This window comes from Pogoniulus pusillus, chromosome 34 (genome assembly GCF_015220805.1).
Source record: "Pogoniulus pusillus isolate bPogPus1 chromosome 34, bPogPus1.pri, whole genome shotgun sequence".
In the NCBI taxonomy this organism is placed as follows: domain Eukaryota; kingdom Metazoa; phylum Chordata; class Aves; order Piciformes; family Lybiidae; genus Pogoniulus; species Pogoniulus pusillus.
The window spans coordinates 3,648,059-3,772,710 of NC_087297.1; the positions used below are offsets into that span (position 1 = coordinate 3,648,059).

The 124,652-nt window shown below is 49.6% G+C and overlaps 1 protein-coding gene across 4 annotated transcripts; it reads right to left on the reverse strand.

Moving 5' to 3' along the window:
- Positions 1–56,889: 56,889 nt before the first annotated feature.
- On the reverse strand, positions 56,890–114,850 carry SS18 (SS18 subunit of BAF chromatin remodeling complex). 4 transcript variants are annotated; one of them, XM_064170488.1, is made up of 11 exons: positions 114,564–114,850; positions 111,069–111,145; positions 109,319–109,403; positions 93,706–93,859; positions 88,493–88,714; positions 72,405–72,572; positions 71,533–71,637; positions 68,017–68,109; positions 66,955–67,077; positions 62,036–62,169; positions 56,890–58,674 (listed from the first exon to the last, which is right to left on the reverse strand). In XM_064170488.1, exons 1-11 carry the CDS (start codon positions 114,630–114,632, stop codon positions 58,648–58,650), a joined length of 1,257 nt encoding a protein of 418 aa, XP_064026558.1. In that variant the 5' UTR covers positions 114,633–114,850; the 3' UTR covers positions 56,890–58,647. The 4 variants fall into 4 exon arrangements, with proteins under 4 accessions (XP_064026558.1, XP_064026559.1, XP_064026560.1 ...); XM_064170489.1 differs by lacking the exon at positions 114,564–114,850 and adding an exon at positions 114,357–114,491; XM_064170490.1 differs by lacking the exon at positions 68,017–68,109 and having other exon boundaries at positions 114,564–114,842.
- Positions 114,851–124,652: the final 9,802 nt, after the last annotated feature.

Here is a 124,652-nt window from a genome sequence, read left to right on the forward strand (position 1 = left end):
CTGTCAGAGAGTGCCAGGACTGGGGGGAATGGAGCAAAGCTGGAGGTGGGGAGAGTGAGGCTGGAGGTGAGGAGGAAGTTGTTGAGCAGGAGAGTGGTGAGAGGCTGGAATGGGTTGCCCAGGGAGGTGGTTGAGGCCCCATGGCTGGAGGGGTTTGAGGCCAGGCTGGCTGAGGCTGTGTGCAGCCTGCTCTAGGGTAGGGTGTCCCTGGGCATGGCAGGGGGGGTTGGAACTGGCTGCTCCTTGTGGTCCCTTCCAAGCCTGACTGATTCCATGATTCTATGCAGCCTCAACCTCTCTGAGCCCTCTCTCTGGCAGCTCTATGAGCAAACTTTCTATTGTTTCAATGAGATGATCTTGGGCAGGCAGGGAATTTAATGCTGATAGAGCTCAGCTCCTAAAATCCTAGAAATGAGAGCCTGAGAGAACCCAGGGAATCATCTCCCCCATCCCCTGACAATGCAGATTGTCTTCTGCTCTGTTGTTACTGGCGCTGCTTTTGTGCCAGGCTTGGTTTTAATGATTCCAGCAATGGAGTTTCCAGCACTTTTCCTCAGGGACTGTTCCACATTCTAATAGATCTCACTGGTAGGAAAATTTCCCTGATATTCAGTTCTGCATTTCCCTTTGCTCAATTTCACCCCATTACTCCCAGATCTGCCCAGCAGAGGCGGGTGGAAGCCGAAAGTGAGTAGGCAAACCTGACACATTATGTGTGCTCAGAGCCAATTTGCAGCAGCAGGGAAAGTGATGGAGTCAATTTGCAGCATTCTCTAAGTGACAGAGAGGGTCTTAGGGCATGCACTCGCTGAAAAATGGTTCTGAATCTTGATGAAAAGCCCAAAGTAGAGAAAAATATCCAGAAGCTGGAATGACTGCATGCTTTTCTGCAGCGCTCAGGCTGAGCACAAGAAGCCTCTGTGAAGGGATAACAGGCAGGGCACTTTGTTTGTGCTGTGGCTGCCAGCAGAAGTTAGATTTCTGGAGGCATCTGACCAGCTCACTGCCCATTGCACTGCAGATTCTCCTGGGCTCTTGCAGGCTAGACACAGAATTACAGCAACATGCAGGTTGGCAAAGCCCCTCAGCAGCACCAAGTCCAACCCACAACCCTGCTCTGAAACATTCACCTGAAACCACATCCCCAGGCACCACATCCAGACACCCTTAGGCACATCCAGGCAAGCTGGGCAATGGCAGATGGAACATTCACCTTAAACCATATCCCCAAGCACCACATCCAGACACCCTTAGGCACATCCAGGCAAGCTGGGCAATGGCAGATGGAACACTCACCTGAAACCATATCCCCAAGCACCACATCCAGACACCCTTAGGCACATCCAGGCAAGCTGGGCAATGGCAGATGGAACATTCACCTGAAACCATATCCCCAAGCACCACATCCAGACACCCTTAGGCACATCCAGGCAAGCTGGGCAATGGCAGATGGAACATTCACCTGAAACCATATCCCCAAGCACCACATCCAGACACCCTTAGGCACATCCAGGCAAGCTGGGCAATGGCAGATGGAACACTCACCTGAAACCATATCCCCAAGCACCACATCCAGACACCCTTAGGCACATCCAGGCAAGCTGGGCAATGGCATTTGATCTCATGAGGGATACAGTTTCAGCCTGGGCCTGATAAACTCCAGTCCATGAGCCTGCAGCTGCACTCACTCTGCAGGAGCAGACACCTGGCTTTGCTCCATAGAAGGAGCCAGAAGCCTGCATGCTCTCTTGCAGAGCCTTTGCACAGCAGCACAGAAACATTCAGGCTGGCAAAGCCTCTCAGGATCACCAGGTCCAATCCATATCCCTACTCTACAAGGTGCACCCTAAACCATAGCCCCAAGCACCACATCCAATCAAACTTTAAACACACCCAGGGCTGGAGACTCCACCACCTCCCTGGGCAGCTCATTCCTGTCCCTGACCACTCTATTCATGAAAAACCTTTTCCTAATGTTCAGTCTAAACTTGCCCAGTGGCATCTTGAGGCCATTCCCTCTTGTTCTGTCTCCAGTGACCTGTGAGCAGAGCCCGGCAGCAGCCTCTCCACAGTGTCCCTTCAGGTGGCTGCAGACAGCAATGAGGTCTAAACATTCAAATCCAGCTTATATTCCTTACATCCAGCTTCCAGTCCTTGTATCCAGCTCATATTCCTGAAGCTATTACCCACTAGATAAGGAAATCCATGGCTGAAAAGTGCATTTATACTGTAAATGTTCTTGTGCAAGTAACTTTATGTCATGCAAGATTCTCTGGTAGCCCTGACACTAAACTTTCTGACCAAAGAAACTTGCCAGCTCCCTCTGCACACACAGGTGGTGCTCCTTTTTCTTTTCTCTCTTGTTTCCCTTCCCAGACTTTTATGCACTATTAGGAGAGCTGGCTCCACAGGAGGGCTGGAACACTTCTCCCTTGAAGACAGGCTGAGAGAGTTGGAGTTGTTCAGCCTGGAGAAGAGAAGGTTCCAAGGAGACCTTAGAGCAGCCTTCCAGTGTTTGAAAGGGGCTAGAAGAGAGCTGGAGAGGGACTTTGACAAAGGCATGGAGCGATGGGACCAGGGATGATGGCTTCAGACTGGAAGGAGCTGAATTGAAGTGAGTCGTGAGGAAGCAATTCTTCTGCATGGGGGTGGTGAGGCTCTGGAACAGGCTGTCCAGAGAAGCTCTGAAGGCTCCAAGCCTGGAAGTGTTCAAGGTCAGGCTGGCTGAGACCTTGAGCAGGCTGAACTAGTGGGAGGTGTCTTTGCCCATGTCAGGGGGTTGGAATGAGATGATCTTTCAGGTGCCTTCCAACCCAAACCATTCTGTGTTTCTATTATGGGATACACCTCTCTTGCCTTTCTGACTGCTAACTCATTTCCCTCAGACAGCCAATCCTGCCACCACTTTGCTGCCCACACCACTAAACCTTTCAGCCCATTTAGCTGCTTCCTTTCCTCATCCTGTATAAAGCTCACCTTTCTCATCCTTTTCAGTACCACAGCTCTCTTTATTTTTGGACATACATGTATCATTTCTACCCCATCAACTTGTATCACCAAGAAAAACCCTGAATACATCCTGCTCCTTATTTACATCCTTCCTTAAACCCACTTCTTTCCCAGTACTGATGCTTCCCTAAGATCCATCTGCATCAACCTTCAGCCAGTATTTGTGTCTGATCAAAGCTGCAATGTGCTCAGGCATGGACAGTGCCTTCCTTTCTGTTGGATATGGAAGATGACAGAAAGCTAGTGAAGTCATTCCCAGGGGGAAGTGATATGACCCCTGCAAGAGGAAAGGAAAATGGTTTTCACAGCCTCTTGAACAGCAGTTCAGCTTCCCTTGAAACTGTAGAATTTCAGCAGACAGAAGGAAACTAAAAAGCCTCTGCTGATCTCACAGTGGCATGAGGAACTCCACAAAGAGGGAGTCATGTCCAGATGCCAAGCTAGGGGCTGGTGACTCAGAAATAAAACCCATGGCAATGGTCTGCTCACAACAAAGCAGGTCCAGCTGGAAGGGAGTCACAGGCACTGGAGCTGCTGGCTGAGCCCCAGTGCATGTGCTACAAACCCTGCCCTTGGGGGGATTCAGAAACTGGGACAGACAAGGGAAGGAGGGATTTGTGAGAGATTACAAGGGAATGTTGGGACTTGGAAAGAGCCACAGCACAATGAGGGCAGGAAGGCTGCTGGGAAGTGAAGAGAACAGTGCAGCCCACAGGGATGAAAAAGAACATGTGGGATGGGGATAAAGTTCAGGCTGGGTACAGGGGATGCAGGATTGATGGGACTGCCAGGGCTGCAGGTGGTGCTAGGAATAGCTAGGGCTGGGTGAGAGGCAAAGTTGTCTTCCCAGGCTCAGATGGGTGCTGGTCAGGCCTTGCTGTCTGCAGTGCTATGTCCAGTTCTGGGCCCCTCAAGTCAAGAGAGATGTTGAGGTGCTGGAAGGTGCCCAGAAGATGGCAGCAAGGCTGGGGAGGGGCCTGGAGCACAGCCCTGTGAGGAGAGGCTGAGGGAGCTGGGGGTGTGCAGCCTGCAGAAGAGGAGGCTCAGGGCACAGCTCATTGCTGCCTGCAGCTGCCTGCAGGGAGGCTGTAGCCAGGTGGGGTTGGGCTCTGCTGCCAGGCAGCCAGCAACAGAACAAGGGGACACAGCCTCAAGCTGTGCCAGGGCAGGTCTAGGCTGGCTGTGAGGAGGAAGTTGTTGTCAGAGAGAGTGATTGGCACTGGAATGGGCTGCCCAGGGAGGTGGTGGAGTGGCTGTGGCTGGAGGTGTTGCATCCAAGCCTGGCTGGGACACTTAGTGCCATGGTCTGGTTGATTGGCCAGGGCTGGGTGCTAGGTTGGGCTGGATGAGCTTGGAGCTCTCTTCCAACCTGCTTGATTCTGTGATTCCATGATTCTATGAATGGCTTTGCTCAAGAGGGAGAGCACCAGACAGGACTATGGCTGTGTCTTCTGGCCTTGGAGTTTGTTAATCCCAGTGACCTCTCCAATTTTCTTCCTCTTTCCTTCCTTTTTGCAGGAAGCCCAAACACTGCTCCAGGGGTTGCTTTTTTTCTCATGGAAACCACCTGATCTCCACCCTAGACCTTTCCATAGAATCATAGAATCAGTCAGGTTTGGAAGGGACCTCAAGGGTCATCCAGCTCCAGCCCCCCTGCCATTGGCAGGGACACTTCACACAAGAGCAGGCTGTCCAGAGCTTCATCCAGCCTGGCCTGGAACACCTCCAGGGATGAGGCTTCCACCACCTCCCTGAGCAACCCATTCCAGCTTCTCACCACCCTCGCAATGAAGAACTTCTTCCTAACATCCAATCTGAATCTCCCCATTTCCAGCTTGGTTCCTTTCCCCCAGTCCTATCACTCTCTGACACCCTAAAAAGTCCCTCCCCAGTTTTCTTGTAGCTCTCTTCAGATACTGAAAGGCCACAATAAGGTCACCTCAGAGCCTTCTCCTCTCCAGACTGAACAGCCCTAACCCCCTCAGTCTCTCCTCACAGCAGATCAGCTCCAGCCCTCTGATCATGCTCATGGCCCTTCTCTGGATCCCTTCCAGCACACTCACATCCCTCTTGTCCCAGGAGCTCCAGAACTGGACACAGTACTCCAGGTGTTGTCTCACCAGTGAGGATCAGAGGGGCAGGATCATTTCCCTCACCCTGCTGCCCACACTGCTCTTGTTGCAGTCCAGGATCACAGTTTGTTGGTCTGCTTTCTTTGTTGGAACTCAAGATGTGTGTTTGGAGCAATACAAAAAGCATCTCTCCACTACAGAGGCTCCACTAAATTAAGGTCTTACCTCTCCTTGTAGTGAACTGCCATAGCTGAGGCCAGCAAATGCATTCAAAGTGGAGTTATGTCAGTGGCTGAGCAAGTGATCATCTCCTGTGGGGGATGTTTACTCTAAGAACTCACTTCTCAGCACAGTCCTCTAAAGTTCTCTGCCCTATTGCTCTGTTGGTTCTCTTCTCCCAAGCTCTTACAATTAGCAGTGTTCTTTATCTGTGTCTGTTCTACAGCCTACAAGGACAGGCACCAATCCTTAACTTCATTTAGGAGTCAGAGGAAAGTGTTGCATCAACTCCAGCTGTCTTCACAGTTCCTGAGGGGAACATGCACAATCTCATCCTTGCACTCCTTTCATCCTGTTTCTCTCATTGATCCCATATTTCTCCAGCTCTGCTTCTCACAGTGCTCCTCCTGACCTCTCCTTCCACAGCTCTCTGTCTTCTTTCATGCCATTTGATCTCGTTTTTCCCATCTCCTTCTTCCATGCCTCACCCTAAAACCCATGGGAGGGCTATCCTGATCTCCTCAGCACTTGTGTTCCCAGGCCCTCTTTCTTCTCAACATTGATTGCAATTCGTTTTGATCTGCTGACTCCTAAGCTCTTTTGGCCAGCAAGCCTGCCTCCGTGGCTTCCAACAGCTGTCAGATGTGCTGCTGGCCAGCTGATGAAATGGTGTCTCTATCTGCTGACAAGCACTGAGCAGAAATTGAGCTGCTCTCCTTCACTTCAGATTCTGGGAGGGGAGTGCAAGTCTCCATCTCAGTGCAGGGCATACAAAGGCTTAGGGGTGTAGAGTGCACAGAGTGGGGTGGTTGAGGTAGAGCAATGCAGAAGAGACAGAGCAGGAGCAGGGGGAAGATGCTGCAGCCTGGACAGGTCCAGTGCCTCCTTCTCTCAGCACTACTGGGGATCAGTCTTGGGGCACAAGCTTCTCCTCTGGCTGCTGTGGTGTGTGGGGACCCAGAACAGGCTAGCACTTGGAGTCGTGAAAGCAGAACCTGCTCCACCTCTAACCCTGCCACGCAGTTGCCTTCTCTACCCGATTTGGACCTTCCTCTGGTGGGTGCTGGATTCAGAGCACTACATTTCTGTCCTGCCTGTAGCTCTTTGGCTTGGCACAGCTGCCTCCAGCTAGGACTGGAGCAAAGGTCTCCTCAAGGCATTTCTGCCTTCAGGATGGGGATCTGCAACCTTCCCACAGGCCCCAAGGAAAGGATTATAGGGAGGTTTTGGGACAAGTTCCTAACAGAGAGAGCTGTGGGCAAGAAATCTGTGAGTGATTAACACTTCCCTTAAAGAAGCAGGAGGAGTGGAGTCTCCTTGTTTGGAGCCTTTCAAGGCCTGTCTGGATGTGTTCCTCTGTGATCTGTGTTAGGATTGTCCTGCTCTGGCAGGGGGTTGGACTGGATGATCTCTTTGGGTCCCTTCCAACTCCTAACATCCTGTGAGCCTATAAGCAGAACTCCATAGATGGCCATAAACTAGCAGGACTGTTTTAGAGGTACCTGCCCCATCAATTTCTCCTTCTATGGGGGCAGTGGTTTTGGACTTAAGGGCAATGGTTCTAAACAAAAGTAGGGAAGATTTAAGCTGCACATTAGGAAGAAATTTTGTTACTATGAGGGTGGCGAAATATTAGAGTAGGTTGCTCAGAGATGCAGTCGAGGCTCCACTTCTGGAGACATTCAAGGTTGAACTTGATGGGGCCCTCAGCAACCTCCTTTAATTGGAGATGTCTCTGCTTACTGTGGGGGGTTTGGACAGGATGACCTTTGAGGGTCCCTTCCAACCCAATGCACTCTGTGATTCTAATTGGAATAAGGATCACAAGTCTGGTGTCAACATCAGGGCTCAATTCAAAGAGGGAAATTATAAGCTGGTTTTTCTTCTTGACCCACTAACAAATCTGCTGTCAGATAAAAAGAAGGACAGGAAAAAAAAACCTAAGCCAAAAGGAATTAAAGCAGGACCAGAAGGTGCTAAAACAAGAGTTGGAAACTTTACAGAAGGAATTAGAGCAGTATCTGGAGGGTTCCCAGAAATGACTGAAGTGATTTGCAGGAGGAGGTGAGCTCTCTGTTGGTGTAATGACTACAAAATGACAGGCTGAGAAGGCCAGCTGCAAGGCTTCCAGTCTCAACTGGGAAGCCCCAAAAGGTAAATGGCAATGGTACTGCTGTGGATGCTCAGAGGCAGGGAGCTGCCAGCTGGGAACCCACTAGCAGGGATGGAGAGGAATAAGGACTTGCTGGCCACAGTTCAGCTCCAGGAAGCATCGTCTGGTCATGGCCCCATCGTGGTACCAGCCATCTGGATGTCCAGTTGGGCCAGGCAGAGGGCTTAGGCAAGAGCTTTTACTGCAGCTCATCTACTTAGTTGGCAGGGCCACAGATGCCCATGGGAGAGGCTGGACTTTGGTAGGTCAGATCGTGGAAAGAGCTGAAGTCTTCTAGGGAAAACTCCACTTGAGATTTACTTTGCTAAATATACCATCAAGAGCTGAATCAAAGCTGGGGAAGATGAGGAGGAAGGAGCTCTGGCTGCAAGGCTGAAAAGCAGAGCTTGGGGAATGCCATGGCTCTGTTTTCCCAAGAAGTGGCCTCATTCAAACCTTCTCCTCCTGACTAGAACCATCCACAGGTCTGAGTCAGTCCAGGTCCAACTAAAAGCCAGAAGGAAAAGGACAAAGTGAAGATCCCAGCTGAAGTGCAAGAGGAGCTTCAGAACCCTGTGTCTCTGGCATGTGCAGATGTCAGTGAGGGCTTGCAGCATAAACTGGCAAGGGATCAGTTCAAAGGTGCTCAGCTGGGTTTAGGCTTTCAGATTGAGGTCAGTGAAGGGCAGCCAAAGGCACTCCAAGAGGTCTCTGGAGTTTACTGCTGGAAATTGTGTTTCCCTTCTTGCAGCTGTGGACCAAAGGAGGAGGTGGTTTGTGGCAGCAGGGAGAAAAGAGTCACTACAGCTCCATGTCAGCAAAAGAGGATCCAAATCTGCCTGATGATCTTCTTGAAAATAGTAAGAAGAATGAAATATTTGGCCCAGTGGAATGAAACTGAGGACAATGTAGTTGTGATGAACACAAGGATGCCTTGGGCAGAGCACAGGTACTGCCTAGAGAGAATCATAGAATCATAGAATCAAGCAGGTTGGAAGAGACCTCCAAGATCATCCAGTCCAACCTAGCACCCAGCCCTATCCAATCAACTAGACCATGGCACTAAGTGCCTCATCCAGGCTTTGCTTGAAGACCCCCAGGGACAGTGACTCCACCACCTCCCTGGGCAGCCCATTCCAATGCCAATCACTCTCTCTGTGAAGAACTTCTTCCTAACATCCAGCCTATACCTACCCTGGCACAACTTGAGACTGTGTCCCCTTGTTCTATTGCTGGTTGCCTGGCAGAAGAGGCCACCCCCCACCTAGCTACAATGCCCCTTCAGGTAGTTTTAGACAGTAATAAGATCACCCCTGAGCCTCCTCTTCTGCAGGCTGCACACCCCCAGCTCCCTCAGCCTCTCCTCATAGGATTTGTGCTCCAGGCCCCTCACCAGCTTTGTTGCCCTTCTCTGGACATGTTCCAGCACCTCAACATCTTTCTTGAATTGAGGGGCCCAGAACTGGACACAGTACTCAAGGGGTGGCCTGAGCAGTGCTGAGTACAGGGGCAGAAGAACCTCCCTTGTCCTGCTGCCCACACTGCTCCTGAGCCAGCCCAGGATGCCATTGGCTCTCTTGGCCACCTGGGCACACTGCTGCCTCATCTTCAGCTACTATCTATCAGTACCCCCACGTCCCTTTCCTCCTGGCTGCTCTCCAGCCACTCTGTCCCCAGCCTGTAGTGCTGCTTGGGGTTGTTGTGGCCAAAGTGCAGAACCCTGCACTTGGCCTTGTTAAATCTCATCCCATTGGCCTCTGCCCACCCATCCAGCCTGGCCAGGTCCCTCTGCAGGGCTCTCCTACCTCTTTCAGCTCAGGGAATGGCAGAACATCAAACTGAAGAAGCAGAACTCAGGGCTGTGTGAAAGGAGCAGCACACAGATTTGGACAGCTCACAGGAGCAGTGGGAATTTGGGCCACTGAGTGACTAACAGCATCGGGGAGGTGGGAAGGAGCTGTAGACGTTGTCTCAGAGCTTACACTGATTAGCCCAGACAAGCCAAAGAGGCTAGGGATTTGGGAGATCTAAACCAGAGCAGCCTAACTGATGCCAAACCAGGAGAGAACATCTGGGCAATGTGAACACAGCCAAAAGCTGGGGAAAGAGATTTGAAAACCAGGACCTCTGTAACTTGAGCAAGAAAGATCAGTAAGTAGGTAAGAGATGAACAGCAGCCTGGCCTGGATCAGCAATAGTGTGGCCAGCAGGAGCAGGGCAGGGACTGTGCCCTGTATTCAGCACTGGTGCACTGCATTCAGCACTGTATTCAGCACTGGGGGGCTGTATTCAGCACTCTATTAATCCCTGTATTCATCACTGTATTCAGCACTGGTGCCCTGCATTCAGCACTGTATTCAGCACTGGTGTCCTGCATTCAGCACTGTATTCAGCACTGGTGTCCTGCATTTATCACTGTATTCAGCACTGTACTCAGCCCTGTATTCAGCCCTGTACTCAGCACTGTATTCAGCACTGGTGCCCTGTATTCAGCCCTGTATTCAGCACTGTACTCAGCACTGGTGTCCTGTATTCATCCCTGTATTCAGCACTGGTGCACTGCATTCAGCACTGTATTCAGCACTGGTGCCCTGTATTCAGCACTGTACTCAGCACTGTATTCAGCACTGTATTCAGAACTGTATTCAGCACTGGTGCCCTGTATTCAGCACTGTATTCAGCACTGGTGCCCTGTATTCAGCACTGTATTCAGCCCTGTATTCAGCCCTGTATTCAGCACTGTATTCAGCACTGTACTCAGCACTGGTGTCCTGTATTCAGCCCTGTATTCAGCACTGTACTCAGCACTGGTGTCCTGTATTCAGCATTGTATCCAGCACTGGTGAAGCCACATCTCAAATACTGGGTTCAGTTTTGGGCTGCTCACTCCAAGAAGGGCACTGAGATGCTGAAGCAGGTCCAGGGGACAACACAGGGGAAGGGTCTGCAGAACAGGGCTGGGAAGGAGCAGCTGAGGGAGCTGGGAGGGGGTTTAGTGTGGAGAAGAGGAGGCTGAGGGGAGACCTCATTGCTCTCTGCAACAGCCTGAAAGGTTGGAGTCAGGTGGGGGTTTGCTCTACCAAATAGCAAATGATGGGATGAGAGGAAATGCACCAGGGGAGGTTTAGGTTGGACACCACACTCTTTCACAGGGGGTTGCAAAGGAGCTTTGAGCAAGGGAAGTGAATCTTTCTCACCTCAGGAAAGGAGGATTTGGTGCATTTCTGATCACAGAATCACAGAGTGTCAGGGGCTGGAAGGGACCTCCAAAGCTCAGTCAGTCTAACCCCCTGCAGAGCAGGATCACCCAGAGCAGATCACACAGGAACACATCCAGGCAGGGTTTGAATATCTCCAGAGAGGGAGACTCCACAACCCCCCTGGGCATCCTGTGCCAGGGCTCTGTCACCCTCACAGGGGAAAAATTCATCCTCATGTTTAAATGAAACTTCCTATGCCTCAGCTTCCACCATTGCCTCTTGTGCTGTCAGTGGGCATCACCCAGCAGAGCCTGGCTCCAGCCTCCTGCCACTCACCTGCACATCTTTATAACCACTGCTGAGGTCACCTTGACTTCCTATGCCTCAACTTTCACCCATTGCCCCTTGTCCTGTCATTAATAATTCTATTACTGAAGAGAAGCTGATCAAATGCCCATCCCCATCAACCTTCCTTGCTGGAACAATCTAGAATTCTGACTGCCTGTTGGCATCAAAAGGAGTCACAAATATGCCTACCTTGATGATGAGGGGCAGCTAACAGGTTGAGCTTGCTGGCAGAGAACTGCAACACAAAGATAGAGGCTCAGGAGAATCTTCTGCCATGCTTCTTGCAAGCTTCTTCCAGGAGTTAATTAAAAGTTTGGTTCTCAGAAGATTAATCCAGATTTAAACTTCCTAGTTGTGTTACAGTGGGAAACACTCCCAGAGACACACAAATTGAGCTGGGACAATCATAGAGTCATAGAATGGTTTAGGTGGGAAGGGACCTCAAGGTTTGTCCAGTTCCAATCCCCTGCCATAGGCAGGGACACCTCCCACTAGAACAGGTTGCTTAAGGCCTTATCCAAACTGGTCCTGAACACCTCCAGGGAGGTTGTGGAGCACAGAAGCACCCAATGTGATTTTTGATCTCTGATCACATTCTGTGCTTCTGTGCTCCACAGCCTCCCTGGGCAGCCTGTGCCAGTGTCTCACCACCCTCACTGCAAACAACTTCCTCCTAACATCCAGTTTCAGTCTTCCCTTTGCCAGTTCAAACCCATTCCTCCTCCTCCTGGCATTCCCAGACCTTGTCAATAGTCCCTCCTCAGCCCTCCTGTAGCCCTCTTCAGATCCTGCAAGGCCACTCCAAGGTCTCCTCCAAGCCTTCTCCTCTCCAGCCTGCACAGCCCCAACTCTCTCAGCCTGTGCTCACAGCAGAGCTGCTGCAGCCCTCTCAGCATCTTGGTGGCCTCCTCTGCACTGGCTCAAACACTTCCATGTCCTGCTTGTGTTGAGGGCTCCAGAACTGCCCCCAGGACTGCAGGTGGGGTGTGAGGAGAGCAGAGCCAAGGGGCAGAATCCCCTCCCTTGCCCTGCTGCCCACACTGCTCTGGCTGCAGCCCAGCACAGGGTTGTGTCTGGGCTGCACTCCCACTGCAGGCTCATATTGAGCTTTTCACCACCCCAGACCCTCAGATCCTTCTCCTCAGGGCTGCTCTCAGCCATTCCCCACCCAGCCTGTATTGACAACAGGGTAAATATTCCTTGTTGATGAGGAGAGAGAAAGGTTTGTGATGAGGGAAGCCTTGTGGTTGATAACCAGGCACCCTTCACGCCCAATGGCTGCCAGGCAGACTGAAGCCGTGGAGCAGCACCCGATGTGGCTGTGCTTTCCTTGCTGCTGGGCTGCTGCCTTTGCTCTTTGTCTTTAAGTTTTTATGATATCTAAATAGTGTGGGAAAAAAACCTCAACCAAACATCCCTGATGTCACAGCTATTTATGTCTTTGTTTTGCAGGCAGTCTACAGAGAGCCAGCTCTGATCCACAGCAGAGGATGCTTTGAGCTGCAGTCTTTGCTGTGCTACCTCCAGCCCTAACACTTCATTCCTAGGAATGAAGCCCTACAAGGAACACCTGAGGGAGGTGGGGGAGTGCAGTCTGGAGAAGAGGAGGCTCAGGTGAGACATCATTGCTGTCTACAACTACCTGAAAGGAGGTTGTAGCCAGGTGGGGTTGGGCTCTTCTCCCAGGCAACCGGTGACAGGAGGACACAGCCTCAAGCTGCACCAGGGCAGGTTTAGGCTGGATGTTAGGAAGTTCTTTGCAGAGTGATTGACATTGGAATGGGCTTCCCAGGGAGGTGGTGTAGTCACCATCCCTGAAGGGGTTTAAAAGGAGAGTGGATAAGGCACTTAGAATCACAGAATCATAGAGTCAGTCAGGGTTGGAAGGGACCACAAGGAGCAGCCAGTTCCAACCCCCCTGCCATGCCCAGGGACACCCTACCCTAGAGCAGGCTGCACGCAGCCTCAGCCAGCCTGGCCTCAAACACCTCCAGCCATGGGGCCTCAACCACCTCCCTGGGCAACCCATTCCAGCCTCTCACCACTCTCCTGCTCAACAACTTCCTCCTCACCTCCAGCCTCACTCTCCCCACCTCCAGCTTTGCTCCATTCCCCCCAGTCCTGGCACTCCCTGACAGCCTCAAAGTCCCTCCCCAGCTTTTTTGTAGCCCCCTTCAGATGCTGGAAGGCCACAAGAAGGTAACCTGGGAGCCTCCTCTGCTCCAGCCTGCACAGCCCCAACTCTTTTCAGTCTGTGCTCACAGCAAAGCTGCTCCACCTCCCTGGGCAACCCACTCCAGGCTCTCACCACTGTCATGCTGAAGAACTTCCTCCTCACGTCCAGGCTGACTCTCCCCACCTCCATGTGGGGAGCTTTGCTCCATGTGCCTTGGCTTAGTTGATTAGAAGGTGTTAGGTGACAGCTTGGACTGGATGACCCCGTGATTCTGTGATTCTGTGATTCTTTGTGACTGGATGATTTGATCAGCCCCTGGAATGCCAAGCATGGCTCTGCTGTGTTTGTCTAAGCCTGGCCTCTGCAAGTGCAGGCAGCAGCTGACTGCTGCATGTTAATGACATGCTCTCACTAATTTTTACAATGCCAGATCTCAGCCCAGATTCAATGTGCAATGTCCCTGGGATTCACACTGGAATTATCACTCACATCAGCTATTCCATTCCTTGGACCTCGAATTCATTTCAAAACAGAGCAAAAGTGCATCCTCTTTGTGTTCTTGAGGGAGTTTACATCAGTAAGAGGCTATTTATTCTGGGGTTTCTGAAGTTAGAAACACCTTTTCCCTTTGCTGCCTTTGATCTGTCCTGATGAATTGAGCAGAGCATTTCGCTCCTGTCTCTCCTCTCAGCTATGTAATCTCCTCCTTCACTCCAAAAAATATTTACTCTAGCAACATTTACCCCCTTAAATGAAGGACACAGGTTGCTGCAAAATGGTCTCAGGGATTGGTTGACACTGAGAACTTCTGCCCTAAAACCAAATAGAGCAGGTGTGGAGCTGTTGGAAGGTAGGAGAGCCCTGCAGAGGGACCTGGCCAGGCTGGATGGGTGGGCAGAGGCCAAGGGGATGAGACTGAACAAGGCCAAGTGCAGGGTTCTACAGTTTAGTCACAACAACCCCAAGCAGCACTATAGGCTGGGGACTGAGTGGCTGAGAGCAGCCAGGCAGAAAGGGAGCTGGGGGTACTGATAAATAGTAGCTGAAGATGAGGCAGCAGAGTGCCCAGGTGGGCAGCAGAGCCAATGGCATCCTGGGCTGGCTCAGGAGCAGTGTGGGCAGCAGGACAAGGGAGGTTATTCTGCCCCTGTGCTCAGCACTGCTCAGGCCACCCCTTGAGTGCTGTGTCCAGTTCTGGGCTCCTCCAGTCAAGAGAGATGTTGAGGTGCTGGAAGGTGTTTGGAGAAGGGCAGCAAAGGTGATGAGGGGGCCTGGAACACAACCCCTATGAGGAGAGGCTGAGGGAGCTGGGGGTGTGCAGCCTGCAGAAGAGGATGCTCAGGGGAGACCTTATTGCTGTCTACAGCTACCTGAGGGGACATTGTAGCCAGGTGGGGTCGGGCTCTTCTCCCAGGCAAGCAGCAACAGAACAAGGGGACACAGTCTCAAGTTGTGCCAGGGGAGGTCTTGGCTGGATGTTAGGAGGGAGTTGTTGGCAGAGAGAGTGATTGGCATTGGAATGGGCTGCCCAGGGAGGTGGTGGAGGCACCGACCCTTGAGGTCTTCAGGAAAAGACTGGATGAGGCACTCAGTGCCATGGTCTGGTTGCTTGGCCAGGGCTAGGTGCTAAGTTGGACTGGATGATCTTGGAGGTCTCTTCCAACCTGCTTGGTTCTATGATTCTATGAAAAGCAAAGGGTTGCTTCTCTGGATAGCCTTTGTGCAGGACCTCATAGGAGAGTTCATCATCTGCACTGCTCTGATTGTTCAGCCTTTGCTCATGTGTGGTCTCCATAGCCCCCACTGCACCCAAGAAAGATAGAGTGTCCTTCTGATTTGTGGGAACTGCCATGGTGGAGACTTTGTTTATCACACCCTGTGGACTGTGACAGCAACCATCCTGCCATTGCACCACCAGAAACTGAATTTCCCCGGCAGGTCCTTTGACCTGGTCTCTCTCTATGGCAAAACCTGCTTGCAACAGAATGGCAATGATTTTGTTCCCATTCTCAAAGACTTCCTCAGCAGTTTGGCCCCACACAATAGCCCCCACTAAGGAAAATAGCTTGATTAGCTTCATTCTGATTCCCAGAGTTAATTAACAATCACTCAAAATCAATTTGCCCCACGTTGGGCGCCAAAAATAAGCGATGTGATGGTTTGGGTTTTCCCTGCCCCCCACACACTTTGGATATCACCCAGACTAGACTCAGCCAGCTCTGGGAATTTGAATGAAGCTTATATTTACAGCTTGGTACAATATACAAGCAGAGATTTACAGTAGATGCAGTTATAGACAGAAATAGACAAGATAAAAAGGTAATACAGAAACACAGCAGCACTCCCAGAAATCTGAGTCCCCAGGAGGGGCTCCCAACTGCCCTTCCACCTATCCCCCTCAACCTTACCCCAGTCCCAAGGAAGAATGGATGTTTGACCAGGGGGTTAGGAAGCAAAGTGAAATGGCAGAGAGGTTAGAGAGAGATGCAGCTTGGAGCTCCCCAGCATCAGAAGTGAGTGCCTTATCTATGTTTTGATTCTTATACATCTCAGCAAGCCAGTGAGTGAGGTAGACACCAGCCTTGTTTTCCTTCCACAGCCTGTAATCTACTTCTTCTCACCAAAACATTCCAGCTAGCTTCAAACTAGCACAATTGGTGATGGCTCCAATACAGGACCTTAGCTTCTGGAATGCCTCCAAAGAGGATGGAACAAAGCAGCTAAAGCTGTGTTAGGCTGTGATCTGAGTGCTCTCAGGCAATAAATATGTGCTTTGCAAGACTGGCAACTGTCTCAAAACCAGAATTAAAGGAGCATTTAGCATTAGTGATGTTCTCAGTCTTGTCAGCAATTGCTTTCCTAGACAGTTTCTGAAAGGCTGGGCCTTGCTTCCAACCATGCTTCCAAGATACTCACTAAGCCATGCTTTCACTCCCCTCCTTCTCAAATACCAAGCCCAAAAAGCAGCTGGAAGATGTAAAAGAAGAAAGGAATGTGAAGCTCCTGTTCATTATAGTCCCACCTGACAAGATGGTTTGTTCTACCTATGTTTCTATCCCTCCTGCTGTCCCCAAACAGATCTTTTGGTTTAACCAGTGGAGAGGAAAAGCTCCCTTGTGGACCAGTCTGCCTAGGAAAAGTGAATTCCCTCCCCCCCAAGGCATGAGGACAGCTTGGTGGTGATGCTCTCTGTGGGGGGGGGAGGGAGCGAGGGCAGAACAATCTCCCAGGGTGGCTGCAGGAGGAGTTCAGTGTTCTCTACACACTTGTTTAAGCCTCAGGTGTGAATGGCTGCTTGGCCACGCAGTCCTCCCAGGCCAGAGCCACAGAGGGCTTCCTACCTAACGTCTCCTTCAGGCATGCTAAGCCCAAAACTCCCTGGTTCCCAGCTGCCCCCTTGCTGCACTATGTGTCCCCCTTGCTGTGCTGTGTGTCCCCCTTGCTGCGCCGTGTGTCCCCCTTGCTGCACCGTGTGTCCCCCTTGCTGCACTGTGTGTCCCCCTTGCTGCGCCGTGTGTCCCCCTTGCTGCACCGTGTGTCCCCCTTGCTGCACCGTGTGTCCCCCTTGCTGCGCCGTGTGTCCCCCTTGCTGCGCTGTGTGTCCCCCTTGCTGCGCTGTGTGTCCCCCTTGCTGCACCGTGTGTCCCCCTTGCTGCGCCGTGTGTCCCCCTTGCTGCGCTGTGTGTCCCCCTTGCTGCGCCGTGTGTCCCCCTTGCTGCACCGTGTGTCCCCCTTGCTGCGCCGTGTGTCCCCCTTGCTGCACCGTGTGTCCCCCTTGCTGCGCCGTGTGTCCCCCTTGCTGCGCCGTGTGTCCCCCTTGCTGCACTGTGTGTGTCCCCATTGCTGCACTGTGTGTCCCCCTTGCTGCACCGTGTGTCCCCCTTGCTGCGCCGTGTGTCCCCCTTGCTGCGCCGTGTGTCCCCCTTGCTGCGCTGTGTGTCCCCATTGCTGCACTGTGTCCCCCTTGCTGCGCTGTGTGTCCCCCTTGCTGCACCGTGTGTCCCCCTTGCTGCGCCGTGTGTCCCCCTTGCTGCGCCGTGTGCCCCCCTTGCTGTGCTGTGTGTCCCCCTTGCTGCGCTGTGTGTCCCTTGCTGCACTGTGTGTGTCCCTTGCTGCACCGTGTGTCCCCCTTGCTGCGCTGTGTGTCCCCCTTGCTGTGCTGTGTGTCCCCCTTGCTGCGCCGTGTGTCCCCCTTGCTGCGCCGTGTGTCCCCCTTGCTGCACTGTGTGTGTCCCCATTGCTGCACTGTGTGTCCCCCTTGCTGCGCCGTGTGTCCCCCTTGCTGCGCCGTGTGTCCCCCTTGCTGCGCTGTGTGTCCCCATTGCTGCACTGTGTCCCCCTTGCTGCGCTGTGTGTCCCCCTTGCTGCACCGTGTGTCCCCCTTGCTGCGCCGTGTGTCCCCCTTGCTGCGCCGTGTGCCCCCCTTGCTGTGCTGTGTGTCCCCCTTGCTGCGCTGTGTGTCCCTTGCTGCACTGTGTGTGTCCCTTGCTGCACCGTGTGTCCCCCTTGCTGCGCTGTGTGTCCCCCTTGCTGTGCTGTGTGTCCCCCTTGCTGCACCGTGTGTCCCCCTTGCTGCGCTGTGTGTCCCCCTTGCTGTGCTGTGTGTCCCCCTTGCTGCGCTGTGTGTCCCCCTTGCTGCACTGTGTGTCCCCCTTGCTGCGCCGTGTGCCCCCCTTGCTGTGCTGTGTGTCCCCCTTGCTGTGCTGTGTCCCCCTTGCTGCACTGTGTGTCCCCCTTGCTGCACTGTGTCCCCCTTGCTGCACTGTGTGTCCCTTGCTGCACTGTGTCCCCCTTGCTGCACTGTGTGTCCCCCTTGCTGCACTGTATGTCCCCCTTGCTGCGCTGTGTGTCCCTTGCTGCACTGTGTGTCCCTTGCTGCACTGTGTGTCCCCCTTGCTGCACTGTGTCCCCCTTGCTGCACTGTGTGTCCCCCTTGCTGCACTGTATGTCCCCCTTGCTGCACTGTGTCCCCCTTGCTGCACTGTGTGTCCCCCTTGCTGCACTGTGTGTCCCCCTTGCTGCGCTGTGTGCCCCCCTTGCTGCACTGTGTGTCCCCCTTGCTGCGCTGTGTGTCCCCCTTGCTGCACTGTGTCCCCCTTGCTGCGCTGTGTGTCCCCCTTGCTGCGCTGTGTCCCCCTTGCTGCATTGTGTCCCCCTTGCTGCACTGTGTGTCCCCCTTGCTGCACTGTATGTCCCCCTTGCTGCACTGTATGTCCCCCTTGCTGCGCCGTGTGTCCCCCTTGCTGCACTGTGTCCCCCTTGCTGCACTGTATGTCCCCCTTGCTGCACTGTGTGTCCCCCTTGCTGCACTGTGTGTCCCCCTTGCTGCGCCGTGTGTCCCCCTTGCTGCACTGTGTGTCCCCCTTGCTGTGCTGCGTCCCCCTTGCTGCACTGTGTGTCCCCCTTGCTGCACTGTGTGTCCCCCTTGCTGCACTGTGTCCCCCTCGCTGCACTGTGTGTCCCCCTTGCTGCACTGTGTGTCCCCCTTGCTGCACTGTGTGTCCCCCTTGCTGTGCTGTGTCCCCCTTGCTGCACTGTGTGTCCCCCTTGCTGTGCTGTGTCCCCCTTGCTGTGCTGTATGTCCCCCTTGCTGCACTCTGTGTCCCCCTTGCTGCACTCTGTGTCCCCCTGCGCGGGGGAGCATCGCACAGCTGGGACGCGGGAGCGATCCCACCTCTTCTACAAGTGCTGGCAGGCTCCTCGGAGCATCTCAGCCTTCCCACTTCCACAAATGCTCCAGGAGGCACTCCCTTAACAGCTCCAGAGCCACAGCAGGCAGAGTGAGCAGGGGAAATAAAGCCTCCTCTCATCTAATGACTCCATGAAGTTTTCATATGAAGTAGAGCAGGAACTGAAACATCCCAGCTGAGTGCCCTAATCCCCCCACCATGCCTCCACGCTTCCTCTCCCTGGCTACTTTATTCTCTCTCACAGAACAGAGCTGCTTCACTGGAGAGAAATTTGGAACAATCCCCCACAGTCCCTGGCCTCTTAGTTCTGGTGTTCCCCCAGGAGATGCAAGCTTGAGGTTTTTCCAGCAGAGAAGCAAACCAAGGTCTCCTACAGCCAGGCTGAAAGATGCAGCCACTGAAATCCTTCTCCTCACCACGAAATGAAGCACATCTCCAAAGGACTCTGTTCCTGCCAATGTGCCTTTCCATCTGCAATTACCTTCCCCTCAGCTCCTCTGCTTTGGGATGGGGAAGAGGTGGGAATTTGGCCCTGAATGAAAGCTTATTAGCTTCTCTCTCAGCAAGGGAAAAGATGGGGACACACAATAAGAATATTAATTTTAATGAGAAACTCAGACTGGCAAGAGAACTTTATTGGCAGAAGTGAAATTAGCTTTTCTACATAAACAGTTAGTGGTGCCAGGGGACTCCTCATTCATTGCCCACAAGGAAAAAAACAAAACAAAACACAAGAGTCTTTAAGGGTCCTTACTCTCAAGAACGCTCTCCGCTGCTTAATGCAGAGAGGATTTGCTTTGTGCTTCAGCAGGAATCAAGTGTGAAAGATATCATCCCCTTCCAGTGCTTTGGAGCAGTGAATATCCACAAGGAACCAAGTTCTTCAGGCTTCCCTCTTGACCCTTCCCTTGCTCCCACACAGACATGTGCCAACGTGCTCTACATGCTGATTTTTCCAGAGCTGTTTCCCAAGTCCAGTGGAGCACTGAGTGAAAATCTCCATGTTCATAATTCCACCCAGAGCCACTGCTGGTTTGGCCCAGCCGTGCAGCACTCATCTCTTCTGGTCCTGCTTTTGCTCATTCATAGAACCACAGAATCAAGCAGGTTGGAAGAGAGCTCCAAGCTCAGCCAGCCCAACCCAGCACCCAGCCCTGGCCAACCAACCAGACCATGGCACTAAGTGTCCCAGCCAGGCTTGGCTGCAACACCTCCAGGAATCACAGGGACTCCACCACCTCCCTGGGCAGCCCATTCCAGTGCCAATCACTCTCTCTGACAACAACTTCCTCCTAACATCCAGCCTAGACCTGCCCTGGCACAGCTTGAGGCTGTTCTGTTGCTGCTTGCCTGGCAGCAGAGCCCTACCCCACCTGGCTACAGCCTCCCTGCAGGCAGCTGCAGGCAGCAATGAGCTCTGCCCTGAGCCTCCTCTGCTGCAGGCTGCACACCCCCAGCTCCCTCAGCCTCTCCTCACAGGGCTGTGCTCCAGGCCCCTCCCCAGCCTTGCTGCCCTTCTCTGGACACCTTCCAGCACCTCAACATCTCTCTGCAATGGAGGAGCCCAGAACTGGACACAGCACTCAAGGTGTGCCCTGACACAAGCTGTGCCAGGGCAGGTTCAGACTGGATGTTAGGAGGAAGTTGTTGGCAGAGAGAGTGATTGGCATTGGAATGGGCTGCCCAGGGAGGTGGTGGAGTCACCGTCCCTGGAGGTGCTTAAGAGGAGGCTGCATGAGGCACTTAGTGCCATGAATTAATTAATGAGAAGGTGTTAGGTGATAGATTGGACTCAATGAACTTGAAGGTCTTTTCCAACCTGCTTAATTCTGTGCTTCTGTGCAAGGCTTTTATTTAGTGGCAATGATCCTGTTCTGCACTTAAGAGCAGGGCCAAAAAGCAAACTCTCACTGAGGTTTGTTTCTTCCCAGAGTGCTCACATCGATAATGTCTTTCTTTATTGTATTGCTTTCCTTAAACCCCAGCACAGGTGTTGCAGACCCTCAAATATTTCCAGCTCTGCCCTGGCTGACCATGGGTGCATGGACAGAAAGCCACTTCCCCTCACTCAGCAGCCAAGCTTCTTCCATCCCCTTTCAAGGCAGCCTGTTCCTCCTACCTGTAAAACTCCTGCAGGTTAACTTCTGGAGACACTGAGATGTCTCACTGCAAATAGGATGGGCAAAACCAAGCTATGAATCACAGAATCAGCAAACCTTAGGGGCTGGAAGGGACCTTCAGAGATCATCCAGTCCAACCCTCTGCCAAGGCAGCATCATCCGGGGTAGTTCACCCAGGAACCAGCTGGATTTGGAACATCTCCAGAGAAGGAGACTCCACAACCTCTCTGGGCAGCCTGCCCCAGGGCTCTGTCACCCTCATCATAAAGAAGTTTCTCCTCTTGTTGAGATGAAATCTTCTCTGTTCCAATTTGTAGCCTTTGCTCCTCGTCTTATTGCTACAGACCAGCAAAAACAGACTGGACTCAATCTCTTGACCCTCACCCCTCAGATATCTGTACACATTGATCAGATCTCCTCTCAGCCTTCTCTTCTCCAGACTAAACAACCCCAGGGCTCTCAGTCTCTCTTCCTATCAAGACTAGCAGGTGAGATTAAAAACGTTAGAGCTGGAGGAGGAAGCACATAGCCAGAGTGAGGGAGGAGACACATCTGACCTCTGTCACCTGTACTGTTACTCAGCCAGGAGTTGGCACACAGCAAAACTGATCCATTTTAATAGCAAATAGTCACACAGCTCAGGTGCACACAGCAAAAGCTCTGCCACTTCAATTGCAGCCACACAGCTCAGCTGCACACAGCAAAAGCTCTGCCACTTTAGTTGCAGCCACACAGCTCAGCTGCACACAGCAAAACTTCTTCCATTCCAATTACAGCCACATAGTTCAGGTGCCCGCAGCAAAAGCTCTGCTACTTTAGTTGCAGCCACACAGCTCAGCTGCACACAGCAAAAGCTCTGCCACTTTAATTGCAGCCACACAGCTCAGCTGCCCACAGCAAAAGCTCTGCCACTTTCATTGCAGCCTCACAGCTCAGCTGCACACAGCAAAAGCTCTGCCACTTTCATTGCAGCCTCACAGCTCAGCTGCACACAGCAAAAGCTCTGCCACTTCAATTGCAGCCACACAGCTCAGCTGCACACAGCAAAAGCTCTGCCACTTTAGTTGCAGCCACACAGCTCAGCTGCACACAGCAAAACTTCTTCCATTCCAATTACAGCCACATAGATCAGGTGCCCGCAGCAAAAGCTCTGCTACTTTAGTTGCAGCCACACAGCTCAGCTGCACACAGCAAAAGCTCTGCCACTTTAATTGCAGCCACACAGCTCAGCTGCACACAGCAAGAGCTCTGCTACTTTAATTGCAGCCACACAGCTCAGCTGCACACAGCAAAAGCTCTGCCACTTTAATTGCAGCCACACAGCTCAGCTGCACACAGCAAGAGCTCTGCTACTTTAATTGCAGCCACACAGCTCAGCTGCACACAGCAAAAGCTCTGCCACTTTAGTTGCAGCCACACAGCTCAGCTGCACACAGCAAGAGCTCTGCTACTTTAATTGCAGCCACACAGCTCAGCTGCACACAGCAAAAGCTCTGCCACTTTAGTTGCAGCCACACAGCTCAGCTGCACACAGCAAAAGCTCTGCCACTTTAATTGCAGCCACACAGCTCAGCTGCACACAGCAAAAGCTCTGCCACTTTAATTGCAGCCACACAGCTCAGCTGCACACAGCAAGAGCTCTGCTACTTTAATTGCAGCCACACAGCTCAGCTGCACACAGCAAAAGCTCTGCCACTTTAGTTGCAGCCACACAGCTCAGCTGCACACAGCAAGAGCTCTGCTACTTTAATTGCAGCCACACAGCTCAGCTGCACACAGCAAAAGCTCTGCCACTTTAGTTGCAGCCACACAGCTCAGCTGCACACAGCAAAAGCTCTGCCACTTCAATTGCAGCCACACAGCTCAGCTGCACACAGCAAAAGCTCTGCCACTTTAGTTGCAGCCACACAGCTCAGCTGCACACAGCAAAAGCTCTGCCACTTTAGTTGCAGCCACACAGCTCAGCTGCACACAGCAAAAGCTCTGCCACTTTAATTGCAGCCACACAGCTCAGCTGCACACAGCAAAAGCTCTGCCACTTTAATTGCAGCCACACAGCTCAGCTGCACACAGCAAAAGCTCTGCCACTTTAGTTGCAGCCACACAGCTCAGCTGCACACAGCAAAAGCTCTGCCACTTTAATTGCAGCCACACAGCTCAGCTGCACACAGCAAAAGCTCTGCCACTTTAATTGCAGCCACACAGCTCAGCTGCACACAGCAAAAGCTCTGCCACTTTAGTTGCAGCCACACAGCTCAGCTGCACACAGCAAAAGCTCTGCCACTTTAATTGCAGTCACACAGCTCAGGTGCACACAGCAAAAGCTCTGCTACTTTAGTTGCAGCCACACAGCTCAGGTGCACACAGCAAAAGCTCTGCCACTTTAGTTGCAGCCACACAGCTCAGCTGCACACAGCAAAAGCTCTGCCACTTTAGTTGCAGCCACACAGCTCAGGTGCACGCAGCAAAACTTCTGCCACTTTAGTTGCAAGCAGCCACACAGCTCAGCTGCACACAGCAAAAGCTCTGCCACTTTAATTGCAGCCACACAGCTCAGGTTCTCTTTGCAGCAGTCACCCACACAGCCAGCCTTGGATTTTGGCTCTGCACCTATGAGGTTTTTTGTGGGGCTGGCTCATGCTGCTGACTCTGAAGCAGGTCTTAGCTCTCAAAGCTTCATTGGAGACATCACAACAGCCACTGCCACCTTGCCACGTGGCTGCTTTGCCTGTGCCACAGACCAGCCATGCCAGGTTGGTGGGTACATACAGCCTAAAGCTGCTGCTGGTGACAGCTAGAAGGGGAAAAGGACAAAACAGCCTCTCCTAGACCCTATAGCTGCTGCCTGACTTCTTGACCTCCAAGTAGCAGGAAGATCATAGAATCAGCCAAGTTGGAGCACTGGCATCCTGGGCTGGCTCAGGAGCAGTGTGGCCACCAGGAGCAGGGCAGTCCTTCTGCCCCTGTGCTCAGCACTGCTCAGGCCACTCCTTGAGTGCTGTGTCCAGTTCTGGGCTCCTCAAGTCAAGAGAGATGTTGAGGTGCTGGAAGGTGCCCAGAGCATGGCAGCAAGGCTGGGGAGGGGCCTGGAGCACAGCCCTGTGAGGAGAGGCTGAGGGAGCTGGGGGTGTGCAGCCTGCAGCAGAGGAGGCTCAGGGCAGAGCTGATTGCTGCCTGCAACTACCTGCAGGGAGGCTGTAGCCAGGTGGGGTTGGGCTCTGCTGCCAGGCAAGCAGCAACAGAACAAGGGGACACAGCCTCAAGTTGTGCCAGGGCAGGTCTAGGCTGGATGTTAGGAGGAAGTTGTTGTCAGAGAGAGTGATTGGCATTGGAATGGGCTGCCCAGGGAGGGGCTGGAGTGGCTGTGCCTGGAGGTGTTGAAGCCAAGCCTGGCTGGGGCACTTAGTGCCATGGTCTGGTTGCTTGTGCAGGGCTGGGTGCTAGGTTGGGCTGGATGAGCTTGGAGCTCTCTTCCAACCTGATGATTCTATGATTTGCCCTGTCTGGAAAGTGGCCATGATACACCTACTGACCAGACAGCTCTGTGCCATAGGGAGATGACTACTTGACCCTCAACACCCACCTGGGTCTTTACGAAGATAAGGCAGCAAACAGTACTCACACTCAGCTGCCATGCCCCACTACTCCTGAACACTATCATTTCACATCTGACCTCTCCCATCCTTTACCTCATCTGGAATGCAGGCTCCAGACCTGTCTCTTTAATTAAAGCAGGAGAGTCAAGCCCGTGAGCCATCTGTACCTCACCCTGCACTTGGTAACGTCTCAATAGCACAAACTCCAAGGAGCAGCACTATACATTAATGGGAACATGTGTCATATCTGCCTGCTCTTTAGGACTTAGGGGCTATCTATATTATCCCCACGTCTCCAGATCTCTGCAAACAAGTGCAAATAGTAATTCTTATTAACTGCAGAGACACCTGCACTGATATGGACCAATCTGGCCAACAGCAGGTTCCCCTGCTGTTTTACTAAGCCAGCAGCATGCTCCTGTCTCTGGCAGATGCTCCTGGTTTGTATCACTTCTTAGCAGCTACCAACTTTATGCACTTTTTGAAATTCCTTTCAGGAACCAGAGTCCTTCTGGCTACCAAGGGCCTTTTTGCTGGAACAAAGGCAATGAAGAGATCAGGGAGGTACCAGGAGACTGAATTTTGGTCCTGAAAATTACTGGCAGCTTTTGTAATCTCCCCATATCCCTTCTGCCAGGGATTAGCAGCAGTGAGGAGAATAGGTTTGCTGGGGAAGGCTTGTAAAATAAACAAACACTCCCAGCCTAAGCATCTACCCACTAAATACCAGTTAAATTACCAGTGGAAGCACCTAGGATTGCTAAATACCATTCCTGAGCACACTAACAGGGTCTGCTTCTCCTCCTGGAAGTATTTGTACCAAGCAAGAGCAGCATTAGGGCAGCCAGTCACTAGTGGTGTCCCTCAGGGATCAGTGCTGGGCCCCATCCTCTTTAACATCTGCATAGATGACCTGGATGAGGGCATGGAGTCAGTCATCAGCAAGTGTGCAGATGACACCAAGCTGGGGCAGATGTGACTGGGTTGGAGGGCAGAAGGGCTCTGCAGCAGGACCTTGACCACCTGCACAGATGGGCAGAGTCCAAGGGGATGGCTTCAATAGCTCCAAGTGCAGGGTGCTGCACTTTGGCCACAGCAACCCCATGCAGAGATACAGGCTGGGGTCAGAGTGGCTGAGAGCAGCCAGACAGAGAGGGATCTGAGGGTGCTGATTGATACCCACCTGAACATGAGCCAGCAGTGTGCCCAGGTGGCCAAGAGAGCCAGTGGCATCCTGGCCTGCATCAGGAATGGTGTGGCCAGCAGGAGCAGGGAGGTCATTCTGCCCCTGTACTCTGCACTGCTTAGACCACACCTTGAGTGCTGTGTTCAGTTCTGGGCCCCCCAGTTTAGGAGGGACATTGAGATGCTTGAGCGTGTCCAGAGAAGGGCAACGAGGCTGGGGAGAGGCCTTGAGCACAGCCCTACGAGGAGAGGCTGAGGGAGCTGGGATTGGTTAGCCTGGAGAAGAGGAGGCTCAGGGCAGACCTCATTGCTGTCTGCAACTAGCTGAGGGGAGGTTGTGGCCAGGAGGAGGTTGCTCTCTTCTCTCAGGTGGCCAGCACCAGAACAAGAGGACACAGCCTCAGGCTGTGCCAGGGGAGATTTAGGCTGGAGGTGAGGAGAAAGTTCTTCCCTGAGAGAGTCATTGGGCACTGGAATGGGCTGCCCGGGGAGGTGGTGGAGTCGCCGTCCCTGGAGCTGTTCAAGGCAGGACTGGACGTGGCACTTGGTGCCATGGTCTGGCCTTGAGCTCTGTGCTAAAGGGTTGGACTTGATGAGCTGTGAGGTCTCTTCCAACCCTGATGATACTGTGATACTGTGAAAGTAACTTAGCATCAGCCTGGTCAAAGACAGCAAGAAACCATGTGAAGGAGGAGATGAACACTGCCCACAGGGGTTGGGGTCTGCTCCTGCAGCTGGTGGAACCTCCTGGCTGAAGGGACACCTGGGGTCACTTAGTGCAGCACTGGGTGATGGCAGGCAACAGCTCTGGAATTCTTCACAAATCCACCACAAACCTTTCCAGGACCCTGACCCCTTTTTGTCTCTTTTTTCTATTTTCTCCCTGACATTTGACCCCCAAATTATGCCATTTGGTGATCTCCTCTGGTGCCCTCAGCACAAGGCAGCAGAGAGACCTGATGGAGCAGGTCCAGAAGTTAGCAGGGGGTTGGAGCACCTCTGCTACAAGGGACAGGCTGAGGGAGCTGGAGTTGTTCAGCCTGGAGAAGAGAAGACTCCAGGGACACCTTAGAGAAGCCTGCCAGTGCCTGAAGGGGGTTACAAGGAGGCTTCAGAGGGACTGTTTGCAAAGGCCTGCAGTGAGAGGGTGACAGGCAATGGTTTGAAATTGGAGAAAGGTAGATTTAGGTTGGACCTTAGGAGGATGTTCTTTACCATGAGGTGGTGGAACACTGGGACAGGTTGCCCAGCTGAAGCCCCATCCCTGGAGATATTTAAGGTCAGGCTTGATAAGGCTCAAGGCAAGCTGATCTAATGAAGGACATCCCTGCTCACTGCAGAGGGGTTGGACTAGATCATCTTTGGAGGACCCTTCCAACCCAAACCATTCTGTTGTTCTATGGTTCTGTACTGAGAGTTGGTTGGCCCACAGGAGCCTCAACCAAAGCTGTCTCCCTTGCAGAGCCAGGGTGCTGCTGGGCAGGCACAGACTCAGCACCATGTCCCCACATCCTCCCTGGAGCCTCAGCCATTTTCAAAGTCTTGTGGCTATCAGGAGAGGACCAAACAGGAGGTGCAAGCATCTAATAATGGCAAGTCCTGGCAAACTTCCTGGCTCCCAATGCAACAGAGGAGGAAGAGGCAGGTAAGTTTATGAGCAGTTGCAAACCTTTTGTTCCTAGAGGTGCTGAAAGGGACAGTCAAGACCTACATGCCACATACTGGCACAGCTGAGCAGCTTTGTGCACACATGTGTGACCCAGCTGGGGACCACAGGCCCTCTGGCACAGATTCTTGCAGCTGGGGGATTCTGCCACAAAGCCATCGTGATTGCATCACAAGATGGTATCTCCAGGATGGTATCTCCAGGATGGTGTCTCCAGGATGGTGTCTCCAGGATGGTATCTCCAGGATGGTATCTCCAGGATGGTATCTCCAGGATGGTGTCTCCAGGATGGTGTCTCCAAGGGCATGCAGCTGATTCACAGGAGGTGCAGCTTGCAGAGCTATGTAGAGCTGCCCTTTGTTCAGATGCACAGATTCACAGCAACATGCAGGTTGGCAAAGCCTCTCAGCAGCACCAAGCCCAACCTACAACCCTACTCTACAGGATTCACCTGAAACCATATCCCCAAGCACCACATCCAGACACCCTTAGGCACATCCAGGCAAGCTGGGCAATGGCAGATGGAACATTCACCTGAAACCATATCCCCAAGCACCACATCCAGACACCCTTAGGCACATCCAGGCAAGCTGGGCAATGGCAGATGGAACATTCACCTGAAACCATATCTCCAAGCACCACATCCAGACACCCTTAGGCACATCCAGGCAAGCTGGGCAATGGCAGATGGAACACTCACCTGAAACCATATCCCCAAGCAGCACATCCAGACACCCTTAGGCACATCCAGGGAAGCTGGGCAATGGCAGATGGAACACTCACCTGAAACCATATCCCCAAGCACCACATCCAGACACCCTTAGGCACATCCAGGCAAGCTGGGCAATGGCAGATGGAACATTCACCTTAAACCATATCCCCAAGCAGCACATCCAGACACCCTTAGGCACATCCAGGCAAGCTGGGCAATGGCAGATGGAACACTCACCTGAAACCATATCCCCAAGCACCACATCCAGACACCCTTAGGCACATCCAGGCAAGCTGGGCAATGGCAGATGGAACACTCACCTGAAACCATATCTCCAAGCACCACATCCAGACACCCTTAGGCACATCCAGGCAAGCTGGGCAATGGCATTTGATCTCATGAGGGATACAGTTTCAGCCTGGGCCTGATAAACTCCAGTCCATGAGCCTGCAGCTGCACTCACTCTGCAGGAGCAGACACCTGGCTTTGCTCCATAGAAGGAGCCAGAAGCCTGCATGCTCTCTTGCAGAGCCTTTGCACAGCAGCACAGAAACATTCAGGCTGGCAAAGCCTCTCAGGATCACCAGGTCCAATCCATATCCCTACTCTACAAGGTGCACCCTAAACCATAGCCCCAAGCACCACATCCAATCAAACTTTAAACACACCCAGGGCTGGGGACTCCACCACCTCCCTGGGCAGCTCATTCCTGTCCCTGACCACTCTCTTCATGAAAAACCTTTTCCTAATGTCCAGTCTAAACCTGCCCAGTGGCAGCTTGAGGCCATTCTCCCTTGTTCTGTCTCCAGTGACCTGTGAGCAGAGCCCAGCACCAACCTCTCCACAACCTCCTTTCAGGCAGCTGTACACAGCAATGAATCATGGAATCATAGACCCCATGAGGGTCATGAAGCACTGGAAGAGGTTGTCCAGGGAAGCTGTGGAGACTCCAAGGCTGGAATTGTTGAAAGCCAGATTGGATGAGGCCTTGAGCAACCTCCTCTGGTAGGAGGTGTCCCTGCCCATAGCAAGGGTTTGGAACTGGATCATAGAATCATAGAATGTCAGGGGTGGGAAGTGACCTTGAAAGATGATCTGGTCCAGCCCCACTGCCAGAGCAGGATCTCCTAGAACAGATCACACTGGAACACATCCAGCTGGTTCCTGAATGATCTTTAAGTCCCTTCTAACCCAAACCATTCTCTGATTCCATGAAAACCTAAAAGCCATGAGAGTCAGCTGAAGAGTGGCCTGGGCACCTTTCTGTACAGTCCATAAAGTCACCACCACCTCTTTGCTCTGCAGGAAGCAGAATCCATGAATCAGTCTAAGCAGAGACTTTCCAAAACCATTTAGCAGGAGATGTTGTGGGGAGAAAGCTTAAATCTTGCAGAGCTCTTGCCTGGGCTGTGTGAGGATGCTCTGTGGCCTCTGCAGCCATCCAAAGTGGCAAAGGCTTCCCAGAGAGCTCTGGGAGGGCTGACACAGAACTAATCTTTAATGTATTGATGCTGTACTTCACTCAGAGATGTGCTGTATCAATAAATGGCTTTAGTTAAGAAGCTAAGGTCTGAGAAGCAGTGGAAGGAGCTTGCAAAAGTGCATCAAAGCTTACAGGAAATAAATCAAGAGCTTGTGGGAGAAAACTGATGCCTGGGAAGGACAGAAAGAACAAACAAGCATCACAAACTTTCAAGTAGGTGTTTTGTAGAAGCTGGTGTTGTTGGCCAGCTGAAACACACACTTTGCAGCTCTCTACATCCTTCTCATCTGGCCAGGAGCTTATAAAAGGATTATTATGGAACACATAGCAGCAGTCTGCAGTTATCAGAGTCACAGAATGTCAGGGGCTGGAAGGGACCTCCAAAGCTCAGCCAATGCAACCCCTGCCAGAGCAGGATCACCCAGAGCACATCACACAGGAACACATCCAAACAGCTCTTGAATATCTCCAGAGAGGGAGACTCCACAGCCCCCCTGGGCAGCCTGTGCCAGGGCTCTGTCACTCTCACAGAGAAAAAAATCCCTCCTCAAGTTTCCATGGAACTTCCTCTGCCTCAGCTTCCACCACTGCCTCTTGTGCTGTCAGTGGGCATCCCCCAGCAGAGCCTGGCTCCAGCCTCCTGCCACTCACCTCTGCATCTCTATAACCATTGCTGAGGTCACCTCTCAATCTCCTCCTCTCCCAGCAGCACAGCCCCAGCTCCCTCAGGCTCTCCTCCTAACAGAGCTGTTCCATTCCCTTCAGCATCTTTGTGATTCTACACTGGACTCTCACCAGCAGTTCTATGTCCTTCTTGAACTGAGCAGGCCAGAACTGAACACAGTACTCCAGATGCAGCCTCACCAGGGCAGTGTAGAGAGGCAGGAGAACCTCTCTCAAGCTCCTAGTCACAGCCCTTCTAATCCACTCCAGAATGGTAAGCAGCTCTTTATCTGCAGAGAGGGAGACTCCACAGCCCCTGGGCAGCCTGTGCCAGGGCTCTGTCCCCCTCAGAATGAAAAAAGAGTTTCTCCTCATCTTTCCATGTTGTAAAAAACAACTGCCCTAGCACGGGGTGCAGTGGCTGGTGTCATGGTGTTAGGATTTAGGTGGGACTTGGTGAGCTCAGAGGCCTGTTCCAGCCTCAGTGACTCTGTGACTCTCTGAAAATCAGTGTCCTTTTTTGAGATGATGCCCTTCCCAAAATCACTTACCCTGCTGCTGCAGTTGGCAGTGCTCAGAGGCTTGCTGGGCTTGATGGTTAAGTTCAGCAGACAGGGGAGCAAGAGCAAGTGTAGCAGCTGCCTGCTTGCTGCTGTGGGAACATGATCCAAGCTCACACAGCCCAGTGTGGTCAGAGTGATGCCACATGGACTCCAGACCATCCAATGTGAGTTATACCAGAGACTTTAACTGATCCTTTTGGCTCTCATTATATAGTCCTGAGCACAGAGCACACACACCCTGTGAGGAGAGGCTGAGGGAGCTGGGGGTGTGCAGCCTGCAGCAGAGGAGGCTCAGGGCAGAGCTCATTGCTGCCTGCAGCTACCTGCAGGGAGGCTTGTGCTAGTTTGAAGCTAGCTGGAATGTTTTGGTGAGAAGAACTAGATTACAGGCTGTGAAAGGAAAACAAGGCTGATGTCTGCTTCCCTCACCATCTCACTGAGAAGTATGGGAAGAAGAAAGGAAAACATTAGATAACACTCTCACCATTTTCTCTCACTCTCACTTGTGCTGTTGGCTGAGCAATATCTTACTCCCTAAACTCACCCTTCATTTGAGCTAACCCATCTTTGCTTCTTAACCTCTTGGCCGAGCCTCCATTCTTCCTTAGGACTGGGTTAAGGCTGAGAGGGGCAGGGGGAAGGTGCAGGGGTGGTTGGGAGCCCCTCCTGGGGACTCAGGTTTCTGGGAGGGGAGTTGTGTTTCTGTATTACCTTTTCCCTTGTGTATTTCTGTCTATAACTGTATCTACTGTAAATATCTGCTTGTATATTGTGCAAATATCTGCTTGTATATTGTGCTAGCTGTAAATAAATAGCTTCATTCATATTTCCAGGGCCTGCTGAGTCTAGTCTGGGTGATTTCTGAAGTTGGAGGGGGGAACACCCTTTCCATTACAAGGCTGTAGCCAGGTGGGTTTGGGATCTTCTGCCAAGCAACCAGCAATAGAACAAGGGGACACAGGCTCAAGTTGTGCCAGGGGAGGTCGAGGCTGGATGTTAGGAGGAAGTTGTTGGCAGAGAGAGTGATTGGCACTGGAATGGGCTGCCCAGGGAGGTGGTGGAGTCGCTGTGGCTGGAGGTGTTGAAGCCAAGCCTGGCTGGGGCACTTAGTGCCATGGTCTGGTTGCTTGTGCAGGGCTGGGTGCTAGGTTGGGCTGGATGATCTTGGAGCTCTCTTCCAACCTGCTTGATTCTGTTCTATTCTATTCTATTCTATTCTATTCTATTCTATTCTATTCTATTCTATTCTACTAGCATAATTAGGCAAGACCAACCCAGTCTCTTCCATACACCACACCTTGTTTTTCTCACCAACGAGATGTCCACTTGTCCATCCTTCTCCCCAGAGAAGGTAGCCAGCTGTGGCAACCAAGGTCAGCATTCCCCTGGTATTATTTTCTCACATGGCATTCCCACAAGCAGGTTCACTGCACGCAGCAGGCAGCACTTGGTGAGCCCTGGGAAGGTTGCTCAGCTGAGGTTTACACCTCTGGAGCCCAGTCTGGCCCTTCCCTTTCTGACAGCTTCTTCAACTCAAGCAGAGCTGTTCCACAGCCCTTTCCTGCCTTAGTTTTCTATGCCAGACACATCCTTGCAGATGCAAATCACTTCTGCCCCAACGCTTTGTTTTACATCCAGAAACACCACAGCAGTGCAGATTTCACCTGTGCACAGCCTGCACTCTCGCTGCAAATGCACTTAACATCAACCTCCTAATGTCACAGACATCCCAGCACAAACACAGGCTGGGTGAGGAGTGCCTTGAGAGCAGTCTTGAGGAGAAGGACTTGAGGGTACTGGGTAATGAGCAACTCCCCAGGAGCCAGCACTGGTTGCCAGTAGGGCAGAGCCAGCTGTGTGCTGGCTGCATCCAGAACAGGGAGAGCAGCAGCACAGGGGGGGGGATTCTGCCCCTCTGCTCTGCTCAGACCTCATCTGCAGCACTGCCTCCAGTTCTGGGGAACCCAACACAAGAAGGACCTGGAGCTGCTGGAGAGGGGCCAGAAGAAGAGGTCACAAAGATGATCAGGGGGCTGGAGAATCTCACCCTGTGGGGACAGGCTGAGAGAGTTGAGACTGCTCAGCCTGGAGAAGAGAAGGCTCCAGGAAGGTCTTGTAATGACAGGAGGAGGAGTGGGTTTAAGCTGGCAGAGGGGAGATTTGTATTGGATGTTAGGAAGAAGTTCTTTGCAGTGAGGCTGGTGAGACACTGACACAGGTTGCCCAGGGAGATTGCAGATGCAAGGCCTTGAACGACCTGGTGGTGGAAGCTGGATTGGAACTGGATGATCTTAGAATCACAGAATCAAGCAGGTTGGAAGAGAGCTCCAAGCTCATCCAGCCCAACCTAGCACCCAGCCCTGGCCAATCAACCAGACCATGGCACTAAGTGCCCCAGCCAGGCTTGATTTCAACAACTTCAGGGGTGGTGACTCCACCACCTCCCTGGGCAGCCCATTCCAATGCCAATCACTCTTGCTGTGAAGAACTTCCTCCTAACATCCAGCCTAGACCTGCCCTGGCACAGCTTGAGGCTGTGTCCCCTTCTTCTGTTGCTGCTTGCCTGGGAGCAGAGCCCAACCCCACCTGGCTACAGCCTCCCTGCAGGCAGCTGCAGACAGCAATGAGCTCTGCCCTGAGCCTCCTCTTCTGCAGGCTGCACACCCCCAGCTCCCTCAGCCTCCCCTCACAGGGCTCTGCTCCAGGCCCCTCCCCAGCCTTGCCTCCCTTCTCTGGACACCAATCTGGGCTGCTCTGATCCCCTTGCATTTTAGACAGAGCATCCAGGTCAGACCTGGGGACTGCTGGCCAGGCAAGAGGATGTCTGACACCAGAGCTCTTTGCTGCCTGGGGCTCTCAGACACCTTGCAGCACTTTGCTCTGCCTTGCACTATGGATCAGTGCAATGGGTACAAATTCCTGCCCTGCCTTTGCCATTTCAAAGCTTCCCCTTGAATTCCAGACTGGGGCAAAGCTGCCAGTGAAAACAATGAGCCATTTGCCTGAGCAATGAGCATAAAATTGGAGCTGAGGTCAGGAAAAATTATTGCAGGAGAAAGGCTGTGATAAGTGAGCCTGTGCAGCACTCCCCTTAGCTCCCTGTCAAAAGACTAAACCTTTCTTCCCACAGATCTTTTTATAAACCCCCACAGCTTCCCATTTTCTCTCTAAAACAACCATGGATTTAATTTGGCTTTTAAAAGAACAGAAGGAAAGGAATCACCCTGCCCCTGATCTGCCTCTGAAAGGGAGAGAGGGAATTGGATATGAAGCAGAGCAGCTCAGAACTTTTCCTTTTTGCCTTTTTATTGGGCCTCTGATCTGAAGTCAGAGAGCATTTCACAGGCTCTCATCATATTCTGCTGTCTCTTTTTTTCTTCCCACTGATATGTTTTTAATCCTCAACTTCACCAGTAGTCAATTGCTTCTCCTGTCCCTCACTGCCCACCTCTGACTTACTGTCAGGGTTTCTGGCTGCCTCCGTTCACAGCCCTCCTTTGCTGAGCTCATCATCTGCACTCAGGTTTCTCCCTACAGCCACAGACCTCAATATAACCTGGAAGCCAAGCAAAGGCTGCTGTGAGACACTGGGTGGGAGAGGGGCAGGAACCTTCCAGGCTTGGGGCAGGGTGGCTGGTGACCATGTCTGGAAGTTGTGGCTGCTCCCTCCCTGGAGGTGTTCAAAGCCAGCCTGGATGAGGCCTTGAGCAACCTGTTCTAGTGGGAGGTGTCTCTGCCTATGGCAGGGGGTTGGAACTGGCTGAGCTTTGAGGTCCCTTCCAACCTAAACCATTCTATGACTCCAGGTGGCCAAGAAGGTCATCAGCATCCTGGCTTGGATCAGCAATGGTGTGACCAACAGGAGCAGGGCAGTGACTGTCCCCCTGGACTCAGCACCTTGAGCACTGGTTTGGTTTTAGGGCACTCACTCCACTGATGTGCTGGAGAAGGTCCAGGGAAGGGCAATGAAGCTGAGGAATGTCCCTGAAGATAAGTCTTATGAACTGCAGAATCAGAGAATCATTGAAGCTGGAAAAGACCTCTGAGATCATCAAGTCCAGCCTAGAACCTAAGACCAGGACCTCAGCTAAACCATGCCACCAAGTGCCACATCCACTCTGTTCTTAAAGACCTCCAGGGATGGTGACTCCACCACCTCCCTGGGCAGTCCTTTCCAGTGCCTAATCAGCCTTCCCATGAGGATGTGCTTCCTAATATGCAACCTAACCCTCCCCTGGTGCAGCTTCAGGAGGAGGAGGAGAACAAGAACAAGCCCTGTGAGGAGAGGCTGAGGGAGCTGGGGGTGTGCAGCCTGGAGAAGAAGAGGCTCAGGGCTGACCTCATTGCTCTCTACAACTAACTGAAGGGAGGTTGTAGCCAGGTGAGGGTTGGTCTCTTCTCCCAAGCAACCAGCAATTAAACAAGGGGACTCAGTCTCAAATTGTGCCAGGAGAGGTCTAGGCTGGATGTTAGGAGGAAGTTGTTGGCAGAGAGAGTGATTGGCATTGGAATGGGCTGCCCAGGGAGGTGGTGGAGTTGGAGTCCTTGGAGGCATTCAAGAAAAGACTGGCTGAGGCACTTAATGCCATGGTCTAGTTGATTGGATTGGACTGGATGATCTTGGAGGTCTCTTCCAACCTGATTGCTTCTATGATTATAAGAACAAGAACAAGAACAAGAGCAAGAAGAAGAAGAAGAAGAAGAAGAAGAAGAAGAAGAAGAAATTAATATTAGTATTAATATTCTCATTCTCTCTCCAGCAAAGCCCCCAGCATAAGAAAGAGGATGCTGTGCTCACTTTAAGGGTTGATGAAAGAGCTCTGCTGAAAGTTGGCAGGAATTTGGCTTAGGTGTCTTTAAATGTCAGTGAGAATGTTTTCCCAGAAGCTGGATGAGAAGCTGGAAGGCAGCAGATTTATGTACAGCTAATCTGGCTGTGGAATAAATGTCCACACTCAAAAGGTGGCAATTAAATAGGGCAGGGACCCAAATGGCATGCAAAAAGGTGGTGGGGGGGGAAGCCTGGATCAGAAGGTGGCAGGAGCTTCCCCACCAGAGCACTACCTCCAGACTGGTTTCAGGAGGCAAAGGCTTCTGCATCAGGCTGTCTGTCAGTCAGTCCTCCCCTCATCATTCTGCAGCCCATTAGTGATTTTCAGACAAATTTGAAAGGAGCAATTGGAGTCTCAAAGATATTAAGTTCCTACAGGTTTCATAAAAATGAACAGCTGGAGAGAGGAGACAACCTCTGATTAGTGCTCAGTGGAGGGGAGGAGAGGAGGGGCAGCCTGCCCACACCAGCTCTGCTGGCTGGCCCCAGCCTCCTGCCCCAGGCACCTTGGCCCAGCCTCAGCCCTTGGTTCTAGGGGCAGGCTCCCCCAGCTCTGCCTCCTGGCTGGTGCTAGAGTCTATGGTCCTGCTCTGGCAGAGAGGTTGGACTGGATGATCTCTGGAGGTCTCTCCCAACCCTTAACATCTTCTGATCCTGTGATGGGCATCAAGGCAGGGCAGCAGGCAGAGGCAGCCCAGATTTCACTTGCCATGGAGCTGTTGTTTTCCCTCCCTGCTTCAGCTGCTGAAAAATAGCTGCTGGTTTTGAAGAGGATTTGAAGGCTGCAGAATTTGCTCTTCCTTCCTGGAAGAGAAGAAGGGATATGAAGGTCAATCCACTTCCCTTTGGAAGCACCTGTCTGAAATGACTTTTGTCTTCCTTTTTTCCTTTATGGGCTGCCCAGGGAGGTGGTGGAGTCACCATCCCTGGAGGTGATCAAGAAAAGACTGGATGAGGCACTTAGTGCCATGGTCTGGTTGACTGGACAGGGCTGGGTGCTAGGTTGGACTGGATGAGCTTGGAGGTCTCTTCCAACCTGCTTGACTCTATGATCCTATTCCAACCTGCTTGATTCTGTGATTCTATGATTCTATGATTACTCAGCTCAATTCACTGAATCTCAGCTTCATCACAGAGTGGGTTTGGACAAACAGAACCAGTGAAAGAATTGTTTCCTGATACCTATATCTAAGTCTAACCTCTTTCAGTTTGAAACCATTGCTCCTTGTCCTGTCACTACACTCCCTGATAAGAAGTTCCTTCTCATCTTTCCCAAAGGCCTCCTTCAGCTACTGGAAGGCTGCTCCAAGGTCTCCCTGGAGTCTCCTCCAGACTGAACAATCCCAACTCTCCCAGCCTGTCCCCTAGCAGAGGTTCTCCAGCCCTCTGGTCATCATCATGGCCCTTCTCTGGACACCCTCAAGCAGGTCCATGTTATGTTAGAGGCCCCAGAGCTGAACACAATACTCATGGCAGTGGAGTAGAGGAGGAGGAACAACTCCAACAAGCTGCTAGTTACATTTCTTCTGATCCATGAGGTTGTCTTTCTGGGCTGCAAGCAGACATTGCTGCCTCAGTTCTTCACAAGTGCCTCTCCACAGGGCTGCTTCCCATCTGCTCATCACAGAATGTCAGGGGCTGGAAGGGACCTCCAAAGCTCAGCCAATGCAACCCCTGCCAGAGCAGGATCACCCAGAGCACATCACACAGGAACACATCCAAACAGCTCTTGAGCATCTCCAGAGAGGGAGGCTCCACAGCCCCCCTGGGCAGCCTGTGCCAGTGCTCTGTCACCCTCACAGGGAAATAAATCCTCCTCATGTTTAATTAAAACTTCCTCTGCCTCAGCTTCCACCACTGCCTCTTGTGCTGTCAGTGGGCATCACCCAGCAGAGCCTGGCTCCATCCTCCTGCCACTCACCTCTGCATCTCTATAACCATTGCTGAGGTCACCTCTCAGTCTCCTCCTCTCCCAGCAGCACAGCCCCAGCTCCCTCAGGCTCTCCTCCTAACAGAGCTGTTCCATTCCCTTCAGCATCTCTGTGGCTCTGTGCTGGACTCTCTCCAGCAGTTCTATGTTCCTCCTGAACTGGGGGGCCCAGAACTGGACATAGTACTCCAGATGCAGCCTCACCAGGGCAGAGTAGAGGGGCAGGAGAACCTCTCTCAACCTACTAACCACAGCCCTTCTAATCCACCCCAGAATGGCATTGCCCCTCCTGGCCACAAGTGCCCATGTCCAGGCTGTATTTGTCCCTGGGATTGCCCTGTCCCAGGTGCAGGATCAGCACTTGCCATGTTCCGTTCCAAAGTCTGACAGATCAGAAGCCTTTAGGAAAGATCTGGGCAGGTCACCCAGACCAACTGCTTCAGGCAGCAGAAGACAAATTCCTTTGGAACTTCTATGTTCTCCAGAGCTCCATCAGGATGAATTTAGTTTTCTGGGGCTTGCTGCTTCTTTCCTTCTCCTCCAGCAGTAATCACTCAGTGCTTCCCAAATTTTCCACACCTTCTCCAGAGAAAGCAACATGAAGCAATATGGCCTTGCAGTTCCTCTGAGGTGTTCTCCACCTTCTCCCTTCACAGCCTCACAGGTCCTCTTCAAGGCAACCAGAGACCAAGTGAGACAAATGCAGAGGGTGTACAGATGCCCAGGAAATAGTTTCTATAGCAACAGCAACTACATTAAAGCTTTCTGAACTTCCTTCTGCTCGTCAGGGTTTAAGGTTTCAGATATCATAGAGACTCTGAGCAGGCAAATGTGGTTTCCCTTGCAACCACCTCTGCCCTGCCCTCCTCAAAACCAGCTGAGCTGGGGGAGTTCTGCTTGGCATGTTTAAAAGAGGACCTGGCAGGAGAGCAATAAATAAGCAGCTGAGGACAATGCTCCTTGCTTAGGGGACGGATGGGCTTGGATGACCTGGTAGATAGAGGTCTGATGATGATGATGATGATGATGATGATGATGATGATCTGGTAGAACAGACCTTCTAAGGAGTGGATGAAGGAATTCGAATTGTTTAGTCTGGAGAAAAGGTGGCTGAGGGGAGACCTTATTGCTCTCTACAGCTCCATGAAAGGAGGTCTGAGTGAGGTGGGGGTTGAGCTCTTCTTCCTAGTGATAGGATGAGAAAAAAATGGCCTCAAGTTGCCCCAGGGGAGGTTTAGGTTGGACATTAGAAGAAACTTCTTCCCTGAAAGGGTTCTCAAAGAGTGGCACAGGCTGCCCAGGGAGGTGGTTGAATCCTCATCCCTGGAGGTGTTTCAGAGAGGCAGAGCTGTGGTGCTGAGGGCCTTGGCAGAGTAGGAGAGTGGTTGGACTCAGTGGGCTGAAAGAACTTCCCAACCCAAACAGTCCTCAGGTTCTATTCTGCGTACGCCACCTTCGAGTGGTCCAGCACTCTCTTCTTGCCAGAAAACTCCTGCTGGGTGCAAGGTTCTCCCTGCTGCCTCCTGAGCCTTTGAAGGAGGGAGAGGTTGTGTACATCAATATCTTCTGTTTCATTGGTTCCTCTTTCAATGCCACCTTGGTCCTCCTGCTTTTAGCTCTGCTGCCCACGACTGCCTGATAACCGCACGACAACGCAAGAATGGCTCTTTCCTGCACCATCTTCCTCCTTCAAAACCTTGCAGATGTTTGGCTCCCAGTGATATTTCTTAGAGGAGGATGGAGCTTGCAACTGCTATAATTAAGCAATCCAGTACCATTAAGTCACTGGAGAGGAAATTAGGAGCTAAACTAGCGCTGTGTGCCGAGGAAGCCCAAACTGTGAGCTGAGATCTTTATTCAGTGCATGAAAGGCTGCCTGTGCCTGCTTTGCTTTAAAAGAGGTATTGCTCCTACTATATACCAGCAGAAGATGGTGAAAAAGAAAGAAAAATATGGAGTTAAATCTGTATTCAGTGTTTATTTTCCATGTGAATTGGCATCTTAAACAGCAAAGGGGTGAAAGAGAAATAAACGCGGCTCTGTCGGCAGCGCTCTCTGTTTTGGTAGCTCTGCACTGGGTTTTAATGGGCAGGAGAAATGTGCTGAGCTGGAGACTTTCCAGGGGTTTGGCAGTGCTCCACTGTGTCAGCCCTGAGTAAAAAAGATGTTATTCCTTCTTGTTACAGTAAGAATTGAGTGAAGGTAATGTCGCTTCTCTGGGCTGTTCTGGCACAGCTCCATGGACAGAAAGGCAGTCGGAGTGAAAGCGCCGTGCTGCGAGGAGGGGGAATGCTGCCTGGCAGGGTATGGATGAAGCAAGGGCAGGGAAGCAGGGTAAGGATCCCAGGAACCTGACTGGTTCCTGGACAGGGACACTGCTCATGGATTCACAGAGGAGCTTGGGCTAGAAGGAATCTTGAAGATCATCCAGTTCCAGCTCCCTTGCCATGGGCAGGGACATCTTCCACTAGAGAAGGTTGCTCAAGGCTTCATCCAACACTTGAACATCTGCCTGGGCAACCTGTTTCAGTGTCTCATCATCCTCACTGCAAAGAATCCCTTCCTAGTCTCCAGCCCAAATAGGAGGCTGTAGCCAGGTGGGGTTGGGCTCTTCTGCCAGGCAAACAGCAACAGAACAAGAGGACACAGTCTTGAGTTGTGCCAGGGGAGATCTAGACTGGATGTTAGGAGGAAGTTGTTGGCAGAGAGACTGATTGGCATTGGAATGGGCTGCCCAGGGAGGTGGTGGAGTCACCTTGAACACCTGGAGGTGTTGAAGCCAAGCCTGGCTGGGGCACTCAGTGCCATGGTCTGGTTGATTGTCTAGGGCTGGGTGCTAGATTGGGCTGGCTGAGCTTGGAGGTCTCTTCCAACCTGCTTGATTCTATGATTCTATGACTCTCTTCCAGCTCAAAGCCACTGTCCCTCATCCTATCACTACAAACCCTTTTAAGAGTCAGACATTGTCCTCAACTGCTCATTTCAAAGTCCTCTACACCTGAAAGAGAAGCCCTCTGCCTGCTCCAGCCATGTGTCTCCTAAGGAGGACTCCTGTATAGGGAAGAGAAGGGGGCCAGGTTTAGTGAAAACAGGCTGGCACTTGATCTTCTTCTAAGTGACCCAGTGGCAGTCCCCTGACCAGAAATGCCTTGAGCAGATCTTAGCTCTGTCTGGGGGCTGGGGTTGGTCCTGCTGCAAATATCCCCTTCTCAACCTACTGCTCATGCTGCTTTGGATGCAGCCCAGGACATTTTAGCCTGGAGAAGGGGAAGCTCAGGGGGGACCTTATCACTGTCTACAACTACCTGAAAGGAGGCTGCAGCCAGCTGGGGTTGGTCTCTTCTCTCAGGCACCCAGTGACAGAAAAGAGGACACAGCCTTGAGCTGGATCAGGGCAGGTTCGGGCTGGATGTTAGGAAGAAGTTCTTCACCAAAAGAGTAATCTCCTCTTTCCCAGCTTCAATCCATCTCCCCTCATCCTATCACTGCAAGCCCTTGTAAAAAGTCTCTCCCCAGCTCTCCTCTAGCCACCTTCAGGTATTGAAAGGCTCCTCTAAGGTCTCCCAGGAGCCTTCTCTTCTGCCCAGGAAGGTTGTGGTTGCCTTCTCCCTGGGCATTTTTGGCTGGGACCTTGAGCATCCTGTTCTAGTGGGAGGTGTCCCTGCCCATGGCAGGGGGATTGGAACTAGATGATCTCTAAGGTCTCTTCCCAACCCAACTGTGATCTTCTTGGCAAAGATGTTTCATGCAGTGGTTGAACCCCCAAGCCTGTAGGGCCATCAGGTGATGTTCACTGTGCCCTGGTTTCCCTCTGTGGGAAGTGGCACTGCTGTTTTGATGTGCTACATTGGTGGAACAGCACAGTCCTGCCATGCCACTTTTCTGGTTAGAAGAGCAAGGAGAGGCTTCAGAGTGGGACAACCTGAACCCTTCTCCAAAAGACAGTCCTACAGGCTCCTCATTCAGATGCTCTTCCTTTCACCCCAAAAGATGCTGCCTCTGTGCACGCTCTATGGAGGTGCCAGGGGATGAGCTCAGCCCTTCAGTAGCATCACAGAAAGAGAAGCCTCACCCTGAGCAAGCTGGCAGCAGGTCTGTGGCAGTGCAGGGAATGCCCCCCAGCCCTTGCTTCCTAGAAGGACACATTCACTTCTCCAGAAGGAAATGACTCTTTGTGGGGTACACCACTGGCAGGCTCCAAAACACCTCCTTGTTCGGCCAAGCCAAATCAATCACCGCAGGTTTTGGGTTGCCAGACACTGCTCAAAGAGCTCTGAAAGGCAAGAGGCAGCTTTTGTCTCACACAAAGTCTCTGCTTAAGAGGGGCAGGAGGCAGGAGGGGGGAAATTCCTGTTTGTCAGCTGCTTCCTTGATGATGTTCAGTAAGAGTACCCAGGGCTGGTTTTATTTCCACTTGGCAGTGTCTGTGTTGCTATGACTTCACTAATCTCCAGCCCATAAATCATTTGAGTCAACAACACCCCAAAAGCTCACAGCCAGAGGAAATTTCTCCAAGGTAAGTTCTGGTTTGGTGGTGGTAGTGGTGTTGGGGGTGGTTGTTTCTTTTTTGTGCATCTTTCTGTTTTAAAGGGAGAACTCAGGAGATTCCTTCTACATGGGGATGTCACCATGAGAAAAAGCTCTCCCTGCCATGGCTGAGCTTCAGCTTTGCAGCATGGCATTAAGTGCAGGCATTAAAGTGAATAGAGAACAGCACAATAAGATCAGCTGGGTTTTTCTTTTTCTCTCTCTGAGTTCTGCTCCCTCTTGACCCCTACATGAGTATCCTTCTGTTGACTAGAGGGTCTCTGCCTCTCCTCCCACTTCAAAACCCTTCCTCCTAGCAACAGAATCACTGTGGATGTGTGGAGGCTTTCAAGCCAGCCCAGATCTGTGCTCCCTTGAATGGTGGAAGGGGTTGGACTCACAGCTGCAAATCAAATGTCATTTGGCTTCATGATGGATCCCATAGTGGTCTGCAGCTCCTCTGAGTTGTTTGGTTGCACATCCTTTGATGGATTCTCTAGAGCCACAATCCAGCACCAGCAACCCCGGGATGGGGGAAGTGTGTGTCAGCTTTGTGAATACCATCCCACAGGGAAAAGCACTTCAGAGGGATCAGAGGCAGAGATGCACTTAGAATCATAGAATCATAGAATCATCCAGGTTGGAAGAGACCTCCAAGCTCAGCCAGGCCAACCTAGCACCCAGCCCTGGCCAACCAACCAGACCATGGCACTAAGTGCCCCAGCCAGCCTTGGCTTCAACACCTCCAGGCACAGAGACTCCACCACCTCCCTGGGCAGCCCATTCCAATGCCAATCACTCTCTCTGGGAAGAACTTCCCCCTAACATCCATCTACCTTGGATTTTCCAGCCTGCCCTGACTTCTCCCAGCTGATTGTTGTCTCTTTAAGGCCACAGGAGACAGACACCAAGACAATATTTGAGAAGCTTTGTTCTCTCCTCATCTGCCTGCTCTCGGGGTGCAATTTCCTCCATTCTCTGGCTCTTGGCTCTCTTCAGCATTGCTCCAGGCTCACCACTCACAGGAGCCATGGAGGTTTTCTGGCCTGACAGTTTCTGAGAGAGTTTGCTCAGACATATCCTTGGGAGAGCTCTTCTCTCCAATAACAGGCAGCAATCCCCAGCACTGAGTGATTTAAGGGATGGTAAGAGGATGGAGACCAGCATCACAGAAGTCTTGGCACAGAAAAGGATGCCCCAAGACACAAATCTCTTTGCTGCTCCTGTTAGGCGTATTTCCCCTTTGCTTCCACTTTTCCTTCTTTCACAGGAGATGATCTGCCAGAAAACATTTCTTCAACTGCCTTCAAGTGTTCATCTCCTTTTTGACTACCCCAAGGGCAAGCTCAGTCCCTGGTTTATTGTCGCCTGCTTTTCACCGCAGAGCCGGCACTGAGCCATCTCCAAAGCACTGCTCCTTCATCCAGGCCTGGATGAGCAGGTGACAATGGTCCAGTTGGGAATCTTTGGCACTAGAGTCCCATCTGCCCAGCAAGGCTAAGTGACCTCCCTGGGGTCACAAGATGGGGTGTAGCAGAACTCAACTGTTTTGGTTGGAAAAGATGTCTAAGCCCATCAAGCGCACACTCAACTTGTGCCCCCTCATCTGTCCTGGCAAGAAATGCTGCCACATCTCTGCAGTGAGCAAGCACAGAGAGGATAGGTGGGTAGGAAGGTGGAGCCTCCCCAGAAGGTCCTCTAGGGGAACAATGCAGTGGTTTGCAGGAAGAGCCATTCTCTGCCCAAAGCTGCCCAGGAGCAGCTGCTCACTGGGAACTGTCACAAGCAGTTAGATGTGTGCCAGACGCTAGGGAGAAATTCTTCACCCTGCAGGTGGAGAGACACTGGAAGAGTTTGCCCAGGGAGGCTGGGGATGATCCTTCCCTGGAAGTGTTCAAGGCCAGGCTGCATGAGGCCTTTTTCAACCTGGGCTAGTGGGAGGTGTCCCTGCCCATGGCAGAGGGGTGGAACTGGATGATCTTTAAGGTCCCCTCCAACCCAAACCATGCTATGATTTCCCTGAGGTTTATCCCCCACCTTACACCACCCTCCTGTTGCTCTGAAGATATCTCAGTACCTGTGTCTGTGTGAAGAGTCTTTCTCTGTGGCTAAGCAAGAACCACAGAACATTAGAGGTTGGCAGGGACCCCCAGAGATCATCCAGTCCAACTTCCCTGCCAAGCAGCATCACCCAGGGCAGTTCACACAGGGATGCAGCCAGGTGGGTTTGGAAAGTCTCCAGAGAAGGAGACTCCACAACCTCTCTGGGCAGCCTGCTCCAGGGCTCTGTCACCATCACTGGAAAGAAGTTTCTCCTCATGTTGACCTGAAACCTTCTCTGTTCCAGTTTGTAGCTGCTGCTCCTTGCCTTATTGCTGCTGACCACCCAAAAGAGCCTGGCCCCAGCCACTTGACCCTCACCCCTCAGATACTTGTACACCTTGATCAGATCTCCTCTCAGCCTTCTCCTCTCTGATAATAAACCTGTGGAGCTCTGCTCTGCCCTGTGCAGCAGCACAGCAAAAGGAGACACTCTGGCACCACTGGCAATGCCAAGTGTTGTCATTTCTTTCTTGTGCTCTCTTTGCCCCTTGAAACCTTTCCCTGCACACTCCTCATCTCCTTTCACCTGCACTGCAGCAGGCTGCCCAGAGAGGCTGTGCAGTCTCCTTCTCTGGAGACCTTCCAAACTTGCCTGGAGATTGTGATCCTGGGTGGCTGCTGCAGGTGATCCTGCTTTAGCAGGGTGGTTGAACTTGACCACAGCATCACAGGCTCACAGGACATCAGGGGTTGGAAGGGACCCAAAGAGCTCATCCAGTCCAACCCCCCCCCCTGCCAGAGCAGGACCACACAATCTAGCTCAGGGCACACAGGAACACATCCAGACAGGCCTGGAAAGGCTCCAGAGAAGGAGATTCCACAACCTCTCAGGGCAGCCTGTGCCAGGGCTCTGGGATCCTGACAGCCAAGAAGTTCCCCCTTGTGTGCTGATCTCCAGAGGTCCCTTCCAGCCACTACCATTCTGTATTTCTGTGGTGTTCCCACAGCAGCAGCACCTCCACCATTCACCAGGGATGAGACCTCCACCTGGGCTTGGGGGCTGCCTGCACTTTGGGGCTTCCCATTTGAAGAGGGACAGGGATCTGCTGGAGAGAGTTCAGCAGAGGGCTATGAGGATGATGAGGGGACTGGAGCACTGCCTGGTGAGGAGAGGCTGAGGGGCCTGGGGCTGCTTAGTCTGGAGAGGAGAAGACTGAGAGGGGATTTGATCGATGTCTATAACTATCTGAGGGCTGGGGGTCAGGAGGGGGGGACAGGCTCTGCTCACTGCTCCCTGGGCTAGGACAAGGAGCAATGGATGGAAGCTGCAGCACAGGAGGTTCCAGCTCAGCACAAGGGGGAACTTCTTGACTGGAAGGGTCCCAGAGCACTGGCACAGGCAAGTGAGGTCAAGCACGGAGAGACTGAGGCACTCTCTGAGTTCCAGGAGGCTGTAGAGGCTTGGATCCCTGTACCACCTCTGAAACTGGCACTAAGCATCTCCATCTATCAAAGCATCAGGCTTGCCATCAGGTGCAGTCAGACATGCTACTTCACCCATCAGGAGGAGGAGGAGGCTTGCCAGATTCCCCCTGCAGTCAGCTGTCTGGCACTCAGGAGCAGCAAATTCAGACTGAGCAAGGGGAAGCAATGTGCAGATGGTGAGCTTGAGTCTGCAGAAGAGAAGTCCTCCTTCTTGGAGGGAAAAGTGCTGAAACTGCAACTATTGCTGCAGCAAATCTGGTCAGGTAAAAGAAAACTCCTACCTCTGGCAAGGCCAGGACTGGCTTTCTTTGTGCTTTAACATCTGCACCAGATCCTTGCTATTACCTGGCTGCACCTGTTGAGACTCCCTCACGTTGAAGATAACCACTTAGCCTCCTGGAGAGCAAGAGCAGTCAGGGCAAGGCTTGTCTAACCTCCACAAACTGAAATGAATCCCTCCTGTAATGGCTTTCCCAACTCCTAGCTTTTATTTTTCTCCAAGCTAAGGAGTAGCAGAGAATCACAGAATTGGTAGGGTGGGAAAAGGCCTTGAAACTCCTCCAGTCCAACCCTTCTCTAACTCTGCCAAGGCTGGAGCTAAAGCATGGATACTGGAAGGTGTTGAGAGAAGGGCAGCAAGGCTGGGGAGGGGCCTGGAGCACAGCCCTGTGAGGAGAGGCTGAGGGAGCTGGGGGTGTGCAGCCTGCAGCAGAGGAGGCTCAGGGCAGAGCTCATTGCTGCCTGCAGCTGCCTGCAGGGAGGCTGTAGCCAGGTGGGGTTGGGCTCTGCTGCCAGGCACCCAGCAACAGAAGAAGGGGACACAGTCTCAAGCTGTGCCAGGGCAGGTCTAGGCTGGATGTTAGGAGGAAGTTGTTGTCAGAGAGAGTGATTGGCATTGGAATGGGCTGCCCAGGGAGGTGGTGGAGTGGCTGTGCCTGGAGGTGTTGAAGCCAAGCCTGGCTGAGGCACTTAGTGCCATGGTCTGTTTTTTTGGCCAGGGCTGGGTGCTAGGTTGGGCTGGATGAGCTTGGAGCTCTCTTCCAACCTGTTTGATTCTATGATTCTATGTCATTATCCAGCTCACCTCTCCAGTAACTCTCCAGGGTTTGGAAGGAACCTTAAAGATCATCCAACTGCAACCTTCTGCCAGCCCAGGTTGCTCAAGGACTCATCCAACCTGGCATTGAACACCTCCAGGCAGGTCGTGGAGCACAGAATCACCCAATGTGATCAAAGATCTTCAATCACATTGGGTGATTCTGTGCTCCACAACCTCTCTGTGCAGCCTGCTGCAGGGCTCTGTCACTCTCAGGGTGAAAACCTTTCTCCTTTTGTTCCTGTGGCACCTCCTCTGCTCCAGCTTGCACCCATTTCCCCTTGTCCTGTCCCTGGGCATCCCTGAGCAGAGCCTGGCCCAGTCCTCCTGCTGCTGCCTTGCACAGCTTTACCAACATGGCCAAAGTCACCTTTCATGAATAGAGTCATAGAGTCAAGCAGGTTGGAAGAGACCTCCAAGCTCATCCAGCCCAACCTAGCATCCAGCCCTGGCCAATCAAGGCTCCTCCAAGCTCCCAGCCCCCTCAGCCTGTCCTCTTAAGGGAGATGTTCCACGCCCTGCAGGAGCTTTGTGGCTCTGTGCTGAACTCATTCAAGCAACTCCCTTCCAGGGGGAGTCTTTCCCAAAGTCCAAACTAAACCTCCCCTGGTGCAGCTTGAGGCCATTTCCTCTTATTACCTGGGAGAAGAGACCAACTCCCACCTGGGTCCAACCTCTTTTCATGGAGTTGCAGGGAGCAACAAGTCCTCTCCTTAGCCTCCTCTTCTTCCATTTCCTTCAGCTGCTGCCCTCCATCCCTGCCCTCCAGACCCTTTGCCAGCTTTGTTGCCCCTCTCTCCTTGGCTGCAGCCAGCAGAGGATGTGCTGCACAGCTGCCCTAGGATTTAGAGCCTCTTTTGGAAGTCAGGCAAGGCTTGGCTGGGGGCTGGGGCAGCTGAGTTAGGAGCTGATAGACGTCCTGGGGCTTCTAAACCTGCCCAGCTCCCTGCGAGGTAGGTTTCAGAAGTGCCTCTGCTTTCCTAATTAAGAGGGGGAAGCCACAAACAAGGCAGAGTCAATCTCTTGGAAGACACTTCCCTCTTCTGCACTTTCTGTCAGAGAGGATGATGAAGATGACTATAAAGGATATTAATGTTGTCCTTAAAAAGCCATCAGGAAATCTGCTGCCAGCCAGCCTGCTGCTCCCCTGCAGCTGAGCAACGTAGACACTGCTGCAGAGCAGCAGAGAGCAGAAGGAAGGTGCCAGAGGGAGGCTGCCAGGGTGGAAGGGCTGCTCCTGGAGCAGCACAGCTCTGCCACAGCTCCTTCTGCAGCCCTGAGGTGCAGCAGGCTGCAGGGTCTGACCCTTCAGGATGGTTGTGTTCCAGAGCTGGTGGGGTTCAGGAGAGGTCTCATGGGATTGTCTACTCTGCTAGTTTGAGCCCAGCTGGGATGTTTTGGTGAGGAGAATTGGGCTGTAGGCTGTGAAAAGGAGCCAGTGCTGATGTCTGCTGCACTCATAGGCTTGCTGAGGTGTGTAAGAACAAGAACTCAACCATCAATAACAGAGTTGTTTGCTCTCTGTCCTTGGGGCTGCATTTCTGTCTCTAACCTAACCTGCTGTCTGTGTAACTAATCCTTCTGCTTCCTAACCCCCCTGGCTGACCCTCCAAAATCACCTTGAACATAAGACAGAGGCTGGGGTAAGGTAGAGAGGTGGAAAGGAGGTGGAAGGGTGGTTGGGAGCCCCTCCTGGGGACTCTGGTTTCTGGGAGGGCTGCTGTGTTTCTGTATCACTTTTAACTTGTGTATTCCTGTCTCTGGCTGTATACATTGCAAATACCTGCTGGTATCTTGTGCTAAGCTGTAAGTGTAAAGCTTCATTCAATTTCCAGCTCAGCTGAGTCTAGGCTGAGTGATGTTCTTAAGTGTGGGGGGCAGGGAACACTGACTCTGCACAGCAAACTTCTGCTTTGATTTTGTCTTTTCAGACTAAGAAAAAAAAATGGAGTAGACAGAAGCTCACTCATCCCTCCCTGAGCTTTTATAGAGCCAGTCAGAGTTGGAAGGGAGCACAAGGAGCAGCCAGTTCCAACCCCCCTGCCATGCCCAGGGACACCCTACCCTAGAGCAGGCTGCACACAGCCTCAGCCAGCCTGGCCTCAAACACCTCCAGCCATGGGGCCTCAACCACCTCCCTGGGCAACCCATTCCAGCCTCTCACCACTCTCCTGCTCAACAACTTCCTCCTCACCTCCAGCCTCACCCTCCCCACCTCCAGCTTTGCTCCATTCCCCCCACTCCTGGCACTCCCTCACAGCCTCAAAAGTCCCTCCCCAGCTTTTTTGTAGCCCCCTTCAGATCCTGGAAGGCCACAAGAAGGTCACCTGGGAGCCTCCTCTGCTCCAGCCTGCACAGCCCCAACTCTTTCAGTCTGTGCTCACAGCAGAGCTGCTGCAGCCTCTGAGCATCCTCCTGGCCCTGCTCTGGACACACTCCAGCATCTCCACAGCCCTCTTGTCCCAGGGGCTCCAGAGCTGGATGCAGCACTCCAGGTGGGGTCTCAGCAGAGCAGAGCAGAGGGGGAGAATCCCCTCCCTGGCCCTGCTGGCCACACTGCTGCTGCTGCAGCCCAGGCTCTGCTTGGCTCCCTGGGCTGCAAGTGCACACTGCTGGCTCCTGTTGTGCTAAGGATGATTTTACCCTTCTTTAATTTAGGCTTTGGTTGGGGTTTTTTTCCCCTTCTTGGAGAAATCAGCCCCTTCAGAAGAGGCTGGGAGAGCTGTGAATGAAAACAAAAAGAACTTTGCTGGGTTTCTTTAGAGAACCTAACCCCTTGGAGCCAACATTGTCACTAATGCATTTTACATCAGTGGGCTGCAGCAGGAAATCCTGACTTCTGGTGCCAGGAGGGGGTAATTCATAGCAGATCATGTTTGCAAAATGGTCCTGTTTATGTGGGAATGAGGACAGAGCTCCAATGGGCAGGGTTTGAAGCACTCAAGCTCACAAGTGATCTCAGGAGTTAGCTGCATCCAATGAGTTACCCCTGGCACAGCAATGTGTCCCTGTGGCCAAGAGGGCAATGGGATCCTGGGGGGCATTAAGCAGAGAGTGTCCAGCAGATCAAGGCTGATTCTGCTCCCCCTTGACTCTGCCCTGCTGAGACCTCATCTTGAATACTGTGTCCAGTTTTGGGCTCCCCAGTTGAAGAGAGACAGAGATCTGCTGCAGAGGGTCCAGCAGAGGGCTATGAGGATGATGATGGGACTGGAGCACTGCCTGGTAAGGAGAGACTGAGGGACCTGGGGCTGCTTAGTGTGGAGAAGAGAAGACTGAGAGGGGATTGAATCAATGTTTATAACTCTCTGAGGGCTGGGGGTCAGGAGGGGGGCACAGGCTCTGCTCACTGCTCCCTGGGATAGGACAAGCAGCAGTGGATGGAAGCTGCAGCACAGGAGGTTGCAGCTCAACACAAGGGAGAACTTCTTTACTGTAGGGGTCCCAGAGCCCTGGCACAGGCTGCCCAGAGAGGTTGTGGAGTCTCCTTCTCTGGAGCCTTTCCAGGCCTGTCTGGATGTGTTCCTGTGTGCCCTGAGCTGGATTGTGTGGTCCTGCTGTTGCAGGGAGGTTGGACTGAAAATGACTGAACCATAACAACATGGATCTGCATAGGCAAGCCTTAAAGTAAAGATGTTTTCTGCAGTGAGAAAGGAGTTGTAGGGAGAGCTCAGAGTGAGAGCTTCACCTGCTGGTTTCCCAGCATCCCTTTCCATGGGATGTGGCAGCTGGCAGGTGCCATTTACTGCCTCCCCACCAGCCCCTTTGCTGGAAGCTCCTGGCTCCCTCAGCACTGCTGCAGGTGTAGTCTGCGTTGGATCTGAGCCCACAACAAGCCAATATCCTCCTTTGGATCTTGTGGTCAGCTCAGTGTGTTTGATAAACACCATCAATACATGTTGTTCCCCTCTGAGATGCTCCCCACCATCACCTCTCCTTATCCACCTCTGGGCAGTAGTCAGCTGGGGATAATAATCCCCACCAAGAACCTACCTCTAATGTTCCCACTTCCTTTCCTCCTGCCCGAAATTGGTCTGATAGGGGCACTAAAATAACAAATGCAGACTCTGGTCATCATCATTATTATTGCTGTTATTTTACCTGGCCCTTGATCCTAGAACAGGGGTGGCTACAGCTACAGGAAAGCTACAAGTAGCTAAGGAAGGCTTCCTCAGCAGGTACTTGTGGAACTGGTTATCCCTACCTAAGCCTCAGGGCAGTGGCCTCAGCTTGATGGCAAGACACAGGCAGGTGACAAGTGGTGTCCCTCAGGAGCCTGCACTGGGACCAGAGATGCTCAATCTCTTCATCAATGACACTGACAGAGAGACTGAGGCACCCTCAGCAGGTCTGCAGATGGCACCAAGCTGAGTGGTGTGGTTGGTAAGCCTGCAGGATGGGATGGGTGCCAGCCACAGGGACCTGGGCAGGCTGGGCTGAGGAGAGTCCCATGGGGTTCAGTAAGGCAAAGTGCAAGGTGCTGCCCCTCAATATCAATGCAGGCTGGAGGATGATGGAGAGCAGCTCTGCAGAAAAGGGCTTGGGGATGCTGGTGGATGAGAAGCTGGACAGGAGCCACCACTGGCTCTGCATTCAGTTTTGGGCTGCCCAGTTCAAGAGGGACAGGGGTCTGCTGGAGAGGGTCCAGGGCAGGGCTACGAGGGTGATGAGAGGACTGGAGGGGATGAGAAGAGGCTGAGGGACCTGGGGCTGTTTAGTCTGGAGAAGACTGAGAGGGGATCTAATCAATGTCTATAACTATCTGAGGAGTGGGGGACAGGCTCTGCTCACTGCTCCCTGGGATGGGACAAGCAGCAATGGATGGAAGCTGCAGCACAGGAGGTTCCAGCTCAACACAAGGGGAACTTCTTGGCTGTAAGGGTCCCAGAGCCCTGGCACAGGCTGCCCAGAGAGGTTGTGGAGTCTCCTTCTCTGAAGCCTTTCCAAGCCTGTCTGGATGTGTTCCTGTGTGCCCTGAGCTAGATTGTGTGGTCCTGCTCTGGCAGGGGGGTTGGACTGGATGATCTCTGGCTCCCTTCCAACCCCTGACATCCTGTGAGCCTATGATAAGGTTGCTCAGAGCCTCATCCAGCCTGGCCTTAAACACCTCCATGGATGAGGCTTCCACTATCTCCCTGGGCAACCCATTCCAGCCTCTCACCACCCTCATAGGGAAGAACTTCCTAACATCCAATCTGAATCTCCCCATTTCCAGTTTTGTTCCATTCCCCCCAGTCCTATCACTACCTGACAGCCTAAAAAGTCCCTCCCCTTCAGATCCTGGAAGGCCACAAGAAGGTCACCTGGAAGCCTCCTCTTCTGCAGCCTGCACAGCCCCAACTCTTTCAGCCTGTCCTCACAAGAGAGCAGCTCCAGCCCTCTGAGCATCCTCGTGGTCCTTCTCTGGACACCTTCCAGCACCTTCATATCACTCTCGAATGTAATAGTGGCTCCAGAGCTGGACAGAGATGTGGGTGCTGAGGGCCATGGTTTAGCACCAGCCTTGACAAGAGTTGGAGAATGGTTGGACTCAGTGCTCTCAAAGGGCTTTTCCAACCCAAGTGATCTGTGATTCCAAGCTGGTGACTTTGCAATCCTCAGGCTCATGGTTTGCTCTTCCTTCTGTTTCCTTCCCTGCTGTGTGAATTGCTCACAGAAGGCAGGAGCAGGTTCTGTGTTGGAAATGAAATGGAGTGGGGAGTAGCCAGACAGAGAAGGATCTGGGGGTGCTGATTGATACCCACCTGAACATGAGCCAGCAGTGTGCCCAGGTGGCCAAGAGAGCCAGTGGCATCCTGGCCTGCATCAGGAATGGTGTGGCCAGCAGGAGCAGGGAGGTCATTCTGCCCCTGTACTCTGCACTGGTTAGACCACACCTTGAGTGCTGTGTTCAGTTCTGGGCCCCCCAGTTTAGGAGGGACATTGAGATGCTTGAGCGTGTCCAGAGAAGGGCAACGAGGCTGGGGAGAGGCCTTGAGCACAGCCCTACGAGGAGAGGCTGAGGGAGCTGGGATTGGTTAGCCTGGAGAAGAGGAGGCTCAGGGGTGACCTTATTGCTGTCTGCAATTACCTGAGGGGAGGTTGTGGCCAGGAGGAGGTTGCTCTTTTCTCTCAGGTGGCCAGCACCAGAACAAGAGGACACAGCCTCAGGCTGTGCCAGGGGAGATTTAGGCTGGAGGTGAGGAGAAAGTTCTTCCCTGAGAGAGTCATTGGACACTGGAATGGGCTGCCCGGGGAGGTGGTGGAGTCGCCGTCCCTGGAGCTGCTCAAGGCAGGACTGGACGTGGCACTTGGTGCCATGGTCTGGCCTTGAGCTCTGTGGTAAAGGGTTGGACTTGATGATCTGTGAGGTCTCTTCCAGCCCTGATGATAGTGTCTTACTGTGACTTCAGAATGCTGCACCACGAGCAAGCAAACAAGGCACTTTGTGGAGCAGGATCAATGCACCTCCCTGCAAACCAGTCCTGCTTCCCTCCTCAGGGCCAAAATTGCATCTCTAAAGCAATTTAGTTTTTTTTTTTTAACTTCAAGGAAATCCTCCTGATTAAAGAGGGGCAAAGACTTCAGCACAAACCCATCCTCCTACCTCTACAGCCCTTAGCACAGAGGATGCTTGAAGCATTTAAATGTGATTTAAAAGCAAAATAAAAGCAGATTTGAGATCCCCCAAAAAGAATACTTAAGACTACAAAAGGAAGAGAAACTGTTACACAGCAGGTGGGATGCAGCCAGAAGCCCTGCAGAAGTTTAAGAGTTGCTGATTTACCTACACAGGCAACAGCTGCTGCACCAAGAAATAGAAGGCTGAAACCCTAGGAAATGAGCCCAAAGCAAGCTGCTGAAGTGGAGAGGGAAATGGGTAAAGCAGCAGCCCTGGGTTTTAATCTACAGGCTGATAGAGAAGCACAGAATCAGTTCAGTTGGCAAAGCCCCTTAAGATCATCCAGTCCAGCCATGCTCTAACTCCACCAAGCCTGCTGCTAAACCATAGCCCTCAACACTGCATCTCTGCAGCTTTTAAACCTCTCCAGGGATGGGGATTCAGCCACCTCCCTGGGCAGCCTGTGCCAGCCTTTGAGAATCTTTTCAGGGAAGAAGTTTCTTCTCTGTGCAACTTTAAGCTCCCCTGGTGGAACTTGAGGCTATTTGCTCTCGGTCACTTGGGAGAAGAGACCAACCCCCACCTGGATGTAACCATCGTAGAGAGCAATGAAGTCTCTCCTCAGCCTCCTCTTCTACACAGTAAGCCCAGGTCCCTCAGCTGCCCCTCACCAGAGCTGTTCTCCAGACCCTTCTCCAGTCTTCTTGCCCTTCTCTATACCTGCTCCAGCATCTCAATGACCTTCTTGGGAGTGAGAAGCCCAAAACTGAACCCAGGATTCAAGGTGTGTCCTCAGCAGCTTGGAATCACTGCCCTGCTCCTGCTGCTCACACTAACACTGACCAGGCCAGGATGCTGGTGGCACTCCTGGGCACACCCTGGCTCATGCTCATCCAACACTGATGATCTCCACCTTTCACTCTTTGAGCATTAGTACAGTTTCTTGGCACATCTGATTTGCTGGCTCAGATCCCTCTCAGGTCTTTCTCCTGTGCCAAATGCCCAAGGTCAGACCACTTTGGGGTTTATGTAATAATGAACCTTGCCTGGCACTGCCTCATCCTTTTGAGGAAGGTGTCCTTTGGATGAATGAAGAGCTTGCTTCTTCAAGCTTATGTTTAAGGGTAATGAAGGGACTTGAATATCTCTCTCCTGTGAAGACAGACCTGGAGCTGCTTACCCTGGAGAAGGCTGAGAAGGGATCCTGTCAATGTCTGTAAATATCTGAGGGGTGGGTGTCAGGATGAAGGTGCCAGGCTCTTGGCAGTGGTGCCCAGGAATAGGACAAGGAACAATGGATTCAGGCTGGAACACAGGAGGCTCCACCTCAGCATGAGGAGAAACTCCTTCACTGTGAGGGTGCTGGAGCCCCAGAGCAGGCTGCCCAGAGAGGCTGTGGAGTCTTTCTCTGGAGACTTTTACAGAAGCACAGAACTAAGCAGGTTGGAAAAGACCTTCGAGATCATTGAATCCAACCTATCACCTAACACCTTCTCCTTAACTAACTCACAGCACTAAGTGCCTCATGCAGCCTCCTCTTAAACACCTCCAGGGATGGGGACTCCACCACCACCCTGCCACCCAATGGCAGCCCATTCCAATGCCAATCACTCTCTCTGCCAACAACTTCCTCCTAACATCCAGACTAGACCTGCCCTGGCACAACTTGAGACTGTGTCCCCTTGTTCTGTTGCTGGTTGCCTGGCAGCAGAGCCCAACCCCACCTGGCTACAGCCTCCCTGCAGGTAGTTGTAGACAGCAATGAGGTCTGCCTTAAGCGGGCTGCACACCCCCAGCTCCCTCAGCCTCTCCTCACAGGGCTGTGCTCCAGGCCCCTCCCCAGCCTTGCTGCTCTTCTCTGGACACCTTCCAGCACCTCAACATCTGTGTTAAATTGAGGAGCCCAGAACTGGACACAACGCTCAAGGTGTGTCCTGAGCAGTGCTGAGTACAGGGGCAGAAGGACTGCCCTGCTCCTGGTGGCCACACTGCTCCTGAGCCAGCCCAGGATGCCATTGGCCCTCTTAGCCACACGGTACTCAAAACCCACCTGGATGCACACCTGTTTGGCCTGCCCTAGGTGATCCTGCTTTGGCAGGAGCATTGGACTGGATGATCTCTAGAGGTCCCTTCCAAGCTCCAACACTCTGATTCAGTGACTGCTGTTTCATCCCGGTCCTGCTGCGCATTGCTCCTTTTTTGTTTGTTTTTGGTTAAGGGAAAAGTGGTTCTTTTTTTGTTGTTGTTAATCTGGAATGTCAGCAGATCTCCTTTTCACGTGGAGCTCTCTCCTCTCCAGTTGTTCTTCTGGCACAGTATCAGAGGAATAAGGTAATTTTTGTCACCACCAATTAAAAAGTTTTACGAAACAGGACCGTTATAAAACAATTAAACCTTGCAAATGCAGCAGCCTCTAGGAGGGAAACCCTGGAGGAAATTCTGCTTATTAAAATTGCAATTTTAGTTTCCATTAAAAAGGAGAAGTAAGACAACAGAAGATGGGCTGGCAAGACAAATTATTTCTTAATGTCAGCTGAGCTTGTTTCAAAATGAGATAACAGATCTACACCAGGTTGGGTTCAACATGGTTTTTTTTTTGCCTCCTCGACTCATTTATCTAATTCAGTCATCTTGATTAGAGCCTCCTGGACCTTCATTTGCAGAGGAAGAAATTTCTTAACAAACAACCTACACAAGGCACTGATTACTGAACAGTTAATTCTAATTAACTTGGCTATGGCGAGAGAATGTTGATCAAGCTGGTGAAAGGCCTAGAAAGCAAACCCTGTGAGGAGAGGCTGAGGGAGCTGGGGGTGTGCAGCCTGCAGAAGAGGAGGCTCAGGGCAGAGCTCATTGCTGTCTGCAGCTCCCTGAAGGGAGGTTGTAGCCAGGTGGAGTTGGTCTCTTCTCCCAGGCAACCAGCAACAGAAGAAGGGGACAGAGTCTCAAGTTGTGCCAGGGCAGGTCTAGGCTGGATGTTAGGAGGAAGTTGATGGCAGAGAGAGTGATTGGCATTGGAATGGGCTGCCCAGGGAGGCGGTGGAGTCACCATCCCTGGAGGTCACAGTATCACAGAATCAAGCAGGTTGGAAGAGACCTCCAAGCTCATCCAGTCCAACCTAGCACCCAGCCCTAGCCAGTCATCTAGACCATGGCACTAAATCCCTCATCCAGTCTTTTCTTGAACACCTCCAGGGACGGTGAATCTGTGTTGAAGCCAAGCCTGGCTGGGGCACAATGGTTGATTGGCCAGAGCTGGGTGCTAGGTTGGACTGGCTGAGCTTGGAGGTCTCTTCCAACCTTCTTGATTCTATGATAAGTCCTAGAAAGCCAAACAGGTTTGGGGTTTCATTTTTTTTTTGCCTAAGAATCACAGAAACCTTCTCATGACCACAGCTTCCTTTGCTATCAATAAGCTTCTCTCAAAGAGAAAAAAACCCCACAAGCTTAAGACCCCCAAAACTCCACAGGAGAACCATCAGAGGTGATGGGAGATCTAATTTAAAGCAACAACTGAGAGAATTAAGATCACAAATAATTTATTCTCCTGTTAGAACCGATGTGGGAGTACAGTTTGAAACAGCAACCAAGTACACGGCGGTGGAAGAATTGGCACAGAACCTAGAAGCATTCCCTTCCTCATAATGTTCCTCATGCCACAGCTCTTCAAACCTTGGTGTGGGGTTTGTTGGCTTTTGAGTTTTCCCTTTAAACATGAGCAAATTGCAAATCTTCTCTTCCATCTACAGTATCATGATAGATACCATTTTCCCCTCCTTTCCCTCCCTCCCCCCCAAAAAAGATCATCATCAACTTCAAAATAATAATCATTTGATTCCTGGGCTACTCTTTAGTCCTGTATAAAAGCTGCCAGGAATTGCTGAGTGCATTATATTGCTGCACAACAGAATCTCCTCGGATTTATCTGACAGGAGGATGATCTCAAACCTGATTTTGTTTGGTGTGTACTCTGCTGGTGCTCAAGGTACTGCCCCCGCCTGCCGTGCGAGGCTGCAAGCCTGCGAGCTGCAGCTCAGCCCCAAAACGTGGCAGTTACCTCATCAACAGGTTTGATGTCTTAAACAACATCCATCCCTTGGTCTCTTTGTTAAGCAGTAAGAAAAATGGGGGACACAGAGAAAAAAATTTGCTCTTTTCTAAGAGAGATTCACTCCCAGTTAGGAAAGTTTAGATAGGTTTTTACAAAGGCTTCTAGGCTAGGTTGATAAGATACAAACTCTGCAGCTAAAGGTTAAAATACAGGTAACACAACACACTCCTGTCCTCTGATTTCCAAGTTCTTTGCATATCCAAGCCAAGTAAAATGAACATTTGTCATTTTGCTTTGTTATTGCAATTATTAAGAGGGCTGGCAGCCTGCTTCTGGCAAAGCTGAGACAAAACACTTGAGAAAGAAACCCCCAAAGGTTTTATCTTGATGGTTTTTTTCCCCATCCCTCAAAAGACAACCAAACCAAAACCAAATTGTCAAAACTATGTTAGAAACCATTTGTACAAAACTGCTTCACTCAGAAAAATTGGAAAGCTTAATAAAATCCCTCTTTGCACACAACTGCATCACACTGCCCTTAATTGTGTTCCCACTGAGGTGACTGGGATCGTTGGCAGCTCTCAGTGATGTATGATGCTCTCTTAGCATTATTGTACACCGTTTCAAGACTGAACCAAGCACTTAGCATTTCCCCCACCTCCTTTAACCCATTTTCAACAGCAGATTTCTCCTCCTGCCCAGTGAGTAGTGTTACTGCCTTTGCATATTCCCCCCCATGAAAACAAACCCCCCCAAAAGAAACCCCAAACCACCATAATATACAAAATATTGCTGCTGTAAAAAGTGTGCATTTCCCTCTCCTCCCCTTTTATGCCCCCCCCTACAAAAAAGAAAACCATCTGTGGAAAAAAATTCTTCAATCCCCCATAACCTTCAGAAGCTGTTCACACCTTTCAGTCTGTAACAGTCTAGTTTGCCACACACCAGCTCTCAGCTCCCTGCAAAATTGTTCTGCTTGGTATTTTCTTGTCCAATGTTGCCATCTAGAGCAGAGATGGGAAAATCCAAGTTTCTGAGAACCTACAATCTCCCCAAAGATTTAACCCATAAAAGACTGTAGACCAGAAAACAGCCAGGAGATTTTGTCCAAAAACAAACACCCAAAGCTAGATGGAATGGGAGGTTCTCATCTCAGGAAGATGTCCACAGTGCTTGAGGAGACAGTATGGCTGCTACTCGAGAGTGCCTACTGGAATGTGAGTGCTTTTTCACTGCTGGTAATTTCCATATTGAGCCTAAGGAGAGAAAAAAAAGCAATTAGTTAGTCCACAAGTTATGGTTCTCTGTGGTAAAAGCTGATTGGAAGACCAAGCAGATGGTAAAAGGTGGAAAGAAGTAGCTATAAATGATGAACTAATAGGATTAAGGGGTAGAAATGAAGAGAAAAAGCAGATCTCTCTGTGTTAAAAGTTCACTGGAAGAACAAACAAACAAACTATGGTGGTAAAATGTGGATACAAATAGCAATAAATGATAAATTGATAGGATTAAGGGGTGGAAATATTAAAAGTCAGAACACAAAGGAGGTTTTTCTGTGTTCAAAGTTCATTGGAAGAACAAACAAACAAACTATGGTGGTAAAATGTGGATACAAATAGCAATAAATGATAAATTGATAGGATTAAGGGGTGGAAACATTAAAAGTCAGAACACAAAGGAGTTTTTTCTGTGTTAAAAGTTCATTGGAAGACCAAACAAATAAATCATGATAGTAAAAGGTGGAAGCAAGTACAAATAAAGGGGTGGAAATTAAGAGAGCTAGAACACAAAGCAGGTTTTAATGTGTTAAAAGCTGACTGGAAGACCAAGCAACCAAACTGTGATGGCAGAAGATGGAAACAAGTAGCAATAAATGACAAAGTGATAGGATTAAGGGGTAGAAATTAAAAGAGTTAGAACACAAAACAGGTCTGTCTGTGTTAAAAGCTGATTGTAAGACCAAATGAATAAACTATGATGGTAAAATGTGGAAACAAGTAGCAATAAATGATAAAGTGATAAGATTAAGAGGTGGCAATTAAAAGAGTTAGAATACAAAGCAGGTTTTTTCTGTGTTAAAAGTTCATTGGAAGACCAAACAAATAAATTATGATGGTAAAAGGTGAAGCAAGCAGCAATAAATGATAAATTGATAGGATTAAGGGGTGGCAATTAAGAGAGTTAGAACACAAAGCAGGTTTTAATGTGTTAAAAGCTGACTGGAAGACCAAGCAACCAAACTGTGATGGCAGAAGATGGAAACAAGCAGCAATAAATGATAAACTGATAAGATTAAGGGGTAGAAATTAAAAGAGTTAGAACACAAAACAGATTTTTCTGTGTTAAAAGTTCAGTGGAAGACCAAACAAATAAACTATGATGGTAAAGGGTGGAAAGAAGTAGCAATAAATGATAAACTGATAAGATTAAGGGGTAGAAATTACAAGAGTTAGAACACAAAGCAGTTTTTTCTCTGTTAGAAGTTCAATGGAAGACCAAACAAACTATGATGGTAAAGGGTGGAAAGAAGTAGCAATAAATGATAAACTAAAAGGATCAAGGGGTGGCAATTAAAAGAGTTAGAACACAAAGCAGGTTTTGACGTGTCAAAAGCTGACTGGAAGACCAAGCAACCAAACTGTGATGGCAAAAGATGGAAACAAGCAGCAATAAATGATAAATTGATAGGATGAAGTGGTACAGTTTTATCTTCATCCTTTGTGTCTTCATGGAAAAGCAGGACTGCTGACATGGATTTTAAGCCAGGTACCTAACTTGATCAATAATTGAAAATTCAACAGACTTGCTGTGAAATTTGCTGTGAAACTGTGAAATTCCCATCCACAAACTCAAAGCTTCCCAGCTAAATGGTGAAAATCACAGCCAAGGTCACCTAAATTCCAGGTAAATCACGAAGCTGTCTTGCTTTCAGAGCTATCTAATGGCATTCACAGATCAAACACCACAGAATGGCCTGATCCATGTGTCTCAAAACCCAAGGCACATCCCAGTGAACAGCAAAGAACGAGTCAACAGATCCTATGGGAATCAATTATTCCATAGACTCAACAGACAGAATTATTACCCTCACTGATATTCTCTATTTCATCTGACAGAACATGGTGTGCTGCAGGAGGGCAGAGGTGAAAGCATCAACACTACACCTTTACCATGATCCTCCACCACTGGGCTCAAGGCTTGCAGGAACAAGGAGTAGCTAAGAAGTGAACTTGCTCCACACTGCACTCCCATCACCCCCACCCTGTGTTAAGGCAGCATCTTCAATGCCAGTTTTGTGGTGCCAAGCCAGTTCTTCCCATTGCAACATGACCACCAGTCAGGAAGAAGTTTCAGAACAGCTGCCAGATGAGAATCTAAGTAGCACAATTCCTATGGGAATGGGCAGTATGAAAGAGAGCTCTTCTCTAATTGAGTTTCCCAGTGGAAGTCTGCACAAACTGGAGGAGTGCAGCCTAGCTACAGGGGGTCACAGCCACTTGCACTGCAGAGAAAGGGGCAAGAAACTCAACATACTGAGATGAAGTTTTGCTTTGACCCTGTGTTTGCCACAAGTGAAGCATCTTCCTGTAGCTCATCGTTTGCAGGAGGCCACTGCCAATTCGGTGTTGCTAAGTAACTAAAGTAATTGCCTCTCCAAAGCACCACACTGAAAGAGTTTGGTCCTTCTTCCTTGGCCTTTGTCACCTCTGTAGGAAGGGAGCCAGCTCTTCTGCTTTCAAAGCATTGCCAGTTGTGGCTATTCTCACTCCCAAGGGGGAAGCTCTTCATGGAAGTTCAAGTTCTACTGCCAAAGGAGGACTTTATTTAAACCCTAGAAGCTCAGCTTGACCATAAGGTATGTTTAGCTCATCTCCATTTTAGCACCAGTTCATGTTTCAGTGGCATGGCTGAAGGATTCAGACTGCAAAGATTAGTTTTTTACAGCTTAGTACCTTCTGGGGAAGTAAAACCTCTGTTTCATCTTTCAAATAGAAGAGGTTTTTTACAGCAGCCCTCCACTACAACTCCAGTCTAGAGTTCTAATGATCCTTGTTTGTGTGTTTCAAGCTTGTCTTGGCAGTGAGAGGAAAGAAGCAGTTATTTTTAGGTCACTTCTGTCCCATGGCTCAGTGTTCCTTTACACTGCTTAGAAGGAAAAACAGGCTTCAGCCCTACAGCAGAAGGACCTCAGTGGTGCTGAGGAGAAGGTCCTGAAGAGCTTTTCCAGCTGGAGAGGAAGATTCCTGGATGTGTGTTTGTGGAAAAAAAAGGCATTTTTATGGCAGAGCAGTACTGAAGAATGATCTACCCTGAGATTTAAGAACCTCATTTCTCACATTCACCTGAAATGAATGCTCTGAAACACATCACCTTCATTTTTAAGGTCCAAAAACTCCTGCCTGAAAGGCCTCCCTTTGCCAAACTGCATTAAAATCTTGGCAAATCCATCCAATTAAATGACTAATGACACCTCCAGACAAATGATCCTGGGTAACTCACCTGGAATAAAAGCCGTAAGACCAGAGAGACCATCCTCAAATTCATTAGTTAAATGCCCACTGAGATTATCAAATGAGTGTGTCAGAAGCACAACTTCCCCATCAAATGAAGCCATACCTGGTCGTATCCATAAGGCCTCTGCTGTGGTGGTTGTGGTGGCCCAGGCTGTGTGGGTCTGTATCCCCCATACTGCTGGCCTTGTCCTTGTGGGTAATTGGGATATTGAGGTCCTGGACCACTTTGGGAGGGACCTGGAGATCATTAAAATGGAGGGGAAATAAACAACACCTGATTGCTTAAGGTGTTAAGGAGAAGAGTAAAAGCAGTAAATGCTGCAGAGAGCAGAGTTAGGAAGCATCACTGCTGTGCAGCTCAGCAGGGATCAGTGATCCTCCTCTCACCCTGGGAAGCAACTCAGCTGCCAGGGCCTGTGCTCCAATCACACACATTCACCTTTAGTCACTCACTGTTTACTACCAATGAATGTAGCAGCTCCATGTAAGAGGTCACAGCACGGGGAAGAACAAGTCAAAACCAACAGGTCATAAATAGAGAGTCACAGAATGATTTGTGCTGGAAGGGACCTTAAAGATCATCTAGTTCCAATCTCCTGCCACGGGCAGGGCCAGTCTCTGTTAGAACAGACTCTCAAGCCCCAGCCAGCCTGGCTTTCAACACCTCCAGGCTTGGAGCCTTCACAGCTGCTCTGGACTACCTGTTCCAGTGCCTCACCACCCTCATGGGGAAGAAGTGCTTCCTAGGGGCTCATCTAAATGCAGCTTCTCCCAGTTCGAAGCACTAGCCCTCATCCTGTCACTCTGTGTCTTTGCCAAAGTCCCTCCCCAGCTCTTCTCATGTAGCTCCCTTCAGGTACTGGAAGGCTGCTCTAAGGTCTCCCCACAGCCTTCTCTTCTCCAGGCTGAACAGCCCCAACTCTCCCAGCCTGTCCCCACAGGGGAGGTGCTCCAGCCCTCTGATCTTCTCTGTGGCCTCCTCTGGACCCTCTTCAACAGTTCCATGTGCCTCATGTTTGGGCTCCAGAGGTGAACACAGCACTCCAGGTAGGGCCTCACCGGAGTGCAGTAGAGGGTGAGAACCTGTGCACTTCCCAGGATTTAAGGAGGCACACTCTTTTGCTCTATGCTGCTCCAGCTCCAGAACCTTCTAAGGCCAGGAGCAGGCAGGTATCAGCCATGTTTAGCATCTGGGCCTTGTGAGTACAGTGGGCAGTTCTCAAACCCCAGCAGGCAATCACAAATGGGATGTCAGGCAAGCGAGTTACTTGCATCAAATGCAAGATGTGTCAGCCAGCAAATGCCACTGTGGGCCACCAAGAAGTGCACTCTACTCCTCTGGTCATCTTAATCTGTTCAAGAAAGTGATAGAAACCCCCCCCAGTTCTGGCTCCAGTCATTCTGGCTGCAGAAGGCAGCAAGGTTTCTGTCACTACAAACTCTTTCTGTCCCAATTCACGTGGACTCAATCTATCAGCCCCTGGAAGCTTTACATTGCTACCATCAGGCAGGGCAGCCATGCTCTGAACCAAACACACCTCATCCTCTCCTGCCTTGGGTGTCCTGAGGTGCTCTGTGCATTCCAGCAGATCTTTTCCAGTGGATCTAGGCTGGCTTTCTCAGCAGTATCCTGTACAAGCTGGCAGAGGGAGGAAGACTTGCAAGCCCTCAGAAGCACTCCCCTCCAAACACATCAACACTGTCACTTCCCAGCAGAAGTGATGTCAGCTTATTCTTTTCTTCAGAGAATCACAGAATCAACCAGGCTGGAAGAGACCTCCAAGCTCATTCAGCCCAACCTAGCACCCAGCCCTGTCCCAGTCAACCAGACCATGGCACTAAGTGCCCCAGCCAGGCTTTTCTTGAACACCTCCAGGCACAGTGACTCCACCTCCCTGGGCAGCCCATTCCAATGCCAATCACTCTTGCAATGAAGAACTTCCTCCTAACATCCAGCCTAGACCTCCCCTGGCACAGCTTGAGGCTGTGTCCCCTTCTTCTGGTGCTGCTTGCCTGGCAGCAGAGCCCAACCCCACCTGGCTACAGCCTCCCTGCAGGCAGCTGCAGACAGCAATGAGCTCTGCCCTGAGCCTCCTCTGCTGCAGGCTGCACACCCCCAGCTCCCTCAGCCTCTCCTCACAGGGCTGTGCTCCCCTCCTCAGCCTTGCTGCCCTTCTCTGGACATGCTCCATCACCTCAACATCTCTCCTGAATTGAGGAGCCCAGAACTAGACATGGGATTCAAGGTGTGGCCTGACCAGTGGTGAGTACAGAGGAAGAAGCAATGCTGTGACTCAGTGCTAGTTAGTTCTAGCTACAGGCACCGAGCAATGGCAGCAGCTAACTCCAGCAATAACTCAGGGTCTGTAAGGCAGTCAAAAGGAAGACCTGGAGAAGAAGAGCTCCACAGGCCATTATCGTTCTTCTCAGGCCTCAAATCCCCTTGAACTGTGCAGTTTCAGCTGTCTACAGTGGAATAAAACCTTGAAGATTGCTGCTGATGTCTGGGACACTGATTTACTTTTGCAAATTAGAAAGCAATTAAATATTAAATTCAGCAAGGATAGTGCCTCCTAGAAAGTGCTGTGCTCATCTGACAAATGAACCTGAGCTTGCTTTATTCATGGTAATGCTTTAAAGCTGAATTCTGAATAGCCAGAGGCAGATTTCATAAAGAGCTTCAGGATCTGTTTCTGCTAAAAAATGGAAATTGAGAAGTGTGTTCTAACATCTCTGTTGTGAGGACAGACTGGAAAAGCTGAGGCTGTTCTGCCTGGAGAAGATTCTGGGAGCACCTTAGAGCTGCCTTCCAGTACCTGAAGATGTCCTGCAGAGGGACTTTTCATGAGGGTGTCGAGAGCCAGGCCAAGGGGGAATGGTTTGGAGCTGAGGGAGAGCAGGGTTAGACTGGAGTTAAGGAAGAAGTTTTTCAGTACAAGAGTGATGAGACTCTGGAACAGACTGCCCAGAAAGGCTGGGGATGCCTCCTGCTTAGGGCAAGATTAAGTAGAATCATAGAATCAACCAGGCTGGAAGAGACCTCCAAGCTCATCCAGCCCAACCTAGCACCCAGCCATAGACAATCAACCAGACCATGGCACTAAGTGCCTCAGCCAGTCTCTTCTTGAACACCTCCAGGCACGGCAACTCCACCACCAACCTGGGCAGCCCATTCCAATGCCAATCACTCTCTCTGTGCCAACAACTTCCTCCTAACATCCAGCCTAGACCTGCCCTGCCACAGCTTGAGGCTGTGTCCCCTTCTTCTGGTGCTGCTTGCCTGGCAGAAGAGACCAACCCCACCTGGCTACAGCCAGGGAGCTGCAGACAGCAATGAGCTCTGCCCTGAGCCTCCTCTGCTGCAGGCTGCACACCCCCAGCTCCCTCAGCCTCTCTTCACAGAGCTGTGCTCCAGGCCCCTCCCCAGCCTTGCTGCCATTCCCTGGACACCTTCCAGCACCTCAACATCTCTACTGATCTTAGGAGCCCAGAACTGGACATAGGATTCAAGGTGTGGCCTGACCAGTGTCGAGTACAGGGGCAGGATGATGTCTTGAGCAACCTGATCTAGTGGAAGGTGTCCCTGCCAAGCTGAGCGGGATCTGATGGTCTGAAAGCTCTCTCCTAACTTAAAACAGTTCTGTGACTCCTGAAAGCTGCCCTGGTAACAGTTAGATTAATTTCCTTACTGATGAGCACAAGAATTTTAATGGAATGATTCACCTTTTGCATGAAATGCTACATTAGATTTGAAAACTGTGTTCTAAATGGCAAACTGAAGGATGAAAGAGAGTAAATGGCTCTCTGCCACCTCCCTGCCCTCTGCAATCACCTACAGAGGACACAAAAGAGCAGAGTCGTTCTAGGTCTTTCTAAATGACAGAGGTTTGCCTGTTTCCCAGCCACCCTCAGCTTCCTAGGCTACCACACTGTCCTACACTGACAACATTGGATCCACTGGGTCAGCAAGCCCAAGTGCTGGGTTGCAACAACCCCACAAACACTCCAGAACTGGGGCAGACTGACTGGAAACTGCCCAGCAGAGAATGACCTGGGGGTGCTGGTTGACAGCTATGAGTATGATGATGGGACTGGAGCACTGCCTGATGAGGAGAGGCTGAGGGACCTGGGGCTGCTTAGTCTGGAGAAGAGAAGACTGAGAGGGGATTTGATAAATGTTTACAAGTATCTGAGGGCTGCCAGGAGTGGGGGACAGGCTCTGCTCACTGCTCCCTGGGATAGGACAAGGAGCAATGGATGGAAGCTGCAGCACAGGAGGTTCCAGCTCAACACAAGGGGAACTTCTTGAGTGTAAGGGTCCCAGAGCACTGGCACAGGCTGCCCAGAGAGGTTGTGGAGTCTCCTTCTCTGGAGCCTTTCAAAGCCTGTGTGGATGTGTTCCTGAGCTAGACTGTCTGTTCCTGCTCTGGCAGGGGGGTTGGACTCGATGATCTCTTTGGCTCCCTTCCAACCCCTAACATACTGTGAGCCTGTGAATGGGCATTTGCAGCACACAAGGCCAATGGCAGCCTGGGCTGCATCAAAAGCAGTGTGACCAGAGATGGAGAGAGGGGATCCTCCTCTGCTCTGGGGAGACCTCACGTGCAGGGCTGTGTCCAGTTCTGCAGTCCTCAACACAGGAAGAACATGGACCTGATGGAGCAGGTTCAGGGGAGTGCTATGAAATGATCAGGGGGCTGGAGCACCTCTGCTATAGGAACAGGCTGAGGGGAGCTGGGGATGTTCAACTTGGAGAAGAGAAGGCTCCAGGGAGACCTAATAGCAGCCTGCCAGTACTTGAAGTGGGCTACAAGAAGGCTGCAGAGGGACTGTTTGCGAGGGCCTGCAGTGATAGGACTGGGGGAGGACAGAGCAAAACTAGAGGTGGGGAGATCTGAATTGGATGTTAGGAAGAAGTCCTTCCCCATAAGGGTGGTGAGACTCTGGCACACATCCTGTGATCCTGTGACACGAGGATCTCTCCTGGTCCTTTCTGTGATGGTTTTGTCTTCAGGTTCTTACCATAACCCTGCTGTTGTCCGGGATAGCCTTGTTGGCCTGGATATTGCTGCTGTTGTGGTGGATAACCCTGCTGTTGGGGTGGTCCTTGATATGCATCTTGCTGCTGACCATACTGCGAGTTTCCTGTAAGATGATTGCAAGAAAGCAAAAAAAAAGAACACCACAGACTTTATAAAGACACCTACTTTTCTTCAGCCCTTCCATCTTTCCTCCTAAGATGCACAGCCAACAACACAAGAACAAAATGAAAATGCAAGATCCGTTTCAAGAACTGAACAAAACAAAACCCCAACAAACAAAGGGAAAAAAAAAAAACAAGCTCAAACCAAACAGAAGGAACTGGGCCAAACAAACTGCAGTTTAAAGGCAAAGCTGAACTGCAGCATTTTCAGCACCTCTCTGCCAAATGAGCATTTACATTTACTGGACCATCACAGGCATAAGATCATGACTATGCTAAAGGAAAGAAAAGAAAGTGAGAAGGAAAGGAAATGAAACAGGACGAAATTAAGGACAGCTACAAGAGCAGAGAGTAGCTACACAAGATCAGCAAGCTGCTTCCTAACCACACTGTAATTACACAGGGACAAAAAAATACAACAAAATATATATACACACACACACAAAAAAAAAAGAGATGCAACTGAACCAACAGATTTGATGTTGAAATAAACACAGACTGGTGTTGAAATAAAAACAGATTGATGTTGAAATCAAAACCTTCCACCGAGGTATAAAAAAAAAACCAGCCCCCAAAAAAGGAAATAATAAATGAATAAATCAAAAGAATCATTCTAAATATAGAGATATTTATATCTAGAGTGTTTTAGTCATTTTACTGTTGTTAGAAATGGCAAATTGTGGTTATAATATTTTTAGGTGTTGGCAAGAAATTATTCTGAAGGCTTCGAGTTGTCCCTGCGGTTCTCGAGACAGGCAGCGGCTAGTATCTACGAGAGCTTGGCATGGGGATAAGTGGTGGTGTGTGAGAGTTGTTGTTCCATTTGTGGGGAGGGGAGGGAAGGGAATGTTTGTGGCATGTGTGTGAAGGTATATAGATACCTCCTTCGTAGTAATGTTGGGAGGAATCCTCATAAGGCCTATCGTAGCCTTGTTCAGGATACGACGGTTGCTGATAACCGTAATCATTATGACCTACATCAATTCGACAAGAGACAGGAAGAAACGTTAATGGCCTCTGAGTGAAACCCCTCACAGTAGTTCATTTCTCAGAAAAAAGAATTCAAAAAAGAAAAGTATATATAGTAATAATTGGTTTTCAACTGGATATACATGAAAAGGACTTTTCAGTTGTCTCAGTCAAAGCCTTATTAATATGATTTCCTTTCGTATCGAATTAACATGTGACGGGGGCAGGGAGGGGGTTAGCAACATCACAGCAAGGGATGGTCTTAACCTTCTGATCATCCTTGTGGAGGGAGGGGGAGGGGAAAGGAGAGTACTTTATCTTTCACTCAAAAAAAAAAATACTAATGAAAGCATTTAGGCCTTTCACATGTAAATAACCTGAATTAAATTAGAGTGAACAAAGAAAGCAATTATCATACTTTGTCTAACACCTGTTCTGCTGATCTCCAATTCAAAAGCATATGCTAAAAGCAGTGTGAAATATAACAAATAAAGCTCAAAGAAGTTATGAATCACAGCCTGCATTGAATTTTGCTTTTAAGTGACAGAAAAAAGGGGGGAAAAAACAACAACAACAACAAAAAGAATAACATTCTCCAGGTTTTCCCTACAAAGAGAATGCCTAAAAGTCTTAAGACAACTTTTTCTCTTGCATTCCAGCCTAAAACCCTTTCATTTTCAGAGCCTACAAGCACCTCTGGGTAAGAAACCTGAGCACCCTACCTGTTGCTGTGTTTAGAACAAACAGATTTGCTCTTGCTGATAACCAAGATATTTCATCTTACTGATAACTAAAATCTTTCTCTTACTGATAACCAAATTATTTCTCTTACTGATAACTAAAATATTTCTCTTACTGATAACCAAATTATTTCTCTTGCTGATAACCAAAATCTTTCTCTTACTGATAACCACATTATTCCTCTTACTAATAACTAAAATCTTTCTCTTACAGATAACCAAAATCTTTCTCTTACTTATAACCAAATTATTTCTCTTACCAATAACCAAAATCTTTCTCTTACTGATAACTAAAATCTTTCTCTTACTGATAACCAAATTATTTCTCTTACTGATAACCAAATTATTCTCTTGCTGATAACCAAAATCTCTCTCTTACTGATAACCAAATTATTTCTCTTACTGATAACCATATTATTCCTCTTGCTGATAACCAAATTATTCTCTTGCTGATAACCAAAATCTTTCTCTTACTCATAAGCAAATTATTTCTCTTACCAATAACCAAAATCTTTCTCTTACTGATAACTAAAATCTTTCTCTTACTGATAACCAAATTATTTCTCTTACTGATAACCAAATTATTCCTCTTGCTGATAACCAAATTATTCTCTTGCTGATAACCAAAATCTCTCTCTTACTGATAACCAAATTATTTCTCTTACTGATAACCAAATTATTCCTCTTGCTGATAACCAAATTATTCTCTTGCTGATAACCAAAATCTTTCTCTTACTGATAACCAAATTATTCCTTACTAATAACTAAAATCTTTCTCTTACTTATAACCAAATTATTTCTCTTACCAATAACCAAAATCTTTCTCTTACTGATAACCAAAATCTTTCTCTTACTGATAACCAAATTATTTCTCTTACTGATAACCAAAATCTTTCATCTTACTGATAACCAAAATCTTTCTGTTACTAATAACTAAAATCTTTCTCTTACTGAAAACCAAAATATATCTTATTAATGTATCTTACTAATTAGGCCAAGAAAAGAACCCAGAATCTTGCTGGAATTGAAAATTCAATCACATGAATCATGTCAGTTTGGAATAAAATATTGGAAGGAATTAATTAAGAAGAAAAACAGTTCCAAAATGAGTTGGATTTTGTTATTAGGTCTGTGACTACACCATGGGTCATTGAGCTTGGATATAAACACAGAGCCATTAAAACAAGACTTAGAAGATATACTTTTGATGGGCCATATAATAATGAGGTGATGACAAAGATTATGGCTTTAGGAGGGATGGGTCTTAGAGAAGCAATCTATGAGGCCACAGAGCTGCTGATGGGAACATCAAAGTGCCCTTACTATGGGAAACTGCCTGTAACCAGGTCAAGTTCAGGTGTGCCATAGAATGGTTTGGGTTGGAAGAGACCTCCAAAGGTCATCCAGTCCAACCCTCCTGCAGTAAACAGGGACATCCTCCACTAAAGCAGGTAGCTCAAAGCCTTGTGGAGCCTGACTTTTAATATCTCCAGGGACAGGGCCTCAACTCCCTCCCTAGGCAACCTGTTTCAGTTCCACCACCCTCACAGTGCAGAACTTGTTCCTAACATTTGATCTCCTAACACAGGAGATCCCAAATGAGAGCTTAACAGTAGGAGTTAATGCAATTTGCAAAATAACTCTGCACCTTTACCTCCAAAACTCACACCTGAAAGCTTTTACAGGCATGGCCTGATGCCTCTTAAAATCAATCTCCTAAAAATTCCAAATCAAACCACTGGCTTGTAACCTTTCCCTTCTAATAGGCAGCTTCTCTGGTCATGAGACAGCTTTGCTTTGCATAGGTTTAAGGTATTGACATCTACCACACTCCTCCAACTTCATGAGCTACCATTAAGTTGCACACATGGTTATCACAGCAGTAATGAGACAGCATCTTTGCTCTCCCAGGCTCTGCTCAGCCTAACAACAGGATATTTGCAACTTTTCTACCTTAGAACATAATCCAACGACCTGCAGCACTCTACAATCCAAAAGGGAGGCCAGATTTATGACATTCAAAGTTTGACTCTTGTCTTGAAAGCCACTGGGGGAGGGACTTCTAAAGAGGATTCACAATTACCACCTCCTCAGGGCAGGGCTCATTTTATTCCTCTGTTAAAAAACTCAAGTGAAGGCCCACACCATAGCAGCAAAAACACATTTCAGCAACTGACATGAAAGCTGAACACTACATTAGGGGAAAAAAAAAAAAAACAATAAAACAAAGCAAACCCCAAAGAGTTATTTCCAGAGATGCCACATCTTTTTTTAGCAAGCTTTTCCACACCAATCAACTCTATAAGCAAAGGATATCGCCCCCTTCTCTTGTTTATCATCAAGTTACAGAATGTTTGGATTCATCTCAATTTACTGGAGATGTTCTGGAACCCTTCACACTTTTAGACAAACCAATTGCAGAATTTCAGTTGTGAGATGCTAAAAGTGTTTGGTACAAGAGTTTCAAATGGGAGCATTACAAAGGACACGTCCCGAGCAAGGCAGGCAATGAAGTGGTCACAGAAGCTTCAAGCACAGTGGCAATCCTGGATTTGGAAGGGTTGGTCAGTGTGAGGTTTGATAGCCAATTAGTGTTCTTTGCCTCATTGTCTACTTTGGGGCATTATGACTCCATTAGTACTGGGCAGGTATAGGAAAATGGGAAAGTTAACATTTATGAGAGATTACCATCAGGGTAATATTGCTGGTTCATGCCTTCTGGAGGACCTTGTCCACCATGACTGTATTGGTCCCCATAATAGTCTTCCTGGCCTGAGTACTGCTGTGGTGGGCCTGAAAAACCACAACCAGTCAAGATGTAAATAACTTGTTTTCTGCTAATTTCTGAGAGTTTTAGTATGAGAAATATGTCTCAAATGTACTCCCCACCCATCCTGTTGCATTTCAGATAACATATGTAATCCACTTTACTTCAAAGTAAGAACAAATCAATGTATCTATCTACACACACACAGAGAGACAATTGTTTGCCTGCACTAAATTGGGCACATTTACATCAAAACTTCACTTTTGAAGCTTATTTTAGGAACATGTGGATAGCAGACTAAGGTCTTCAAAACAAAAGTGATTCCTTTCCCAAAAAAGGATTGGAAAGCAAAAGATTCAAGAGTATAAAAAGTGTAGAATGTGGTTCCTTTATTTTATTGTAGCAGAGTGAATTCAGAAGCAAGCAGGCACTCTGTTCCTTCTCTGTACCTAGCAGTTAAAGAGTGAAACAGAATTCTGCATCAGCATCATCTGAAAGGTGTATTTTTAGGTGGTACTTGTCAGAAAGAACTCAAAGCAAAATGAAATGCTTGTCTTCATATTTCCTGGTGATACCAGCAATCTGCTCTGAGAACCACCCTCAGAAGGGTATCAAAAACCAAAGAGTCTGCAAGCAGAGTCTGGGACACTCTGGGATGTGATGGAAATAGTCTGGGACACCCTGGGATGTGATGGAAATTTGGTGTAAGCAAGGAAGTGATTTCAGATAGTTTTAAGGGGAGTTATTTAAACTGACTGCAAAAAAAAAAAGCCAGGCTGAAGTGAAGTCTTACCTTGCTGTGGTGGCCTGTAGGGAGGAATCTGCCTCTGCCCCATCATGTGATTTCCTTGGTTCACTTGGCCCATCATTCCCATAGGTGGCTGCTGCCCCTGGTAATGTTGGCCACCTGCTTGTGGCATGTTGTACTGCTGGGAGGGGGGCTGCTGGTGCATCATTGGACCTGCAGAGGGAAAAGGAGCAAATACATCTTCTGTAACATACATCATTCCAAGTGAAAACCTGACTCTCTGCAAACAGACCACAAAGGCTTTGTGTTTCTAGTGGTCTGCCAAGGACTCATCATCTCTGGGCACATGGAAGTGCAGGTGAACAGTTCAGCAACCAAATGACAGAATGGAGGCTGCTTTCCCCATGTTCTCTCTTCAAACTACAATGCACAAACCAACATTTTTTCCATGTTTTCTTTCTTTTAAAAGGCATCTGCAAAGGAAGTGTGGATGAAAAGCTGACAGTGAAACTTTGCCAAGCTGTAGAAGAAGTACTCAACACTGTGAACTCTGCAGGGCACACTTCTTGATACACATGGAGTTGTTACAGTCCAGCAGTGAACCACTGGGCTGCTAGAACTAAACAAACAGTTTCGTTTGGCCTGTGAAGACAAACCATGTGTGCCAGTGAGCCAGGCAACCACACAACTGCCAGTCTGCAGCAAATCCCAGGGAATTCAGCACTGGTGAGGCCACACCTTGAGTGCTGAGGTCAGTTTCAGATCCCTCACTCTAAGAAGGACATGGAAATGCAGGAGCATGTCCAGAGAAGGGCAAAAAAGCTAGGGAAGGGTCTGGAGAAGAGGGCTGGGGAGGAGCAGCTGAGGGAGCTGGGGGGGTTAGTGTGGAGCAGAGGAGGCTGAGGGGGGGATCTCACTGCTCTCTGACAGGAGGCTGGAACCAGGTGGCGGCTGGTGTCTTCCCTTAAAAAAACAAGCGATAGCATGAGAGGAAATGGCCTCAAGTCACACCAGAAGAGGTTTAACTGGGATATGAGATGAAACTTCTTCCCTGAAAGAGTTCTGAAAGACTGGAAGAGGCTGCCCAGGGAGGTGGCTGAATCATGGCTGAGAAGAGGCAGAAATGTGGTGAGGGACACAGTTTAGCACCAGCCTTGGCAGAGTTAAGAGAATGGCTGGACTGAACGATCTTAAAGGTCTTTTCCACCACTGAGCAGTTCCAAGCAACCTTCACTAACAAATCTTCTTTCATAGAAAGCTGCAAGCTTCTATGACCCTGAGGAAGTACTGTCCATCAGGGAACATCTGATTAAGTGTGAACTGGGAGAAAAGCTGAGTAATGAACCTAGGCAGTTACAGAGCACCATATTAACAGCATAGAGCAAAGAAGCCTGGATGAGGCACTTAATGCCATGGTCTGGTTGACTGGATAGGGCTGGAGGATAGGTTGGACTGGATGAGCTTGAAGATCTCTTCCAACCTGGTTGATTCTATGATTCTATGCCTGAAACATATTTGCATTTGAAACTCGTGGTGGTGATCTGGATTTATGACTGTTCCATTTCATTACATGACACTGCAGGTAGGGTAATGGATGTAAACTACAGCACAGCAAGTTCCATCTCAGCATGAGGAAGAACTCTCCTGTAAGGGTCACAGAGCACTGGAACAGGCTCCTCAGAGAGGCTGGGAATCTCCTTTTATGGAAATCTTCAAGCCTTGTCTGGATGTGTTCCTGTGTGACCTGTGCTAGGTTCTATGGTCTTGCTCTGGCAGATGGATTGGACTCAAAGACCTCCAGAGGTCACTTCCAACCCCTAGCATCCTGCGATCCTATGAACTTATAACAAGGGGCAGTTTCTTCACTTGCTGTGATGGTTTGGGTGTTACCTGCCCCCCTACTCTTATGAAATCACCCAGACTAGACTCAGCTGAGCTGCAAATTAAAATGGAGCTTTATATTTACAGCTGAGCACAAGATACCAGCAGGTATTTACAATATCTACAGCTACAGAGAGAAATATGCAAGTTTAAAAAGGTAATACAGAAACACAGCAGCCCTCCCAGAAACCAGAGCCCCCAGGAGGGGCTCCCAACCACCCTTGCACATCCCTTCCACCCCTCTACCTTACCCCAGACTTTGCCTTACGCTCAAGGTGATTTTGGAGGGTCAGCCAGGGGGGTTAGGAAGCAGATGGCTTAGTTACACAGACAGCAGGGAGAAGGGAGGCAGCCAAAGCCAGAGAGCAACTCTCTTATCTATGTTTGTGTTCTTGTTGTTATCCATCTCAGCAAGCCTATGAGTGCAGCAGCCATCAGCATTGGTTCCTTTTCACAGCCTAGCATCTAATTCCTCCCACTAAAATATCCCAGCTAGGCTCAAACCAGCACACTTGCCCTGCAGGACCTCTTCAGAAAGAGTCATCCCAGTATCAAAGAGCTGTGACAAGAAACTAAACTTCTTGAAGTGTTTTCATACTAGATTAATTCAAACCTCTTCACACACACTGCACACCTGAGACTGGTGAAGCTTTCAGTGTTTGTGGCTTTCTCCTTTGTTTTACAAGCAACAAAGACAAGCAAACAACTCAAAACATCAAACCAGCACAGCCACACTTTAGTCCCATGCCAGGAGAAAAAGGAAGGTCTCATCAAGTCATCTGTATGTTGAATTTTGCCACTTGTTTGGAGCAGAAACAGAAAGGTCCAACATGAAACACAAGTAGTGGAAAGCTACCTGGATGCAGTCAATGCTGCATCTGGATTTATACAAGGAAATGAAGACACAATCACTTAGATCCTGTCTGTGTGGGGCTGGGAGAGAAAGTTAAGCTAAATTAATGAATGGTGTGAATTCAAAGTGCATTAGTTAAATCCCATTAAACCCCTGTGTGCAATCTCTCAGTGAGAAGTGGCCTTAGTTTTGTTAAGCTTCATTTTCCTCTGAAGATAAATATTGGCCACTCTTAAATGGATTCAGTTACCTCTCTATCCTGCAGCATGACACTTTCTGTGCCCTCAGTTTGAAGTTTAAAACATATTGGCTTCAAGAGAGATGGGGGAGGCTAGAAGAATGGCTGGAAGGGACTTTTTACAAGGGCTTGTAGGGACAGAATGAGAGGGGATGGATTGAAGCTTAGAATCATAGAATCAGTCAGGGTTGGAAGGGACCACAAGGAGCAGCCAGTTCCAACCCCCTGCCATGCCCAGGGACACCCTACCCTAGAGCAGGCTGCACACAGCCTCAGCCAGCCTGGCCTCAAACACCTCCAGCCATGGGGCCTCAACCACCTCCCTGGGCAACCCATTCCAGCCTCCCTGGGCAACCCATTCCTGATCAACAACTTCCTCCTCACCTCCAGCCTCACTCTCCTCACCTCCACCTTTGCTCATTTCCCCCCAGTCCTGGCACTCTCTGACAGCCTCAAAAGTCCCTCCCCAGCTTTTTTGTATCCCCCTTCAGATCCTGGAAGGCCACAAGAAGGTCACCTGGGAGCCTCCTCTGCTCCAGCCTGCACAGCCCCAACTCTTTCAGTCTGTGCTCACAGCAGAGCTGCTGCAGCCTCTGAGCATCCTCCTGGCCCTGCTCTGGACACTCTCCAGCATCTCCACAGCCCTCTTGTCCCAGGGGCTCCAGAGCTGGATGCAGGACTCCAGGTGGGGTCTCAGCAGAGCAGAGCAGAGGAGGAGAATCCCCTCCCTGGCCCTGCTGGCCACACTTCTGCTGCTGCAGCCCAGGTTCTGCTTGGCTTTCTGGGCTGCAAGTGCACACTGCTGGCTCCTGTTGAGCTTCTCCTCCAGCAGCACCCCCAAGTCCCTCTCCTCAGGGCTGCTCTCCAGCCACTCGCTGCCCAGCCTGCATTTGTGCTTGGCATTGCCTCGACCCAGCTGCAGGACCCTCCATTGGTCTTGTTGAACATCCTGAGCTTGGCTTGTGCCCACCTCTGCAGCCTGCCCAGCTCCCTCTGGGTGGATCCCTGCCCTCCAGCCTGGCTGCTGCACCACACAATTTGGTGTCATCAGCAAACTTGCTGAGGCTGCACTCAGTGCCTCTGTCCATGGCACCCACAAAGATAATGAACAACCTTGAGGAGCAGAGATTTAGGAGATTAGGAAGAAATTCTTTAGACAGCAGGCTGCCCAGGGAGGCTGTAGATGTCCCCTCCCTGCAGGTGTTCAAGGCCAGGTTGTATGAGGCCTTGAGCAAGCTGGGCTGGTGGGAGGTGTCCCTGGGCATGGCAGGGGTTTGGAACTGGCTGATCCCTTCCAATTCAAACCATTCCATAAATCTGTGAACACTGTAATTATTTTACACTACAGACTTTGGGTTTGAGCTTCTAAACAAGTAGGTAACAGAGATCATTCAATTTCACTGCTCCTCTGCATGGAGGTACTGAGAAACATTAGGCAGCCTTGGAAAGGATTAAAAAAAACCCTTGATGCTGTAACATTCCTAGATCTCAGGAAAGCTTGTTAATTAACAATATTAATATTAGTCACAATACAATGTGATAAAATGTGTTGGGTCCCCACGGTGCAATGTAGAGGTTTGCTGTTTGCTTTTTAAATTAGAACTTCATTAACGCTTTGTAGAGCCACAGTGAGAATTCAGTACCCTGCTCCAGCCTGTCTGCTCTGCTCAGAACAGAGTGCCTCTGCCTGGCTACCTTCCAGGCTGCTTCACATCTCCTCCTGACTGAGAAGAGAATTACAAGAACAACATCCAGCTTTAGGTGGTAGTTTTGAGGGGTAGAATCATAGAATGGCAGGGGCTGGAAGGGACCTCCAAAGCTCAGCCAGTCCAATCCTCCTGCCAGAGCAGGATCACCCAAAGCAGATCACAAAGGAAAACATCCAGGTAGGTTTTGAATACTTCCAGAGAGGGAGAGTCCATAACCCACCCTGGGCAGCCTGTGCCAGGGCTCTGTCACTCTCACAGGGTAAAAAAATCCTCCTCATGTTTAAATGAAACTTTCTGCGCCTCAGCTTCCACCATTGCCTCTTCTGCTGGCACTGGGCACCACCCAGCAGAGCCTGGCTCCAGCCTCCTGGCACTCACCTGCACATCCTTATAAACACTGATGAGGTCACCTCTCAGTCTCCTCCAAGCTCCAAACCTCAGCTCCTTTAGGCTCGCCTCAAAACAGAGATGTTCCCTTCCCTTCATCATCTTTGTGGCTGTGTGCTGGACTCAGGTTCAGCTGGGGGGCCAGAACTGGACACAGCACTCCAGATGTGGCCTCACCAGGGCAGAGCAGAGGGGCAGGAGAACCTCTCTCACACTGAATTTGGCTTTGACTTTGAAAAATCAAGCCCATAATAAAGCTGTATCTTTTTCAGTGCATTAAATTCAACATGGTTTAAACCTGACCTAGAAGACCCCTTCACAAAAGTCAGAAGTGTAAGATCAGTAGTTCACAATGCAGCACTTACTGATATTTCACAGAATGCTTTGGGTTGGAATGGACCTTAAAGAGCATCCAGCTCCAACCCCCCTGCCTTGGCCAGGGCCATCTCCCACAAGCTCAGGTTGCTCAAGGTCTCATCCAAGCTGGCCCTGAACACCTCCAGGGAAGGGGCAGCCACAGCCTCTCTGGGCAATCTGTTCCAGTGTCTCACCACCCTCACTGTAAAGAATCTCTTCTTGGTCTCCAGTCCAAACCTTCCCTCTTCCAGCTCAAAGCCACTGTCTCTCATCCTATCACTACAAACCCTTTTAAGAGTCAAACATTGTCCTCAACTGCTCATTTCAAAGTCCTCTACACCTGAATGAGAAGCCCTCTGCCTGCTCCAGCCATGTGTCTCCTAAGGAGGACTCCTGTATAGGGAAGAGAAGGGGGCCAGGTTTAGTGAAAACAGGCTGGCACTTGACCTTCTTCTAAGTGACCCAGTGGCAGTCCCCTGACCAGAAATGCCTTGAGCAGATCTTAGCTCTGTCTGGGGGCTGGGGTTGGTCCTGCTGCAAATATCCCCTTCTCAACCTACTGACCATGCTGCTTTGGATGCAGCCCAGGACGATTTAGCCTGGAGAAGAGGAAGCTCAGGGGGGACCAGCCCAGAGAGCCTGCCCATTTGAGGATGGCAAAGTCTTTGCTGGCTTGGCCATGACAAAGAGGATGCTCAGGTCAGAGCTCACTGCTGTCTACAACTACCTGAAAGGAGGCTGTAGTCAGGTGGGGTTGGGCTCTTCTCTCAGGCAACCAGAGACAGAACAAGAGGACACAGTCTCAAGCTGTGCCAGGGCAGGTTTAGGCAGGATGTTAAGAAGTTCTTCCCAGCAAGGGTGACTGGCCTTGGAATGAGCTGCCTAGGCAGGTGGTGGAGTTGCTGTCCCTGGGAGTGTTTAAGACTGGATGAGGCACTTAGTGCCATAGGTTAGTTGATTAGATGGTGCTGGTGATAGGTTGGACTTGATGATCTCAAAGGTCTTTTCCAACCTGACTCTGTGATTCTGTGACTGCTGGCTTCTGGGCTGCAAGTGCACATTGCCAGTTCCTGTTGAGCTTCTCCTCACCCAGCACCCTCAAGTCCTTCTCCTCAGCACTGCTCTCTGTCCATTCCCCACTCATCCTGGATTTGTGCTTGTGAGTGCCCTGTCCTAGTGCAAGGCCTTGAAAATGGAAAGAGCTCTGAAAATTGAACAGAATCTTTCTAAGTTTACAGAAATGAAACTGTCAGATCTCAGTCAGCACCAGATTCCAGAACTGGTCTACAAATGACCAAGTCTGTGGCCTTCCAGGATCTGAAGGGGCTACAAAAAAGCTGGGGAGGGACTTTTGAGGCTCTCAGGGAGTGCCAGGACTGGGGGGAATGGCGCAAAGCTGGAGGTGGGGAGAGTGAGGCAGGAGGTGAGGAGGAAGTTGTTGAGCAGGAGAGTGGTGAGAGGCTGGAATGGGTTGCCCAGGGAGGTGGTTGAGGCCCCATGGCTGGAGGTGTTTGAAGCCAGGCTGGCTGAGGCTGTGTGCAGCCTGCTCTAGGGTAGGGTGTCCCTGGGCATGGCAGGGGGGTTAGAACTGGCTGCTCCTTGTGGACCCTTCCAACCCTGACTGATTCTATGACTCTATGTCACCAGGGTAGTCTCATTTAGGGTTCACTTGTTAAGAACAAACTCTTTCCCTTCCCTCACCCCAAGCAACATGAAATGCCCATTAAATACTGGGCAGCCTGGCACCTTTCCTCCAAGCACCTCTGGCAAGGGAATGAAATCCTAGCAAAAGGATCTGAGAAAAACAAGTCTCTGAGGTGGGCCAAGCTCTAATTTCTTGGTCCTCACGTTTACAGTGTTTGAGGTCTGTTGTTTTTATTAGTCTCTGGCTGTGCATGACCCATCCAACACAAATAAAGAGGAACTTCCACAGAGGTTTCAGGTTCCAGAAAATTGTGCTTACATCTCCCCTCTGAAAAAGTCAAACACTGGCAAGTCTTGAAATACTTCATTCAACAGGAGCAGCCTCCAGCACTGCATAAGAAATACATCCCTGAGATTGGAGTTCCTTCCACATACAATCAGCTCCTGCAGCTTCTGAGCTATTCCAAAAACGTAGCAAATATTCCCTGGGGATGCAATCCCAAGCACAAATACAATCTAGGCTGGGCAGTGAGTGGCTGGAGAGCAGCCCTGAGGAGAGGGACTTGGGGGTGCTGCTGGAGGAGAAGCTCAACAGGAGCCAGCAGTGTGCACTTGCAGCCCAGAAAGCCAAGCAGAGCCTGGGCTGCAGCAGCAGAAATGTGGCCAGCAGGGCCAGGGAGGGGATTCTGCTCTGCTCTGCTGAGATCCCACCTGGAGTCCTGCATCCAGCTCTGGAGCCCCTGGGACAAGAGGGCTGTGGAGATGCTGGAGTGTGTCCAGAGCAGGGCCAGGAGGATGCTCAGAGGGCTGCAGCAGCTCTGCTGTGAGCACAGACTGAAAGAGTTGGGGCTGTGCAGGCTGGAGCAGAGGAGGCTCCCAGGTGACCTTCTTGTGGCCTTCCAGGATCTGAAGCGGGCTACAGAAAAGCTGGGGAGGGACTTCTGAGGCTGTCTCAGGGAGTGCCAGGAGCGGGGGGAATGGAGCAAAGCTGGAGGTGGGGAGAGTGAGGCTGGAGGTGAGGAGGAAGTTGTTGAGCAGGAGAGTGGTGAGAGGCTGGAATGGGTTGCCCAGGGAGGTGGTTGAGGCCCCATGGCTGGAGGTGTTTGAGGCCAGGCTGGCTGAGGCTGTGGGCAGCCTGCTCTAGGGTAGGGTGTCCCTGGGCTTGGCAGGGGGTTAGAACTGGCTGCTCCTTGTGCTCCCTTCCAACCCTGACTGATTCTATGATTCTATGTCCCAGGCTGCTGCAGCTGCTTTTTAATCAAGAGACACCTACAGAATCTTCCATTTAAAACATTTTCTTTCCCAAGTCCAAAGTGACTCAAATACTTCTTTTAACTGGACTTAACCATATAAAAACAATGTCATGGAAGTTTTGCTTCTCATTTCAGATATTCCTCTTGCCTGCATTTCATAATCCAGTGCAAATCACTCATGAGTACAATGTGGAGACAGAAAGCAAGCACAGCAATGAGGTCTGGTTTACATCTTAATTAGCACTTTTTCCTTGCAGACACCATCTGCCTCCAAATGTGAATGCCCAGGAAGCTGTTTTGCTAGGAAACACACGGAGGAAGTTCTGATAAAACCACCTGACAGGCAAGGCAAAGCTTTCTCTGTGTTTAGGTGTCCTTACCTATTATAGGACTCAGGGATTCATGGAATGGTTTGGGTTGGAAGAGACTTTAAAGATTATTCAATTCAACTCCCATGCCATGGGCAGGGACACCTCCCACTAGAACAGGATGCTCAAGGCCTTGAACACCTCCAGAGAGGGAGCATCCACAGCCTCCCTGGGCAACCTGTGCCAGTGTCTCACCACCCTCACTGCAAATAATTTCTTTCTAATCTCCACTCTAAATGTCCCTCTTCCAGCTTTAATCCATTGCCTCTCATGCTATCACTACAAGCTCATCAAAAGTCCCATCCTGGCTTTTTTTGTAGGTCCCCTTCAGCCACTGGAAGGCTGCTCTTATGTTTCCCCAGAGCCTTCTCTTCTCCAGGCTGAACAGCCCTAGCTCTCTCAGGCTGTCCCCACAGGGGAGGTTCTCCAGCCCTCTGATCATCTTTCTGGCCTCCTCTATCAGTTTCACGTCCTTCTTCTGCTGGGAGTACCACAGCTGGATGTAATGGTGCAGGTGGGGTCTCACAAGAGCAGAGGAGGAGAATCACCTCCCTTGTCCTGCTGGTGACACCAAAATGCTTTCCTTCAGAAGCCCCAGCCTCACCCAACACACAGCAGGTACTACTGAAGGGCTGCAGCAGCTCTGCTATGAGGACAGGCTACAAGAGTTGGGGCACATCAGCCTGGAGAAGAGAAGGCTTCGAGGAGACCTTGCAGTGGCCTTCCAGTATCTGAAGGGGACTTACAGGAAGGCTGGGGAGGGACTACTGACAAGGTCTTGTGATGACAGGAAATGGGGTAATGGGCTTAAACTGGCAGAGGGGAGATTCAAACCAGGTATTAGGAAGAAGTTCTTTGCAGTGAGGGTGGTGAGACACTGGCACAGGTTGCCCAGGGAGGTTGGGGATGCTCCTTCCGTGGAGGTGTTCAAGGCCAGGTGGCATGAGGCCTTTAGCTATCTGTTGTAGTGAGAGGTGTCCCTGCCTATGGCAGGGAGTTGGAACTAGCTGAGCTTTGAATTCCCTTCCAACCTAAACCATTCCATGATTCTACTCACAGAAAAGGCATTCTGGTGTTTTGTTTCCTCCTCGTTGTTCACGAGGGCTGCCAAGGCCAGCCACTGAAGACAGAATGCTTAACTGGCTCCTGGGTTTTCTATGGCACTCAACTCAAATGGCCACATCTCCATAATGAATAGACCTTCACAACACCCCTGTGCAATCAGATGGTATCATATAATCTCACCATCAAACTTATTCCTCTACAGATGGGGAACCCATGCAGGGGAAAAATTAAGGTCAAAAACATCTCCTAAATTTTAACAGCCAACTTGAGATGCTAAGACCTTATCTAGCAGAATTTTTACCATGATAATTACCTTGTGCTTTTATTAACTGGTAGCTGCAGTAGGAGCTCTCATCCTCATTATGGATCAGCTTTTCATAACACAAAGAAATAAAGCAGGCCAGCTGTGTGCCCAGGTGGTCCAAAAGACCAACTGCATCCTAATCTGGATCAGCAACAGTGTGGCCTGCAGGAGTAGGGCAGTAATTGTCCCTCTGCACTCACCACTGGTAAGGCCACATCTGGTAAGGCCACATCTTGAGTGCTGTTTTCAGCTTTGGGGTCCTCACTCCAAGGACACTGAGGGGCAACAACACTGGGGAAGGGTCTGGAGAACAGGGCTGGTGAGGAGCAGCTGAGGGAAGTGAGGGTGTTTAGTCTGCAGGAGGAGGTTGTGGGGAGACCTCACTGCTCTCTGCAACTCCCTGAGGCTGAGTCGGGGGTGTATTGGTCTCTTCTCCACATCCTCTGTGCTAAGACAAGAGGAACTGACTTCAGGTTGCACCAGAGGAGGTTTAGGTTGGAGAGTAGATGAAACTTCTTCCCTAAAAGAGTTCTCAAAGACTGGAACAGGCTGCTTAGGGAGGTGGTTGAATCCCCATTCCTGAGTGTGTTTAAAAGAGACAGAGATGTGGTGCTGAGGGACATGGGCTAGTGGAAGGCATCCCTGCTGATGGCAGGAGGTTGGAACTAGATGATCATTAAGATTCCTTCCAACTCAAACCATTCCTTGACTCCCCAGTCTACCACCAGCCTTAGTAGATTTAGGGAATGGTTGGACTCAATGATGGGACATGGAACTGTTCGAGCGAGTCCAGAGGAGGGCCACGAAGATGCTCAGAGGGCTGCAGCAGCCCTCTATGAGGACAGGCTACAAGAGTTGGGGCACATCAGCCTGAAGAGAAGGCTTTGAGGAGACCTTATAGTGGCCTTCCAGTACCTGAAGGGGACTACAGGAAAGCTGGGAAGGGATTATTGACAAGGTCTTGTAAGGACAAGACAAGGGGTAATGGGTTTAAAGTGGAAGAGGGGAGATTGAAACTAGCTGTTAGGAAAGGGCTCTTTGCAGTGAGGGTGGTGAGACACTGGCACAGGTTGCCCAGGGAGGTGGTGGATGCTCTCTCCCTGGAGGTGTTCAAGGCCAGGTGGGATGAGGCCTTTAGCTACCTGTTCTAATGTGTTCCTGCCTATGGCAGGGGGTTGGAACTGGATGATCCTTGAGGTCCCATCCAACCTAAACCATTCTATGATACTGGTCAGACCACACCTTGAGTACTGTGCCCAGTTCTGGGCCCCTGAATTCAGGAAGGATTTTGAGGTGCTGGAACATGTCCAGAGAAGGGCAACAAAGCCGGTGAGGGGCCTGGAGCACAAATCCTATGAGGAGAGGTTGAGGGAGCTGGGCCTGTTTAGCCTGGAGAAAAGGAGGCTCAGGGGTGATCTTATTACTGTCTACAACTACCTGAAGGGGCACTGTAGCCAGGTGGGGGGTGGCCTCTTCTCCCAGGCAACCAGCAATAGAACAAGGGGACACAGTCTCAAGTTGTGCAGGGGGAGGTCTAGGCTGGATGTTAGGACGAAGTTGTTGTCAGAGAGAGTGATTGGCATTGGAATGGGCTGCCCAGGGAGGTGGTGGAGGCACCATCCCTGGGGGTCTTCAAGAAGGGATTGGATGAGGCACTCAGTGCCATGGTCTAGTTGATTGGATGGGGCTGGGTGCTAGGTTGGACTGGATGATCTTGGAGGTCTCTTCCAACCTGCTTGATTCTATGATTCTATGCTTCTGTGATTCTATGATTCGATGTTCTTAAAGGCCTTTTCCAACCACAACAATCCCGTGATTCTACACTCAGAGGGTCACACATGTCTCCTGACAACACCACCTAGGTTCAGAAATGTTGGGTTATTTCTGAGTGGCAGCAGATGCTATCACAGAGGAAATCCTGGACAATCTCTTCAGTGCTTTTTGTAACAAACTGCATCTCAGTGCAGTTCTTCGGGGCAAAACCTTGTTTCTTTGCTGAGCAGCCTGCAGAATCCATGCTTGGCTGGGACATCTGCCCAGCCAGACTGGATCTTGGCTTCCTATCTAAATCTCTCATGGTCTCAGAGATTTCTTTGCTATTCTCTCTGTGCTGTGTTGAAGTCACAAGGGAGTGGAGGTACAAAAATAGCTCCTCTAAGCTGTCATTGATCTCAATATAAATGCATCAATTAAGAGCAGAAAATGAAGGCAACATATTCAGTAACCTGGCTGGGAATATCTTCAGGTCAAAAACCTTGGCTAGCAATACAGAACAAACATTGCACAGATTCAGACTGAACCTTTTTCCTCCACAGAGGACTATTTTCACTGAAAGAGCACACAGGACCTTGCTGGCATAACAGACAACTTTCAAAGGCTTGCTCAGAAGCAAGGGGCACCAGAACACCAAAACTCACCAGGTGAACACACCTGCAGTCCTGTGGCCAGCTCTGGTGTCCTGAAGACAAGGACTCAGAACTGCTAGAGCAGATCCAGAGGAGGCCAGAAAGATGACCAGAGGGCTGGAGAACCTCTCCTATGCAGCCAGGCTGGGAGAACTGGAGCTGTTCAGCTTGGAGAAAAGAAGGCTCCAGGGAGACCTTAGAGCAGACTTCTGGTACCTGAAGGAGGCTATAAGAGAGCTGGAGAAGGGCTTCCTGCAAGAGCTTGTGGTGACAGCATGAGAGGCAATGGAGTGAAACTGGAAGAAGGGAGATTGAGACTTGAGATTAGGAAGAAATTCATTACACTGCAGGCAGGGAACAGGTTGCCCAGGTAGGTTTTGGATGTCCCCTCCCTGAGGGTGTTCATGTCCAGGTTGGATGAGGCCTTGAGCAACCTGGGGGAGTGGGAGGTGTCCCTGCCCATGGCAGGGCAGTTGGAACTGAATGATCTTTAAGGTCCCTTCCAATCCAAACCATTCTATGATTCTAGGAGTCTGTGAATTTGCTCCTGTTCTTGAGTCTACACTCTGGTTAGATTCTGCTTTATGCTTTTTTCCCCAAAGCCACTTCAGAGCTGTTACTTGCTCAGAACAGAAACCTTTTAAGTATCTTTCTGCCTAATTTCTACTGATCAATTCTCCAGTTTGACACAACACTGGAAATACAGCAGGGGAATACTGTAAGGAAAAGGAAAGAACACTACTCTGAGCTAGAATAATCACTAGTCCTAAAGTGTAAAGCAGCCAAAGTAAGTTGTTATCCAAAGAGTGACTTAGTGGATGGATTGCTTCCTCACACAGAGCTACTAACTTTCTGCTAACTCTGCAGCCAAGACAGTTCAGCTGCACAGCACTGCTCTACAGCACCTCACAACTTTGACAGAAGACTCCAGAATAAACAGCTCACTTGTGAGGTCAGAAGGACAGAAACATTCCCACTTGAGATGGTTTCCTCTGCTGTGGGCCCCTTTTGTTTCCTCTGCTGTTAAATACTAAGGACAATGCCATTAACAGTGGAGACAGGGGTGGACTCCCCACTTCCACCAGTGGCAGGAAAACTGCTGATGCAGCTGTTTCACCGTGACTCACTTCTGGTCTCTCATTAACTTCATCTTTTGTCTCTTCTGAACCTTCCTCTGATCTACATTCCAGTACCTGTTAAATACACCTTAGAAAAGCCTTCCAGTACCTGAAAGGAGGTAGAAGGAAGTGAGGAAGGAACTTTTGACAGGAGTTTGTGGTGATAGGATGAGAGGGAATGGATTGAAGCTGGAAAAGGAGTGGTTTAGACTAGAGATTAGGAAGAAATTCTTTCCAGTGAGGGTCATGAGACACTGGAACAGGTTGCCTAGGGAGGTTATGGATGCCCCCTCCTTGGTGATGTTCAAGGCCAAGTTGGATAAGGCTTTGAGCAAGCTGGGCTAGTGGGGGTGTACCTGGCCATGGCAGTAGGGTTGGAAATGGATGATTTCTAAAGTCTCAACTATTTCTATATGGAACTGACCAGTGTGACCTGCTCTGTTTGCACACCTTAGGAACAAATGGTGTCTGTGTGCTTTGCTCTCCACAGAGGACATATTGCAATGAGAAATGATGCCACTGGAAGATTATTTTTTCTACATTGACCAGGGAGGGAGCCTCAGAAATAAAAAAAAAACAAAGCATGTTTTGATTCTGTAGGAAAAAAAGAGACAAAAACTCAAAGTCATACCCTAAGAGTTAACACATATTAGAAGGGCTGTGGCTAGCAGGAGAGTGCCTGACAAAGACCCTTAGGATCACCAAGTCCAACCTATAACCCTACTCTACTCACAGAATTTAGGCATACTACACAGAATCACAGAAACATCCAGGATGGAAAAGATCCTCAGCATCACCAAGTCCAACCTATAACCCTACTCTACTCACAGAATTTAGGCATACTACACAGAATCACAGAAACATCCAGGATGGAAAAGATCCTCAGCATCACCAAGTCCAACCTATAACTCTACTCTGCTCACAGAATTTAGGCATACTACACAGAATCACAGAAACATCCAGCTTGGAAAAGACCCTCAAGATCACCAAGTCCAACCTGTAACCCTACTCTGCTCACAGAATTTAGGCATACTAAACAATCACAGAAGCATCCAGCTTGGAAAAGACCCTCAAGATCATCAAGTCCAACCTATAACCCTACTCTATGACACATGGGGAAAGCCTCAGACTTGCTGCAGCCATAGCAGATCCAACTGTGTTTACAAAGTTGTACAGTATGTTTCCTAGCAGGTGGTGTGTCCAGACCCAGCATAGGAACAGACATCACAGGCAAGCTGTGAAGCTTTGCAAAGCACATTTCTGAAGACAAGCAGTGTATATCCAAATTGGAACGTTTAGTCTGTTGTGACTCTAGTGCAGTGTTTGATTTCTGCAGCATGCCTCCACCTCAGAAGATGCCAACAGGCTGCATCATCTGTTTGTGCTCTGTCAATATGCTAGATACAAGATGTGTATTGGATTTTGCTATATACACAAGGACATCTCCTGAAAACAGTAGGGAGTTGTGGATTCATTCCTGGAACTGACTTTTACTTCTTTAAGATTAAACAAACCATGCTAAAGCAGCACGCTGCAGAGAGCAAACATTAATTAGGTCTAAAAATCTGAGGGCTGCCCAATTTTAATTTTTCAATTTGTGCAGGGGACTGAAGATGGTTTTCATCAATAAGCACTTAGAAGTGAAACGAGAAAGAGAAGCAGCAGCTCCAACTCAGAACTGATGAAAGAATGGGAAAAGTCTCAAGCTAAGGGGATAATATTTGGCAACAGGGCAAAGGAGGGGATTCTGCCCCTTGGCTCTGCTCTCCTCAGACCCCACCTGCAGTCCTGATCACTACTGATCACCACCCTCTGAACTCTATCTTGCAACCAGTTCCTGACCCACCTCACTGCCTGCTCTTCCATCTCACACTTCCTCAGCTTGCTCACTTAAAATGCCATGGGAGACAGTGTCAAAGGCCTTGCTAAAGTCAAGGTAGACCTACATCCACTACTCTCCCTGAATCTACCCATTCAGTTATGGCATCATAAAATGCTATCAGGTTAGTCAAGCAGGACTGCCCCTTGGTAAATTCATGCTAGGAAAGAGTTCTTTACAGTGAGAGTGGAATAGGTTGCCCAGGGATGTTTTGGATGCTCCCTCCCTGGAGGTGTTCAAGGCCAGGTTGGATGAGGTCTTTAGCGACTTGTTCTAGTGGGAGGTGTCCCTGCCTATGGCAGGGGGTTGGAACTGTCTGAGCTTTGAGTTCCCTTCCAACCTAAACCATTCTCTGATTCCATTCTAGCACTGGTTAGCCAGTGTGAGAGCTTTCTCTGCTCCAAGATCCATTCCCAGATACCTGAAAACAGTTCAGTGTCTGCAAATAATTAGAAAGACTCTGATACATGGAAGAAAGGAGATGCAGAGTCCTCCAAACATGGGTACAAATGTGTTTGAAGAAGGAAAGCTGAAAGAAAAGATCTTTAAAGAAGCAATCTTCCCATGGCTGGGAGGTTGGAGTAGAAGATCCCTAAGGTCCCTTCCAACCTAAGGATGAATCTGTATCTGAGATGCTTTCTTTGTACAGATGCTAACAAGCACCTCACTTACCTTGGTTTGGTTGCATGTTCATGTTTGGTCTGGGACCATAGTTGCCCATGGGCTGTCCCTGGCTCATAGTCATCTGGTTCTGCACTGGCATACTCTGTGAGGATGGCACTGAGTGGTTATAGCCGCCCATGGACCCATGGCTACTCGAAGGCATGTTCATGGAGCTGTTTGTCATATTGAGTTGGCTGGGTCCAGGTCCTTGCATAGGCATATGGTTAGGTCCTTCAGAAAGAAAAGAAGAGGGAAAAAAGGACCACATTAAGTATCATAAACCAAGGAAATGCAGTCATACTGAATCATAGAACTAAATGAAAGTCATTAAAGACAATGGCAGGAAAACAAAGCTGAAAACAGACTTTGCTCATCACTTCCCAACTTGACAAAAAACAATAGCAACAAGCAGAGTTCAGCTCCACTACACAATACATCTTCTTCTGTGGGTCAGCTGAAACTACCAAAACCAAGGTGTAAGTTACCATACAGCTCACCTTACATCTGCACCACAGGCAAAGCACTTAGTGTGTGCACAATGCTCTCTGAATTTCAGCCTGAACTGCACAAGATCAGTTTGGCAGCCAGCCTGGCAGCTCCCTCACAGCCATGTCACTGCTACAGCAGCTCTCAAACTGCTTAGAGATGCATAGAATGGTTTGGACTGGAAGGGATCTTCAAGATCATCTAGTTCCAACCCCATTGCCATGGGCAGGGACACCTCCCACGAGCCCAGCTTGCTCAAGGCCTCATCCAACCTGGCCTTGAACACTTTCAGGGAAGGAGCACCCACAACCTCTCTGGGCAACCTGTGCCAGTGTCTCACCACCCTCACTGCAAAGAATTTCTTCTAAATGTCTGGTCTCAATCTCCTCTCTTCCAGCTTTGATCCACTGCCTCTCATTCTGTCACTTCAAGCCCTTGTAAGAAGTCTCTCCTCATCTCTCCTGCAGTCCCCTTCAAGTACTGGAAGGTTGCTCTAAGCTCTACCCAGAGCTCTCTCCAGGCTGAAGAATCCCAGGACTCTCAGCCTGTCCCTATAGGGGAGGTTCTCCAGCCCTCTGATCATTTCTGTGGCCTCCTCTGAATCCTCTCCAACATCTCCATGTCCCTCTCATGTTGGGAGCCCCAGAACTGGATGCAGTAGTCCAGATGGGATCATTTCTGACCATGAGATCAATCAGTCAAGTAAAGCTAAGGTGAAGCAAATATCCAGACTGTAACACCAAGGAACTACCACAAGCTGCTAGAAGACTGCTTTCCTAATTCCTGTATTCCCACAGGGTTAGTGACAGGAAGTCAGGGCCTGGCCATGCTTTTGTTGCTTTCTGTTTAAAGAAAGTGCCAATAAGAGATGTGAGAGGGCTGGCCAAGCACAGAGCAGAGTACCTTCCTAAAAACTGATAATGCAAGAAGCAAATCAGGAAAGGGGGGAAAAAAACTATCAGAAAAGAAAAGCTGAATAAAAAACTCACCTTCTCTAAAAGGCTGCTTTACACTCCATGGCTCAGGTAGCACCAGAACAGGAGGAAGCACTCCTAAGCAAAAGCTGGCACACAAAATGCCAGCCATGCTTATGTCACAGTATCACAGTATCACCAAGGTTGGAAGAGACCTCACAGATCACCAAGTCCAACCCTTTACCACAGAGCTCAAGGCCAGACCATGGCACCAAGTGCCACGTCCAATCCTGCCTTGAACAGCTCCAGGGACAGTGACTCCACCTCCTCCCCGGGCAGCCCATTCCAGTGTCCTGGGGTCAAAGCCAGGTAGTTTGTGAGTGAGTAGCTCAAAGACAAGGCCAGAGGACAAACTAAGCCTTGCAAATGAAAAATAGAAGAAGACACTTCACTAATTCTTTTCTTGCACAGGTTTCTCCTGCACATGAGGACACAACAGTTTGATTTATTTTCCTTATGAATAAATGAAATAGGAAGGATGAAATATGAATGAGACATGAAGTGAGTATCTGCCATCCAAATAACTGCTTTAACTGCTATACTATTGCAATTCTCTGCTAGAATGAAGTTAGTGACTCTCATTAGTGACAGTATCTTGACTATTAACAGAAGTCATTCTTCCTCTTCATCACTTATGGACAGTAGCTTAGCTCTGAGAAGATGCATGCCAGCCTTAGTGAATTTGAGATTAGGTCTGGAGGAAGGTAAGAAGACTTTGAGAGACTTCTTAGTAATACACAAGGACCTGTAACTCAGAAAGGTCATCTGTGTGTGCCAGGAAAAAGGTCAGAGAACCAGGTCCTCCCTTCTACCTTGCTATGTATGATAAGTCAAGCTCAAGAAATCATAGAATCATAGGGGTTGGAAGTGACCTCCAAAGACTGAGCCCAACCTCCCTGCCAGAGTAAGATCCCCTAGGGCAGGTCACACAGGAACACACTCTGGTGGGTCTTGAAAGACTCTGGAGAAGGAGACTCCATAAGTTCTCTGGGAAGCCAGCTCCAGGGCTCCAGCACCCTCACAGCAAAAAAATTCTTCCTTTTGTTGAGGTGAAACTTGCTGTGACTTGAGTTTGCATTCATTGCCCCTTGTCCCCTCACTGGCAATCACTGGAAAGAGACTGGCTGCCTTCTCCCGGCAGACACCCTGCAGATACTTGTGGGCAAATCAGGAAGATGAACTTGCCACCAGCACAACCCAGTTCACCATCTCCTTCCAAACCCAGCCCACCCTTGCTGTGCATCAGAGATGCTCTCTCCCAGCCACTGTAACTCTTCAGACAGTACTTTTTTCTCCCAAGTAAAAGCCATCATCTGCCAGAGGTACAGATAACACTCAGCTCCACTTCAGGCTGAGAAAGGTCTGTCATGACTGTCTTCTCTGGTAGGAGGATACAGACACTCAGGGGATGCAATTAAGCACCTCAGCAGCACTGCAGGTCTCTTATTAACCAGAACACAACCATCCTCTGCTCTCCAGAACACAATCATCCTCTGCTCTCCAGGTAATGGGACGGCTCTGCAGTAGAGCTTTAAGTCTACTCATGGCACCTCCTTTAATCCTCACATCAACCCCTCTATCCATTCCCAGCCCCACGGAAGCTCTTGCTCAGATAAGCCCTTCCACAAATCCTGAGCTGCTATTTTTAAGGGCCTGTACTTTGTTTCCCCCAAGCTGGTCAGTCAGCAGTTCTCAACCCTGGCTTCTCTCTGATTGCACGTTTGTGACTTTATTCCTTGTGGACAGATCATCCCTCCAGATGTTTAAGGGTTTGTATCTGGTTCCTATTACAAAGTGCTTAAGTAAGTTTAGAGCAAGTGCCCTATAAACAGAAAGCAAAAGCATGCACTGCAGGAGCTATTCCAAGCACATGTGCCATGGTCTAGCTGATTGTATAGGGCAGGGTGATAGGTTGGACTGGATGATCTTGGAGGTCTCTTCCAACCTGGTTGATTCTATGATTCTATGTCTAGGAAGCAGAGAAAAACTCACAGGCAGGCAAACCAGCAAACACCCAAAGTAAAATACCACTCAGCTTTCCACTTAACAAGATGATTCTGCTGCCCCTTTTTCAATGCCTAAGTATGAAATGATTTTAGCATGCCTTTGTGACATTAGTGATGCCCTCAATCCTAAGCTGTTTATCTTCACATCCTCAGAGACAACCTTAAACAGAGAAGGGAAGCAACTGACATTCCAAAAAGGGAATTTGTTGGAGGAAAAGTCTAAATTAAAGCTTAGTTGGAAACTGTATTTAAGTATCTGTCTAGGTGAATACCAAAACAAACCTATTTACCTTTTCACACATTTTCCTAAGAGCTCTTTTCTTGCTCTACCTAATTACAAAATATGTATGTTTAAGGAGTGACTTTTCTCCCCCGTGGCTCTGCACTGAAGTCATTATGCTCACATTGTGACTTGGTAATCCTTCTCCTTGGAAAAGATCATTATAATAACAATAATATGATTACACCAGAGGGTCAAAGAGACTGATTTGTGAGAGGCAATGCTATTCTCCATGGGAGCTGATGGATCTTAGATGGATAGGGGACTCTACAACCAGAATATCTCTGCCCTACTTAGGGAGCAGCACATATTGCTCTTTTCCACTTGCAAACACAGACCATGACCAACGTGGTGATGAAATTCATTTCTCTTCTAGATCTTTTCTTTCATTCCTTACCTCTGCAGGACAGTCAAGTTTCTCTTCTCAGAAAAGCTGAAACTATCAGGTCCATAGTATCAAGATTTGCACTGACTACACCAATCATTTTGTTGTTTACTTTCTATAGAGTTCTGCAGAGTGATTTACTGTGCTTGCTGCCGTGGAGCTTATCTTTGTGACCACTGAGAGCAGTTGTCCTTTCTTGAAAGAATCAATACTTTGAAAAGCTTTGGCAGTGGAAATTCTTCCAGACAAAAAAAAAAACCACCAAAGCAAAGGTGTCCTGAAAAGCAATTTGAAGCTGAAAGCCAATTCACTTGAAGCAGATTGTATAACTTTAGGACTGGAAATTCCACAGAACAGTTTCTCTCTAAAGAAGCAACCTTTTCCAGGGCCTCCTCCAGGCTGATCTGACTGCTACAGGGAATTAGCTACCCCAGAGCTAGAACTGACTGCTAGGTACAGCGTGGGATTTCATTGTGTTGTTTCACTGCTTGCTTTCTGATTTCCCAAGCACTTATTCTGTTTGTTACCAAACAAGATGGCATAATGTAGACCTAGAACAACGATCTGGAGGCCACTGCTTTACAAATCTCTTAAGATTCAACCCATCTTCTCCAAGAGAGATGACAGAGGATCAGTGGAAGCTGGATGACTTTCTATAGAAAATCAACCTTATTTTCCTGTGCCATTTATTCAAACACCCTCTTCAAGATGTACCTATCTTCCCATTACCCAATTATTTAGCCACCAACGATTTCACAAGGCAGGATTTGTGTTCACTCAGCCACAGGCCAATACCTTTCCCCAATAAGCCTTCTGAAGCCAGCTGTACTGCATGGTTTCAAACAGACTAAATTTAGCCAGTTCTGTTCATCAGAGGAATGCTGTGTGTCAGCTACATCAAAGCCCAAGGGCAGCCTGATAAACACTGAATACAGGTCACGTAGCTCTGTAGCTAACAAACTCTAAGAGAGCTCGTACTCGGGGGCATTCAAAGCAGTTTTGTCATCAACAATCTAGTATCCCTTGAGCCCCCATGTCGTTTCAGTTGCCAGGCAACGCTGGTGTTAATGTCTTAGAGGAGAAAAACTTACCAGGCATCTGGCCGTTCATCTGGTTCTGCATGTGTGGCGCAGGAGGGCCCCCACCTACCATACCATCTGAAGACATGTTGTGGGAGCGTGGCGGTGGGGGAGGGCCGCTCTGACTCATCCCTCCTGGACCCATAGGCATATTCTGTGTGGGTGGCTGGAAGGAGACAGTTTAGTCAAACAGGAGAAGCAGTTAGGCTGACAAATACATTCTGTGTACATATGCTAGAGCATTTCCTATGGCGTTGGGGCAGAAAGCACTGCAACCCCTTCCTTGCTCTTTCTGCTAGCTTGAACTCCTCCCAGCATTAATGTTGTGTTGCTTTTGAGCAAAACGCTTCAGATTTCAATCTGAAACCTACCACAGCACTCTCAAGGAGGCTTCAAAACAAACACACAACAACCAGAAAATCACAAATCAATGTCTCGTTAGGAAGCTACCACCTGAACAGTTTAAGGTTGGTGGAGGAGTTTGTCCCTCCCGCAAACACACCAAGCGACATCAGAAAGAACTCCTCCCTGCTCGTTCTTTCACATCGACGATTTGTTGCTGCTAACAGAACCTTGCAGCAGGACAAAACAGGTCCAAGGAGAGCTGGAAGCTTCTGAACGCTCAGAGAGTAGCAAAAAGATTTGCACCTGGGTGTGGTAAAGCTTCAGTGATCTCTTCCCCTCTCCCCCCAAGGCCTTCAGCTCCTCCAGCTCCTCCTTCCCTGCCAAATGCCCCCCACAGACTGCAAGCACATTAGTGCTGGCCTCCAAAGGTCCAGAGACAGCTGCCTGGAAAGGATGGTTTTGGCAAATTTCCTAATGAAATTGCGAGGAAAATAACTGTATAACCTTGAGAGTTCAAAGAGGGAGAGCAAGAAAAACAACGAATACAAGGGGGAATTTACTCCTAGGTTCTGCTCAGGGCAGCACAGCTTCGTTCTTCTGTTAAAAACACCCCAGAGACGGCAGGAGCCTGCTCACATTCCTTAGCCAAACGCTCTCAGGAGAATAAAAATCACCTCTGTGAGAGCCAGTGCCTGAGTCTCTGCTTTAAAGGCCAGGTCTGCCCACCCAAACCCCTTCCTGTGACACGACTGTGGGGGTAGCTTTCAACATTTCTCTTTATAGAAAGAAGCAAAGGAGTGATTCCTAAGTTGCTGTCTAGCTCAGCTGCCCTTGCACCTATGCTACTCATCAGGAGGTTCATAAACCAAGGAATCATGGAGCTGTTTTGGTTGGGAAAGACCTCTAAGATCATCAAAGCCAACCTTCAGATAAACACCACCATGGCTGCCCAGGGAGGTGGTGGAGAAGAAGAGGCTGAGGGGAAACCTCCTTGCTCCCTACAACTCCCTGAAAGGAGGCTGGAGTGAGCTGGGGGTTGGTCTCTTCTCCCCAGTTTCAGGTGATAGGAGAGGAAATGGCCTAAAATTGCACAGGGAAGGGTTAGGTTGGAGATGAGGAAACATTTCTTCCCTGCAGAAGTTCTCAAACACTAGAGCAGGCTGCCTAGGGAGGTGGTGGAGGAGAAAAGGCTGAGGGGAAACCTCATTACTCCCTACAACTCTCTGAAAGGAGGTTGGAGTGAGCTGGGGGTTGGTCTCTTCTCCCCAGTTTCAGGTGACAGGAGAGGAAATGGCCTAAAATTGCGCAGGGAAGGGTTAGGTTGGAGATGAGGAAACATTTCTGCCCTGCAGAAGTTCTCAAACACTAGAACAGGCTGCCCTGGGAGGTGGTGGTCACCATCCCTGGAGCTGCTCATGAAATCATAGAATCACAGAATCAGCCAGGTTGGAAGAGACCTCCAGTGTGTGGACATGGCATCTTGGGACATGGTTTAGTGGCCATGGTGGTGTTGGGTGGACTCAATGATCTTAGAGGGCTTTTCCAGCTGCAACAATTCTGTGATTCTTCCTCATCCTCCAGAAGAGGCAGAGTAGGAAAGGTTAAGAGTGAAAGGCAGTTCTGCTCTCTGAACAGTGTGACTGAAATGCTGCTCCATTTGGCTTGGTCTTCTTCCTCCACCAGTGAGCAACCAAAGGCAGCTTTAGCTGTTTCCCTTCCCCTCACCTTCAGAAGCTATCATCCTACTTTTGCATCTAACAGAAATTATCCAAACCTCACATACAAGAAAAGACAACAGAGAGAGTCCATTTTTCACTTATCTTTAGAAGTGTATTTTGGCAGAGCAGTAAAACCAACACACTTGGTACATCCCATGAGCAGCCAGAGCTCAGAGCATAACAATAGCCCCATGTCAGCAGAGAGCAAAGCCAAAACCTACCCAAGGCAAAACTATTTCCAGAACTGGAATTAATTTCTTGGATTCCACACAGAAATCATCAGTAAATCCAATGTTCACACAATGTGCTGATCATGAACACTTCAAAGGGCTACATCCTTCCCAGATGTGAGGTGTTACTGCACAAACATGGGCATGTTGGTCCCTCTGTGAGGCAGCTGGCAACAGACACTGGCAGCCCAGAAAGTCACCACAGAATCATAGAATCAGTCAGGGTTGGAAGGGACCACAAGGAGCAGCCAGTTCCAACCCCCCTGCCATGCCCAGGGACACCCTACCCTAGAGCAGGCTGCACACAGCCTCAGCCAGCCTGGCCTCAAACACCTCCAGCCATGGGGCCTCAACCACCTCCCTGGGCAACCCATTCCAGCCTCTCACCACTCTCCTGCTCAACAACTTCCTCCTCACCTCCAGTCACAGTACCCAGGGCTGCATCAAAAGAAGTGAGACCAGCAGGATGAAGGAAGGAATTCTGCTCCTCTGCTCTGTTCTGGTGAGACCCTCACCTGCAGTACTGCATCCAGTTCTGGTGTCCCCAGGATAAGAGGAATATGGAACTGCTAGAGAGGTTTCAGAGACCATGAAGATAATCACAGGGTTAGGGCAACCTTCCCTATAGGGCCAGGCTCAGAGAGTTGGGCCTGTTCAGTCTGGAGAAGGCTCCAGGGATACTTAGAGCAGCCTTCCAGTACCTAAAGGGGGCTACAGGACTCTTTCCAGTAATTCCTTGACCCTCTCGAATGGTGAATCCAAACATGTGACACAATACTCCAATACTGGGGCAGAGCAAAGAGAGAGAAAAACCTCTCTAGACCTGCTGGACACACTTTTCTTGCTGGACTCTGGGATAACTCTGGTCTTCTTGGCCACACAGACACATTGCTGACCCATGGATAACCTTCTGTCCACAGGGACTCTGAGGTCTTCCTTGGAAGTAAGCCATAAAAAGAAACAAAATGGCTTCTAGAGTCACAGAATGGTTTGGGTTGGAAGGGACCTTAAAGATCAGCCAGTTCCAACCCCCTGCCATGGGCAGGGACACCTCCCACCAGAACAGGTTGCTCAAGGCCTCATCCAACCTGGCCTTCAACACCTCCAGGGAGGGAGCAGCCACAACCTCCCTGGGCAACCTGTGCCAGTGTCTCACCAACCTCACTGCAAAGAATTTCTTCCTCATCTCCAATCTAAATCCCCTCTCCTCCAGCTTCAATCCATTCCCTCTCATCCTACCACTACAAACCCTTGCCTGAAGTCCCTCCCAAGCTTTCTTGTAGGTCTCCTTAGGGCACTAGAATTCCATCAGGCAGACAGTTTGATAGGAAAAGGTAATTAAAAATTAAAAATCATAGAATAGTTTGGATTGGAAGAGAGCCTAAAGATCATCTTCCTTGGGCACAGACACCTTCTAGTGGACCAAGTTCAGCTTGCTCAAGGCCCCAGCCAACCTGGTTTCTAACACCTACAGGCATGGACCCTCCTTAAACTGTCAGGGCAACCTGTTCCAGTGTCTAATGGAGTAGAATTTCTTGCTAATAACTCATCTCAAACCGAGAGACTGAATGTTATCACCTGAAACAAGGCACAAAAGGATAGACTTCAATTAGGATTTTTTGTACATAGAATCATAGATTCAAGCAGGTTGGAAGAGTTCTCCAAGCTCATCCAGCCCAACCTAGCACCCAGCCCTGGCCAAGCAACCAGACCATGGCACTAAGTGCCCCAGCCAGCCTTGGCTTCAACACCTCCAGCCACAGCCACTCCACCACCTCCCTGGGCAGCCCATTCCAATGCCAATCACTCTGACAACAACTTCCTCCTCAGATCCAGCCTAGACCTGCCCTGGCACAACTTGAGTCTGTGTCCCCTTCTTCTGTTGCTGGTTGCCTGGCAGCAGAGCCCAACCCCACCTGGCTACAGCCAGGGAGCTGCAGACAGCAATGAGCTCTGCCCTGAGCCTCCTCTTCTGCAGGCTGCACCCCCCCAGCTCCCTCAGCCTCTCCTCACAGGGCTGTGCTCCAGGCCCCTCTCCAGCCTTGCTGCCCTTCTCTGGACACATTCCAGTATCTCAACATCTCTACTGATCTTAGGAGCCCAGAACTGGACACAGCACTCAAGGTGTGGCCTGAGCAGTGCTGAGTACAGGGGAAAGAAAATTAACACAATATGACAGAAATGCAATTTAATGCATGATACATACAAGAAGTAGATCATCCAATTTATGTGCTAACAACAAAGAAAACCTCAGGAGAACAGTCAATAAATTAAGGAGTAACATTAAAGGCAGGACACTACATAAATCACAGACACCTGAGGAATTCATCAATACAAGACATTAAGGTTCCAGTAAGGTTCAGAGCTAATTGTACACCCACTCATGCCACTGGAACACTTCTACAGGATATTATGGAGGAGATCTTTAAAGTGTGGCACAAGCTCTCGTGTCAGGGTCATAAACCAATCACTATCTCATAGTAATTAAAGGGAAATGTCTCCAGCTGATATAATTATTCCCCACTGCAATTCCTCCTGAGTACTTTTCTATTAGCTGCACAGAAGAAAACAAGAAAAAAATTGCTTTAAAATGGCATCTTCTCTATTTCTACTGGAGCTGATCCAAGCTTTTACAACTGGAGGGCTGCAGCACCTCTCCTGTGAAGAGAGCATGTGAGAGTTGAGGGTGTTCAGCCTTGAGAAGGCTCTAGGGAGACCTTAGAGCAGTGTTGCAGCATTTGAAGGGGGCTGCAGGAGAGCTGGAGAGAGACTTCTTACAAAGGTATGGAGTGACACAACAAGGGGTGATGGCTTCAAACCAGAAGAGGCTGGATTGAGATGAGCCATCAAGAAGAAATTCTTCCCCTTGAGAGTGGTGAGGCACTGAAACAGGTTGCCCAGAGCAGCTGTGGAGGCTCCAAGCCTGGAGGTGTTGAAAGCCAGGTTGGATGGGGATTTAATCAAGCTGGGCTGGTAGGAGGTGTCCCTGACCCATGGCAGGAGGTTGGAAGTAGATGATCTTTAAGGTCCCTTCCAACCCAAACCATTCTCAGGAAGTGATAAACTTCATAAATTTAAAAAGCACCCAAACCAAAGCCTTCAAACCCCACAAAACTTGGGCCATTGAACTTTCTTGCTCTTTACAGAACCTAAGGAAACTGAATATCCTCAGTAAGGTGCACAAAGCATGACAGAGGACTTCAAAACTACAAAACAACCACCGAGTACTCAGAAGCCAAATAGTCAGGGACAACTAAACCTGTTACCCTTCATGAAAAGAAACTTACCCAACACGACCCCCACCCATTCACCTGAGATGTGAAGGGTGAACCAACATGCAAATGTTGTCAGGTTAAAAGAACCAAAGGCTACTTCTCTTCTCCTGTTGGATAGCTGACACAAAGGAGGGAAAATGAAAATCACTACTGAATATACTCCAATTTGGGTTTGATGGGTGGACCACGAGATGGATAAAGAACTGGCTTGAGGGTGGCACTCAAAGAGTGGCTGTCAAGGAGTCCATGGCCAAGTGGAGGCCAGTGACAAGAGGAGACCCTCAGGGGTCAGTCCTGGGACCAGTCTTGTTCAGCATCTTTGTGGGTGCCATGGACAGAGGCATTGAGTGCAGCCTCAGCAAGTTTGCTGCCCACACCAAGCTGTGTGGTGCAGCAGCCAGGCTGGAGGGCAGGGATCCATCCAGAGGGAGCTGGGCAGGCTGCAGAGGTGGGCACAAGCCAAGCTCAGGAGGTACAACAAGACCAAGTGCAAGGTCCTGCAGCTGGGTCAAGGCAATGCCAAGCACAAATGCAGGCTGGGCAGGGAGTGGCTGGAGAGCAGCCCTGAGGAGAGGGACTTGGGGGTGCTGCTGGAGGAGAAGCTCAACAGGAGCCAGCAGTGTGCAGCTGAAGCCCAGAAACACAAACAGAGCCTGGGCTGCAGCAGCAGAAGTGTGGTCAGCAGGGCCAGGGAGGGGATTCTCCCCCTCTGCTCTGCTCTGCTGAGACCCCACCTGGAGTACTGCATCCAGTTCTGGAGCCCCTGGGACAAGAGGGCTGTGGAGATGCTGGAGAGTGTCCAGAGCAGGGCCAGGAGGATGCTCAGAGGCTGCAGCAGCTCTGCTGTGAGCACAGACTGAAAGAGTTGGGGCTGTGCAGGCTGGAGCAGAGGAGGCCTTCCAGGATCTGAAGGGGGCCTAAAAAAAGCTGGGGAGGGACTTTTGAGGCTCTCAGGGAGTGCCAGGACTGGAGGGAATGGAGCAAAGCTGGAGGTGGGGAGGTTCAGGCTGGAGGTGAGGAGGAAGTTGTTGAGCAGGAGAGTGGTGAGAGGCTGGAATGGGTTGCCCAGGGAGGTGGTTGAGGCCCCATGGCTGGAGGTGTTTGAGGCCAGGCTGGCTGAGGCTGTGTGCAGCCTGCTCTAGGGTAGGGTGTCCCTGGGCATGGCAGGGGGGTTGGAACTGGCTGCTCCTTGTGGTCTCTTCCAACCCTGACTGATTCTGTGATTCTGTGATTCAATTATGAAGCAGAAAATGTTAAACATTTCGCTATCAGTAAAAAACAAATTAAAGAATTAAGATGTAAATTAGCTCCACTTGCTAAACACTAATTTTTGGCTCGCTTCCCCAAACACACAGGGTACAATTTATAGCCTCTATGAGCATTTAAAAGTTATCAGAGCATGAAAACATCAAAAATATTTTTTCTAAAAAAGCTTTTTTTGTGCAAGTCTGGAAACCTGAGCAAGAAAAGGGACAAGAAAACCACAACAAAACATTAAATATTAACTAATAACTTGCAGCCAAAAATAGCCTCCTGAATCCAAAAGTTATTTGAAAGCTTAAAAGCCAAACTGCACTTTTGTTTTTTTTTAAGAGGATTTTCTATTCAATAATAAATTAGATCAAATGTAAGACAATAAACAATTAAAGCTGCCACGTGGAACTACACAGCTGGGCCACGGTGCTGGTAGGTTGATGGTTGGACTCTACCATCTTAGGGTTCTCTTTTCCAACCCAAACAGTTCTATGATTCTCTGCCCTGTTGGATTTTTCTTATCAGGCTGAAAGATTTGTTTCTGGAATGCTTATTGTTAGAAAACCTGAGGAGGAATGTCAATAAACTGTAAGAAGGACAGGAAACAGTGTTAAGCATACCAACACACACTATTGCTGATCAATGCAAACAGCAATAGACAGCTCAAGCAGGCTACCAAAAACACAACCTGCTCCAAATTCCCTCAGAAGAACAATGAAAAGCCCCATGGAGCACCCACAGAAAAGCCTTCTGATCTTTCCAGGAGCAGTTCTAACTCAGGATTCAATCATGGCTTGGCTGAGCACACTGCCTCCTGGATAAAGCACTGCTGGAAAGGAGTGGTGGTCAATGGAAGTAAATCCAGTTGGCAGCTGGGCACTGGTGGTGTTCCTCAGGGATCTGTGTTGGGACCACTTCTGTTTAACATCTTTGTTGATGACTTTGATTCAGGCACAGAGAGTGTCAGCAGCAAGTCTGCAGGTGACACCAAGTTAGGTGGCAGTGCTGATGTGCATGAGGGTAGAGAGGATCTGCAGAGGAACTTGGATAGGCTCAGATCAATGAGCCAACATGAATGGGATGAGTTCCAACAAGGCCAAATGCCAGCTCCTGCACTTGGGGCACAACGACCCCAAGCAACACTACAGGCTTGGGGCAGTGTGGCTGGAGAGCTGCTGGCAGGAAGGGATCTGAGGGTTGTAACAGACAGGAGCTGAATTGGAGCTGTGTGCCCAGGTGGCCAAGAAGGCCAAAGGCATCCTGGCTTGGATTAAAAATGCTGTGGCCAGCAGCAGCAGGGAGGTGGTTGTCCCCTTGGACTCAGCTTTGGTGAGGCCACACATGGAGTGTTGTGTTCAGTTTTGGGCACTGCAATATAAGAGATGTGGAGGTGCTGGAGCAGGTCCAGAGGAGGGCAACAAAGCTGGTGAAGGGTCTAGAAACTAAATCTTATGGATAGTGACTGAAGGAGCTGGGGATGGTTAGTATGAAACAGGAAGCTGAGAACAGCCCTCATTGCTGTCTACAGCTACCTGAAGGGATGTTACGGAGAGGCTGCTGCTGGGCTCTGCTCACAGGTCAGTGGAGACAGAACAAGGGGGAATGGCCTCAAGCTGAGGCTGGGGAGGTTTAGATTGGACATCAGGAAAATGTTTTCCACAGAGAGAGTGGTCAGGGACTGGAATGAGCTGAGCTGCCCATGGATGTGGTGGAGTCACCTACCCTGGATGTGTTTAAGGGTGGTTTGGATGTGATGCTTTGGGATACGGTTTAAGGTGAATGTTGTAGAGTAGGGTTCCAGGTGGGACTTGGTGATGCTAAAGGGCTTTGCCAACCTGCACGTTTCAGTGTGATTCAATAAATCACCTCTGTTTTCAGGCCTCCCAGACCACCCTCTGCAGAGCAGCCATCCCAGGGGGCAGCCTGCTCCACCAGCATCACACTGCTGCTGGCACGGTGCACGGCCCAGCCTTGGAGAACAGGGCTCTGCTGAGAGCTGCTGCTGGCAGCTGCAGAGTGCTTACTGAGGTGTCAGGCTGGGAAATCAGACCACAAGAAATAACATTTTTGAGATTTGAAAGAGACAAGCTTTAACTGGGTTACAACCCCTGCTCTACAAGGTGCTGAGCATCAGAACTAGCACACGCAACATAGATCACTTTGACTCTTAAAAAGGGCTTGTGGTGACAGGATGAGAGGGAATGTCTTTGAGCTGCAAGGGGGGACATGTAGACTGGAGATTAGCAAGAAATGTTTTCCAGTGAGGGTGGCAAAACAGTGGCACAGGTTGCCCAGGTAGGCTGTGGATGCTCCCCCCAGATGTATTCAAGGCCAGGTTGGATGGGACCTTGAGCAAGCTGGGCTGGTGGGAGGTGTCCCTGCCCACGGCAGGGGGTTGGAACTACAGGATGTTTAAGGTCACTTCCAACTCAAACCATTGCATAAATCTATGAATTCAACATGGTAATTGTTTCTAAACCTTGATTTCCAGCAGTACCTTCATAAATTAAGAGAAATTCTGACTTACTCTTTGCACTAAGTGTTAAAATAGTGCATAATGTAATACTTAAACTCTGTTTAAAGAGGAAATTGCACTCTCCAGTGGTGTCAACTTCTCATAGCTCTCTGAGGGGAGATTACAGGCAGGTGGGTGTCAGTATCTTCTCTCAAGTAGCAAGCAATGGGACAAGAGGAAATACCTTCAGGTTGCCCCAAGGAATGGAAATAAGAATCACAGAATCAAGCAGGCTGGAAGAGACCTCCAAGTTCATCCACCCCAACCTAGCACCCAGCCCTGGCCAATCAACCAGACCATGGCACTAAGTGCCCCAGCCAGGCTTGGCTTCAACACCTCCAGGCACACAGACTCCACCACCTCCCTGGGCAGCCCATTCCAATGCCAGTCACTCTCTGCCAACAACTTCCTTCTAACATTCCCTTAAAGGGTTAAAGGGCCCTGGAACAGGCTGCCCAGGGCAGTGGTGGAGTCACTGTCTCTAGAGGGGTGGATGTGGTGCTGAGGGACATGGCTTAGTGGTGACCTGGCAATGCTGAGTTAATGGTTGGACTAGATGACCCTTGAGGTCCCTTCCAACCCTTTCTATAAATCTTAGAGGTCTTTTCCAGCCTGAACAATTCCATGATCAAACTACATATAGCACTATATAGATGTTCTTTAGCATAATATTCTTTATTAATTCAATATTTTACTTCACCAGTGTTCTTCAGCATCACTTCATCAACCAGAAAGAAAAATCATCAATCTTAAACTGCTTCATTTCCACATAGCAAAAGCTCTTCTCAGGACTAATCACCAAAAACTCTTGACAGAAACAGAAAAGAATGAGGTATGAATTCAGATGGTTTCATTTTAAGAGACTATGAATAAGTTATGTATGGACACTCATTTGGGGAACAATGAAAACCAGAGACTAGAACAAACCTAGAAATTAGACAGCTTCAAGGGTACTTTAATTCCCCCAGAACATGCAGCTAATCTGTCTCAAAAGCAGAAGCTTTCTGTTAACAGCTTCTTACCTCTTTTAATGTCTGACCCAATATTTACAGGTTTTGCTTGCACTTAATAAGCCAAGATTAAAATTCTGCCTCTATTGCAGCCAGAAGGTCTCGCTCAAAGCAGAAAGAATCCTGCAGAACCCTCAGAGCATTTCACTGGGCAAACAGCAAAACCACACAGGCTGAAGGATTTGGCCTCTCAGTTAGCAGGCCGCCTGGTACAGATCTCACACTGCCTAAGCATGAAATGGGTGTTGATTGAGCAGGTTCTGTCCTACAGAGAGGCAAATCACACTTCCAAATAGGAATTACTCTTCAGAGCATGCTCCTAAGCCAAGCTGGCTGCTATTTTACTGATTTCTACAGCAGCCACAGAAGTCAGCAGGCAGCACAAGCAGGTTTCTGTGTGCAGTGCACTAGCTCCCCGTGTGGACACACCTGATGAGCAAAACATGCAAAAGAAGCTTGCACCAGTTAGTGATCATCCTGTTTAATGTGGGGCACACAACTGCCCTCTGAATTCCCTCCTAACACACTGACCACTTCAATTCCCATACTCTGGTATTGATATTTTGACTGGAATTGCTGGCTGAAGCTCCCCCAGCTCTGTTTCCAACGGCACTCTTTCAGTTGTGCCAGCACAGCCACTCACACAGCCCTGTGCTTAATCTCAACTGATTCAGAATGAAAGTTCCTCCCTCTCCACAAAATTAACCACACAATCGTTCTGGCTGGAAAAGAGAACACCAAGATTGTAAGTCTGCCATGGTTTAGCTGGTGCTAAACCATGTTCCCTCAGCACCAAATCTCTGCCTGTTTGAAACACCTCCAGGTATGGGGATTCAATCACCTCCTCGGGCAGCCTGCTCTAATGCTTCACTAAGTGGAAAAGTCTTTCCTAATGTCTAGCCTAAACCTCCTCGGTATGGCTTGAGGCCATTCCCTCTTGTTCCATCACTAAATACCTGTCAGAAGAGACCAGCACCTACCTCTCTGTATGGTCCTTTCAGGTAGTTGTAGAGAGCAAGGAGGTCTCCCCTCAATCTTCTCCTTAAACTAGTTTCAATTCCCTCAGCCACTCTTCATCAGACTCATTCTCTAGGCCCTTCACCAGCATTAGTTGCTCTCCTTTGTACCCACCCCAGCACTTCAATGTCTTTCTCATATTGAGATACCCAAAACTGAAAGGCACACACCACACTACTTGGTCTATCTGCTTTAAAACTCACTTACTCAACACACTGATGTTGAATATACACAGAATTAAGGTAGAGGTTTCAAGACCAACACCAGCTGTGATCAGCAGGAAAGCAGCTGCCACAAGCAGGCTGTTATCCCACCACAGATGCCAGACTTTCCCAGGTGTTTGGTACTGCACCACAAGTGTATTTAATGGCAGGGCTCTTCTCATCTTCTCTAACAGCTTTATTTGTAAATCTTCTTTTAAACTATTAAAACTGAGCCATATTTTTCTTATCTGAATGCCACTTTGCTTTTTTCAAGGGGAAACAGCACTGTAAGTAAATCAACACCTTTCAGACAACTTTAATATCCAAAATATGGGCTACAAAACAAAGCAGAGTGCATGGTTCAGTTCCAGGTGTCTGAAGAATTGTTGCTACAATGTAATCACAGGTATTAAAACCACACATTGACCATCACCCCTTTGAAAAAAAAAAAGGGGGCTTTCCACTTGCTCAGAGGTTTGGGCTTGGAAAGGACCTTAAGGATCATCTAGTTCCAACCACCTGCCATGGACAGGAATACCTCCTACTAGAGCAGGTTGCTCAAGGTCCCAGCCCACCTGGTTTTCAACACATAATTGAATATCCAAAATACATCATGCACACAATTACAACTGGAGCCTTATTGTGACACTGGAGTTTCAAAGCCTTTCTGGTTCCCTTCACCCACGCTCTGCAATGCTTGCTGCACCTGTTTCACCTCTTTCTCCCTTCCTGGCCTTCTTCGTGGAAGCATTTCACTGGTTCACTAGATTAGTGTTAAGGTTTCTTTTGTTCTCTGCAGGCAAATCAACACTTGCAGAAAGGTTGTAAAGTTGTTAGTTTTGAACAGTGCACTCTAAAAGATGTGAACAGAGGCACACAAGTGGCTGCAAGCTCTAAGGAGTACTGTGAGAGAACACAGAGTCAGCACTCAGGTTCAAGTCACATTTAGGCTTACATTAAAACTTCAGTGAACCTGCTCTTTTGGCTCTTTCTTCACTCCGAATGCTACCTTAGCAGCAGTGCTTCTTTTCAACCTCTTTTATCACACAAAGCATTTTATAGTAAGTAATAGGCAAGTTGTGACGTTTCTTTAGAGTGCATTCACCAGATGAAAACCAAGAGAACAACAAAATTGAAACAGTAACAAACCTAACAAAAATACATCCAGTTTAGTAGAGGAACAAGTCAAATACAACTCAACTTCAAAAGCTACTCAGCCTCAAGCCATCCTAAGCCACCTGGTAAACTACTGCAGTGGTATTATCAACAAGCTGATGGATTTTACTATTAAAAATAGATGTTTACACACTCCTTCTTTAACTGTTGCCACCCACACCCCGTGAGTTCAGTGTGAACAGCTGACACAGCAGCGTGGTTAACAGAAACCTAATACCTGCAAGTCAGCTTGAGCCTCATGAGTTCTTCTGCAGTCAGACAATAAAGAAAAACAGGCTAAAGTGGTTTATCTTGCATTTAAAAAGCAACACTAGCTTGCTTGCTCCCAAGTTACTCTGGTTAAAGTTTATGGGGGAAGACAAAAGGAACTCAGAGAACACTTTCCTAAAACCCACAAGAAAAAGTTGATTTATCTGATTGCATTACCAAGATCACTGATCACCTGCCTGAAATGTGTAAGTCAGATCATCTATGCTTAGGTTATAGATTAAACATCCAAACTTGCCTTTTTATTTTGGTTTGAAAGAAAAAAAGATCCTATCTTTTTATTGCTTTCACAGTTGTCTGAAGGGGACTCCTCCCCCCCAACAACCACCAAAAAAATCACACTATGCTCTTTTCTCAGGAATATTCCTTACACTCCAGATCAGAAATGAATTTCAGTCCTGATCTGTGAGAGCATTCCTTGGCCCTATCTTCATTTTCTTTGAACAAGAGAATATCACATACAACTTTAAGTACAGTGCTGCTCACCAGGGACTAGGAGAAGGTCAAATTCATTTCTAGTTGTCATCAGAACCAGGATATGAATTAAGCCTCTAAAAACATATTACTTGAGTAATACACACAGCCCTCTTAAAGGTTTCTTACCCTCCCCATCAGCTACAAGCATGGATTTATAAAAAGAGAAGTCTCTGCAGGCACAACAGGTTGGACATAATGAAGCCCTGTTTCTATAGTCCTCTAGGTACCAACTTGAAAGGATGCTTCACCAGGAGCACTGATTGGAGAACACTTCTCCAGAGACCAGAGAAAAAGTAATTCAATTTCAGTTGGTGAAAAGTAGTATCTAGGAATGGCTGTTTTATAGACATTCTTTTTAGCTTCATATTACAGAAATGAATCAAGACTGAATTCATTCAAGAAAAGTCTTATTACCAGAAAAAAACCCCACCCAAACCCAAAACTCCAAACTTCCTTGTGTTACCCACAATGAAATCTCTGAGCTTTCTCATTAACACAGAAAGCAGAGAGAATATTATTTTAATGTTTGTTGTATTTGTCCTTACTACTCCATAAACAATGGATGAGGATGGGGGGGGGAAATTGGAGATCATCTGACAAAATAAAGGGTTCAGTAATAGCTTTCTGAAAATACTAGATGAAAAAAATAAAGACAGTAACTATTATCCAAGCAGTGCTTCATATTAAACCTGTGTGACCTTCTTTCTTGCACATTATCTACCTTCAAAGAGCAAAGAACGTAAGACACTCACCTAACATACAGAAAAGCAGATAAAGATTTACTCATCTCACTCCATTACTGCAGAACAAGGGATGATATGCCAAAAAAGCTACTAAAATAATCTCAGTTCTCTCACCTTTCCCTAATGTAAAAGGGGGGAAAAAAGTTGTTCTGTAAGAGCTGAGTAGGAGTCACAGCACTGCAGCCTTCAGTTCACAATAAAGGAATACATCTAAGACTGTCTCTTTGTTCTCCAAGGCTCAGTACTGAAGCCAGTTCTCTTTTATGTCTTTATCAATGGTTTGGACAAGGGGAGTCAGGCACTCCAAGAAAGTCTGCAAATAACACAAAGTTGAGAGGGAGTGGAGATCTGTTCAAAGGTAGGGAGGTTCTGCAGAGGGACTTGAACAGACTGGCTCAATAAGGCAGGGCCAGATGTAAGGAGGCTCAACAAGGCCAAGTGTTGGGTGCTGCACTTCGGTCACAACCACCCCACGAACACTCCACTGGGGCAGAGTGACTGGAAATTGCCCAGCAGAGAAAGACTTGGAGGTGTTTGTCAACAGCCAGCTGAATGAGAGTCAGGGTGTGCCCAGGTGGCCAAGAAGGGCACCAGCATCCTGGCCTGGATCAGCAACAGTGTAACCAGTAGGACCAGGGAAGTGATTGTCCCCTGTACTCAGCACTGGTGAAGCCACACCTTGAGTACTGGGTTCAGGTTTGGGCCCCTCACTCCAAGAAGAACACTGAAGGGCTGCAGCATGACCACAGAAGGGCAACAAAGATACTGAAGGGTCTGGAGAACAGGGTTGGTGAGCAGCAGTTGAGAGCTGGGGTTGGTTAGCTTGGAGGAGGCTGAGGGGAGACCCCTCATTGCCTTCCACAACTCCCTGAAAAGAGGTTACAGTAACAAGCGATAGGGCAAGAGGAAACAGCCTCAAGCTGCACTAGTGGAGGTTTAGGTTGGATATTAGAAGAAAATTCTTCCTTGAAAGAGCTACCAAACACTGGAACAGGCTGCCCAGGGAGGTGGCTGAATCTCCATCCCTCGAGGTGTTTCACAGAGATGTGGTGCTGAGGGACATGGTTTAGCACCAGATTTGGCAGTTAGAGAATGGCTGGACTCAATGATCTCAAAGGCCTCTTCCAACTAAGCCAATTTTGTGATGCTATGAAGCAGCTCAGAGTCAGTTCAGAATCAGTTAAACAAGTCAGACTTATAAGATCTAAGCAGCGAGATGACCCCAAACACAGCATAAAGAAATACTATCAGGTATTCACTGCACAGTAAATCAGAAGCAAAACATTTGGTTATTACCTCAAATGCTTCTTTGGTTTTGTGTTTATTGGGTTTTTTTCCCTCCCTCCAGGAAAACCCAAATGAAATGTTCCTACTTGCACATCATTTTGTACTTACTGCTGGTAGTAGAGACTGCACGTTCTGGTTGGAGTCAGCTATCGTGGCTAAGTAAACCAAGTTTGTGTGCAGCATCTGCTGGTATCTAGCAAAAGAAATAAAGCAACAGATCTTAAGTCCCAAACACACTGACATCTGAATTTAATTCTACACATGCAAAGAAAGTTCCCCACCTATAACAAGACTGAAGAGGATCATTACTTGGAATTCTAAGGCTTCTCCCTCACTCTTACCTCTCAACTGATCTTTCCAAATGTCTCCAAATCTATCCCTTTCTGTTCTCTACACTTCTGTCTTGTTATGTAAAATGTAAAGCTGGGTGGCACTGTTGTCACTCATTGCACCTCCTGTCCCAAACTAAGTCACCAGGACAGACATATAGTGTGCAAGTGTCTGCCTCTGGTGGATTTAACTTCACAAACACTAGTGAAAGAGAAGCCCTTCTGTTATGTCCCCAGATACACGGCATCAGAGATTCACGTGCAAACACTGCAGCAGGACCCTGAGCTTTGGCAGTTTGATATGGATTGTTTTTTTCTGCTAAGAACCACACTCCATAGTCTCAACATCTAGTCCACAGTCACAAAAATAACCTTGAGAGCAGAGGCAGATTACAAATACAGAACCAGAGCTCTGCCAACAGCTTAGTACAGTGACTATGCTACAAGAAAAGCACTCTCTTAAAGTAAAACCACCAATTATGTATGCTCTCTTCTGCTCCCAGTTCTAGTAAGGGACTGGAGCCACAGAATCATAGAATCAAGCAGGTTGGAAGAGACCTCCAAGATCATCCAGTCCAACCTAGCACCCAGCTCTAGACAATCAACCAGACCACGGGACTGAGTGCCCCAACCAGCCTTGGCTTCAACACCTCCAGGCACAGTGCCTCCACCACCTCCCTGGGCAGCCCATTCCAATGCCAATCACTCTCTCTGCCAACAACTTCCTCCTCAGATCCAGCCTAGACCTGCCCTGGCACAACTTGAGACTGTGTCCCCTTGTTCTGTTGCTGGCTGCCTGGCAGAAGAGCCCAACCCCACCTGGCTACAGCCTCCCTTCAGATAATTATCCTACTACATCTGTCACACAACTCTGATTACAAGGGTACCATGATCATCCTGTGCCAGAGATGAGTAATGGGAAAATAACATTCCTTAATAATTCCTTCCATCCACAGCTCTCTCAGCTCACTCCCCAAAGACTCCACTGGACAGCAAGCCCACATAAGACATGTTGGCAAGCCAAACTTTAAGACAAGCTTGTTTGTTCTTGAAAAGCAGGAAGTTTCAAACATGCTATCAGGAAGAAGAAAGGTCCATTCCTACACGATTTTGAAAGGTCTGAGATGAAAACTACCTCATTCCTCAAAGTGTAATTACAACACAGAGCAGAATGATCTTGTTTATTCAGTCCTCAATTTCACAAGCATCACCACCATGACATCAGGTTGCCTTCTGCAACCTGGAATAGGAGGAGGTGTCCCTGTCCAATGCACAAGGGTTGGAACTAGATGATTTTTAAGGATTTGAAGATTCTGTGATCAACTTGCAGCAGGCAAGTTGTAACATTTCAGTGACAGAAGTGGTAGCCACATGGCAAACAAGAATCCCACAAATTGCAAGTGTAGTATCTGTACCAATAATTTTCTATTCTTAGCACAGCTCTCCTAGAATGTGAACTAAGCATGTCAGGAATGGAGATGTAGATGGATGTTCACCCAGCACACAGCAGATATGTATTAATGTCTTACTGAGAGCATTCAGATGTCTTTCCTTTGTTCTGATAGTCCATGATACACTGAATGAGATGGTTATTTTCATCCAGCATCTGAAACGAGAAAGAAAGTCTGGATTAAGTTTCATGTTCTTTGAACAAAACATAGTCTTGCTCCTCAGAATTCCAAAAACCAACAGCAGTATTCCACAAAGTTCTCCTTCAACTATTTATAGAAGACTCCTGCTCCCATTTTCCCCCTACGATTAGTTTTACAGCTTCCAGTCTAAGGGTTTCCCATCACTGGTTTAGCTGCCTATGTGAAGCTTCCTATTCAAATCTCTCACCTTGGTTCTGCACCAAGTTCTTACCAAGCTTTCATAGTTTTGCATTTCTTCATTTGATCTCTACCAAGAAATTTACTTAGAAAACTATGCCCCAGGTTTTCCTTCTCCTAACACCTGCAACTGCTCACATCTCTAATAATAAAAGACATTTGCAGCAATTATTGATGGAAATGGAGCTTACCAGACAGGTTTGTTTCAGGAAGTGAACTGACAAGCCAGGCTCTATTTCCATGAACAACCTCTAACTGAAGTGCACTTTACAAACAACTGCATAGGGAGCACAACATATCTATTCTACCAGGAATACAAACATATGTGAACTAATTTTCTGATCAGAAAAACAAAAGTAGTCCTAAAATCACAGGGAAGTGTAGATCTCAACAAAGCTGGTGAAGGGCCTGGAGAATAAACCTTATGAGGAGTAACTGAGGGAGCTGGGGATGGTTAGTGTGAAACAGAGGAGGCTGAGGGCAGACCTCATCACTGTCTACAACTACCTGAAGGGACACTGCAGAGAAGCTGCTGATGGGCTCTTCTTACAGGTAACTGGAGACAGAACAAGGAGGAATGGCCTCAAGTTGAGACTGGGGAGGTTTAGATTGACCATTAGGAAAAAGTTTTTTATGGAGAGAGTGGTCAGGGACTGGAATGAGCTGCCCAGGCAGGTGGTGCAGTCACCAACCCCAGATGTGTTTGAGGGTCGTCTGGATGTGGTGCTTGGGGATACGATTTAAGGTTAATCTTGAAGAGCAGGGTTATAGGTTGGACTTGGTGATTCTGAGGGGCTTTGCCATCTTGCATGTTTCTGTGTGTGTTTCCAAGCTCCAAAAGCAGTAAAAATAATAAAGCCTGGTTTCCTGGAGCTGTCCACCCCCACACTCATGTCTTTTTAACCACTCTCCTGTATTCTGATCAGACAAGAGTCAGCAGAACCATGCCTAATCTTAGCCACCAGCCAAACTACCCAAGTCAACTGAACTAAATGGAAAGTTTACTGTCAAATGGGCAATTTTGTGCAGATTTATCCCTTTGCTCTCACTAGGGGGGCTGGTTTAGATCACTTTGCTGCTGAATGTCACAAAACCAGTAGACTGCAAGACTCTCTTCTTCCAGACATGGTTGAGACTAGCCAAAACACTCATGTCTGTAAAAAGGAAACACAGTGCCATTCTACCACCTTCATTTCCTTAGGAATCCAATCTAAACAAAGTCTAGAGCAAAGAAGAAAGAACTGCTGCCAGGTATTGACACTTCTATTTCCTTCTGACTCATCCATCTCCACCATAAGAGCAGTATGGAGTCACAAACCTCACACAGCACACTCAGAACTCCTGTCCACGTAAGAACGAGCCAACCAAGCCTTCCTAAATTCAAACCACCAGAACTGACTAGAAAGATCACTGAGCAATTATTCCATCTGGAACAACTGCCACTAAGGACTAAACACAGACAGAACTACACTATTTTGAGTTCCTGTCTGAGCCTCAGAACTGAAGCTGCAGTCCAAAAAGGACCACAACCACAGACATACTTCAAATGCAAGTCTCAGAAGAAACACAGTGGCCATTTTCATGAGAACAAAAAAGGGAAAAGGAGCTAATATTTTTAACACCAAAATCTAACAGAGCACTTGCAAAGAAAGCCTTGAATCAAGGCTCTCCTCAGTGTCTCCCAACTTCCAGATGAAGGCCACACCAAAAGCTTAGCAGACAGGTCAACCTTGAGACTGCCAACTGTTAGATGCCTGCATTCTTGACACACAATCTGGGAAGAGGGGGAGGAGGCATGCATACAAGGGCCAAGAGGAAAGCAAACGAGGGAAGGCAGTCCCATCCCAGATGGGGCTGCAGGCACTGCTTCACCCAGCTGTGATTGAGCAGTGCCCACAGGACAGTGAAACAGTTCTTTGAAAGAGTTATAAACACCTGCCATCAAAACAGAAGGTTGTTTCCAGCTGGATGAAGACACCTCTAGGGCTTCTGACACCTTACGTACATGACAAAGATTCTTCAGCTTTAACTACACTGGGGTTTTGCCAGCACACTGCCATCAAATTAACGGTGTGGCTACAGCACAAGTGAAACTTAATTGTCTACATTCTCCATATGCACTCCAGCAACCTAAGGTCTCTTACTGCCTACCTTTAGGTAGCTTTCCACCCAGTGGCTATGTATTTTTCATCTAAACTTCTCAAGCACTGTCTTCTGCTACAGCACCTTGGAAGTCTTCATTGTAACTCCAGGGCAGTCCTTGAGGTCCTGATCCCTGCAACACCTAGACACTCTTGTTCTTTACTAGTTACATCACCTCAAAAGACTAAGTAAGGAGCTCGAAGTAATCTGAAATCTGATTCATGGTTATTTACACTGATAACAGTGCAAGCCTTCACTTAATTTTCTAGATACCAAGTTAACAGTGAGCTTGAACGAGGCTTTTTGCCTCTGCCAAGGCAAACCATGGCAGATTACTACAAATCCCATGCATGCTTTTCTTCGATTGCTCTGCCGACTTCACTTGCTCACTCTCAACAAAAACTCCAACAGAGTCGTCCGGAATCGCTGTCGCTAGCTCCGACCACAATGTTCTTTTTTAGTAATAATGAAGTTTTACGGTGGAAGCCTTACTATTAGGCCGACCGAGTTTGGGAGCTGCAGCAGCCGCTCACCCTGCGAGGGCAGAGCCCAAGCTCTGGCAGGGTTTCGGTAAAAGCCGACTAAAGTTCGACTTGCAGGTATTCCCCCTCCCTTCTCACACAAGGGGTTTCTTCACACCTCCGTTTCCCTACCGTGCCGGGCCGAGGCCTCACGGGTTAACTGCGGGCCGCGGCCCCAGCAGCGCTCGGGACAGCTGGGGGCGGATGGGGGCTGGGCCGCGGCCGCCTGCCCCACCCCAGCGCGGCCTCCGAGCCGAGCCACGGCTCGCCCGCTCCTCGCCTCCCTCCAGCCCCGGGACCCCCGAACAAGTGTCCAAGCCAGCACCTTGCCGATAGACCGCGTCGGGCTCTACCCCGAGCGCAGCGAGTGCGGCCCGGGCGCCTTGCCCTCAACTCCACTTCGCCTCCAGGGCCTTGGCGTTCCGGGACGCTGCCGCCGCCGCCTCCTTTCCCCTCGCGGCCCGGCGGCAGGAAGCAGCTGCAACCCCCAGGAGCCTGGCCGGGCCGGGCCCACCTCTCCCCTCGCCCTCACCTTCTGGATGGCGGCCGGCGTGATCTCGCCCTTCCCCCGCTGCCTCGGGGCCGCGAACGCCACCGACATGTCGCGCCGCTTGCGGCAGGGCCCGCCGCCCGCTCAGGCACCCCGCGGAACCAGCGGCGGCGGGAGGCGGCAGCGCGTCGGCAGGAACACGGGGGGCGGGGGCGGCTGCCCAGGGGCCGGCCCAACCCCGTCCCGCCGAGGAACGGCTAAGCAAGGCTGGCGGCTCCTCTTCCTTTCCCGCTGCGAGGGGACGGTCCCCATGAGGCTGTGACTGCCATGCACCTCTCAGCCAAAACGAATGAACCGAGAGTCAGGGCTGCTCTCTTTGAACATGACCTCCCGTCAACACGCCACCTTCACGGCTACCCCTTTCACTCCGCGCACTTGGTACGTTCCAGCCTAACGCGCCTCAGCGCCGGACAGGCGGCGAAATGGTACGGCCCATGTCGGGGAGGGAAGAGGCCGTGTGAGCGCTGCGGCGCGCACGTTGCAGGGGACGCTCTCTGCTCCCCCCTCTACCCAGCGCCACAGTTGGTTGCTCCCGGGCAGCCCGCTCGGGCGCGGCAGTAACCCCGGGACGCGCCGAGGCTTGGCCGCGCTTGGGGCTGCGCTTCCTCGGCGGGGCTGGAGCGGTTGCCGTCCGGCAAGGTACATGGCGGTCGAGGGCAAAGTGTAACTAACCACCGCTGGAGGTGCCGCTGCCGCCATGAGGCTTCTGCAGTCTGCGATGCTGCTGCTTGAGCAGCGCCTTTGCTGCCCAGGCTGACAGGTGTCGGGGGGAAACAAGCCGGGAGGAAGCTGGAAGGGAGCAGCTCCGCGCCGCCAGCTCCTCGGTGCGGGGCCGCTCTCCCTGCCCGGCTGCAGCTGCTCTACCACGAGAAGGACATGGAGCAAGAAGCGGCAGCTACCGCTGCAGCTGTGAGTAACTGACGCCGCAGAAGCTGCCAGTGCTAAAATCCGCCTTGAGTTTTTCAACGCGGCCACTGGAGGGAATCTCGGTTTCGTCGAAGATCTTCGTGAAGTTGTCCAAGTTTTAGGTGTTCATAGAACCACGGAATGGTTTCGGTGGGAAGGCAGCTCATGGTTTGGACAGATTCACTCTGTGCTGGATCAAGAACTGGCTGGAGGGCCGGGCCCAGAGAGTGGTGGCGAATGGAGCCACATCCAGCTGGCAGCTGGCACCAGTGGTGTGCCCCAGGGATCAGTGCTGGGCACAGTCCTGTTCAACATCTTTATTGATGATCTGGACCAGGGGATCGAGTCCAGCATCAGTGAGTTTGCAGATGACACCAAGCTAGGAGCAGCTGTGGAGCTGTTGGAAGGTAGCAGAGCCCTGCAGAGGGACCTGGCCAGGCTGGATGGGTGGGCAGAGGCCAAGGGGATGAGATTGAACAAGGCCAAGGGCAGGGTTCTGCACTTTGGCCACAACAACCCCAAGCAGCACTACAGGCTGGGGACAGAGTGGCTGAGAGCAGCCAGGCAGAGAGGGAGCTGGGGGTGCTGGTAGAGAGGAGCTGCAGAGGAGGCAGCAGTGCCCAGGTGGGCAGCAGAGCCAATGGCATCCTGGGCTGGCTCAGGAGCAGTGTGGGCAGCAGGACAAGGGAGGTTCTTCTGCCCCTGTGCTCAGCACTGCTCAGGCCACACCTTGAGTGCTATGTCCAGTTCTGGGCTCCTCCATTCAAGAGAGATGTTGAGGTGCTGGAAGATGTCCAGAGAAGGGTGACAAAGCTGGTGAGGGGCCTGGAACACAAACCCTATGAGGAGAGAGTGAGGGAGCTGGGGGTGTGCAGCCTGCAGAAGAGGAGGCTCAGGGCAGAGCTCATTGCTGTCTGCAGCTGCCTGAAGGGAGGCTGTAGCCAGGTGGGGTTGGCCTCGTCTCCCGGGCAAGCAGCAATAGAACAAGGGGACACAGTCTCAAGTTGTGCCAGGGGAGGTCTAGGCTGGATGTTGTTAGGAAGTTGTTGTCAGAGAGAGTGATTGGCATTGGAATGGGCTGCCCAGGGAGGTGGTGGAGTCACTGTCCCTGGAGGTCTTCAAGAAAAGACTGGATGGGGCACTTAGTGCCATGGTCTGGTTGACTGGGTAAGGCTGGGTGCTAGGTTGGGCTGGCTGAGCTTGGAGCTCTCTTCCAACCTGGTTGATTCTATGACCTTTAAAGGTCATCCAGTCCAGTCCTCCTGCACTAGGCAGGGACAGCTGCAACTAGCACTTCTCTGGGCAGCCTGGGCGAGTGCTTCACCATCCTCAGTGTAAAAAGTCTCTTCCTCAGAACTCCTGGGAAGCTTCCTCTCTCACTTCAAAGGCTGTGGGTTTTCCTGAGCATCTCAGGCGATATGTTGATGTCGATCCCAGGCCAGCAGGTCTCAACTCAGAGAGCCAAAATGCCAAACTGATGGACCAGAATGCCAGGAGGTGACCACAGCCACAGGGTGGTCCAATGGCCAAGATGTGTGGAGCCAGTGGCTATTTAGTGAGGAGTTTGTGCATGGTACAGTTCCACTTTCCCACAGCCTATGCTGCTGCAGCCCACTGCTTTATTTTAACAGGTGCTTTTCTCCCAGCTGCCTTTCTCATCCCCTTCAAGGATACAGAACTTGGTTATTTTTGACTCCCCTTCTCCTCACACAACATCTCTTATCGCACTCCAGGGCCCCACACAGACATGAAGGTCGTTAGCTAATCCCTGGGTTCCCATAAAAAACATCACCCTTTGGCTCACCAAAACAAGCCCTGCTGCAAGGTCTCTTCCCATCTTTCTCACAAGCCTCCTTCAAGTACTGGAAGGCCAGAGGAAGGTCTCCCTGAATCACAGCATCACAGAATGTCAGGGGCTGGAAGGGACCTCCAAAGCTCAGCCAATCCAACTCTGCCAGAGCAGGATCACCCAGAGCAGATCACACAGGAACACATCCAGGCAGCTCTTGAATATCTCCAGAGAGAGAGACTCCACAGCCCCCCTGGGCAGCCTGTGCCAGGGCTCTGTCACCCTCACAGGGAAAAAAAATCATGTTTAAATGAAAATTCCTATGCCTCAGCTTCCACCATTGCCTCTCGTGCTGTCAGTGGGCATCACCCAGCAGAGCCTGGCTCCAGCCTCCTGTCACTCACCTTTCCATCTTTATAACCATTGATGAGGTCACCTCTCAGTCCCCTCTTTTCCAAGCTAATAAGCCCCATCTCCCTCAGTCTCTCCTTAATCATCTTTGTGGCTCTGTGCTGGACTCTCTCCAGCAGTTCTATGTACCTCTTGAACTGGGGGGCCCAGAACTGGACACAGTACTCCAGATGTGACCTCACCAGGGCAGAGTAGAGGGGTAGAAGAACCTCTCTTGACCTACTAACCGCAGCCCTCTTCAGTCCAAACAACCCCAAACCTCCCAGCCTGTCCTCCCAGCAGAGGGGCTCCAGCTCCTTTTCTTTACAAGGATGACAGTTTCAAAGGATGGTGGTACAGTAAAGTCAGAAAACGCCTAACTAAAGCATTCTAAAGCTGCTTTGCCTGGGCACAGCTCCTGCTCAGCCTGTGTGCTTTTCATCTGGGCTTCACAGGCTGTGAGATGTCTCCTTTCCAAGCTGTGGCCTTTTGTAAACTGATTGCTGCTGCTGCTGTGGCTGTGGGGCCACGACTTGGTGACACAACATCACACCACAAACCCTGTGTCTTGCTCCTCACTCAGTACATCGTTTGCTCTGATCCTCAGCTGTTGCTGGCTGAAGTCCCTGGCTCTCCCCTCAAGCCCTAACCCCTTTGGTTACAGCTCACATTTGTCAGTGGCATCCGTGGCTACCCTGTGGCTGTACAGCTGCTTCCCAACTGGCATGCTCTCTGCTCACACTGTGTCAAGGCTGGCTCCTTTCCCCAGCCCCATGGAGATGACTCTTCCTGGCTCTGCTGTCCTAGGATTTACTGTGACTGCCCATCACCTCCTGCTTTTCTCCCTTGACAACCAGTTCCCAGGCTGCTGGCTCCAAGCTGTTCCTGCATTCCTACAGCATCTCCCTCTCCAAGGGCTGGCCACCTGGGCCTGATGCTCTCTGTCACCAGAATGGCACTGCTTCTGCTCTGTCTCTTCAGATTATACAGCACCCTGAGTTGATGTGATGCTAAGCTGGCTTGCTTTCCTCTCCAAAAATGTCTCTGGCCCTCTCCTTGCACTGTAGGTCATGCTGAGGAGGAGTCATTCCAGCATATCCATTAGGATGTTTGTTTCTATTCATTGCACTCATCACCGTGGTATATGGGGTCACTTCCTGGGCTAGTAGATTGGATGCCAGTACCTGAAGGGGGCTGCAGGAGTGCTGGAGAGGGAACTCTGACAAAGGTATGGAGTGACAAGATGAGGGATAATGGCTTCAAACAGGAACAAGCTGGATTTAGATTGGGCATGAAGAAGTAATTATTCCCCATAGCAGCAGTAAGGCACTGGAACAGGTTGGCCAGAGAAGCTGTGGAGGCTGTGAGCCTGGAAGTGTTGAAAGCCAGGTTGGGCAGGGCCTTGAGCAACCTGGTCTAGTGGAAGGTGTCCCTGCCCATGGCAGCACAGTGGGAACTGGATGGTCTTTAAGGTGTCCTCCATCCCAAACCATTCCATGTTTCTATGATAGCTGTCATCGTGCTCACATTGATACTGTTCCTTGTTACTACAAAGAGCAGCAAAGAATCCTAGAATGCAAGACAGCCGTGGCCAAATCACTGCATAATCAGAAGGTACCATCTGCTAGCTCACTGCAAATGGAATTCCAAGGACAAGGAATACAGGCTGGGTGGGGAATGGCTGAGAGCAGCCCTGAGGAAAAGAACCTGGGGGCCTGGGCTGATGAAAAGCTCCACAGGAGCCTGCAGTGTGAGTGCAGCCCAGACACAACCCTGTGCTGGGCTGCAGCAAGAGCAGTGTGGGCACAGGGCAAGGGAGGGGATTCTGCCCCTTGGCTCTGCTCTCCTCACACCCCACCTGCAGCCCTGGGTGCACTTTTGCAGTCTGATGATTAACTGAGCTCCTCTCTCCTCCTCTGCATTGATTTTTCTCATTCACATGTTTGACATTTTTTCACTTCCACGTCCATAAGCAGCAACAGAACAAAGGAAACATTGAAAGAGAAGCCTCCAGCACCATCATTTTTTACCATGGGAAGGGGAAAAAAAAAGTCAGAGTAAAAAATCAACCTTTAAATAATGGCACAGCTGCATGGAAGCAGGGAAGGAGCTAGCTGCAGCAGAGCTGTGCCACATGTCTCAGAACACATCACCCCAACAGGGTGTCTCTTTTATGTCTGCCTTAATGTACTGCAATATGCCAAGATATTGAAGGGCATATGGTGTGTTTGCTCTTTAATTGCACATTTCTTTGCTCTTGTGAGCTCCTCACAACCTTAACATTATTTAATTGTGATTTAGATGCATAAATCCAGATCACCACCACGAGTTTCAAATGCAAGTATGTTTCAGGCATACAATCATAGAATCAATCAGGTTGGAAGAGTCCTCCAAGCTCATCCAGTCCAACCTAGCACCCAGCCCTGGCCAAACAACCAGACCATGGCACTAAGTGCCCCAGCCAGCCTTGGCTTCAACACCTCCAGGCACAACGACTCCAGCACCTCCCTGGGCAGCCCATTCCAATGCCAATCACTCTCTCTGACAACAACTTCCTCCTAATATCCAGCCTAGACTTCTCCCAGCACAACTTGAGGCTGTGTCCCCTTGTTCTGTTGCTGATTGCCTGGCAGCAGAGCCCAACCCCACCTGGCTACAGCCTCCCTGCAGGCAGCTGCAGGCAGCAATGAGCTCTGCCCTGAGCCTCCTCTTCTGCAGGCTGCACACCCCCAGCTCCCTCAGCCTCTCCTCAGAGGGCTGTGCTCCAGGCCCCTCCCCAGCCTTGCTACCCTTCTCTGGACACCTTCCAGCACCTCAACATCTCTCTTGAATTGAGGAGCCCAGAACTGGACACAGTACTCAAGGCAGATCTTTCTCTGGGCTGTGTCAAGCAGAGTGTGGCCAGCAGGTTGAGGGAGGTTGCCTTCCCCTTCTACTCCTTTCTGGTGAGGCCACATCTGGAGTATTGTATCCAGTTCTGGGCTCCCAATTTCATAACATGCAGGGAAGTGATGGCGAGGATCCAATGGAGGCTGAGGATATGATGGGGGATTGGAGTATCTCTCTGACAAGGAGAGGCTGACAGACCTGGGGCTCTTTAGCCTGTTAATAGGAAGATGGAGTGCATTTGTCTCTTTTTTTTTTTCTGGGTGGATTACCTGTTCTTCTTGAAATCTAAAAAAAATATGAGATGTTTATGCATGTGGGGTTTGATATCAGCAATGCAAGCAGGTAACAGAGCAGATCCCAAGCAAGGAGCTTTTGGTAGATGGAAAAGGAGGAGAGCAAAAGGAATGAATCACAGAATCATTAAGGCTGGAAAAGACCTCTGACATCATCAAATCCAGCCTATAACCTAATAACACAACATCAGCTAAACCATGCCACTGAGTGCCACATCCAGGCTGTTACAGGAGTCACAGCTCACAGGATGTTAGGGGACAGAAAGGACCCAAGGAGATCATCCAGTCCAACCCCCCTGCAACAGCAGGACCACACAATCTAGCTCAGCTCACCTCACAGAGGAACACATCCAGACAGGCCTTGAAAGGCTCCAGAGAAGGAGACTCCACAACCTCTCTGGGCAGCCTGTGCCAGGGCTCTGGGACCCTTACAGCAAAGATGTCCCCCCTTGTGTTGAGCTGGAACCTCCTGTGCTGCAGCTTCCATCCATTGTTCCTTGTCCTATTCCAGGGAGCAGTGAGCAGAGTTGTTCTCTCCCCTCCTGACTCCTAGCATTCAGATAGTTATAAACATTTATTAGATCCCCTCTCAGTCTTCTCTACTCCAGACTAAGCAGCCCCAGGTCCCTCAGCCTCTCCTCACCAGGCAGTGCTCCAGTCCCCTCATCATCTTCGTAGCCCTCCCTTTGACTCTCTCCAGCAGATCCCTGTCCCTCTTAAACTAGCAAGCCCAAAAGTGAAGGCAGTACTCAAGATGAGGTCTCACCAGCGCAGAGTAGAGGGGGAGGAGAACCTCCCTTGATCTGCTGGACACACTCTGCTTAATGCACCCCAGGATCCCATTGGCCTTCTTGGCCACAAGGGCACATTGCTGTGCCATGGATGTTCTCCAGCAGCACTCCCAGCTCCCTCTCCACAGGGCTGCTCTCCAGCAGTCACCTCCCAGCCTGTACTGCTGCAGTTTATTGTCCCTCCCCAGGTGCAGGACTCTGCACTTGTCCTTGCTGAGCCTCATCTGGCCACTCTGTTCCCAGCTCTGTCTGCCCAGGTCTCTGGATGGCAGCACAGCCTGCAGCTGTCTCAGCCAAGCCTCCCAGCTTGGTGTCAGCAGCAAACTTGCTGAGCAGACTCTGTCTGTCTGTCTGTCTGTCCCCCCCCTCACCAATGTCATTGATGAAGATGTTGAACAGGACTAGAGCCAACACTGATCCCTGGGGGACTCCTCTGGTTACAGCTCTCCAGCTGGACCTGGCACCATTGATCACCACCCTCTGAACTCTATCTTGTAATCAGTTCCTGACCCACCTCACTGTCTGCTCTTCCATCCCACACTTCCTCAGCTTGCTCCCTAGAATATCACAGGAGGCAGTGTCAAAGGCCTTGCTGAGGTCAAGGTAGACTACTTCCATTGCTCTCCCTGCATCTACCCATTCAGTTATGGCATCATAGAATGCTCTCAGGTTAGTCAAGCAGGACTTCTCCTTGGTGAATCCATGCTGACTGCAACCTAAACCATTCTGTGCATCTCCGATTCTACGAACAGTATCAGACTGTTGGTAGGACAAATGCTGAGTTTTGCTTCCTAGAAAGAGGCCCCTAACACAATAAATTCCTCTTAAATTTATTCTAGCAGCTTCTTGTCTGTCTGGTTTTTTTCCCCTATTTTCACTTTTAAATCCTGCAGTGACTATTGCAGAGAATACTGCTCAGCAGCAGCACCTGAAATGCAAGCCCCTGTGATTTGGTCTGAAGTCAAGTCACCAATACAAGGGTATTGGTGGCTCTGTCACATTCCAGAGGAGCAATAACAAAGCTGGGGGTGGTGGAAATTACAACTGGGAGGCTAAATTTTTATTCTAGTAGCTGTCAGTTCATTTATACTAAAGAAACTCCCAGCAAGTTCTGCTGTTTGCACAAATGGGAGTTAAGTGCAAGAGCTGTGGTGAGACAAACCTTTCCACGTCCTGATTTTATTCTTCAAAAGGGAATCTGCAGCTCCTCACATTCTATGCTATAAATAAAGGATAGCAGAACATCCACTCCAAGCCTCCTAAGGGCTGAGAACTCTTCAAGAGTTCTTACAGGTTAATATTTTATTTTAAGGTATGAAGGGCCAGGGAGATGTTCAGAGGGCTGCAGCAGCTCTGCTCTGAGGACAGGCCACCAGAGTTGGGGCTCTGCAGCCTGGAGAAGCTTCCAGGAGACCTTGTATTAACCTTGCAGTATCTGAAGGGGGCTACAGGAAGGCTGGGGAGGGACTTTTTACAAGGTCTTGTAATGCCAGGAGGAGGAGGAATGGGTTTGAACTGGCAGAGGGGAGATTGAAACTGGATGTTAGGAAAGGGTTGTTTGCAGTGAGGGTGGTGAGACACTGGCACAGGTTGAGGGTGGTGAGACTGGCACAGGTTGAGGGTGGTGAGACACTGGCACAGGTTGAGGGTGGTGAGACACTGGCACAGGTTGCCCAGGGAGGTTGTGGAGCACAGTATCAGCCAATGTGATCTTCGATGAGGAGCAATGACTTTGAGGTGGAAGAGGGGAGATGTAGACTGGAGATTAGGAAGAAAATCTTTCCAGTGAGGGTGGTGAGACACTGGCACAGGTTGAGGGTGGTGAGACACTGACACAGGTTAAGGGTGGTGAGACACTGGCACAGGTTGCTCAGGGAGGTTGTGGAGCACAGAAGCACCCAATGTGATCAAAGATCCCATTGGGTGCTTCTGTGCTCCACAACCTCCCTAGAGGTGTTCAAGGCCAGGTTGGATGAGGCCTTGAGTGACCTGTTCTAGTGGGAGGTGTCCCTGCCTATGGCAGGGGCTTGGAACTGGCTGATCCTTGAGGTCCCTTCCAACCTAAACCATTCTATGATTCCATGATCTATCACTGCAAGCCCTTGTCAAAAGTCCCTCTTCATCTCTTCCCCCTTCAGGTAGTGGAAGGCTACTCTAAGGTCTCCTCAGAGCCTTCTCTTCTCCAATCCATGGAATCTGTGATTCTATGATACAGAAGCAAGACACTGTGCTTGGTTAAATCCTCATTGTCTGAGTGTCTAAAGCAAGGCAGAAAATAGACATGAGAAGGCACTGCCAAGCAGTGCTGGTGAAAAGGTAGCAATGATCTGGAGCAGTTGAACATTAATCTCTCCTGTAGACAACACACTTGCAACAGAGAGGTTCTTCTGGAGATGTTTCTGGGGGCTTTTACTTCTACAGCATCTGCATCACCTTCAGCTTCTGCCTTCTGAAGTCTCATGACCATGAAGGGCAGAGAAGACTGAACAACTGCAGGGCAGTATTTCTACCTCCTTGTCACTGCTCTAATCAACACCTTGCTGGGGGAATACAGAAAATGCAAATCACACCAAGTGCAATTTTCTTTCAGAGAGCCTGATCCTGCAACCTGAAGAAGACCTCCCTCATTCTGCTATCAGTGCTGCTCCCAGGGCTGCCCAGGATGCTGCTGGCCTTTGCTGCAGGAGTGCATCTCTGGCTCACGCTCACCTCATCCACCAGCACTCCCAGGTCCTTTTCTGCTTTCCAGCCAGTTGGACCCCAGCATGTACTGGTGCATGAGTTGTTCCTTTGCACTTCCCTTCCTGCTTCTTCACAGAGAAGGTTCTCAAACATCAGATTGGTCTGCCCAGGGCAGTGCTGCAATCACCATCCTTGGAGGTGTTCAGGCAGCCTGTGGACCTGGCATGTAGGGACATGGTTTTAGTGTTGGGTCAAAGGTTGGGCTGGATGATCTTGGAGGTCTCTTTCACCTGGATGTTTTCTGTGGTTTTGTGATTTGTTGAACTTCATG

Coding starts and splice junctions, on each gene's coding strand:
- SS18 (XM_064170488.1), bottom strand. CDS start 114,632: ATGTCGGTGGCGTTCGCGGCCCCGAGGCAGCGGGGGAAGGGCGAGATC. Junction 109,404..111,068: donor AAGACATCTGAATGCTCTCA/GTAAGACATTAA, acceptor TTCTTTTGCTAG/ATACCAGCAGATGCTGCACA. Junction 88,715..93,705: donor GATGAACGGCCAGATGCCTG/GTAAGTTTTTCT, acceptor TTCTTTCTGAAG/GACCTAACCATATGCCTATG.